The sequence below is a fragment of the Leucopleurus acutus genome (genome assembly GCF_964270905.1).
Source record: "Leucopleurus acutus genome assembly, chromosome: 5".
In the NCBI taxonomy this organism is placed as follows: domain Eukaryota; kingdom Metazoa; phylum Chordata; class Mammalia; order Artiodactyla; family Delphinidae; genus Leucopleurus; species Leucopleurus acutus.
The window spans coordinates 119,007,000-119,151,178 of NC_139147.1; positions in this window are offsets into that span (position 1 = coordinate 119,007,000).

A 144,179-nucleotide genomic window follows, 5' to 3' on the forward strand; every position below is an offset into this window, starting at 1 on the left:
ATTTAAAGTGATTATCCAACCTGTCATTTGTGTTAACACCAACTCTCATTTGAGATTCCTAAACAGAAAAGGGGAAAGATAGAAGACTTTATGCAGTATAATATAGCACAGCAACTTGGGTTGCAGATTTTTTTTTTAAATTTTCACTCTGAATTTGGCACAAATTACTGTAGTCTGAGTTTAAGGGGCAAAACACATATTATTTCATTTTTATGAAAATAAAATAGAAAACATAAGGCACCGATATTTTGTCTTATTTTCAACATACCTTGTTGAAGTTAGACGAGTATCATAGGCACATTAAATATTAATGTCAAAGAAGCTTAAAGATAGTCCAGATAAGAAAATATTGGCCAAAGGCTAATTAATTGATTCTCCCAGAGAAGACCATACAGAGAGCTGCAGAACCAGGAACAGATCCCAGTTCTTCAGTTAATTGTTCTTGAGTACCCCATTTCTGAATTATACAAAAACTTCAAATTTGATTCTTTACTAGTTTGCCTCATCTCTAAACGGACACGCCTTGCACGTGTATAAATCTGCAGCAGATATAGATTCCTAGGTATCAATGGTGTTTCACAGAGCCCAAGCTTCAGCCTCCCCTTCTACGTCTACACCTGGAGAAATTACAGAAGATGAGTATATTCTAAAAATAAGGTATTTCTAATAATATTAGAATACGAAAAGAAACACTTTATTCAGTGTATTAGTGTATGAATGTTCTGAAATTTTGAAAAATGTTCACCAAATATCGAAGGTAGATGGGATCAGTTTGAAGCAGGGAGTCAAAATCACATCACAAAAGAGAAAAGAAATCCCTGGCACAAAATCTGAGCTCATTCCTGTAATAGCTGATCAACATGCGACCATTATATGTATTTTTTTCTAGTAGCCAAGTTTTCATAAAGACCTTAGTACATTATGAAAATTTTCAGACATAATTTTAATAGTAGGATAGGATGAGATATGCTACATTAGCAAATTAATGCTGATATGTGAGCAGTTTCATGCAGCAAGTTTATTTCTCACTTTTGCAAATTCTCATATGTGTCAGATGAAAGAGAAAAAGGCTATCCCGGTTGCCTCTCAGATTTAATTATGTATTATATTTAGATCTGTGTTCACTGTGGTTGTGTCTAACACTTGACTAGTTGAAACCATGGCAGACGCTTGAGGTATAAAGGGCAGATCTACTGCCTGCTAATGCAGGGGACACGCGTTTGAGCCCTGGTCGAGGAGGATCCCACATGCCGCGGAGCAACTATGCCCGTTAGCTACAACTACTGAGCCTGCGCGTCTGGAGCCTGTGCCCTGCAACAAGAGAGGCCGCGATAGTGAGAGGCCCGCGCACCGCGATGAAGAGTGGCCCCTGCTTGCCACAACTAGAGAAAACCCTCGCACAGAAACGAAGACCCAACACAGCAAAAATAAATAAATTAATAAACTCCTACCCCCAACATCTTCTTTAAAAAAAAAGGGGGGGGGCAGATCTATTAACCCCATTCTGGCTTATTTTATTACAACTAGTAATAATGTTACTTCATTAGGAAAACAAAAAATCCACAACAAATGCTAAGCTGAATGGTATGCCAGAATAAAAGGTGCAAACTGGGACTGTTCTAGACAAACTAGGATGTTTGGCCTTTTGATTCTAAATCACTGACGATCTTTTTATTTTAGTAATTATAACAATAATCAAATATCCATTTCTTACGCATTGTAACCAGTATTGCTTATCTTCAATCATTATCATTATTATTTCTTCCCCCCATGTAATAAAGATATTCTTTGTGATCATTTCTTGCAACATATGAGTCTCCTTTCTTTCTTAGTCTCGCCTGTCCCTGAGGGGAGGAGCACAGCCTTGGTATTTTTCCATTGGAAGCAAAATATTTAGGCAGCATACAGAACATGAGAAGACAGAAAACACTCCTGCTTCCCACAAAAGATAAATTCTGCTTTCTCTTTTTCCCACAACCTCAGTTGAACACCATAAAAATAAATAAAAAATAACAATATAAACCTTTGTGTCTCTAGTCATTAGACCACACAGGCTGTACTAAAAGTTGCAAACTGTAGAGTGAAAGGCTCACAAACTAGTTATAACTTGCAGTGTTCCTTTTTGTAGAGTGGCATATGTGTGTGTGTGTGTGTGTGTGTGTGTATATATATATATATATATATATGTATATATATATATATATATATAGAGAGAGAGAGAGAGAGAGAGAGAGACATCCATTCCCCAAATTGATAAAAGCTTATTTTAAACTTTGTCTAATTTTTTCAGTCTAAAGATGGTGCTACTCAATGTAATAATTTTACTCTTAATTAAAAAGATCCTTAGTTAGATAAAGAAAAGGGAAGATGTAAAGGTGACTACAGAACATCTAATTTCATTCCTGCCAGACATGTATTTTCAAAAAACCCACTATGGAAGATACCTATTCATATTATTCAACCATCCAGAAAGCTACAGTAGAACACTCTGTTGAGAATGATCCATGCATAATGATAATTGCTTTTAAGAAATAACTTGCTTCAGGAATCTTCTATCTTGATTGTCATACAAGTACTGTCCAATAAAGACTTTACTTAACACAGTCAGCCCTCTTCTAGACTCAAGTTTTGGTGAAAATATTGGAATTGGTGAAAATAAAAAAGCTTACAGTGACTTAGGTTTCAGAGACCAGGGGTGATTTAAAGACACTATCAGAACTAGGGTCTATCAAATTATTAGTTAGGCAACTTTAATAACACAAATTTATACAATTGCTCCTAAGGAAAAATTTTTACCGAATCACCAATACTGTGAGTTTTAGAGCATAAATATTAGGAAATTAACTTATACTTAATAATTCTAGAATATAGCCTGCTTTGGTAAATATTATTATTCATAACAGTATTTTCCTGTAAGCTCTTAATATTGCTTTTCACTCTCGTGCATCATTAAAGCTTTTCTGCCTTTTCTGCAATCCATTCTGATGTGTGTATATGTATGTGGAGTGTGTGTATACGGTTTTATATTCTTTCCAGAGGTCACTGGTTTTTGTATTTGTATCAAGAATGAATTTACCATGGCAGATTCAGATTGCAAGAAGTCATTCATCACTTCTACTCTTCTAAAGATACTGAGGAGAAAGTGAAAAGACAAACCACAGACTGGGAGACAATATTTTAAACTCACATATCTGATATAGAATATGTAGCTAGAATATATGGATAGCTCTCAAATTCAATAATAAAGAAATAAGCCAATTAAAAATGAACAAAAGATGTAATATGGACGGACACTTCAGAAAAGAAGATAGAAAGATGGGGAACAATACATGACGGTGATCAACAACCTTCCACATTAGGGAAACGCAAATTCAACACACATGAAATACAAATACAATCTTATTAGAATGACTAAGTTTATAAAGCCTGATCACATTGAATGTTGATGAAGATGTGATGGGACTGAAACTCTCTTATGTTGATGTAAGAATGTAAAACGGCTCAACAACTTTGGAAAACAATTTGCCAGTTTTCTTAAACTTACACCTACCATATGATCCAGTCATTCTACTACTAATTTACTGAAGAGACATAAAGCGTATATCCATACAAAGACTTGGATCTAAATATCCGAAGTAGCTTTGTTTCTAATAGCCCCAAACTGGAAACAACTTGAAAGTCCATAAATGGATGAACAAAAGTGAAATACTGCTCAGCGATAAAAAATAAATTAACTATTAAAATACGTAACATGAATAGATCTCAAAATCATTATGCTGAGTGAAAGAAGCCAGGCACGCCCCACCTTGCATGAAAAGTACATACTATATCATTCCACTTATGTAAAATTCTGGACAAAGACAAACCAATCTATAGTAAGAGAAAGCACGTCAGTGGTTGGCTGTGGATGGTGGAGGCAGAGAGTCACAAAAGTGAAGGATTAGAAAGGGGTATGAGGAGACTTTTGCTGAGATGGATGCATGCTTATTGTTTTCATTGTGGTGGTTCTACAGACCAAAACTTACCAAATTATACACTTTAAATAAATTCAGTTTATTTCATGTCAATTCTATCTCAATAAAACATGTCATTTATTATTATTTTCCCATCCAATAGACCATGGGAAAATACAAAACCATTTATTATAGCCACCTGGCCCTTTGCAGTATCATGTGCCATGTTTTAGGGATATCTTCATAATGGTACAACGCTTTTATGCTTCAGTCCATGATAATTAGGTCTGAGCTGCCCATGATCTGAGTCACTGTTATGCAGGGAGGCCTTATTTTTATATTAAATCACACTATATTTGTCATGAATATTTATAATCTCATGATAATAACTCATACAGTCAGTATGAAACTAATACAATTTAAAATAATATAGGTAATTAGATACAAAGAGATTGCATTATTTTCAACATTAATGACATTTGTTAATTTTATAATTGTCTATAGAGATTTTGTGAACAAACAACACTTACTGGAGGTTACAAACTGATAGGTTGAGACTATATGTAAACAGCAGTAATAACATATAGCCGATGAAAACTATAAAAGTTAATATAAATGTTGGTATTTTCATGTATTCAGAAATATTTTTGCAACAAAAATATGTGCATAATCACCTGACTAAAGAATTCCTTAAAATTCCTGTTCTCTATGCATGGCTTTAATTTCAAGCATGGTACCAACACACCATATTCAATAAATGCTATAAATATCCAATAAATGCTGTACTTTATCTGATGTAATCAGGAAGTTAGCTTTTCCAAGAAAGTGACTTCATTAGGTAACTTGAAATTCTATTTGTACAAGTACCCCAAACTTCTTCATTCATGATTTATTTTGGAAATATACCATCTAAAATGCATTGCTTACTTTTCATCATCCAGAGCATATGTAATTTAATCTAGGTATTTACTGAGGATACAAAAATGTGTTCCAGAAGCTATGCTAGGTATTGAGCATACATTACCTCCAATCTTCACAATTTTAGTAATAAATAATTTGAGATATTCAGAAAGCTTAGGTAGCTTTCTGCAAAATTTATAAAGCTAAAATATGAAAGAGAGTGATCTAAATTTAGGTGTGTTAGACACAAAACTTTCAAATCTATCCTGCTCCTTCTGCAAACTAAAAAAGTTAGGTACAATGACATATACGTTTTATTTCAGTGAAAACACTATTTGAAAAAGTTGAATGTTGGAAATAATGAACGTTGAATGAATTGTTCTCTGAAATTGACACAATAATTCCATAATTATCTATCTATACCGGTAGAATCATTACACAAATATACTCCAGTCAGCAAGTAGAAAGCTGCGTAAATGTTAAAAATCTTCCATCCTGCAAAATGGCTAAACAATTAATGATTTGATAATACACATAAAATATGTATATAAGAAATCAAGTACTAGTCAATAAACATGACCCTCAATTATTTTAAAAGATTTCAGTTTGTTGGTTTATTTCATTTTGATGGTATTTTATTAATAAACTGACCTTTTTTAAGGAATAAAGGAAGCTTGTATTTTACTTTTTTAACTTTCTTTTTGTGCATATTTTCTATAAATGCGGAGCACCTACTATAAATTACGTGATGGGCTTTTAATTTACTTTGAAATGCACACTATTAATACCTCTTCTCATTCCAAGTTGAAATCCCTTAGGTCTGAAGCTTAAAATCATGATCCTTTTTATGAAACAACCTTTGGCTCACGTTAGTTTGCCAGGTTAAAAATAAAAATACCTTGTGAGAAAACTCCCTGCTCTTAGCAAAGTATTTGAAGTTTTATTTGGAATCCTAGCAAGTGTCTTTGAATCTGGGTTTATTGATTCCACATGATTAAGGTCCTATGTAGTACTACTCAAAGGAAAAAGCCCTCATTGCTTTATACTTGGATATCCTTCCAAGTGAACTTTAGTTTGGCTTTCAAGCAAGTTTTTAAGGTTTTTTTTTCTAGTTTGTTTTGACCTTTCATTTTTTTCATTCTTATCTGCATGAATGTGCAAGTGTGTGTGTGTGTGTGTGTGTGTGTGTGTGTGTGTGTGTACGTGCTTTCCCCAGTGAAGGTTTGTGTGATTCTTTATATATAGAATATTTTATTTTTACCTCAAGTTAAATATATTTTACTTCAAATGTTAATATTTATATTTGAGGCCACACATACAATTATGGATTCTAATAGTATCCTACTTCTTTGCTTATAGTATCCTACTTCTTTGCTTATTAAACTTTGAATTATTTTAATTTTTGCAATTCATCAATGAATCATAGCAGAGGAACCTGAGAATAAAGATCTATAATTTTCACTTTCAGCTATGTAAAATTAGGAGTTTTTGTTTTTGGGGTTTTTTTTGCCCATGTGGCTTGCGGGATCTTAGTTCCCCAACCAGGGATCAAACCCGTGCCCCCTGCAGTGGAAGTGTGGAGTCCTAACCACTGGACCATGAGGGGATTCCCTAGGAGGTTTTATTAATGGAAGATATCTGTGAAAAATTATACAAGCAGGACTGAATTCATTGTGACACTAACAACAACAACAAATCTAGCAACCATTAGACAATTACAGAAAAAAAATACATAGCAAAAATGAAATATTCACCATGTCACAGCAAAAAAAAAAAAAAGAAAAAAATAGGGTCAGGCAGAGTTCTGGAGTTGTGCTAAAGTCATAAAGGGTCGGTCCCACCTCTGAAAGCCTCGGGAAATACTGGCGACAAAGGTCAGGGTTCTATTTTACTGAGCCAAGTAGCTCCCATCTCTGCTGAGCTGTAGGTTTCATCACTGAGATCTGAGTACATAGAATGACACTTGGTTTTTGTTTTTGTTTTGACCATGTTATAGCTCTAGAGGTAGAGGGAGATGCCTCAAGTGGGAAAAAATGAGACAGAAAAATAATGAAATAGGTTTAGAAAGAATAATTTTTCAGGAGGAAAAGTAATGAGGGGAAAGTTTCCAATATCTGAATTTTGTGCATCACATATGTATAATCAGCATCTAAAGAATATGTCCTGCTTTAATGAAATAGCTCATAACCAGTTGTATAAGGTAAACACATTATTACAAACACAGTTGAAGAAAGGCAAATACATAGTCCAAAATAAATCACAGAAAATCTCCTATAACATTGTGGCCTCACATCTTGGTATTCTCAAAAGTATAAGCCATCGTTAACCTTATATTACCTGCTTATTTTCTTAAAAGATTATAAAACCTTTAGTAGCATCAGAGATTTAAAGTATAACGACTTGCCTAATACAATATTTTTTTTCTTGCGCCAACTGGTTTGGTTTCTACTTCACTCATGTGTTCAGTCAAAAGTTATGCACTAAGTGGCTGTTTATTTATATCTTGCCATGTTCCATAAAAGACATATGTCTTAGAAAGGTTCACATAATATATCAAAATAAATAGTACTTAACCCATAGCTGATGTTCAAAAAAATACTTGTATTTCTTAATGCAAAAATAAGAAAAGTCTTGTGGACTCGAGTGAATAACACAAAACACATCAAAATGCAGATATTTTTATACAATTGATAGAGATGGAGTTGGTTTCAGGTTTCTAACAATGAAAAGATGAGAACAACAACAAAATCTACTCAAGATTCACCGCCTCCAGGCTAAAAATATCTTACCTGTGTCTTCAAAACACAGAAACTATGTAATACAATCTGTAACACCATTCTTTCAGCAAGTACATCAATAGTCTGCTGGCTTTTTAAATCCAATTTAAGTAGTGGCTTCTCACCAAAATGCACTGCAGACAAAGGGAATTGAGGAGCTCCAATAAGAAGGAGTCCAGGTATCTTACTCATCACCTAGATCAATCCACAAATAGATTTCATATTATTTAAATAAAAGGATGGACTGGGGCTCCCCTGGTGGCGCAGTGGTTGAGAGTCCACCTGCTGATGCAGGGGACATGGGTTCGTGCCCCGGTCCGGGAAGATCCCACATGCCGCGGAGCGACTAGGCCCGTGAGCCATGGCCGCTGAGCCATGGCCGCTGAGCCTGCGCGTCTGGAGCCTGTGCTCCGCAACGGGAGAGGCCACAACAGTGAGAGGCTCGCGTACCGCAAAAAAAAGAAAAAAAAAGGATGGACTGTAACCCTTTTAAAAACAGCTTTATTAAGGTATAACCGATGTACAAAAAACTGCAGAGAATGTATACAATTTGATGTTGGATGGTTTCACCAGTGAAACCAGCACCAGAATCAAGGTAATAGACATATCCATCATCTTCAAAAGTTTTCTGGCGGCCCTTTGATTTTTGTTTGTTTTGGTTGGTAATTTTGTGAAAGAACACTTAACATGAGACCTACCCTCTTAATAAATTTTCAAGTGCATAACACGGTATGGTAATGGCATAAAGACAGACATTTTGCTTTGTAATATGAACATTCTTATTACTATTTTTTTTGTTTGATACATAAATACTTTAACAGTAATTTTGTATTTCAGATTGATTGTGTTTCATACAAGTAGTCTATTAACTTTTCACATCAAATTTTAAGAATGAAACCTATTTTCACTTATTTGTATTACTGATATCTGTGTTACTACACCAATGTTTTATTATCTCTGTCTGTGGACTTCCATGATGATTTTCTATTTTCTGTCTTATAGAGATAAGTGTTGCTTTCCTTAGTCTAGTTTGGCAATTTGGAAGATATTCTGTTTTAATCCAGTAGTAGAAGTATGTTTTTCACATCATGAAAATACCAAAACAGATAATAAATAACATGCAGATTTTACATCTAGCCAACATTTTCTTTCCTTCTTTCCCAATTGGTATAAAGGTATCTTTGTATTACATACCTAGTATTGCTATTTTTTTTTTTTTTTTTTTTTTTTTTTTTTTTTTGCGCTACGCGGGCCTCTCACTGCTGTGGCCTCTCCCGTTGCGGAGCACAGGCTCCGGATGCGCAGGCTTACCGTCCATGGCTCACGGGCCTAGCCGCTCCGCGGCATGTGGGATCTTCCCGGACCGGGGCACGAACCCGTATCCCCTGCATTGGCAGGCGGACTCTCAACCACTGCGCCACCAGGGAAGCCCAGTATTGCTATTTTTATGATAATTAATTTCCATTTCGAATTCAGTTGTAAACCACATACTGTACTTTTTCCTGTTAAACCTCAAATGTATTTTTTTGGGTTAATCAATTGCAACATTAGGTCATGTGCCTCCATAATTACTCCTGTGTATTTGAAATATATTTTGATGTGCATATATCTGGTAAAATACGACACCAAGATAGAAAAGAAGCATTCTTAAATTGCAAAATAAGTACATTTTTATTTTTTAACTTTTTTACTCAACTGTGCATTTCAGTTGTCCACTTTATTTTTTCTTGCTCTGTTCCTGTCTTCTTTTGCATTAATTGACTATATTATAGAATTTCATTTTAATTTATCTTTTATCTTAACTCTAGCTCATAGATTGATTATTTAGTGACTGATCAATATTCATCCTTATCTTCATACAACCTACTTAGCTTTAGTTTACATACATTATAAATCAAAAATATAATAGTATAATTTTTGCTTTAAAATCAAAAATATTGAAAAAGAATAAAATATTTTTATGTTTTCCTTCATCTTTACATTTCCCAGAACCCTTGATTTCCTTATGAAAATGTGACTTGTCACCTGATATTTCCTTTCAGCCTATAAGCCATCTTCAGCATATTCAGGAGTGTAGTTCTTTGTTTGTTGAAATTTCAGTATTCAATTTTTTCCTCTGTAAATGTCTTTGTTTCTATTTTCTTCAGCATTTCCACAATGTACTCCTAGTCCTTTACCCTCCATTGTTTCTGGTGAGACAGCAGTGGTCTTTTGAAAAAATGCTTCTTTGTATGTAATATATTCTTTATCTTTAGTTGCTTTCAAGTGTTTCTCTATATCCTTAGTTTTCATCAGTTTGAATATGGTACATATGGATGTGGTTTTCTTTGTATTCTTCTTGTGTGCAGGCACAATGACCTATAGGAGTCTGTAAGCTTTTTCTTTTCACAAAATATTGTGTGTTTTAAACCATAATTCCTTCAAGTATTTTCTTGACTCATTTTATCTCATTTCCTTTACCATCTCCAATTACATACATGTTATCACTTTTGATGTGTCTTGTAGGTACCTGAGGCTTTGTTCATTGTTTTGAATTTTTTTTTTTTTAAATCCTTCACAGTTGACAATTTCTATTGATCTCTCTTCAGAGTTACTAGCTCTTTATTTTGGAATCTCTAGTCCTCTATTAAGCTCTTCCAGTGATTTTTTTTTTCCTTTTTACATTTCAGATATTGTGCTTCTGAACTCTACAATTTACATTTGGCATTTCTTGCAGTTTTACTTCTCTGGTAAAATTTCCTGTCTTCTAAATTAATTATGAGCATAATTTCACTTATATTCTTTTTTTTTATTAAAACTTTATTTTATTTCAAGATTTAAAATATATGTACATATATATATATTCTAACATCTTTATTGGAGTATAATTGCTTTACAGTGGTGTGTTAGTTTCTGCTGTATAACAAAGTTACTTGTAGTGAGGTGGATGGACCTAGAGTCTGTCATACAGAGTGAAGTAAGTCAGAAAGAGAAAAACAAATACCATATGCTATCACTTATATCCTTGAACATAGTTCTAATAGCTGCTTTAAAAACCCTGTTAATTCCAACATCAGGATGATCTCAGGATTGGTTTTTGACAGACTGCCTTTTCTCTTGACTATCAATCACATTTTCCTGTTTCTTTGTACTCCTAGGTACTTTAGATTAGATCTTTAGCATTATATATGATTCACTGTAGAGACCTTAGATTCAGATTCAACTATATTCCTCCCAAGAGAATGAGTCTTTTTGTTTTAGTAGTCAGTTAACATGGATAAACTTAAATTCCAAATTCTGAATCTCAGTTCAACACTTTCGGCCTTAGCTGAGCTCCTGCAGCTCTACCACATTCATTTTTAGTGGTGAGTTGGACATGATTTTGAGCAGTATATAACCAGAATATAGGACTGTTTCTCTATGATTTTCTCATAGGTAGGGTTTCCCACCTCCCTTTACAGATGTTAGAGTTGCCCTAACTGGTTCTTTAAGACAGTAAAACTGCAGGTGTTCTCAACATGTTTTTGCCACTTTTGCCTGCCTTCTAACCAAAGAATGGGAAACTTATCCAGTGCTGCTTTCTCTTTCCAATTGCCAATCCCCTCTGCTAGCTATTTTTCAGTTTCTAGTGACTTGAGATAGATTTTTTCTTTTTCCTAGAGTCTGTAGTCATTGTCCCTGGGAGGGATGGTTGATAAGAATTACTCAGTCATTGCTGGAGATAGAACTTCTTGATTTATCCACTTGTGTTTTGGGGATCTATCTATATGGTTGTATGTGCATCTAATATTTTCCTTTTAAGCTCTGAATAGTGTTTCATAGCATGTATTTACCATTATTTATTTATTCCTCCAGGATTGAACACCTATAGTGTCTGCAATTTTTTAGTCTAAATTTGTCTAATAAAACATATTTATAGATATAAATATATTTCTATATATATTTCATTAGAAAATATATTTTATATTATTTATATAATATATAAATTATATAAAAATTTGAGCAACGGGACAATTGTTACTAGATCATACATATTTCACTAAATATTTCCATATTGCTTTCAGGAATGTACAGTAATTTTACATTATCAGCAGCAGGACTACAAATCCTCAATTATCAAAATCATTGCTATATTTCTAATTTTTGTTCCTCTTCTGGTTGTAAAGTGGTAACTCTGTTGTAATTTGCATTTTCCATTTGAGTTTACTTTTGAAAATCTCTTCATATACACGTTACTCATTCAATTTGGCTTTCTATGAATTGTTTCTTTGTATGTTTACACACTTTTAATTAGGTTTCCTTTTTTTTTCTTTTGTTATTGTTAACTTTCAAGAGTTCCTTTTATGTGACTATGTGTTCAGGAATTACAAAATATTTTCTCTTGTTCTGTCATCTCTCTGGTAACCATGTCTATGATGTCCTTTACTGCAAAGAAATTTTTAATTTTGAAGGCTTAATGTGCTCTTTTTAAGAAATTTCACTTTAGAAGTCTTATTTAAGAAAGCCATCTCATATTCTGTCACACACACAAAAAAAACACTATTTAAAGTTTAACAGGGACTTCCCTGGTGGTTAAGAATCCTCCTTCCAATGCAGGGGACGCAGGTTCAAATCCCTGGTCAGGGAACTAACATCCCACATGCCGCAGGGCAACTAAGCCCACACATCAGCGAAGCCCGTGCCGGCAACTACAGAAGCCTGCACACCGCAGAGAAGATCCTGTGTGCTCCAACTAAGAGCCTACGCAGCCAAATAATAAAAAAATTAAATTAAATTAAAAATTTTTTTAAAATGCTAAGACTTTAAAAAAAATAAAGTTTAACATTTAGGTCTTTAAAACATGAAATACAATTTTGTATGTAATATATTATTATTGATATTGATTTCTTTTTTTCAGTTTTATCACACTATATATATATCTGAATTTATTGCTTAGCTCTCTTTTTTTAGTAATAGACCAATGTTTCTCATATGGAGACTGTTCTGAATTTCTGCAGCATGTTTCAATGTTTAGAGTGAACTATATGTTTAAAAAGTTGACTTTATTGGCATATATTAATCCATAAATAATACAATAAGCATGTCAAGAAGTTCCTTAACCATTTTATACAAATATTTACTCTGATTGTATTTCATTTGTAAATTAATTTAAGGAGAATTGATCTTTTTACAATTTTAGTTGTTCCATTCATAAAAACTGTTCATCTCTCTAAATATTCAGAAACTTTTTAATGGCATTATGTCATTAAAATTTTTCTCCATGATAGTCTTATGATTTGCCTTAAAATTAAATAATAATGTGAAGTTTCAGCTTCTATTGAATAGTTTCTATATTTCATCATAATTTTAGCTTTACTTCTGTTGTAAATATTTAACCTAGTAAGTATTGGCACTGCTGAATTATTTTATTAATTCTAACAATTCATTATTATTGAGTTTTCTAATTACAACAGTTTTATTGCAATCCTTTCATTCTTATGTTAGTTATTTCTTTTCTTATTTGTCTATAGAATTGTTTTGGCTACTGGCAATCATAAGGTTAAACAAATGACCTTTAATAAATATATTTAAATTTTATTTATAATTCTTTTAGACCAATTTTCTTACAGAATATGGGCCTTTCGAAAAGATTTTTTTCTTATCATGTGAGAATGAATTAAAAGCCGAAACTTTATTTTCCCATTTCAGATGTTTGAAGAGAAAAACTCCAAAATCACAGCAATATCCATGATAAATCATTGTAAGTAAGAATATAAAGGGTATAGAAAAAATTAAGTACACAAAAGCACATACCAATTTTGTTCTCACTAGTCAAACTTCAACAATGTAGAATTTGTAAGAATGCTTTTAAGTTAATTCTTTGTAGTTTTGACTCTATCTGGGCTAAAAATTTTAAATTTTGTTACAGTAATTACCAATGATTGCCATACATCAATATTTGAAAGTGACAAATTTTAAATTTTCCCCAAGTTATAAATCCTAAGTACAATTTTTTTCCTTTACAATATGTTATGAAACACTTCTCCCTGAATTCTATTATGTTGTTCCCGAAGAATTTAGTGAGAATATTAAGAATTTCTGTTTGTATTTTTAAAATCATAAATTTGGAAAGGAAAAAAAATGGAAGTCTTTTGCTACTTTGGCAATACAGTGAATGAATGATGATTTCAAATATTCTCACTTAACAAGAAATTTCTGCATCTCCTATAACTAATAATATTTGGAAATACTTACAGAATAAAAATCCATAAAGAAAAGTGAAATTCAATTGCATTGATAGTGAAAACAAATATGGTGTGAAAACTATAAGTGATTTAAATTAATCACATAGACTACTATGGAAGGCACTACGGAAGTTTCTCAAAAAACTAAAAATAAGACTACCATGTGATCCAGCAATTCCACTCCTAGGTATGTATCCAAAGAAATAAAAGACATTAATCTAAAAAGATACATGCACCCAATATTCACAGCACGATTATTTACAATAGCTAAGTTATGGAAGCAACCTATGTGTCCATCAACAGATGAATGAATAAAGAAAATTTGGTATATAAATACGTTGGAATAATACTCAGCCACGATACCGAGCAGGATCCTGTGGGGCTTCTGGGTGCAAAAGCCTTCCTGTGTCCCCCATTTCTTTGATTTCAGGAAATAGGCTTCATTCAGCCTCCATGGCATTCCCTGAGTTCCAACAGGCAGGTTCAAACAGTTGCTAATTAGGGAAAGGAGGAGATGCGAGACAAGGGAGGAACAGTCAAGAGAAAAAATTGTGCAGCCTTGGGGCAAAGTCCTGGTTCCCCATCAACGGATATACACAACAATATCTTCAAGAAGTTTTGCAGATACTGAAATCCGCACCAGGTGAGAGAAGTTAACTGTATGCTGCTCACTAGCATGTAGACCCCAGACCAGTTGGAACAATAAGCTGGATGATGCTGACTTCCACTTACCTCACCACCAACCAATCAGAAGAATGTCCACAAGCTGATCACACCCTCTTTGAACCATTAGTATAAAATTTCTCACTACCCCCTCCAGGTTGAGATGCACAGTTTTGAGGGCATTAACCTGCTGTGGTCCCCTTTGCCTGGCAAAGCAATAAAGCTATTCTTTTCTACTTCACCTAAAACTCTGTCTCCAAGATTTAATTCGGTGGTGGGGTACAGAAGCCGGATTTGGCTTCAGCCACAAAACATAATGAAACTTTACCACTTGCAACAACGTGGATAGACCTGGAGGGTATTATGCTAGATGAAATAAGTCAGATAGAGAAAGACAAATACTGTATTATGTCACTTATATGTGGGATCTAAAGAATACAACAAATTAGTGAATATAACAAAACAAAAACAGACTCACAGATATAGACAACAAATCAGTGGTTATCAGTAGAAAGAGGGAAGGAGGGAGGGACAAGATAGGGGTAGGGGATTAAGAGGTATAAACTATTATGTATAAAATAAAGTATAAGGATATATTTTACAGCTCAGGGAATATAGCCAATATTTTAGAATAGCTATAAAAGGAGTATAACCTTTAAAAATTGTGAATCACTATGTTAAAAATGTGTAACTTACATAATATTGTATACCAACTACACTTCAATAAAAATAAATAAAAAGATAAATGAATCACATAACATATTTTGCTTGCACTCTTCATTTGTACGGTCAGAATTTAATATCCACAGTATGATGTAACAGAATTACTATCCATAAGCAGAAAGATCACAGGTGAATTTCATCATTCCTCTTCGTTCAAAGACAAACTTAATGACACACAAGGGATCTTGAAACTGCTTTTTCATATACTCAGAGAAAACATTAACACAATCTGGAATTTAAGATAATACACAATACAAATGTTGCTTGAAGAAAAGAAAACCTTAACATCATACTTTGTCCAGACTATTACATACCTACTTAACAGACATGACTAAAAATTATGGTTGTGTGTAGAGAAAGTAGTTCAAATCTAAGGTTAAAGAATATTTTTTAAGAAATTCTTAAGTTCCAAGGACATGCAGAAATATTAGAAAATAAGTATTATACATATATGTGTAACGTAAATTTGTATACAAATGAATTGTATTTTATCTCTAATATTTGTCGGTATAAACACATATATTCATGCATACACATACATTATTATAATATGAGACATTTAATTTACCTGTGTGTATAAGTACATACAGACCAAAGGATACACACACAATCAATGAGAGCAATAATCTTACAACTGCTTTGCAAAATATTTATAAACTAACTTCTTTAAGTATATCTGTTTGTTATTTTAGTGATACATATCACCCTTCATTGAAATACACCTTTTTGTTTTTATATCTGATTTATTAATAACCACCTTTGAAACAATTTAGTTCTACATCCTTTTCTATGTGAATTTATTTTAATATTAGACGTATTCTTCATTTTTTTTACCTACCATATCAATTGAATTTTCTTTCTGTAGCACTCAGTATAATAAGCACGCCTGTGAACATACATGTATTTAATTTAATTTTTGTATTTATAGATATATATTCATGCTACTATATCTGTGTCTACCAGCTGGTGTCTTGAAAGTAGAATTCTTGTTACTATCAGGTACAAGCATGCCTATTTGTTTTTTATTTTCTATTAATTTCTTGGGTAATTAAAAAATTCTATTCATTAACTGTTTTTCTTTTCCAGAGGTAATAGAAAAATAAAACATCTTTTAGAGTCACTGTAACTATTATCATAGATTAGCAACTTTAAATCAACTAAATGTATTACTTATTCTACTATAACATGTATTTTCTGAGTTAAAGTACTTTTCTGTTTATCTCACTTTATCCCAGTCATTGATATCACTTAAGTCAAATAATAGAATGTCATTAGGTTAATTGAATGCCAGTAGATTGAGCCTCAATAACTTTTCTTTCTTTATCTCCATATTTCAGTTGTTAAAACATAACTAATCACCCAGAATTATAACTAGAGTCTTCAGATATATGTATTCCCTCTTAGTACCTATTTCAGTATTTTCCCTTCCCCAAAGCAGAGTAATCACAAACTTCTCTGGGAAACTAACCGTACAAACAAATCTACTTTTATTTTATCATCATAAAAAATAGCTGAATTCATAACTAATCACGATGATCTACTTAGTTGTGTCAAACATGTTCATCTAAGGTGAGTCTACTCAGCCTCTATGGGCACACAGGCATTTCCCCTGGCTCCGCATAAATGTTAAGGCCTGAGGCTTAACATACTGAAAAGAGAATGTTCTTCTGTTTAAAGTAAAATTCCAAAGAAATGTTTTTTACCTTCTCAAAAAAAAAAAAAAATTAGGATTTTTTTGCTTATTTTGCAAAGGTCTATTTATTAGGATATGGGCTTTGATTCCTGTTTTAAATCAAGGAGATAATCAACACAATGTTTGCAAGGTCCTCAAAACAATATTTTTCAGTAATGATATAACATAATACACAATTTAAGTTATATCATGTCATTGAGCCTTTATTTCCATTCCTAATACCACACTTTAAATAGAAAACCCTATAACTTAAACACAAAAAATGAGTTATTTAATGTATTTTCAGTTTATTTGTGTGTGTTTGTATACTGAGGCCATGACCTTGGTCTTCTTTCTTTCAATCTATTAACTTCAAGTAATACACAATATCTAGAGAATTCTAAAAAAAGTATTCTAATGTATCTACTGAGTAAAAATAATGGCATTTGATATAGGAAGTAAAATCTAAAAAAAATACATAATAATAAATAATTTCTTCTATTGACATCTAACTTTTCATAATTTCATGAATTCCTACAAAATGTCTCCTTTATCTCCACTTCAGTCCTGTGTGGTAAGATGATATACAAGTGTGTAACTTACTAGGTAACACACTCATATTCTGAGTTCAAGAATACTGAACCAGCTGAGATGCTGTTTTTCTGAATACTGCAAGCATGTTGTAAGAGGCTTACCTGCTGCTAGAGAAAGAGATTTGATTTCAAAATATTCAAGGACATTCCTTCAAGCTACCTCCTACAGATTTTTATCTTGAAGGTTTGGGGACTTCTTCAAAAAGTAGCAACAGCTTTGCTAACATAAATAAAGATAAGAATTTTGCTTTTCAATCCATTCAGAAAATCATATTTCAGTCAAGTTTTGTGAGATAAGTCATCTAATCCATGCCTCTGCCTCCAGGTGAGATGATGCTACTATGACTACTCATGTTTCAGATCATCACAGGAACATATGAATAAGAAGATACCATGTATATAGGTATTTGGGTTAGATAAGGTTTACTTTAATGGGCTCCAGAGAGCCTAACAAGAGTTCTGAAAGCTTTTAGAAAAGGAACTGATATGTCTAAGACAGAATAGAGAGTTCATTTTTTTTCAAATTAGACAATTTTAGAGCATTAAAAACAAACAACAAAAACATTAACAGTGATCATGGAGTCCAGGTTAACTCTTATATTCTTTACACTTTTTCTAGTAATTGAGATACACTAATTTGCCTATTATTACAGCCTTGGTCCCTTTTTTTTTTTTTCAATTTAGCTGGCTGGGTTAGAAATCTGTGGTATCTTTGGTCTAATTTAGTTTTAGTTATTTGATCAATTTAAAATTATTTAAAAATGTGAAAATGAGTAATAGATGAATCATTCAATTCAAATTGATACTCTGTTGTGTTTTTCAGAATCATTCATTCTAAAATAATATACTCCTTTCACTCTTCAGCTCCATACAACTTTATTTACTTCAAAGCACTTATCTGACATTATATACTTAATTTTTTTGATGTAACATCTGTCTTCTGTACTAGAATGTAAATTTCATATGGAAAATAACTTTACGTATTTTGTTTGCTGCTGGATTATCAGCCCTTAAAAAGATATTTGTGAGAGAGTAGGAATTCAATAAATATAGAATGAATGAATCAATAGAAATTTAGTTCTCTTTATATCTTCCTCTAACCAATCCCTTTATCAAACCTATGTTAATTCTTTGGTGTATATCCTGCCATGGTTTTCTCCCTTGAATAGATTTGGTTTTGGGGCGTTTTTTTTGGTTTGTTTTTTTATGACATCATTCCTGTACCTGCTTATTTCAATTTGGATATCCATTTAGTTAAATATATTCACCTTTCTATAGTTATTTCTATGGGATAGACCTCCAAGGTAATATTGCTGGATCGACATGAAATGTTAATTCAATACATATTGAGATTACTTTTAAAAATGTAGCAATTCACGTTTCCAAGAGCAATTTATTAGAATTAATATTTCATTACACTCTCTAGGCCATTCTTTAAAATTATTTGCTTGATACATGATGAATGGTGTGACAACAGGTTTTAAATTTGAATTCCCTGTCTACTGGTGAGAATAATGTATTTTCATGTGATCATTGGATAACTGCCAGTTATTTATCCCACACAGGGGTTAGAGTTACAACCTTGGCCCAATCATCACCTACTTAAACTCAAAGTAGATTACCTAAATCTTATTAATAAATTTTAGAAAGTTCAAATACAGCTATCTGAGATGGAAAATTATGTACATTAAAATAAATATATATTAAAATTAGGAATAATTTTTCCACATAAAATTGAAAGGTAAATGACTACATGAATTTAATTATAATGCATTATGGATTTTAAAGTTTACATATGCATTTTCTTACATGAACAGTTAAAAATTAACATTTACTTCCTAGCCAGAATTAAACTTTCAGTTAACATAAAATAGTTGAGGAAAAGTATTAAATACAAAAGTCTTTTCAGTAGCTGATATTTATCTAAGACATTAGATATAATCACAAGGTCATTTCCTGTTTGGCTGTTTTTGAAAGCTTATGAGAGTAGGTTTGGCAAATTCCTTTTCTGTTTTTTCTTTCTTAAGAATTTTTAAAATGCTGCAGCCTAATGAAAGTCCTTTCCCTCACTTCAGTCAAGAGAAATTCCACTTTTATAAGATTATTGATTTTATCTTATCTTCCAGATTGAGAGTATTTTTTTTTATCATTCATCTAATACATTGCAGTTTTTCTTCATAATAGTCTTATTCACAAATGCTTTAACTGTTCTTGACTTCTTAAGTATCATGTTTGCTAGGTGTTTCATATTTCAGATAACTTCTATAATACTTTTTGAAATAATTTTCAATCTATGCCTTGCTAATTTTAGGAGTTTATAATTCATTGCCTCTTTCCTGCTGTACTCTCATTAAACAATGATTTTCCTTAAAGCTTTTCTAGGATGTGAAAGGCCATGAATATATATTCCAGGTTTGTCAGTCAGTTTTGTAAGTAGGGTCGTTGGTAAGCTACCGAATCTTTGAGTTTCCATTTTCTACAATCAAAATGTGCACAATAAGGTGATACGAGATGATAAGGTGCCATGAGATGATAAACAAGTAGCTGGCAAGTTGCAAATGTTTTTTTGCATATGACTCCTTTGGTTTCCTGTTTGTGAGTGGACTTAACTGATTATTGCATCAATCTTTAACTAATAATCATTGTTTTAAGAATGTTTAAATGCTGTCATGGTGTTCAGTTATTTCTATTTCCTTTATTATGGTTATCTCTTTTAGCATGTTTAGAAACTACTCATAAAAGTGTAAAGCTGGTTTATTGTAACGCATTACTAATAAGGACCTAAATATTATAAGATATGTTCCTTTCTAAGATGATGGTCAATTAGAGAACGCTAGGCAAGCCTCTTTATATTTGAAAGATTATTGGATCAGGTTCAATAAATAATACGTTGAAATTTATTTCTGGAAAATTATAAATATTCTCAATTTTAATCATTTTGGAATGGTTATGTGTCAGAAGTGTTATGGGAAGCAGTTACATTTACACTCTAAATCTTCAGTTCTGGATAAAATCGCTCACACCCCAATATTACAGTGATTCCCAGTCCTTTTATGTCAAATTTATACTTCACTTGATTTTCAAGGGCCCACGACATGACATCTGGTCACCACAGCCTCTAGTCATTTGTTTCTCCCTCCTTTATCCCTCACACCCAAGTACACATAAGATTGAATCACTTCCACTCTCCTGCTGTCTCCTATTTTTTCTCCTGAAATACAAATCTCTCCCCCTAACCTCCAAAACCCTGAGAAATGTTTGAGGCTCAATCTCTAGCGTGCAGGGACCAATCTCTCATCTCTCTGCAATTGAATCTCTACAACTGAAAGATTACCTAATGCTAAAATAACACATTTCCTTTTCACTCATATCCTGTTATGAATTTGAATTTAACTAATTTTCTGTGTGTACCCCATTTCTTGAGATTGTAAATCGTGGGGAAGGGAAACAGGGGAAGGGAACCAGGTCTTCAGTGTCTGTGGCATCTGGTTGAAGGGAAACAACCTACACCTATGAGTTATTTAATTATTTATGCTGCTGCTCAATTGCTGGGCTCTACACCTTAAATCTATTTTGAAATATATTCTGGGGAAAGTATTATAAAAAGACATTTCATGCAATTTAGTTTAGATAAACCCAGAAGCAGGAACAATAATACGGCTATTAATGGAGTTTGTACTATGTAGAAAACCAACATAAGCAATATAAAAACCATTATACTTAATTGATTCTGGTAATAATAATAAATATTTTGAAAACAAAAAAAGTGGAATTCTCACCATTACCCACTCTCACTTTATTGCAAAATAAAAATTAGATGATTCCCTGAATAAAATGCTTCAAACTGCTTAAGAGAAATTGAGCAAACATCAGACACTTAGTAAATGTATAATTATGCAAAACTGTCCCCAGTTATGGTACATGAAGTACTGCATTTTCTTTATAGTCTGTTTCAATCAAAGTGGCAAGCCTGGCATACACAAAGATGGTATGAAAATACACTAAGAACAAATATTAAACTAATGATTAAATTAATGATAATATTTTTGTATTACATAATATTTTAAAATTGGAACTAATATGCATAGGACAGAATACAGAGTAGTAAAATAGAGAACATGGAGGTAAAATATACTTCTTTTCAAAGTATATTTACTTTGATTTTAAAAGGCAGAAAATAATTGTTCTTGCTGAAAAATATATACTCGGGTCACTGTTTCTTTAGAATTGTGTTTCTTTTCTCTTTCATTATTAATTTTGTCATTAAGAAGTCACTCCCTCCCTCCCTCGTTCCATCCTTCTCTCCCTCCCTCCCTTTCTCCTTTTTTCTTTCATTTCTGTTCCTTCATTTCTTCATTCCTGCCTTCCTTCCTTTTACTTTCCTTCCTTCCTTCCTCTGTGTCTAAAGTTTGTTTGAATAGTTTGGATTCCATAGGTTTTTCTTGGCATTTCTTCTTCGTGTCATTTGCTTGTTTCCTCTGACTTACACTTATGTGTGGAATTATTATAGAACTTTTATTTGCACTGCTATAGAATGGGTGAATTCTAGACTTTCTTCCCTAATCTTCTAAGACCTGTTGGTCTTCTCTGATTTGCAGTTGAAAGGCTGGGCAAAGTGCACCACCTCCTTTTCTAAGACTGAAGATTCAAGGAGGTATTAGAGAAAGCACTGGAGATAAGTAGGAGTAGTCTGGAGCTGGTGGTTTGTTGGCAAACCGAGCTTGGACATTTAAGCAAAATTTCATTAAACATCTTATAAAAAGAATCATGAGGGAATAGCATTCATGTGGATAGGATACTCAAAATATGTTGCTTTGTTTTTTTCAGTCTGGGTAAGGAGGCATTTTCTCCTTCCTTGTTTGTCTGATGTTTTTATGGACATAATTCTACCATACTTCCTAGCACGTATTTTACAAGGATCCATACTTCCATATGGCTTACATAATGCTTACAGCATAATAATGGTTTAAGTATATATGTATATATATATATATACATATATACATTTTTATGTGTATATATCTAACCTATTTTTGCTCTCTTTTTTTGCTCATTTCTTGTTTGAATAGAGAAAGGAGATTTTTGTGACTTGCCTTTAGTCAACCTTTTTTTTTTTTTTTTTTTTTTGCGGTACGCGGTCCTCTCACTGCTGTGGCCTCTCCCGTTGCGGAGCACAGGCTCCGGACGCACAGGCCCAGCAGCCACGGCTCACGGGCCCAGCCGCTCTGCGACACGTGGGATCCTCCCGGACCAGGGCACGAACCCACGTCCCCTGCATCGGCAGGCGGACTCCCAACCACTGCGCCACCAGGGAAGCCCCTAGTCAACCATTTTTATCAAGAGGACAAATGAAACTTTTCCAACTGCCAGATTCTAGCTACTGGCAGCACATAATTAAATCCTATCAGCAACAAATAAGTATATGGAATTTCTTTTACTATGATTCTGTTCATTGATATGCTATAGAGCCATCTGCTAGAGCTAATGGATTTAAAACAGCAAGATTCTAATATAAAATAGATTTTAAACAAATTATATATATAAATATATTATTTTAGCTAGAATGTTTGATATTCAAACAGTAAGATAATAAACTTAATAGCTTAGATCCTATATCTGAAAATAGTAATAAGAAAACAACTATGCACTGCATATGTATTATTTTAGTCGCAATCTTAATGTACACCTTTTGTTAAAACTTCTTTGTTTCAATTATTATAGTTGAAATTTGGTTGGATCTGCACAAGTTGAGTGGAATCAGGTGAAAAGTAACTCACAGGATTGGTGGTAAGGTAGTGATGCTAGGTAGTGGGTATTCTAGATTTTCTATATTGAGAGTGGGTTTCAATATGTCTGCATTAAATTTCCCAATAATTTCCATTTTCCTCCAAAATATGTGCATACTCAACCTAAATTCAAAGCTACAATTAGCTAAGATAAAGATTAATGAAGTTTTAGAAAAACAACAATTACTTGCAGTACAAACTGTCTCCAGTATAATTATAGCTTAGTGTTCTGGTCACTAGCGAATTTTAAAGCAACTATTTTGTAGCAAATCATAACCCTTATTCATTTAGCTAGAGCTAAACCATAGAGCCAGATTTCTAGCTTCTAAATGACAGGAACTTCCAGGAGAATAAAATATATTGAGTTATCACTGAAAAATCCTCATTATTTTAATCATTGCCATGTGACTGGTTTGAGAATGTGGCCATGATTTTAATCTGATACAAATGTTGTTGATTAGATGCAAAGTAATGAAAGTTAAATAGAGTGGCAGCTTGTCAGCACTTATTCTCTCTGCTTTCCATATGTATTACACAAGGCCCCACAGCTCCAATATGGCTTATATAATGCTTACAGTATAATAATGATTTAAGTGAGGAAGCTCACCCTCACATTCAGGCTTGATTTACTGCTTGAGCCAGAATAACTCCTTTTAGAATGTCTGGAACAGCAAGTTGTCCACTAATATGCATAGCAATGAGTCTTATTTTTAAAGTCACTGCTTCTGGGCAAGTGATATGTTTTTCTAAAGATTCACAACTGGAAGCATTGTCCTGCAGGAAAAATCCTTCACAAGTTGCTTTAGTGTTAACTCACAAACAAACTAAAGTGTTAGATGCTAAAATGATAGGACTTTGTTTCAAAATTTACAACTATACATTAGAAAGTTCCTCTTAAAAAATAAGAATGCAAATTATGATAACAAAACGAATGATTGGCTTGTTTTCCCTTTTAGGGACTGCTTAAATATTTACTGATTCAATTAAAAGAGTGGCAATTCTCTGGTTGTACTGTATAAAGTTGTTTTATATTTTTAGTGGATAGTAATAGATACTACTTTTTATAAATATTAGTCAAGATTTGCCCTTTTGAAAAGGTTTTCTGTTATTAAACTTTCCATGCCTGAAAAAATTTTTTCTCTCTGGCTTGATAATGGTGTATGCTAAATTACTAATGGAAGAAAATCTTCATATAGGACACACACATACATCTCAATGTACAAACATACACAAGAACTCAAACGTAGAAATGAGTTAATCATACACTGTGGCTCATGACAAATTTCATGGCTCTGAATTTTAAAAATCTTGGTTCTACTTTAATTTTGTTTTTCATCTCCAATTTATATTTTTATTCCCTTAGTCTCTATATGTACCCGCTTTGATTAATATATGTCAATGATAATGCATGTGTTATTGTAAACTATGTAGGACAGGATTTGGTATGTGATTCTAATATATATAAATTATGTTTTTTCCCCAAATATATTTTCTGTTTCTTAACTTTTAAACACAATATTATACTCTAAATATCTACAAATTGTGTTATATGTCAGGGATAATATTCCATATACTTAAAATTTATGGCATGGGCACCAAACAATGAAACTTGATAGTGGCAGCAAACAATAGGTAAAGCCATCAATCTAAGTGCCTACTGGCTGGATATCAGGTTTGTTGAATGAACGTTGTGTAATTTCAATAAAGAGTGCCATATTGCATTACAGACATTTCATTTTGTATTCTACACATTCAACTTTGAAATTATCTTTTCACTTTCTTTCTTTCTTTTTTTTTTTTGCAGTTTGCGGTCTTCTCACTGTTGTTGCCTCTCCCGTTGCGGAGCACAGGCTCCGGACGCGCAGGCTCAGCGGCCATGGCTCACGGGCCCAGCCGCTCCGCGGCATGTGGGATCTTCCCTGACCGGGGCAAGAACCTGTGTCCCCTGCATCGGCAGGCGGACTCCCAACCACTGCACCACCAGGGAAGCCCTCTTTTCACTTTCTTAATGAACCTGTTGAAGAACAGAATGTCCTAATTCTTCTTGGTGGTTCCTTTATTAGTTGCATTTTTGTATTTCATGTAGAAGATCTTTTCCAACCTTGAGGTTATAAACTTAGTACGATCATTTTCTCCCGCCAAATTTGTAATTTTGTCTTTCATATTTAAAACTTAATTGACTATAAATTGATGTATGTGTATGGTATGAGAAAAGGGTCTAATTCCATTTGTTTTTTTCATTACTTATTATAAGGTTAAACCTCTCCTCAATGATCTTCAAAGCTGGTACTGTCATAAGTTAAGTTTTCTAAGCTGAAAATTTTAAATAAGAATATTTTATGTGATTTTTGCATAAATAATAACAATAATGTTAAAGATATAAATACAGGGCCTAACAAATAATCACTCATCTATTAATGTGAGTTATTATAAATATTCTGCTATACTAAAATTGTATCAGCTAACTTTAAAATATCTTCTAATTATGAGGACTATTTGAAAATGTTTGCAAATGCTTCAAATTATCTTCATATCATAAAAAGTGAGAACAAGATAATTTATTGTGACAAATTATTTGCAAAACATTATTCAAGTTACTATAGATAACAAAAATATAAGACTAATCCTCACCCTGCATGATTCTACAATCTAGATGGGAGACAGAGCATATACATGTAAAGAGAATAAGCAACAATCCTAAGAAACTACAGTAACTACCAAATTAACAGAGATGATTATAAGGACTACAACTTTAGAGAGGAATGATAAATTATTATAGACTGGAGCTGTTGAGGAAGAATTCATACTCTCTGAAACATTATTGTAGCAAACATTATATTGTTTGTAGAACACTATAATATTATTTGAAGGTAGAACAGGATAATTTAAAGGTAACTTTTTAATCTCTAGAGCAAGCATTAGTATATTATAGTCATAGCTAAATTTCAGTATAGGAGAGAAAATGGAATACCAAAAAATATAGTACTGAAAAGAAGGCAGAAAGGGGGAGAGAAGTAACAAACAAGTAGACTAATTATAAAGTTTATGGAAGATGTATAGTTAACCATGCCTATAAGTGCATTAAACATGAAAGGACTTAATAACCCAAAGTCAGATGATATTAAACAGAATAATAAAACAATGCAGGCATACCTCAGAGTTATTGCAAGTTTGGTTCCAGATCACTACAATAAAGCAAATATCACAGTGAAGAAAGTTACACAAATTTTTTGGTTTCCCAGTACATATAAAAGTTATGTTTACACTATATTGTAAAGTGTGTGGTAGCATTATGGCTAAAAAAGAGTATGTACAATACTAAAAAAAACGCTAACCATCATCTGAGACTTCAGCGAGTAGTAATCTTGCCTCAATGTTGATGGCTGCTGACTGGTCAGGGTGCTGGCTCCTGAAGGCTGGGGGTGGCTGTGGCTATTTCTTAAAATAAGGCAACACGGAAGTTTGCCACATTGATTGACTCTTCCTTTCACAAAAGATTTCTCTGTAGCAGGAAGTGTTGCTGATAACATTTCACCCACAGTAGAACTTCTTTCAAAATTGGAATCAATCCTGTCAAATCTTGTCAAAATCCTGATAAAGCCACCGCTTTATCAACTAAGCTGATGTAATATTCTAAATGCTTTGTTATTATGTTAACAATCTTTATAGCAACTTCACCAATAGATTCCATCTAAAGAAACCAACTTTTTTCTCATCAGTAAAAAGCAACTCCTCACCCATTAAAATTTTATCATGAGATTGCAGCAATTCAGTCACCTCTTCAGGCTCCACTTCTAATTCTGATTCACTTTCTATTTTTGTCACATCTGCAGTTATGTCCTCAACTGAAGTACTGAACCCCTTAAAGTCATCCATGAGGATTGAAATCAACTTCTTCCAAACTCTTCTTAATGTTGATATTTTGACCTCTTCCCATGAATCACAAATGTTCTTAATGGCATCTAGAATGATGAACGCTTTCCAGAAGGTTTTTTTAAATTAATTAATTTATTTATTTATTTATTTTTGGCTGCCTTGGGTCTTCATTGCTGCATGCGGGCTTTCTCTAGTTATGGCGAGTGGGGGCTACTCCTTGTTGCAGTGCGCGGGCTTCTCATTGCAGTGGCTTCTCTTGTTGCAGAGCATGGGCTCTAGGCATGTGGGCTTCAGTAGTTGTGGCACGTGGGCTCAGTAGTTGTGGCTCACAGACTCCAGAGTACAGGCTCAGTAGTTGTGGCACACGGGCTTATTTGCTCCGCGGCATGTGGGATCTTCCCGGACCAGGGATAGAACTTGTGTCCGTTGCATTGGCAGGCAGATTCTTAACCACTGTGGCACCAGGGAAGTCCTAGAAGGTTTTCAATTGACTTTGACCAGATCCATCAGAGGAATCACTTTCTATGGCAGCTATAGCCTTATAAAATGTTATTTCTTAACTAATAATATTTGAAGGTCAAAATTACTTCTTAATCCATGGATTGCAGAATGTTTTGTTATCAGGAATGAAAACAACATTAATCTCATTGTACATCTTCATCAGAGCTCTTGGGTGACCAGGCACCTTGTCAATGAGCAATAATATCTTGAAAAAAATCTTTTTTTCTAAGCAGTAGATCTCAACAGTGGGCTTAAGATATTCGGTAAACCTTCTTGTAAACAGATGTGCTGTCATCTAAGCTTTATTGTTCCATTTATACAGCACAGGCAGAGTTGATTTACATAATTCTTAAGTGCCCTAAGATTTTCAGAATGGTAAACAAGTATTGGCTTCAACTTAAAGTTACCAGATGCATTAGCCTGCAAGAGAGTCAGCCTGTATTCTGAAGCTTTGAAGCCAGGCATTGACTTCTCCTCTCTAGCTATGGAAGTCCTAGATGGCATCTTCTTCTAATATATGACTCTTTTGTCTACATTGAAAATCTGTTGTTTAGTGTAGCCACCTTCATGGATTATCTTAGCTAGATTTTCTGGATTACTTGTTGCAGCTTCTACATCAGCACCTACTTACTGCTCTGTCTAGCACTTTTATATTATAGAAATGGGTTATTTCCTTAAACCTCATGAATCAACCTCTGCTAGCTTCAGACTTTTCTTCTGCAGCTTCTTCACCTCTCTCAGCTTTAATAGAATTGAGGAGAGTTAGGGCCTTGCTCTGGATTAGGCTTTGGCTTAATGTTGTAGGTGGTTTGATCTTCCATCTAAGACCACTAAAACTTTCTCCGTATCAGCAATAAGGCTGTTTCACTTTCTTATCATTAGTGTGTTCACTGGAGCAGCACTTTTAATTTCCTTCAAGAACTTTTCCTTTGCAATCATGACTTGGCTAACTATTTGGCACAAGAGACCTAGGTTTTAGCTTATCTCAGCTTTTGACACACCTCCCTCAGTAAGCCTAATTATTCTAGCTTTTAATTTACAGTGTGAGACATGCAACTCTTCCTATCACTTGAATATGTAGAGGCCATTGTAGGGTTATTCACTGGTCTAATTTCAATATTGTTGTGTCTCGGGGAATAGGAAGGCCTGAGGAGAGGGAGAAAAACAGGGAATGGCCTCTCCATTGAGCAGTCAGAATACACACACTTATGGATTAAATTTGCCATTATATGTGGATGTGGTTTGTGTCACCACAAAACAATTACAATTGTAACATCAAAGATCACTGATCACAGAACACCATAACAAATATAATAATAATTTAAAAGTTTGAAATATTGAGAGAATTACCAAAATGTGACACAGAGACACTATAGTGAGCAAATGCTGTAGGAAAAATGGTGCCAACAGACCGGCTAGACAGAGGTTGCCACAACCTTCAATATGTAAAAAACACGATATCCGTGAAGTACAATAAAGTGAAGCATAATAAAATGAAGTATGCCTGTACTCAACTATATGTTGCTTAAACACACATATACTCACACAAACACATACATTTTAAGTATAAAAAATGGACTTAAAATAAATTTCCAAGGACTTTATGAAGAAAAGTTTTAAATTCCAACAAAAGACACCAAAACACATAACCAAGTAGGAAGGCATACTATGTTCTCAGAGATAAAAGGTCAGTATAATAAAGATCTCAGTTCTCACTAAACAGATAGATAAACTTAATTCTAACCTAGACTGAGTGTAAATTTCATACGGAACTGATTTTAATGTCTGAAGGACATAAAGAAGTCTTTAACTAATAAAAGTTGTATCTGTTAGGAACTGTGAAGTGTCTGAGATTTTATCCCACCTGCGAACTGAAAAGTTAACTTACCAGAGCTTCAACATGCTGGCAGAATACACAAGAATCCTGGGTCAGAAGCAAAGGACATTATCACACACAGAGATGTCAGTTGCTAGATTACTGATGTTTCTTTGTACCAGAGCTCTGGTTCCTAGAGAGTGACACAAAGAGAGCCAGACAGCAAATGCATAACCAGTTGGTTTTATTACAGAAAAGAAACACTAGCTTCAGAAAACAGACAATTTTATAATGGGCATTAAACTTGCCTACTCTATGTTCTGAAGGGATAAGTTATCTTTATTTATAATTGCTTTATAGGAGGACATTTTCTCCATCTTTCAAGCCTGTTCTATACAAGCATCCAGAATATATGGACCATTTTTCAGTTTTTAATATAGAAGTAATTTCAGACTTACAGAAGAGATTCACCAGTTGTCAAATTCTTCCATTTACCATCTCTCTCTGTCTCTGTCTCTCCCTGTCACCCCCTCATCTTCTTCCTTTTCCCTCTCCCTCTGTCTCTCTATCTCTCTTTTCTAGCCATTTGAGGATAACTTAAAGACAAAATGCTACAGTACCTCTTAATATTTCAGCGTATGTTTCTTAAAGGCTACTGTACAGCCATCAAATTCTAGGAATTAACTTATCATTTATGCAGTACTACCTTCTACTCCACAGACTATTTAATTTCACAAAATGTTACAATAAAGTCTTTTATGGACGCTGGGACCCAATCTATTATCCTACAAAGCATTTTGTTGTCCTGTTTCTGTAATCTACTTCAACATATATCCTGAATATGGTGGTATTTCACAATTTGGCTCTCTGACCCTTGCCACCATCATTTTTCTTTAGTTTTTCTTAATTTTAAATACTTAGTTCTAATACATAGAGACAATTCCTAAAATAATATTTGTACTGAAATTTTTATACAAATTTTAAATGAGCTCTTGTTATTCTTAGTTATTTTAATGTAATATAAATATTTTGTACAATAATATAACTGAAAAATGTGCCAAAAAAGAATAGATCATACTCTAGATACATGCAAACACAAATCATTTTCTTTTAAATCTCTCCTAACGAGACGCAGCAAAATATATTAGCAGTGTTTAACAAAATTTATAGATGAATGACTTTTACCTCTGAAGTTTCAAAAAATTCAGATTACATCAAATATTAAATTATAGGCATAGTGCAAAGGAGAATTATACAGTGGTGCTGGATAGCATCTGAAAAAGGTCACCTAAGTACACAATATTGTTTCCCACTTTGTAACAAAAACACTATCCTATAATTTACCCATCATACTGCTACAGAGAGAAAAAGGAAATTGCTAATACTAAGACAGCAAAATAAACATGCTTTAAATTGTTTATAATATTTATAAATTGAGTAAAAAATTTCCTTCACAAGTGGTTGAGAACAACTATTGTAAAACTCCTAGTGAACCATTAAGATAATTGTTCTTTGAAGATTTCCCATGATCAGAGGAAAAATATACAGAAAATAAAAATGAAAGTAGATTTGTTTTTTCTTTTAAGCAGGTGAGTATAGTAACTGGGGAAATTGAAGCAAATGCAATTTTTTAGTAAAGCTTGGGGAAAATGAAGTCTCGTTTAGATATTTCAAGACACCATGGGGAACATATATTATTTTCTCCTACAGTCATTGTGCAGACCAAAAGAAATACTATGAAATGTTTTCAAGATGTACAGGGCAAAGTGGAAGTATACTTCTTCCCCTCAGTCTTCCAGTAACAGAGATGTTATTATTCATTCCTATAGTCCCAAGGCAATTATGAGGCTTTAGGGGACAGAGAAGGTATATATTTTTTACCTTGTGCCTCCCCAAAGAGCAAAAATGAAGCCTAGCTTTCTTTATAGGATGGACTATATTTAGTGACTGTACATCATAAGCCTTTGAACTGAGGTCTTAGAAAAGCTAGGGCTCTAAATTTATATTTGGAAGATCAGAATCACACCTTGTTTTTGTAAGGCCAAATCGTATAACCTGTACAAATTTCAGGTTCTTTAACTCTGAGGAACAATTTTGTGAGGTACATTAAATGACTAAGTTAAATGATCTAGGTAGAAATACTCTTTAAATTATTTATGGTAATGTATGACATTACAATTGCTTGAATTACTTACTTAGTTGTACCTAATTCTTTTCACTAAATACACACAGAGAAAGCTTTCAAATATGATGGGAATCCATAATTATGAGTGAGGGGAATGTTGAAACTATGTACAGAAAAAAAAAAAAAAGAAAAAAAGGTGATGGGATAAAGAGAGAGATGACTCATGGTTAGATAGGTAGACAGTGATAGACAAAAGAAGGAAAGAAAGAAAGAAAGAGAGAGGGAGGAAGGGAGGAAGGAAGGAAGGAAAGGAAAAGAGAGGTGAGGGAGATAAACTGAATAAATAAAGAGCATAAAGATGTTAAATACTACATATGTAGAGTACTATCTGGTTAATGATATTGGCAATAAGTACATTTTCACTGTGCCCTCTAAAATCCATGTTTATGTAGTCTCCTATATCATACTTATAACAATCATTTTAAAATAAGGAAAGGTGTGTATGTATTTATGTTATCTTTCAGCTGTTTACCCAAATCTTAGCATGGTGTCATGCACTCCATCGGGACTCAAGAAATATTTTTTTTGAGAAAATATTAGGAAAATTCCCGAACATTCTTTATCTTTTTACTATAATTTTCACCTTCCTTTTCTTTATGGCTTTACTGGGAACATGGAAAGGAGAAATTTTCTCCCACTTACTAATACCAACCTTTACCCTGATACTTTCAACCTTACATAAAAATCATGTCTTCTTTGTAGCACATGTTATCAAGAAGACAGAAAGTCCCACCTCATGATACCCATCTATTGTCCATCATTCTCTGCCTCTTTTGTCCATTGATGAACTCTACACTTAAACCTTTTCCTCTACCCTGTTTTCTCACACCCTTTCAAAATGAACATTCCACCCAATACCAGACCTTGCTGTCATTTCTCCAAGCCCATGCCTTCTACACCTGAGTTCTCACCCTGGCCAACATCATCATACGTAACTTATCTACTTTTCTAATTTTAATGAGCAGTATTGAACTCTGATCATAGATCATGATCATGATCATGACCTCCTGTATTTTAGTTTTCCCTTTAACAATCTGTTCTTCAATTCCTTTTGTATATTTATATATGATATTGCTTTTTGCTTCTAGTATATCAGCCCTTCCTGATCTTTGTTTAATCCTATACAGCTCAGATCCCATGGTTGGTCATTGAATTGCTTTACCATAATCATCCTTTACTCTCTTATACCTCTATCTTTCAACACACTAATGCACCAAAATACTAATCCTCAAACAATTTAACCATCTCTTCAATCAAATTTCTTACATTGTTCATCCCCAATTTTATCTTTCTAAAGCTAAAAATTGCTCTGGTTCTTTTGAAACATCACTAAGACAGTCTTCACTTTTGTGGTTTTTCTCATGGGCTCTACTTTTCTTAGAATGAAATTCTTACACCTTATACCTCTTTAAGTCCTACTCATCACTTTAGACTCAGTCCAGCATTCATCTTGTCCAGAAAGTCTCACATGATCATCTCTAGATGGAAGACATCTCTCATCTCTGCTCCCATGAACATTTTTATTATTGCATTGTCTTATTTGGATCACTACAGAAGCATATATTGAGAAGCATTTGAGGACTGGTTGTTTATTGGGGAGATGAGCTCAGAAAACATTGGTAACAGATTGGGGAAGTGAGACAGGGAAGAAAAGGTATCTTATTTTTAGAATTGCCACTGTAAGTTGAGTGAAGCTTAACTCTACTTGGGAACCTTGAGAACCAATGTAGGACATGCCTATAATTATCCAACTTCCATCATTTATTGTCACAGCACTGCTGGATGGAAATTGTTATTTCTCTGGCATTTCTGACCTGTCACTCAGCCAGGTAGAAGAGGCTCCAGTAGCCAGAGACACACATTAGGTAACAAATTGGAAGTAGCTAGTGGAAATTAGGCTCTCATGCAAGGAAACTGTAAGCTATAAAGGAAATATGAGTAAGGCATTGATGTATCTGCTTCATCCATTTAACCACAATATAACTATTTTTTGTGCATATCTCCTAGTAGATTATTAAGTTTCTTGAAAGAATGTATATGTGTATATGTGTGTGTGTATGCATGTGTGTGTATTTTATCTTCCTGTTACTGAATTGGGTAGTCATAAAATAAATATTTGTCACACAATCTGAAAACAAAATGTTTAACTTTCACAGCTTGCTAATTAGTTTAGTACCAACAATACATTGAGTATATTGGGTCATTAGTTCTAGGACTATTATTAATTAGATATAGCATTATATAATAAACATAAATATACCTAAACAATAGTCAAAAATAACTTTTGGAGTACATTTGGAAACTCACTTATATTTCAACAGGGAAAACATATAAGGCTTTGGTACTTTTTATATTTTTAAAAGGATAAGATCCGACTATTCCTGAAACTTACTTCCTTTTATTGGCCATTCTGAATGATTGATAAAGAAATTATGTTCATAGCCTTTAAAATGATACTGTGCTGCAAAAATGTGGAAGAGTTATAGTTAAAGCAGATCCATCCTACATTATTTTATTTGCCCAAAGACTATAGAGAAAGAAGCTTGGAAATTATTTTCTATTCAAATAATATGAAGAAAAAGTGTATTCTATCATATTACATATGATGTTGATACATTATATATTACAATAAAAATGAAAGCATATCATATTTTCCGAATGAAACTTTGACTTTCTTTACCAGCTAGAGTGAGGAGAAAAAGGAAAACTGTCAATGTGGGACTGTAACAGTTAAGAGAAATTATGTTGCCTCTGTTGAGCTTGTCAAGACCCACTTTGAGAGTGGGAAATAACTCCCCATCATATCATTTGACAAAGCTTAAAACTTTGTACATATATGTCAATTTTAAAAATAGGAGAATAATGCTTCTACTCTAGTTTCTGGAGATTTCTGACATTTTGTCAGTAAATTTGACATTAATGCAGCAAACCCAGGCCTCTAGTTTAGCCTAATAGTATAGGCAAAGTATAGGAAAAGGGATTTTAGAATAAGTGAATGGATTGGGGGGTGAGAGAGCAAACACACCAAAATAGCTTACTTATGTTCCATGCATTAATTACTTTGTACCTATAAAAATGTAAATGTATGCTGATTTAGTCTGAGAATAAAAGTGCCTTGCATTTTAGAAAGTTAGCTTATATTGAATCAGTGAATTATTTAAACAAATGAGTGAGGTGTCAAAACAAGATACTAAAGAATGCCAGATGGCCCTGATTCATATTCTGGTTAATGCCTGTCAGTGATAAGAAGATAACTTGAATAAAGCAAATGATTCCCCTTAAAAAGAAAACTTACCCAATATGAAACATAAACATGGATTCAGTGTTGATTGTGCCCAAACAGATTTCCTGGCAAATAAAAAATAATTTTTTGCGTGTATGTAACCACAGTGGTAAAAGAGACATTCTTATTTAGATGTATTTGTGGGAATTTTTAATGAAAACATCTCATTCTTTAACACTGAATATTAAACTATCAAAAGGAGAGCTGTTTGTTTATTTTAGAAGAAATTTTGTAAGCTATCAACTGAAAATCATGATAGTTTCCTAAAATCTCAAATGTGTCCATTCCTCCAGCTTGCATTAATACTATGAATGTATTTATAAAAGGCAAAGCAATAAAAATCATGCCTGACATAGCAAATTATTCTTCAAACAAGAATGCCTCCATGAGTGCACAGGCAAGTGAAAAAGATGTTTCTCTAGAGTGTTTAGAAATGATATTTTCACTAAACTTCAAAAATTTAGAAGTTTTAGAAGCTCCAAAATTTTTTTTTTCAGATGGTGTGAATGTCCCTTCCTATTTCTACAGAAGACAGTTCTGCAGAGTATAGTATAAAGACCTCTCAACAAGGACTGATGAGACATGGCTTCTAGACTATACTGTGCAAGAAAAGTTATATATCCTTGGGTAATACTTTAACTGTCTTGTTTTTAAGAAAACATAGGATAATTATTTTGTCATGTATAAATCATTGGTTCGTTCTTATAATTAAATGTGTCTTTATAAAAGTCTTTAATCATTTAAGTTTTTGTCAACAAAGGATATACAGTATTTTTAATGCTGATATTTTAGAGCCTCCATTGAAGTACATAAAAAGAGACTTGAATGTTCAATTATGGAATGACTAAATATTGGGAAGATGTCAGTCTTCCAACCACTAATCTATACATTCAAAGAAATACCAATAAAATTTAAATTGCAGAGAGGAGGTTCAAGATGGCGGAAGAGTAAGATGCAGAGATCAACTTCCTCCCCACAAATACATCAGAAATACATCTACATGTGGAACTGCTCCTACAGAACACCTACTGAACAATAGCAGAAGACCTCAGACCTCCCAAAAGGCAAGAAAATCCCCACGTTCCTGGGTAGGGCAAAAGAAAAAAGAAAAAACAGAGACAAAAGAATGGGGACGGGACCTGCACCAGTGGGAGGGAGCTGTGAAGGAGGAAAGGTTTCCACACACTAGGAAGGCCCTCCACAGGCGGAGACTGCGGGTGGCGGAGGGGGAAGCTTCGGAGCCGCAGAGGAGAGCGCAGCAACAGGGGTGCGGAGGGCAAAGCGGAGAGATTCCCACACAGAAGATCGGTGCCGAGCGGCACTCACCAGCCCGAGAGGCTTGTCTGCTCACCCGCCGGGGCGGGCGGGGTTGGGAGCTGAGGCTTGGGCTTCGGTCGGAGCGCAGGGAGAGGACGGGGGTTGGTGGCGTGAACACAGCCGGAAGCAGGCTAGTGCGCCACAGCTAGCCGGAAGGGAGTCTGGGAAAAAGTCTGGAGCTGCCTAAGCAGCAAGAGACCTTTGTTTCGGGATGCACAAGGAGAGGGGATTCAGTGCACCGCTTAAACAAGCTTCAGAGACGGGCGCGAGCCACGGCTATCGGTATGGACCCCAGAGACGGGCATGAAATGCTAAGCCTGCTACTGCAGCCACCAAGAAGCCTGTGTGCAAGCACAGGTCACTATCCACACCTCCCCTCCCGGGAGCCTGTGCAGCCCGCCACTGCAAGGGTCCCAGGATCCAGGGACAACTTCCCCGGGAGAACACACCACGCCCTGCAGGGTGGGCAACGTCATGCTGGCCTCTGCCGCCGCAGGCTCGCCCCGCATACGTACCCCTCCCTCCCCCCGGCCTGAGTGAGCCAGAGCCGCCAAATCAGCTGCTCCTTTAACCCTGTCCTGTGTGAGCGAAGAACGGACGCCCTCAGGTGACCTACACGCACAGGCAGGGCCAAATCCAAAGCTGAACCCCAGGAGCTGTGTGAACAAAGAAGAGAAAGGGAAATTTCTCATAGCAGCCTCATGAGCAGTGGATTAATCCCCACAATCAACTTGATGTACCCTGCTTCTGTGGAATCCCTGAATAGACAACAAATCATCCCAAATTGAGGAGGTGGACTTTGGGAGCAACGGTATATATATATATATATATATATATATATATTTTTTTTTTTTTACCTTTTTATCTTTTTGTGAGTGTGTATGTGTGTGCTTCTGTGTGTGACTTTCTCTGTATAGCTTTGCTTTTACATTTGTCCTAGGGTTCTGTCACTCCGTTTTGTTTTGATTTTTTTTACTTAAAATATTTTTTTCTTAATAGTTATTTTTTATTTTAATAACTTTATTTTATTTTATTTTACTGTACTTTATTTTACCTTCTTCTTTCTTTATTTCTTTTTTTTCTCTCTTTTATTCTGAGCCATGTGAATGAAAGGCTCTAGGTGCTCCAGCCAGGGGAGGGCTGTGCCACTTAGGTGGGAGAACCAAGTTCAGGACACTGGTCGACAAGAGACCTCCCAGCTCCACATAATATCAAATGGCAAAAATCTCCCAGAGATCTCCATCTCAACACCAACACCCAGCTCCACTCAATGACGAGCAAGATACAGTGAAAGGCACCCTATGCCAAACAACGAGCAAGACAGGAACACAACCAATTCCATTAGCACAGAGGCTGCCTAAAATCATAATAAGGCCACTAACACCCCAAAACACACCACCAGACGTGGACCTGCCCACCAGAAAGACAAGATACAGCCTCATCCACCAGAACACAGGCACTAGTCCCCTCCACCAGGAAGCCTACACAACCCACTGAACCAACCTTAGCCACTGGGGATGGACACCAAAAACAATGAGAACTACGAACCTGCAGCCTGCGAAAAAGAGAGCTCAAACACAGTAAGCTAAGCAAAATGAGAAGACAGAGAAACACAAAGCAGATGAGAGATCAAGATAAAAACCCACCAGACCTAACAAATGAAGAGGAAATAGGCAGTCTACCTGAAAAAGAATTCAGAATAATGATAGTAACAATGATCCAAAATACTGGAAAGAGAATGGAGAAAATACAAGAAACGTTTAACAAGGACCCAGAAGAACTAAAGAGCAAACAAACAGTGATGAACAACACAATAAATGAAATTAAAAATTCTCTAGAAGGAATCAATAGCAGAATAACTGAGGCAGAAGACTGGATAAGTGACTTGGAAGATAAAATAGTGGAAATAAATATTGCAGAGTAGAATAAAAAAAGAATGAAAAGAATTGAGGACAGTCTCAGAGACCTCTGGGACAATATTAAACACACCAACATTCAAAGTATAGGGGTCCCAGAAGAAGAAGAGAAAAAGAAAGGGACTGGGAAAAATTGGAAGAGATTATAGATGAAAACTTCCCTAATATGGGAAAGGAAATAGTTAATCAAATCCAGGAAGCATAGAGAGTCCCATACAGGAAAAATCTAAGGAGAAACACGCCAAGACACACATTAATCAAACTATCAAAAATCAAATACAGTGAACAAATATTAAAATCAGCAAAGGAAAAACAACAAATAACTCACAAGGGAATCCCCATAAGGTTAACAGCTGATCTTTCAGCAGAAACTCTGCAAGCCAGAAGGGAGTGGCAGGACATGTTTAAAGTGATGAAGGAGATAAACCTACAACCAAGATTTTTCTACCCAGCAAGGATCTCATTGAGATTTGATGGAGAAATTAAAAGCTTTAAAGACAAGGAAAAGCTAAGAGAATTCAGCACCACCAACCAACTTTACAACAAATGCTAAAGGAACTTCTCTAGGCAGGAAACAAAAGAGAAGGAAAAGACCTACAAAAACAATCCGAAAACAATTAAGAAAATGGTAATAGGAACATACATATCGATAACTACCTTAAATGTAAATGGATTAAATGCTCCAACTAAAAGACATAGACTGGCTGAATGGATACAAAAACGAGACCCGTATATATACTGTCTACAAGAGACCCACTTCAGACCTAGGGACACATACAGACTGAAAGGGAGGGGATGGAAAAAGATATTCCATGCAAATGGAAATCAAAATAAAGCTGGAGTAGCAATTCTCATATCAGACAAAATAGACTTTAAAACAAAGACTGTTACAAGAGACACAGAAGGACACTACATAATGATCAAGGGATCAGTCCAAGAAGAAGATATAACAATTGTAAATATTTATGCACCCAACATAGGAGCACCTCAATACATAAGGCAAGTGCTAACAGCCATAAAAAGGGAAATGGACAGTAACACAATCATAGTAGGGGACTTTAACACCCCACTTTCACAAATGAACTGATCATCCAAACTGAAAATTAATAAGGAAACACAAGCTTTAAATGATACATTAAACAAGATGAACTTAATTGATATTTATAGGACATTCCATCCCAAAACAACAGAATACACTTTCCTCTCAAGTGCTCATTGAACATTCTCCAGATTAGATCATATCTTAGGTCACAAATTAAGCCTTGGTAAATTTAAGAAAATTGTAATCATATCAAGTATCTTTTTTGAGAACAACACTATGAGACTAGATATCAATTACAGGAAAAAATCTGTAAGAAATACAAACACATGGAGGCTAAACAACACACTACTTAATAACCAAGTTATCACTGCAGAAATCAAAGAGGAAATCAAAAAATACCTAGAAACAAATGATAATGAAAACACAATAGCCCAAAACCAATGGGATGCAGCAAAAGCAGTTCTGAGGGAAGTTTATAGCAATACAATCCTACCTTAAGATACAAGAAACATTTCAAATAAACAAACTACCATTACACCTAAAGCAATTAGAGAAAGAAGAACAAAAAATCCCCAAAGTTAGAAGAAGGAAAGGAATCATAAAGATCAGATCAGAAATCAATGAAAAAGAAATGAAGGAAATGATAGCAAAGATCAATAAAATTAAACTGGTTCTTTGAGAAGATAAACAAAATTGATAAACCATTAGCCAGACTTATCAAGAACAAAAGGGAGAAGACTCAAATCAATAGAATTAGAAATGAAAAAGGAGAAATAACAACTGACACTGCAGAAATACAAAGGATCATGAGAGATTACTACAAGCAACTATATGCCAATAAAATGGACAATCTGGAAAAAATGGAAAAATTCTTAGAAATGCACAACCTTCAGAGACTGAACTAGGAAGAGAAAATATGAACAGACAAATCACAAGTGCTGAAATTGAAACTGGGATTAAAAATCTTCCAACAAACAAAAGCCCAGGACCAGAGGGCTTCACAGGTGAATTCTATCAAACATTTAGAGAACAGCTAACACCTATCCTCTCAAACTCTTCCAAAATATAGCAGAGGGAGGAACACTCCCAAACTCATTCTATGAGGCCACCATCACCTTGATACCAAAACCAGAAAAAGATTTCACAAAGAAAAAACAACTACCAGCCAATATCACTGATGAACATAGATGCAAAAATCCTCCACAAAATAGTAGCAAACAAAAGCCAACAGCACATTAAAAGGATCATACACCATGATTAAGTGGGGTTTATCCCAGGAATGCAAGGATTCTTCAATATACACAAATCGATCAATGTGATACACCATATTAACAAATTGAAGGAGAAAAACCATATGATCATCTCAATAAATGCAGAGAAAACTTTTGACAAAATTCAACACCCATTTATGATAAAAAACCCTGCAGAAAGTAGGCATAGAGGGAACTTTCCTCAACATAATAAAGGCCATATATGAGAAACCCACAGCCAACATCGTCCTCAATGGTGAAAAACTGAAACCATTTCCACTAAGATCAGGAACAAGACAAGGTTGCCCACTCTCACCACTATTACTCAACATAGTTTTGGAAGTTTTAGCCACAGAAATCAGAGAAGAAAAAGAAATAAAAGGAATCCAAATTGGAAAAGAAGTAAAGCTGTCACTGTTTGCAGATGAGATGATACTATACATAGAGAATCCTAAAGATTCTAGCAGAAAACTACTAGAGCTATCAATGAATTTGGTAAAGTAGCAGGATACAAAAATTAATGCACACAAATCTCTTGCATTCATATACACTAATGATGAAAAATCTGAAAGTGAATTTAAGAAAACACTCCCATTTACCATTGCAACAAAAAGAATAAAATATCTAGGAATAAACCTATCTAAGGAGGCAAAAGTTCTGTATGCACAAAATTATAAGACACTGATGAAAGAAATTAAAGATGATACAAATACATGTAGACATATACCATGTTCTTGGATTGGAAGAATCAACATTGTGAAAATGACTATACTACCCAAAGCAATCAACAGATTCAGTGTGATCCCTATCAAACTATCAAGAGCATTTTTCACAGAACTAGAACAAAAAATTTCACAATTTGTATGGAAACACAAAAGATCCCGAATAGCCAAAGCAATCTTGAGAAAGAGAAACAGAGATGGAAGAATCAGGTTCCCTAACTTCACACTATACTACAAAGCTACAGTAATCAAGACAGTATGGTACTGGCACAAAACCAGAAATGTAGATGAATGGAACAGGATAGAAAGTCCAGAAATAAACCCATGCACATATGGTCACCTTATCTTTGATAAAGGAGGCAAAAATGTACAGTGGAGAAAATACAACCTCTTCAATAAGGGCTGCTGGGAAAACTGGACAGCTACATGTAAAAGAATGAAATTAGAACACTCCCTACCACCATACACAAAAATAAACTCAAAATGGATTAAAGACCTAAATGTACGGAAAACATAGGCAGAACACTCTATGACATAAATCACAGTAAGATCCTTTTTGACCCACCTCCTAGAGTAATGGAAATAAAAAAATAAATAAATAAATGGGACCTAATGAAATTTAAAAGCTTTTGCACAGCAAAGGAAACCATATACAAGAGGAAAAGACAACCCTCAGAATGGGAGAAAATATTTGCAAATGAAGCAACTGACAAAGGATTGAAGCAACTGTAAATGAAGCAACTGACAAAGGAGTAATCTCCAAAATTTACAAGCAGCTCGATATCAAAAAAACAAACAACCCTATCCAAAAATGGGCAGAAGACCTAAATAGACATTTCTCCAAAGAAGATATACAGATTGCCAACAAACACATGAAAGAATGTTCAACAACATTAATCATTAGAGAAATGAAAATCAAAACTACAATGAGATATCATCTCACACCGGTCAGAATGGCCATTATCAAAAAATCTACGAACAATAAATGCTGGTAGGGTGTGGGGGAAAGGGAACCCTCTTCCACTGTTGTTGGCAATGAAAATTGATACAGCCGCTAAGGAGAACAGTAGGAGATTCCTTAAAAAACTAAAAATAGAACTACATTACGACCCAGCAATCCCACTACTGGGCATATACTCTGAGAAAACCATAATTTAAAAAGAGTCATGTACCAAGATGTTCATTGCAGCTCTATTTACATTAGCCAGGACATGGAATCAACCTAAATGTCCATCAACAGATAAATGGATAAAGAAGATGTGGCACATATATACCATGGAATATTACTCAGCCATAAAAAAAACGAGGGAAGATGGCGGAAGAGTAAGACGTGGAGATCACCTTCCTCCCCACAGATACACCAGAAATACATCTACACGTGGAACAACTCCTACAGAACACCTACTGAAGGCTGGCAGAAGACCTCAGACCTCCCAAAAGGCAAGAAACTCCCCACGTACATGGGTAGGGCAAAAGAAAAAACAGAGACAAAAGAATAGGGACGGCACCTGCACCAGTGGGAGGGAGCTGTGAAGAAGGAAAAGTTTCCACACACTAGGAAGCCCCTTCGCGGGCGGAGACTGCGGGAGGCGGAGGGGGGAGCTTCGAAGCTGCGGAGGAGAGCACAGCAACGGGTGCGGAAGGCAAAGCGGGGAGATTCCCGCACAGAGGATCGGTGCCGACCGGCACTCACCAGCCCGAGAGGCTTGTCTGCTCACCCGCCGGGGCGGGCGGGGCTGCGAGCTGAGGCCGGAGCGCAGGGAGAGGACTGGGGTTGGCGGCTTGAACATAGCCTGAAGGGGTTAGTGCACCACAGCTAGCCGGGAGGGAGTCCGGGGAAAAAGCCTGCACCTGCCGAAGAGGCAGGAGACTTTTCCTTCCCTCTTTGTTTCCTGGGGCGTGAGGAGAGGGGTTTAAGAACGCTGCTTAAAGGAACTCCAGAGACGGGCGCGAGCCGCGGCTGAAAGCGCGGAATCCAGAGACGGGCGCAAGCCGCGGCTAAAAGCGCGGACCCCAGAGGCGGGCGGGAGACGTTAAGGCTGCTGCTGCCGCCACCGAGGGGCCTGTGTGCGAGCACAGGTCACTCTCCACACCCCTCTTCCGCGGAGCCTGTGCAGCCCGCCACTGCCAGGTTCCCGGGATCCAGGGACAACTTCCCCGGGACAGCGCACAGCGCGCCTCAGGCTGGTGCAAAGTCACGCCGGCCTTTGCCACCGCAGGCCCGCCCCGCACTCTGTGCCCCTCCGTCCCCGCTGGCCTGAGTGCGCCAGAGCCTCCAATCAGCGGCTCTTTTAACCCCATCCTGTCTGAGCAAAAAACAGACGCCCTCCAGCGATCTACACGCAGTGGCAGGGCCAAATCCAAAGCTGAGCCCTGAGAGCTGTGAGAACAAAGAAGAGAAAGGGAAATCTCTCCCAGCAGCCTCAGAAGCAGCGGATTAAAGCTCCACAATCAACTTGATATACCCTGCATCTATGGAATACCTGAATAGACAACCAATCATCCCAAATTAAGGAAGTGGACTTTAGGAGCAAGATCTATGATTTTTTCCCCTTTCCTCTTTTTGTGAATGTGTATGTGTATGCTTCTGTGTGAGATCTTGTCTGTATAGTCTTGCTTCCACCATTTGTCCTAGGGTTCTAGCCGTCCATGTTTTTTTTTTTAATTTTTTTTCTTAATAATTAATTTTAATAACAATATTATACTTTACCTTCGTTCTTTCTTTCTTTCTTTCCGTCCTTCCTTCCCTCCTTTAGACAACGAATCATCCCAAATTGAGGAGGTGGTCTCTGACAGCAAGATTTAGGATTTTTCCCCATTTACCTCTTTTAGTGAGGGTGTATGTGTATGCTTCTGTGTAAGATTTTGTCTGTATAGCTTTGCTGCCAACATTTGTCCTAAGGTTCTTTCCGTCCCTTTTTTTTTTTTTCTAAATAAGAATTTTTTAATTCAATAACTTTATTATACTTTATTTTATTTTTACTGTATCTTCTTTCTTTCTGTCTTTTTTCCTTCTTTCCCTCCTTCCTTCCTTCTTCCCTCCCTCCCTCCCTCCTTTCTTTCCTTCTTGCCTTCTTTCCTTCTTTGCTTCTTTCTTTCTTTCTTCCTTCCTTCCTACCCTCCTTTCCTTCTTTCTTTCCTCATACTTCTACTAATTCCCTCTACTTTTTCTCCCTTTTATCCTGAGCCGTGTGGATGAAAAGCTTTTGGTGCTCCAGCCAGGAGGCAGGGCTCTGCCTCTGAGGTAGGAGAGCCAACTTCAGGACACTGATCAACAAGAGACCTCCCAGCTCCACATAATATCAAACGGCGAAAATCTCCCAGAGACCTCCATCTTAACACCAGCACCCAGCTTCACTCAACGACCAGCAAGCCACAGTGCTGGAAAACCTATGCCAAACAACTAGCAAAACAGGAACACAACCTCACCCATTAGCAGAGAGGCTGCCTAAAATCATAATAAGGCCACAGACACCCCCAAACACACCACCAGACGTGAACCTGCCCACTAGAGAGACAAGATCCAGCCTCATCCACCACAACACAGGCACTAGTCCCCTCCACTAGGAAGCCTACACAACCCACTGAACCAACCTTAGCCACTGGAGACAGACATCAAAAACAGGAGGAACTACGAACCTGCAGCCTGCAAAAAGGAGACCCCAAACACAGTAAGATAAGCAAAATGAGAAGACAGAAAAACACACAGCAGATAAAGGAGCAAGATAAAAATGCACCAGACCTAACAAATGAAGAGGAAATAGGCAGTCTACCTGAAAGAGAATTCAGAATAATGATAGTAAGGTTGATCCGAAATCTTGGAGATAGAATGGACAATAGATTGGACAAAATGCAAGAATCAGTTAACAAGGACCTAGAAGAACTAAAGATGAAACAAGCAACGATGAACAACACAATAAATGAAATTAAAAGTACTCTAGATGGGATCAATAGCAGAATAACTGAGGCAGAAGAATGGATAAGTGACCTGGAAGATAAAATAGTGGAAATAACTACTGCAGAGCAGAATAAAGAAAAAAGAATGAAAAGAACTGAGGACAGTCTCAGAGACCTCTGGGACAACATTAAACGCACCAACATTCGAATTATAGGGGTTCCAGAAGAAGAAGAGAAAAAGAAAGGGACTGAGAAAATATTTGAAGAGATTATAGTTGAAAACTTCCCTAACATGGGAAAGGAAATAGTTAAAAAGTCCAGGAAGCACAGAGAGTCCCATACAAGATAAATACAAGGAGAAATACGCCAAGACACATATTAATCAAACTGTCAAAAATTAAATACAAAGAAAGCGTATTAAAAGCAGCAAGGGAAAAACAACAAATAACACATAAGGGAATCCCCATAAGGTTAACAGCTGATCTCTCAGCAGAAACCCTACAAGCCAGAAGGGAGTGGCAGGACATACTGAAAGTGATGAAGGAGAAAAACATGCAGCCAAGACTACTCTACCCAGCAAGGATCTCATTCAGATTTGATGGAGAAATTAAAACCTTTACAGACAAGCAAAAGCTGAGAGAGTTCAGCACCACCAAACCAGCTTTACAACAAATGCTAAAGGATCTTTTCTAGGCAAGAAACACAAGAGAAGGAAAAGACCTATAATAACGAACCTAAAACAATTTAGAAAATGGGAATAGGAATATACATATCGATAATTACCTTAAATGTAAATGGACTAAATGCTCCCACCAAAAGACACAGATTAGCTGAATGGATACAAAAACAAGACCCTTATATATGCTATCTACAAGAGACCCACTTCAGACCTAGAGACACATACAGACTGAAAGTAAGGGGATGGAAAAAGATATTCCATGCAAATGGAAGCCAAAAGAAAGCTGGAGTAGCAATTCTCATATCAGACAAAATAGACTTTAAAATAAGGACTATTAAAAGAGACAAAGAAGGACAGTACATAATGATCAAGGGATCAGTCCAAGAAGAAGATATAACAATTGTAAATATTTATGCAGCCAACATAGGAGCACCTCAATACATAAGGCAAATACTAACAGCCATAAAAGGGGAAATCGACAGTAACACATTCATAGTAGGGGACTTAAACACCCCACTTTCACCCATGGACAGATCATCCAAAATGAAAATAAATAAGGAAACACAAGCTTTAAATGATACATTAAACAAGATGGACTTAATTGATATTTATAGGACACTCCATCCAAAAACAACAGAATACACATTTTTCTCAAGTGCTCATGGAACATTCTCCAGGATAGATCATATCTTAGGTCACAAATCAAGCCTTGGTAAATTTAAGAAAATTGAAATTGTATCAAGTATCTTTTCTGACCACAACGCCATGAGACTAGATATCAATTACAGGAAAAGATCTGTAAAAAATACAAACACATGGAGGCTAAACAATACACTACTTAATAATGAAGATATCACTGAAGAAATCAAAGAGGAAATCAAAAAATACCTAGAAACAAATGACAATGGAGACACAACGACCCAAAACCTGTGGGATGCAGCAAAAGCAGTTCTAAGGGGGAAGTTTATAGCAATACAAGCCCACCTTAAGAAGCAGGAAACATCTCGAATAAACAACCTAACCTTGCAACTCAAGCAATTAGAGAAAGAAGAACAAAAAAACCCCAAAGCTAGCAGAAGGAAAGAAATCATAAATATCAGATCAGAAATAAATGAAAAAGAAATGAAGGAAACAATAGCAAAGATCAATAAAACTAAAAGCTGGTTCTTTGAGAAGATAAACAAAATAGATAAACCACTAGCCAGACTCATCAAGAAAAAAAGGGAGAAGACTCAAATCAATAGAATTAGAAATGAAAAAGGAGAGGTAACAACTGACACTGCAGAGATAAAAGAGATCATGAGAGATTACTACAAGCAACTCTATGCCAATAAAATGGACAATCTGGAAGAAATGGACAAATTCTTAGAAATGCACAACCTGCCAAGACTGAATCAGGAAGAAATAGAAAATATGAACAGACCAATCACAAGCACTGAAATTGAAACTGTGATTAAAAACCTTCCAACAAAGAAAAGCCCAGGACCAGATGGCTTTACAGGCGAATTCTATCAAACATTTAGAGAAGAGCTAACACCTATCCTTCTCAAACTCTTCCAAAATATAGCAGAGGGAGGACCACTCCCAAACTCCTTCTACGAGGCCACCATCACCTTGATACCAAAACCAGACAAGGAAGTCACAAAGAAAGAAAACTACAGGCCAATATCACTGATGAACATAGATGCAAAAATCCTCAACAAAATACTAGCAAACAGAATCCAACAGCACATTAAAAGGATCATACACCATGATCAAGTGGGGTTTATTCCAGGAATGCAAGGATTCTTCAATATACGCAAATCTATCAATGTGATAAACCATATTAACAAATTGAAGGAGAAAAACCATATGATCATCTCAATAGATGCAGAGAAAGCTTTTGACAAAATTCAACACCCATTTATGATAAAAACCCTGCAGAAAGTAGGCATAGAGGGAACTTTCCTCAACATAATAAAGGCCATATATGACAAGCCCACAGCAAACATCATCCTCAATGGTGAAAAACTGAAAGCATTTCCACTAAGATCAGGAACAAGACAAGGTTGCCCACTCTCACCACTATTATTCAACATTGTTTTGGAAGTTTTAGCCACAGCAATCAGAGAAGAAAAGGAAATAAAAGGAATCCAAATCGGAAAAGAAGAAGTAAAGCTGTCACTGTTTGCAGATGACATGATCCTATACATAGAGAACCCTAAAGATGCTACCAGAAAACTACTAGAGCTAATCAATGAATTTGGTAAAGTGGCAGGATACAAAATTAATGCACAGAAATCTCTGGCATTCCTATATACTAATGATGAAAAATCTGAAAGTGAAATCAAGAAAACACTCCCATTTACCATTGCAACAAAAAGAATAAAATATCTAGGAATAAACCTATCTAAGGAGGCAAAAGTTCTGTATGCACAAAATTATAAGACACTGATGAAAGAAATTAAAGATGATACAAATAGATGGAGAGATATACCATGTTCTTGGATTGGAAGAATCAACATTGTGAAAATGACTCTACTACCCAAAGCAATCTATAGATTCAATGCAATCCCTATCAAACTACCACTGGCATTTTTCACAGAACTAGAACAAAAAATTTCACAATTTGTATGGAAACACAAAAGACCCCGAATAGCCAAAGCAATCTTGAGAACGAAAGAAGGAACTGGAGGAATCAGGCTCCCTGACTTCAGACTATACTACAAAGCTACAGTTATCAAGACGGTATGGTACTGGCACAAAAACAGAAAGATAGATCAATGGAACAGGATAGAAAGCCCAGAGATAAACCCATGCACATATGGACACCTTATCTTTGATAAAGGTGGCAGTAATGTACAATGGAGAAAGGACAGCCTCTTCAATAAGTGGTGCTGGGAAAACTGGACAGGTACATGTAAAAGTATGAGATTAGATCACTCCCTAACACCATACACAAAAATAAGCTCAAAATGGATTAAAGACCTAAATGTAAGGCCAGAAACTATCAAACTCTTAGAGGAAAACATAGGCAGAACACTCTATGACATAAATCACAGCAAGATCCTTTCTGACCCACCTCCTAGAGTAATGGAAATAAAAACAAAAATAAACAAATGGGACCTAATGAAACTTCAAAGCTTTTGCACAGCAAAGGAAACCATAAACAGGACCAAAAGACAACCCTCAGAATGGGAGAAAATATTTGCAAATGAAGCAACCGACAAAGGATTAATCTCCAAAATTTACAAGCAGCTCATGCAGCTCAATAACAAGAAAACAAACAACCCAATCCAAAAATGGGCAGAAGACCTAAATAGACATTTCTCCAAAGAAGATATACAGACTGCCAACAAACACATGAAAGAATGCTCAACATCATTAATCATTAGAGAAATGCAAATCAAAACTACAATGAGATATCATCTCACACCAGTCAGAATGGCCATCATCAAAAAATCTAGAAACAATAAATGCTGGAGAGGGTGTGGAGAAAAGGGAACACTCTTGCACTGCTGGTGGGAATGTGAATTGGTTCAGCCACTATGGAGAACAGTATGGAGGTTCCTTAAAAAACTACAAATAGAACTACCATATGACCCAGCAATCCCACTACTGGGCATATACCCTGAGAAAACCAAAATTCAAAAAGAGTCATGTACCAAAATGTTCATTGCAGCTCTATTTACAATAGCCCGGAGATGGAAACAACCTAAGTGCCCGTCATCGGATGAATGGATAAAGAAGATGTGGCACATATATACAATGGAATATTACTCAGCCATAAAAAGAAACGAAATTGAGCTATTTGTAATGAGGTGGATAGACCTAGAGTCTGTCATACAGAGTGAAGTAAGTCAGAAAGAAAAAGACAAATACCGTATGCTAACACATATATATGGAATTTAAGAAAAAAAATGTCATGAAGAACCTAGGGGTAAAGCAGGAATAAAGACGCAGACCTCCTAGAGAACGGACTTGAGGTTATGGAGAAGGGGAAGGGTGAGCTGTGACAGGGTGAGAGAGTCATGGGCATATACACACTAACAAACGTAGTAAGGTAGATAGCTAGTGGGAAGCAGCCGCATGGCACAGGGATATTGGCTTGGTGCTTTGTGACAGCCTGGAGGGGTGGGATAGGGAGGGTGGGAGGGAGGGAGACGCAAGAGGGAAGACATATGGGAACATATGTTTATGTATGACTGATTCACTTTGTTATAAAGCAGAAACTAACACACCATTGTAAAGCAATTATACCCCAATAAAGATGTTAAAAAAAAAAACGAAGTTGAGTTATTTGTATACAAATAATTCTGTCATACAGAGTGAAGTAAGTCAGAAGGAGAAAAACAAATACTGTATGCTAACACATATATACGGAATCTAAAAAAAAAAAAAAATGGTCATGAAGAACCTAGGAGCAAGACAGGAATAAAGACTCAGACCTACTAGAGAATGGACTTGAGGATACGGGGAGGGGGAATGGTAACCTGGGACAAAGTGAGAGAGTGGCATGGACATATATACACTACCAAATTAAAGAGATAGCTAGTGGGAAGCAGCCGCATAGCACAGGGAGATAAGCTCGGTGCTTGGTGACCACTTAGAGGGGTGGGATAGGGAGGGTGGAAGGGAGGGAGACGTAAGAGGGAAGAGATATGGAGACATATGTATATGTATAACTGATTCACTTTGTTATAAAGCAGAAACTAACACACGACTGTAAAGCAATTATACTCCCATAAAGATGTTTTTAAAAAATTTAAATTGCTTTTCTTTTTTGAGGAAACTGACATTTTTCAAAATTGTTTTTCAAAGACTAAAGATCCTAACAGCTAAATCATTTTAAAGAAGAGGATGCGCTCTATGAGATATTCCTAGATCTTTGGAACAGAAGAGTGAGCTCAAAAATAGACGTACATATATATAGAAACATTGATACGATAAAGGTGGCCATTTAAGTCAGTGCTACATGGTACTGGGAAAACTGGCTAACTAGATAAGAAATAATGTTGAATCCTTAGCTAATATACATCCCAATATATTAAAGACCTAAATGTAAGCAGTAAAATCATAAAGTCAAAGAGGAAAATTCAGGCCAATATCACTGTGGATTAGATTGGGAAGAGAGTCCTTGATAGGTTGCCAAAAGCACTCACTATATGGCAAAACAGATTGACTTGACTACATCTGCTTAAAGTTTAGCTAAATTACTTCATGGTATTGCCGCCTTAGCATTTATTTGTTTATTTATTTAGCCAAGAAATTTTCAGGAACCTTATACTGACACTAGCCTCGCATACAAGTGCATGCCCTAGATAGCAGCCCAGAGTCACAAGCAAATGTAAGTTCCTGATATGATTTCTCCCACAGCCCTGTGGTCAAGTCTTCCCTGCCACCTAGCACTTTTTCTTTATGTGCTTTTTGGATAAGACCCTCATGTGAATTATCTAAACCGTGCTCTTCTGATTTGAATCGATAAATTTGGCCTTCGCCTGAGAACATCCAAGCACTCCACCAACAGACCCTAATAATGGCATGTGCCCCAGGTCCTGCCTCTCTCTGTCTGCACTCTGCCTTGACCTCCCTCATGGCCCCTCCAGGCATACTGGGTATTTCCTCCAGGGCCTGTGATAAATGCATAACATCCAATATTTTATTTAACGAAAGACACTAGAGATGCATGTAATAGACCTAATGACAGTCTGGGAGAAGATATTTAACATACTAAAACTAATAAGCCATTAATAACTGGAATATATAAGAAACTCCCGGAAATTAACAAGAACATGATGAGAAACAGGTTTAAAATGGCAAGGGAATAGGACTAGAATTTTCACAGATTTCCCAAATTATTGTTCAACCTCATTAGAAATTCAATAACATTAAGATAAACTAAATTACCAAGTTAAATTAAGTTAAAACAACAGTGAAGTACATGAATATGCCTGTCAGCATAGTGCAAAAAGTAAGACTAATAGCTAGTAACTAGGTTGTTAGGGACGAGAGGAGACAGTCTGTTATATCATCCATTGCTGGTAGAAGCGGACATGCACATACATAGCCATTTGGGGGGAAATGTAGATATCATTAATAACATTAGTCCAGATTGTAACTCTGTAAGCCAAGCTACACAATAGTATAAAGCCAAGTGTAATATAGTGGTTTAACGTTATCTCTTAAATAAGATGATTTGATTTTACTCTACCCATCTGCTCACTATCAAGTAATTTACTTAACTTCTCTGTGCCTCAGTTTCTTCTTTTGAAAAATTAAAATAGGAATAGTATTTGTCTCAAAAATTATTTTAAGAATGGAGGTAAGCTTGGGTTGTCTCGGGAGCAGAGCACACGCAGTGGGTTTGATTTATATCTTGGCTTGCTGCTCCCTGAACCGATCCCAGGACGGCTGGGTCACTTCACCCCTTCGTGGTATCTGTACCCGAGCCTTTGCCTCCTCGTAGGAACCAGCTGGTTCAATAAGCATAACCACTTCTTCCATCCCCCACCAAAAAAGAGCCACATCTTGGAAAATTTTTTTTCTAGAGATAAGCTTAACACTCAGAATTGGGCAGTGATGCTCCTGAAAGCTTCATCCAGTTCACTGTATTCAGCATCTGTCATCTCTTTCTCGGTGTCCACTGTCTGAACCTGACTTTGACCTTTCTTCCCTCTGGTTTGGGAAAGCTTTGGACACTTTGTATTTGCCCAGGTGTGGGCCCAAGAGCCTTGCTCTCCGTCTCAGTTCAGGGGCTCGGCTGGCTCCTCTCCCCAACAGGGCTCTTTCTCCTTTCCCTCTCCTTGGCCCTAGATGTGTAACCCCTGAAAAAGCACAAGGTCCTGGCCCCTTGCTGCGGTCGCATTCTGGTTCTCAGTGTTTGTTTAGTGGACTCTGCTCCTCTGTTGACTGCACTGGCTGCACCAGGCGGTTCTGTGGAGTCCCGGAGGATGGAGAGAGCACGGTCTGCCATCCTGCCAAGTAGCCAGGAGTTGATTTGCCCACGGCCACAGGCCTTCTCACCCCTTCCCACAGGATGGGATCTGAGAGATTCCAGAGGCTGGGTTTCTTTCAGCACTCGGTGCCATCCTGAGTAGCAAAACAGATCACACTTTGTAGCCAGATTTCTGAATGGAAAAATGGGAAATTGAATTCTCTATGGACCTTTTTGGTTTGTGGGGGAGTTTTGGTTGTGTTTCTGGGTTTTATTTCAGCCAAACATGTCTGCTTTTGATTTTTTTTTTTTAGGATAAGTGATATATATATATATATATATATATATATATATATATATATATATATATATATATGTTCGCCTTTTAAATGTAAATGTTTAAAAGTAGGCAATTTATGTGTTTCCACAACTGACATCTGATGCAGACCTCATTCTCTCCCCCTCTTCCACTCTCCTCTTTTCCCTCTTTTCATACTCTTGTATTGGTTCTAATAAATGGTTGCTTTTCAAAAAAAAAAAAAGAATGGAGGTAAGCTTATAGATGTAATATATTTAGAAAAATATATAGCAAATTATAACTACAAAAGGAAATACGAACTAGGAAACATGTGAGTATGTCCATCAGGAGATCTTTGGAGCAGGAAGTTGGAAGCATCCTGGGTATCTATCATTAGGGGAATTAAAAAGTAATATGTGGTTGGTGCATAGTACAAAAGAATAGGCATTGATAAGATTAATAATCTTGAGCAACAGGAGTAGATCTTAAATATTTAGAGTAAATGTATTTGAATTTTTAAAACACCAGACTTCCTATTCAGATCAAACATGAAAAACCTTAGATATCATCAAACATTCTCAAAACAAGAAGAAAGCTGAACAAACTGAAAATCAACAGTTCTTCTTAGATCCATTAGAGAACTGAGGTCATAAGGCAGACCTCTGCCCCCCAAACTATAGGGTAAGGCAGATACCAACAATCACAGCTTCCTGGGAGCAGAAGCCCTCTTCAAGAGTCAGTACTGGTAGGACTACTAGTTAAAACATGAAAATAACTTGTAAAACTCAAAATAAGAAGATGAACAATCCAATTAAAAAGTGTACAAAAGATCTGAACAAAAACTTCATCAAAGAATATATACAAAAGGCAAATAAGCATATAAAAGTATGCTCAACAGAGAATTGCAAATTAAAATGACATTGAGATATCACTACACACCTATTAGATTGGCCCAGATCCAGAACATGGACAGCATAAAATGCTGGAGAGGATGTGGAGAAATAGGAACTGTCATTCATTGCTATTGGGAATGCAAAATGGTACAGTTGCTCTGGAAAACAACCTGGTAGTTTCTTACAAAACTTACAACACTCTTACCATTTGACCTAGTGATCATGCTCCTTGGTATTTACCCAAGGAGTCAAAAACGTAAGTCCACAAAAATACCTGCAAGTACATATTTATAGCAGCTTTTTTCATAATTGCCAAAACGCAGAAGCAACAAAGATGTCCTTCAATAAGTGAATGTATAAACTGTTGTACCTCCAGAAAATAGACTGTCCTTCAGAAATAAAAAGAAATGAACTATCAAGCCACTAAAACACGTGGAGGAACATTAAATGCAGAGTACTAAGTGAAAGAAACCAGTCTGAAAAAGCTACATTAGTATGATTCAAATAATATAGCATTCTGGAAAAGGCAAAACTGTAAGGATGTGAAAAAATCGGTGATTGCCATGGGGTTGAGGCGCAAGGGAGGAAATACGAAAAGGAGGAGCACAGGGGACTTTTAGAGCAGTGAAACTTTCTTTGTGACATTGTGACGGTGTATACCTGACATTATGCATTTGTTAAAACCCATAAAACTGTTCAATACAAAGAGTGAATCCCAATGCAAACTATGGATTTTAATTTATAATGCATCAATATTGGTATCAATTGTTATAAATGTACCAAACTAATGCAAGATGTTAATAATTGGAGAAACTGGGGGCAAGTATGTGTGAACTCTGTACTTTCTGCTCAATTTTTCTGTAAAGGTAAAACTGCTCTAAAACTAACATCTACTAATTAAAAATTGCAATGAAGCAACACATATTGCAAAAAGATATATACATTGTAAGGACATATATCAAACTTATTAGACTGGGTAGGGGAGGAAATAGGGTTCAGGGACAGAGATGAGAAAGAAAATAATAAGAGATGAGTTTTAGTGATAAAAAATTGTATAAAGAAAACTGAGGAATATATTAATAGTGTATTCCTCTGCCTAAGAACTCACAAAGAAAAGAGCACTAAGGATTTACCTTCATATTTATAATATTGACAATCAAGCATCCATCTTTTTAAAAAAATTAATTATAATTTGGAAAGTGCATGGTGATAAAGAGCAAGGCGAATAGGTAGAGAGTGGGGCAGAAGGAGGAAATATGAGATCTCCTCTAAGTAAGAACTTTATCTTCAATAAATTTAATACATTTGCTGATGTAAGTTAAGCTGGTAAGAGCACTACTGACTTCAGGAACTGACTAAGCAGCAGCATAAGGATGACACAGCATTGCCAATGGTTATCATGACTGTAATTTCCTTTAAACCACTTCAGTATTGATGATGCATGTGTCAATAACTTTCATCTTTGAATTCTAGGCAGAATCAGTTGCAGTAATAAAGAATGCATAGTCCAGGAGTGCTCAGCTGTCATGATACCAAGAAAGAACTTTCCAGGGAGATTATCTGATCTTGTCTAGGGGAGGGTTATGCTCTACAGGTGGCAGAGACAAGCCTTTCTGAAACCCTATCCTGATCAACAACTGATACTATGAAAATGTGCACACAATGATAAAAGTGATCTCTTAATTATCATGATGAATGTAGGAAACGAGCTCTCATTAGTAAAATTAAAGGTATTCAAGATATGTGGATTGGCTGAAATAACTTAGAGACTCTCCCCACTAACTGAGAGTAAGTATGCAACCATTCTCATGGGTTTGGCTTCATCCCCAAAAGTTCTGACATTAAGGTATTGGTTTGGACTACATCCAGGTGCTGGGTCTCATTTCTGATAACAAGCCATGATGAATCCTGGCTCTGGATCAGGCTCTGGAATGCATGTGTCTGCCTCATAAAGATGTAACTGGAACATTGAAAGCACAGAAAGCTGGAACTTTTCTGTCTCCAGGACAGGTTTAGGAACTGCCTTGTGCTTCCTTTGCTCATAAGTATTTGTTTGTTCTACAACTGTACATGTGGCAGAATTTGACCTGAGGCTGGCTCATCACAACCTCACTGAAGGGCTGAGAGAACTACCAGATTAAGAGGGTTTAAGTGGACAACTGTGATAAAATGACCAAAACAGTAGGTTTAACACCAATGAACTTAGTGTTCTTTGGACTTGGCTACAAGAGAGTGTGAGTGACGAGGTAAAAGGAGTTTCAGAGTTGTGGGGAACTGAAAGCAAATGCAAAAATGTGGCAGCAGCAAAGTGGTCATTCTTTCAGGAAGGATAATGCAAGGAGTAGTTTTGCCCATCCTGAGTGTCCTATATTGCCTAGATAAAGAGTTACCTGGAACACAGGGCCTCCTCTACAACCTTTCTCCCAGTGGGCAAGGCTGCATCCAAATTCAGCTTCCCATAGAATCAGTGATTCCTTCCCACCAGCAGCGGAAGCCAGTTCCCTTCTCCAAGCAGGGGAGGCCTTATATACCCTCAAGGACTCCAGGTGCTGAGCAGCTTGCGTTCCCACACTACTCCTGTTAATAGACTAGTATCCAAATCTACATTGCTTGGTGCCAAGCAGTTTATTTCCAAACTGACAAAGTATTTACCCTTGTGTGATAAAGATCAAGGCAGGCCCAAACACAGCTCCATCTGATCTTATGGAAGAATGAGAGATCTATGCTTTCTCTTTTTTGTGAACCTCAGCCAAGTAAAAGTTTGCTTTCAAAATAAAAGCTATACCTCACCCTAGACCATGTTGTGGAGTGGTTCCAGCAGCCTGATGTTCAAAAGGTGACAATGGAGAATGTTACAGAGAATGAATATGAGAGTATTGTGTGAGTAGCAAGAAGAAAATTGAGTCAAAGGGGGTTTTATAATGGACAGTAGTCTGTAAGATGTTTTATAGAGTAAAATAGACTTGAAAATATTTAAATGTAAATGGGAGATAATGGAGAGAGAGGAAGATACTGAAGAGTATAAGAGATAGAAAATAATCAATAGAGGAAAATCCCTAAGAAGGATAGGGGGCACACTATCCAGCACGCAAATGGGAAAAGACTCAATTGTCAAGTGGACAGCTCTCCTGCTGCATCAAGAGGTGAGGCCAACTACTGATGCTGGTGGTATGTAAGGCTTCTTTACCTTCAAATCTCATACATTCTTAAACATTTCTAATGTTCTTTCTAATGGGCTGAATTGAACTATGTGATTCACCTAAGCCTAATTATTGTGGTCAAGAAACATGCCCCTCACTGTTTGACCTAGACCTGACTTCCATATCTATCCCTAAACCATTCTACTGGCAAAAGGTTTGAAAGCACACTTGCATTAGTCAGGGTAATACTAGCTGCTATAAAAAACGCAATTCACAATAAAGTAGGCATTTATTTCTATGTAACAAAGAGTCCAAGATCAGTCTTCTGTATTGTTGGGTCACTCTCCCCTGAGTAATAATTTAGAGATTCTAGCTCTTTCTATCTTTTGGCTCCACTATCCTCAAGAAATGGCTTGCAAGATTGCTTTGTGCATGTGAATCAAACTGGTAAAAAGAGAAAGAAAAGTAAAAAACTATAATAAGAGACAAAGAAGGTCATATGTAAGAATACAAGTGTTGATTCATCCAGAGGATTTAACAGTTATAATTATATATGCATCAAACATCAAAGTACATAAATATATTAAGCAAATATAACAGATATGAAGGGACAAATAGACAAAAATATAATAAAAATAGGGGACTTCAATATACCACATTAAACAATAAATAGATCATCTAAATAAAAAATTAATAAAGAAACTATACCTTAGATCAAATGGACTAATAGACATACACAGAATACTCTATACAACAGCATCTTATTCTTGTCAAACACACATGGAACATTCTCCAAGATAAATCATGTGTTGAGTCACAAAATAAGCCTTAGCATTAGTAATGGTATGAAACTAGAAATCAATAATGAGGGAAAACTGAATTTATAAGTATGTGGAAACTAACACACTCAGCAACACACTCCTGAACAACCAATGGGCCAAAGAAGAAACCAAACTGGAATTTGTTTAGAAGTCTTTAAACAGACAGAAATTGAAATTCAACATACCAAAATCTATGTGATGCTGAAAAAGCAGTTCTAAGATGGAAGTTTATGGCTATAAATTCCTACATTAATAAAAAAGAAAGATGTCAAATAACCTAACTTCATGCCTCAACTAACTAGAAAAAGAACAAATTAAGGCCAGGTTAGCAGAAGAAAGGAAATAAATATTAAAGCAGAAATAAATGAAATGAGATAAGAAAAACAATAGAACAGATCAACACAACTAAGAGCTGTTTTTTTGAAAAGATAAATTAAACCTTTAGCTAGACTAACTAAAAGAAAGAGATAACTCAAATAAAACCAGAAATGAGGGTGGAGACATTACAAATGATACCACAGATACACAAAGGATTATAGAGACTTCTAAAAATAATTGTATGCCAACTAATTGGATAAACTAGAAAAAAATTGATAAATTCCAAGAAAAATATGACCTACAAAGAGCAAATCATGAATAAACAGAAAATCTGAAAAGACCAGTAATGTGTAAGGAGATTAAATAAGTAATCAAAAACCTTGCAACACAGAAAAGCCAAGACTAGTTGGTTCAACAGGTAAATTTAACCAAACATTTAAGGAAGAATTAGTGCCAATCCTCCTCAAATTTTTCCAAAAAATAGAAGAGAACACTTTCAAGTTCATTGTATGAGGCCAGCATTACCTTCATACAAAAGCTAGATAAGGCACTACAAGAAAGGAAAACTGCAGGTTAATGTCCCTGATGAATATAGATGCAAAAATTCTCAATAAGATACTAACAAACCAAACTGAAAAGCACATTATACATTCATGATAAAGTAGGATTTACTCCTGGGATATAATGATGTTTCAACATATGCAAATCAATAAATGTGATAAACCACATAAACAAAATGAAAGATAAAAATTATATGATCACCGCAATAGACAGAAAAATTCAACTTCTTTTCATGATAAAAACTCTAATCAAATTGGCTATAGAAAGAACATGCATCAACATAATAAAGGCCATAGATAACAAGCTCACACTGACATCATACTCAACAGTGAAAGGTGGAGAGCTTTCCTGCTAAGATCAGGAACATAACAAGTTTGCCCACTCTCACTATTCATATTCAACATACTACTGGAAGTTCTAGCCAGAGAACTTAGTCAAGAAAAAGAAATAAAAGGCAAGCAAATCAGAAAGGGAGGAGTAAAACTGTGTCTGGGAGCTTCCCTGGTGGCGCAGTGGTTGGGAGTCCGCCTGCCGATGCGGGAGACGCGGGTTCGTGCCCCGGTCTGGGAGGATCCCATGTGCCGCGGAGCGGCTGCGTCCGTGGGCCATGGCTGCTGGGCCTGCGCGTCCGAAGCCTGGGATCCGCGGCGGGAGAGGCCACAGCGGTGAGAGGCCCGCGTACCACAGGAAAAAAAAAAAATTGTGTCTGTTTGTAGATGATAAAATCTTGTATATAGAAAACTTTAAAAAATTCACCAAAAAACTCCTAGAACTAATAAACAAATTCAGTAAAGTTGCATACAAAATCAACATGTAAAATTCCATTACACTTCTATACACTAACAAAAAACTATTTGAAAAAGAAATAAAGACAACAATCCCATTTACGATAGCATCAAAATTAATAAAGTACTTAGGAATAAATTTAACCAAGGAGGTGAAAGATCTATAAATTGAAAACTATAAGACATTGATGAAATAAATTGAAATAAATGGAAAGGAGGTATCCTCTATTCATGGTTAGGAAGAATTAATATTGTTTAAAGGTATATAGTACCAAAGCCATTTATAGATTCAATGTCATCCCTACCAAGATTCCAATGGCATTATTTAGAGAAGCAGAAAAAACAATCTTAAAATTTATATGGAATCACAAAAGATCCTGAATAGCTAAAGTTATTCTGAGAAAGAAGAACAAAGCAGGAAGCATCACATCTCCTGATCTCAAGCTATATTATAAATCTAGAGTAATAAAAAGGGTATGGTACTGGCTTTAAAACAGACACATAGACCAACGGAACAGAATTGAGAGACCAGAAATATATCCAGGTATACATGGTTAACTAATATTTGACAAGGGAGCCAAGAATATACAATGGAGGAAAGGTGGTCTCTTCAATAAATGGTGCTGGGAAAACTGGATATTCATATCCAGTAAAAGAATGAAACTAGACCCCTATCTTACACTTACAAAAATTAGCTCAAAATGAATTACAGGCTTAAATATGACTGAAAATTTAAAGCTAGGAGAAAACAAAGGAAAAAACTCCTTGACGTGTCTTGGCAATGATGTTTTTTCAATATTTTTGTACCTTAGAATAGGAGATAGCTGTTAATCCTGAACTGAGTAGGCTAAAATGAACACAATAAATAACTAAGCTATTAAATCATAGATTCTTTTACAGGATTTCTCTATCTTTCATATGGAGGAAAGAACAATTCGATCTAACCTGAGTGTTATAGACTAGGAGATATTTGAAAATGAGAAATAAATAACTATAATTTATAATTTTTAATAGGAATAATATTCCTGACTATTTTCAGCCCAGAAGAAAATGTTCATTCTTCTAAGTCTAAAAATCCTGTAGAACTCTTGCCACAAGAGAATACATGACATAAAAAAAAGCATTTTTCAAAAGGTTTCTAAAAAATGCAATCGAATTTATAATTTTCACTTACAATAAACCTGTGTTACACAGAGTTTTACAAATTAAATCCTGGAATAATATAGCTAAAGCAATAGAAAAAGCAGAAAAGTGTTACCTTTGATCAATTACAGACATAAGTTTTGATAATTACAATGAGCATATCAAACTTGATGTCAAGAGGTGACTAATCCACTGTGGGTAGACTGGCAAAATGTGGACAGCAGTTGCTGGTGACCCAGAACTGAGAAGATAAAAGAGAAACAGAGCATGAATGAATAAGAAAACACTTTAGCAGACTCTGGCTAAAGGTTTGAAAATATCCCATAAATAGGAATTTATAGTTCCCCTGAGATCCAACTTTTATTTATTTATTAATCACTTATCATACCATGCATTTGCATTTCCTTCTGTCTTCATCAATATTAGCTCAACAATATAGCCTTACTAACTTAACTCCTGGAGTTGCTGAAAAAAATTTTACATGTCGTATCTTTTAATGTTCAATTATATTTTTAATGTAAATTCTCACACAGTAAAGTAACCCCAATATTTAATGTTGGAAGGAGTTTTCCTTTTGTGGAGAACTGAAAATCTTTTTTTTTTTCCCAGATAATAAAAGGTTTCTTCTTCACCCTGACTTCTACAAAATGCTCAAAATCAAATTTAATCTATTTGATTTTCTCTCCCAATATATTTTTGTCTTACCCAGTATTTTTTTCCCTCGCTGTTTTCAAAAGTGGTTAATTCCTTCATTCTATTTTAAAGTAAGCAATGATTAATATCCTTCTGCTAAGGTTAACTAGCATTTTGCAAGTATTTAGTTTATTCTTATTCACTTTTTAGAAACAAATCCCTTTGCTTTTCTTCTGACACCCCCTATTCAATCTTTCCCATCTTAGTTAATGGGAATTCCATTCTACAAATTACTTATGTCAATAATCTTGCAGTTAGCCTTGACTTATCCTTATCTCATACTTTCTACAAAGTCCCACAATTCCTGTCAGTCCCACCTTCAAAGTATATCCAGTATCAAAATATATCCAGAACCTAAATATATTCATCTTTATTACTCATGAAAAACCTACCACCCTGCCCTGCTTGGACCAATGCAAAACTCAACTACTCTATTTCAAACATTTGGTCACTCCCGCCTATTGACAACAGGGTCTACTCTCTACATGACAATCACAATTATCCTGTTGAAACCTCTGATCATGTTCCATCCCTGCTCAGAAACCCTCCAATGGCTTCCAATCTCAGTCAAAGTGAATGTCATTATGCTTACAACAAGTGGATTACAAAGACCTCTTTTAGTTCTCCGACTTCACCTATCACTCTCACATTTGCCTTTCTGCCTCTAGACTTACTGGATTCCTTGCTGCTTCTTGAACAAGTCTTATATCTACATCTCAAGGTCTATACATTTCCTGGTCTTTTTTAGGGACATGCAGTGGTCCAAAGTGATTGTACAATTTCACTCCCCCATCAGCAGTATATAAATGTGCCAGTACCCCCACATCCTTACTCACATTTAGTATGTCAGTGTTTTTAATTTTAGCTATTCTAATAGTGGTGGTCATCGTTTTTCATTTGTTTCACTGATATCTGTACATCATCTTTGGTGAAGTGTCTGTTCAAATATTTTGTCCATTTTTAAATGATTGCTTTATTATATTCTGAAAGTTTGTATGTTAGGGATACACTTTGCATATTAGGTGCATGATATACAAATACTTTCATGTCATCTGTGAAAGAAGACAGTCTTACTTTATTTGTTCCAACTTGGATGCTTTTTACTTGTTTTTTCTTACCTGATTGTAAATGCTGAGAGTTTTTGAGAGAAATGGATATTAGATTTTGTCACATGATTTTTTTCTGAGTCAATTGATGTAGTAACAGCCCTTCATTGCTTGATGTCAAACATCTTGAAAAACACTTATTTTCCCCCTTTGTTTTGTTTAATTTTGGTTTGCTTGTTCAGCAGGAGGGAAAATCTGGTCCTTGTTATTCTGTCTTCCTCAGAAGCATTAGTGTCATCTAATCTTTGTAATAACTTTGAAAAATTCCATGTTATTTTTCTTCACAAAACCCTCTAATAATTTGTCATTGGTCTCAGAATAAATTCCAAACACCTCACCGTGGCCTACAAGGTGAATAGTACATACCTATTTCTTCAACCTTATATCCAGCTAACTTCTAGACCATTACATCTGGTTATTTTGCTTTCTGTCTCTGGGAGACACAAAAGCCTTTAAAGTGTTAGTTTTTAAATGTATTTCCTCTCTTTGGAGAGTCCATCTCTAAATTCTCCACATGGCCCAGTAACTCTAACCCTTCAGGTTTAACGCAAATGCCATCTCCTTTTAAGTGACATTTAGTATCATATTACTCTTTTTTTTTTCTAATAGTGTTTACCAATATTTGAAACTAACTTTTAAAATTTGATTTTTTTGGTAATTTTCCTCTCTCTTTCCTATGGAATATAAATTTTATGAAGACAGGAGTCTTACCCTGTGCACATCTATAAGCCTAACACATAGAATTGTGCAGAGTACGTGCAAGAAGGTGAACAAATATTTATTAAATAAATAATGTGGAATTAAATATTTTTAGAGTCCTGAATCTGATTACTTCCACATCCCATCATCACTCTAGTGAGAAACTTATTCTATTACTTTATGTATTATTTGTAAATTGTCCCTTTCTCTAAAAGACTGAAGACTATAGGCTCTTCTGAGAAGATAGGCATTTTTTTCTTTTATCAGTTTTTTAATATGAATTTCACATTATGTCATATTTATTGTCATATACACTACGCAATAATAGAAAAAACACAGGCATTAGGGCCAGATAGCTTCCCCACTTCCCAGATGTGTATTCTTTTCATAAGTTAGTTAACATTTTGATGCTTCAGTTTCCCAGTTTATTACAGAAGGGTAATAACACATCACCTACCAGAGCTGTAGAAATGAATTGAGCTTATATACATGAGACCTGGCACATAATAAAGGCACAGAGTTTGTTCTTAAATTGTCTTTTACTTTAACCTAATTTCTAGATTTGATTTGTTTTAAATTAGGGCTGTGCGATTATTCAGACAGGTTTAGATTAGTCTCTGCATAATAAGGCAAATGAGAACAACAATGTAGGGTGTAGAACAGAGTTGTGGAGAGAGGGGAAGCTGCAATAGGCAAAGTTGTCACTATTAATTTAATAATTTGGCATGAAAGATGAGTGTAGGAAGTATTTTTCGTGTTCATAAAGCGTGTATAATCATAATTATAACACAAAAATATCTGAACTTAGAAAAAGTATTTGATTCATGAATTCTAGTACACAAATGCTCTTAGCAAGAAATTATTCATTCAACATTGTCTCCTTTTAGAGAAGAGGAACTATGAATTTGTGGTGCAACTACGTGTAAATAGAAGTCTACACCTATTTCCTCCAGAATTAGGACAGTAGAACTGCAAGCCACCACTCTCAACTATTAACATCTGTAATACGCCATTCCTATTTTTTTAAAGGTGATTCTGGTTGAGGATTATCGACTTTTACTACAAGAATAGCTGTAATAACAAATTAATGTGATATTTTCCATGACATCTCAGGCCTTTGAATAATTCTTAGACATTTCATAACATATTACCAATGAGCAATGCATGTCTGGAGTTACCTGGACAAATCCGGGGAAAAAAGAAAAAGACTGTCTTTTATATAGGATCACCTCTAGTGAATTTAAACAATGGATTTGCTTGACATTTTATGATTCCAGAAGAAAATATTTGGATAGTAGTTCAACTTATTATTAAATTAAAAATTTTAGGGGAGAGACCATCAAGAGGACGGAGGAATAATACGTGGAGATCATCTGCTTCACCACAAATACATTCAGAAATACACCTATATGTGGAACAACTCCTACAGAACACCTACTGAATGCTGGCAGGAGACCTCAGACTTCCCAAAAGGCAAGAAATTCCCCACGTACCTGGGTAGGGCAAAAGAAAAAAGAGACAAAAGAATAGGGACGGGACCCACACCTCGGGGAGGGAGCTGTGAAGGAGGAAAAGTTTCCACACACTAGGAAGCCCCTTCACTGGCAGAGACGGGGGGGTGGGGTGGTGGGAGGGAAGCTTTGGAGCCAAGCCACGGAGGAGAGCGCAGCAACAGGGGTGCAGAGGGCAAAGCAGAGAGATTCCCTAACAGAAGATAGGTGACGACCAGCACTCACCAGCCCGAGAGGGTTGTCTGCTCACCCACCGGGGTGGGCAGGGGCTGGGAGCTGAGGCTCCAGCTTCAGAGGTCAGATCCCAGGGAGAGAACTGGGGTTGGCTGTGAGAACACTTCCTGAAGTGGGCTAGTGCACCACAGCTGGCTGGGAGGGAGTCTGGGAAAAAGTCTGGACCTGCCTAAGAGGCAAGAGACCATTGTTTCGGAGTGTGCGAGGAGAGGGGATTCAGAGCACCGCCTAAAGAGCTCCAGAGATGGGCGCGAGCCACAGCTATCAGCGCAGACACCAGAGCCGGGCATGAGATGCTAAGGCTGCTACTGCAGCCACCAAGAAGCCTGTGTGCAAGCACAGGTCACTATCCACACCTCCCCTGCCAAGAACCTGTGCAGCCCGCCACTGGCAGGGTCCCGTGATCCACGGACAGTTTCCCCCGGAGAACACAGGATGCATCCCAGGCTGTTACAATGTCACACCTGCCTCTGCTGCTGCAGGCTCACCCCGCATTCCATGTGCCTCCCTCCCCCCGGCCTGACTGAGCCAGAGCCCCCTAATAAGCTGTTCCTTTAACTCCGTCCTGTCTGATCGAAAAACAGAAGCCCTGAGGCAACCTACATGCAGAGGCGAGGCCAAATCCAAAGCTGAAACCCAAGAGCTATGTGAACAAAGAAGAGAAAGGGAAATTTCTCCCAGCAGCCTCAGGAGCAGCGGATTAAATCTCCACAATCAACTTGATGTACCTGCATCTGTGGAATACCTGAATAGACAACGAATCATCCCAAAATTGAGGCGGTGGAATCTGGGAGCAACTGTAGACATGGGGTTTGCTTTCTGCATCTAATTTGCTTCTGGTTTTAGGTTTGTCTTAGTTTAGTATTTAGAGTTTATTATCATTGGTAGATTTGCTTATTGATTTGGTTGCTCGCTTCCTTTTTTTAAATATAGATATATATATATTTTTCCTTTTTCTCCTTTTGTGAGTGTGTATGTGTATGCTTCTATACGTGATTTTGTCTGTATAGCTTTGCTTTTACCATTTGTCCTAGCATTCTGTCTGTCCTTTTGTTTTGTTTTCTTTCTTTATGAGTACAATTTTAGTGCTTGTTGTCATTGGTGGATGTGTTTATTGGTTTGGCTGCTCTTCTTTCTTTCTATCTTTTCTTAAAGACTTTTAAATTATCTTATTTGTAATAATATTTTTTTATTTTAATAACTTTATTTTATTTTGCTATTTTTTTCTCTTTCTTTATTTTCCCTCCCTTTTCTTCTGAGCCATGTGGCTGACAGGGTCATGGTGCTCAGGTCAGGTGTCAGTCCTGTGCCTCTGAGGTGGGAGAGCCAAGTTCAAGACATTGGTATACCAGAGACCTCCCGGCTCCACAAAATATTAAATGGCAAAAGCTCTCCCAGAGATCTCCACCTCAACACTAAGACCCAGCTCCTCTCAATGACCAGAAAGCTACAGGGCTGGACACCCTAAGCCAAACAACTAGCAAGACAAGAAAACAACCCCACCCATTAGCACAGAGACTGCCTAAAATCATAATAAAGTCACAGACACCCCCAAACACACCACTGGACGTGGTCCTGCCCACCAGAAAGACAAGATCTGGCCTCATCCACCAGAACACAGGCACTAGTCCCCTCCACCAGGAAGCCTACACAACCCACTGAAGCAACCTTGGCCACTGGGGGCAGACACCACAAACAAGGGGAACTATGAAGCTGTAGCCTACGAAAAGGAGGCCCCAAGCACAGTAAGTTAAGCAAAATGAGAAGACACAGAAACACACAGCAGATGAAGGAACAAGGTAAAAACCCATCAGACCAAACAAATGAAGAGGAAATAGGCAGTGTACATGAAAAAGAATTCAGTGTAATGATAGTAAAGATGATCCAAAATCTGGGATACAATGGAGAAAATACAAGAAACGTTTAACAAGCACCTAGAAAAATTAAAGACCAAATAAAAAATTATGAACAACACAATCAATGAAATTAAAAATTCTCTAGAAGGGATCAATAGCAGAATAACTGAGGCAGAAGAACAGATAAGTGGCCTGGAAGATAAAATAGTGGAAATAAGTACCACAGAGCAGGATAAAGAAGAAAGAATGAAAAGAATTGAGGACAGTTTCAGAGACCTCTGGGACAACATTAAACTCATGAACTTTCAAATTATAGGGGGACCAGAAAAAGAAATGAAAACAGAAAGGAACTGAGAAAATATTTGAAGAGATAATAGTTGAAAACTTCCATAATATGAGAAAACAAACAGTCAATTGACTCCAGGAAACACAGAGAGTCCCATGCAGGACAAAACCAAGGAGACACATGCCAAGACACATATTAATCAAACTATCAAAAATTAAATAAAAAGAAGAAATATTAAAAGCAGCAAGGGAAAAACAACAAATAACATACAAGGGAATCCCCTTAAGGTTAACAGCTGATCTTTCAGGAGAAACTCTGCAAGCCAGAAGGGAGTGGCAGAACATATTTAAAGTGATGAAAGGAAAAAAGCTACAACCAAGATTACTCTACCCAGGAAGGATCTCATTCAGATTTGACAGAGAAATTAAAAAATTTACAGGGCTTCCCTGGTGGCGCAGTGGTTGAGAGTCCGCCTGCTGATGCAGGGGACACGGGTTCATGCCCCGGTCTGGGGGTATCCCACATGCTGTGTAACAGCTGGGCCCATAATCCATGGCTGCTGGGCCTGCGCGTCTGCAGCCTGTGCTCCGCAATGGGAGAGGCCACAATGATGAGAGGCCTGCGTACTACAAAAATAAAAGGAAACTTTACAGAGAAGCAAAAGCTAAGATAATTCAGCACCACCAAACCAGCTTTACAACAAATGCTAAAGGAACTTCTCTAGGCAGGAAACACAAGAGAAGGAAAAGACCTACAGTAACAAACCCAAATCAATTAAGAAAATGGTGACAGGAACATACATATTGATAACTACCTTAAATGTAAATGGATTAAATGCTCCAACCAAAAGACATAGACTGGCTTAATGGATACAAAAACAAGACCTGTATATAAGCTGTTTACAAGAGACACACTTCAGACCTAGGGACACATACAGATTGAAAGTGAGGGGATGGAAAAAGATATTCCCTGAAAATGGAAATCAAAAGAAAGCTGGGGTAGCAATGCTCATATCAGACAAAATAGAGTATAAAATAAAGACTATTACAAGAGGCAAAGAGGGACACTATATAATGATCTAGGGATCAATACAAGAAGAAAATATAATAATTGTAAATATTTATGCACTCAATATAGGAGTACCTCAATACAGAAGGCAAATGCTAACAGCCATAAAAGGAGAAATCCACAGTAACACAATCATAGTAGGGGACTTAAACACCCCACTTTCACCAATGGACAGATCATCCAAAATGAAAAAAAATAAGGAAACACAAGCTTTAAATGACACATTAAACAAGAAGGACCTAACTGATATTTATAGAACATTCCATCAAAAACAACAGAATACATTTTCTTCTCAAGTGCTCATGGAACATTCTTCAGGATAGATCATATCTTGGGTCACAAATCAAGCCTTGGTAAATTTAAGAAAATTGAAATCATATCAAGTATCATTTCCAACCACAACACTACGAAACTAGATACCAAATAAAGGAAACAATCTGTAAAAAAATACAAGCACGTGAAGGCTAAACAATACAATGCTAAATAACCAAGAGATTGCTAAGAAAAGAAAGAAGAAATCAAAAATATCTAGAAACAAATGACAATGAAAACACGATGACCCAAAAGCTATGGGGTGCAGCAAAAGCAGTTCAAAGAGGGAAGTTTATAGCAATACAATCCTACCTCCAGAAACAACTCAAATAACCTAATCTTACACCTAAAGCAATTAGAGAAAGAAGAACAAGAAAAACCCCAAAGTTAGTAGAAGGAAAGAAATCATAAAGATCAGATCAGAAATCAATGAAAAAGAAATGAAGGAAAGAGTAGGAAAGATCAATAAAACTAAAAGTGGTTTCTTAGAAAAGATAAACAAAATTCATAAATCATTAGCCAAACTCATCAAAAAAAAAAAAAAGAAGGGAGAAGACTCAAATCAATAAATTAGAAATGAAAAAGGAGAAGAAACAACTGAAACTGCAGAAATACAAAGGATCATGAGAGATTACTACAAACAACTATATGCCAATAAAATGGACATCTGGAAGAAATGGACACATTCTTAGAAAACCACAACCTTCTGAGACTGAACCAGGAAAAAACAGAAAATATAAAGAGACCAATCACAAGCACTGAAATTGAGACTGTGATTAAAATCTTCCAACAAACAAAAGGCTAGGACCAGATGGCTTCACAGGAGAATTCTATCAAACATTTAGAGAAGAGCTAACACCTATCCTTGTCAAACTCTTCCAAAATATAGCAGAGGGAGGAACACTCCCAAACTCATTCTATGAGGCCACCATCACCCTGATACCAAAACCAGACAAGGATGTCACAAGGAAGAAAACTACAGGCCAATATCACCAATGAACATTGATGCAAAAATCCTCAACAAAATACTAGCAAACAGAATCCAACAGCACATTAAAAGGATCATACACCATGATCAAGTGGGATTTATCCCAGGAATGCAAGGATTCTTCAATATATTCACAACAATGAATATGATAAACCCTATTAAAATATTGATGGAGAAAAACTATATGATCATCTCAATAGATTTAGAAAAAGATTTTGACAAAATTCAACACCCATTTATGATAAAAACCATCCAAAAAGTAGGCATAGAGGGAACTTACCTCAACATAATAAAGGCCATACATGATAAACCCACAGCCAACATCATTCTCAATGGTGAAAAATTGAAACCATTTCCTCTAAGATCAGGAACAAGACAAGGTTGTCCACTCTCACCACTACTATTCAACATAGTTTTGGAAGTTTTAGCCACAGCAATCAGAGAAGGAAAAGAAATAAAATGAATCCAAATAAGAAAAGAAGAAGTAAAGCTGTCACTGTTTGCAGATGACATGATACTATAGAGAATCCTAAAGAAGCTAGCAGAAAATTACTAGAGCTAATCAATGAATGTGGTAAAGCAGCAGGATACAAAATTAATGCACAGAAATCTCTTGCATTCGTATACACTAATGATGAAAAATCTGAAAGTGAAATTAAGAAAACACTCCCATTTACCACTGCAACAAAAAGAATAAAATACCTAGGAATAAACCTACCTAAGGATACAAAAGACCTGTATGCAGAAAACTATAAGACACTGATGAAATAAATTAAAGATGATTCAAATGGATGGACAGATATACCATGTTCTTGGATTGGAAGAATCAACAATGTGACAATGACTATACTACCCAAAGCAATCTACAGACTCACTGCAAGCCCTATGAAACTACCAATGGTATTTTTCACAGAACTAGAACAAAGTATTTCACAATTTGTTTAGAAACACAAAAGACCCCGAATACCAATGCAATCTTGAGAAAGAAAAACGGAAGTGGATGAATCATGCTCCCTGACTTCAGATTATACTAAAAAGCTACAGTAATCAAGACAGTATGCTATTGGCACAGAAACAGAAATATAGAACAATGGAACAGGATAGAAAGTCCAGAGATAATCCCATGCACATATGGTCGCCTTATCTTTGATAAAGGAGGCAAGAATATACAATGGAGAAAAGACAGCCTCTTCAATAAGTGGTGCTGGGAAAACTGGACAGCTATTTGTAAAAGAATGAAATTAGAACACTTCCTAACACCGTCCAGAGAAATAAACTCATAATGGATTAAAGACCTAAATGTAAGGCCAGACACTTTAAAACTCTTAGAGGAAAACACAGGAAGAACACCCTATGACGTAAATCACAGCAAGATCCTTTTTGACCCACCTCCTAGAGAAAAGGAAATAAAAACAAAAATAGACAAATGGGACCTAATGAAACTTAAAACCTTTTGCACAGCAAAGGAAACCATAAGCAAGACCAAAAGACAACCCTTAGAATGGGAGAAAATATTTGCAAACGTAGCAATTGCCAAACAATTAAACTCCAAAATTTACAAGTAACACATGCAGCTCAATATCAAAAAAACAAACAACACAATCCAAAAATGGCAGAAGACCTAAATAGTCATTTCTCCAAAGAATATATACAGATTGCCAACAAACACATGAAAGGATGCTCAGCATCACTAATCATTGGAGAAACCAAAACTGCAATGAGGCATCACCTCACACCAGTCAGAATGGCTATCATCAAAAAGTCTACAAACAGTAAATGCTCAAGGGGGTGTGGAGAAAAGGGAACCCTCTTGCACAGTTGGTGGGAATGTAAAGTGATACAGCCACTATGGAGAACAGTATGGAGGTTCCTTAAAAAACTAAAAATAGAACTACCATATGACCCAGCAATCCCACTACTGGACATATACCCCTAGAAAACCATAATTCAAAAAGATACATGTACCATAATGTTCATTGCACTACTATTTATACAGCCAGGACATGGAAGCAACCTAAATGTTCATCGACAGATGAATGGATAAAGAAAATGTGGCACATGCATACAATGGAATATTACTCAGCCACAAAAAGAAACAAAACTGAGTTATTTGTAGTGAGGTGGATGGACCTAGAGTCTGTCATACAGATTGATGTAAGTCAGGAAAAGAAAAACTAATACCGCATGCTAACACATATATATGGAATCTAAAAAAAATAAAAAAGGTTCTGAAGAACCTAGGGGCAGAACAGGAATAAAACTCAGATGTAGAGAATGGACTTGAGGACACAGGGAGGGGGATGGGTAAGCTGGGACGAAGTGAGAGAGTGGCATGGGCATATATACACTACCAAATGTAAAATAGATAACTAGTGGGAAGCAGCCGCATAGCACTGGGAGATCAGCTCCGTGCTTTGTGACCACCTAGAGGGGTGGGATAGGAAGTGTGTGAGGGAGACGCAAGAGAGAAGAGATATGGGGATATATGTATATGTATGGCTGATTCAGTTTGTTATAAAGCAGAAACTAACACACCATTGTAAAGCAATTATACTCCAATAAAGATGTTAAAAAATAAAATAAAATTTTTAATGTTATCTAATTTACTTTATCTAGGTTTTGGATGAAAAGCTTGATATGTTGCCTCACACATAAAAAATGCGCTGAATGAACCAAGACAAAAAATTGCAATAATGTCCATAGAATGCTTCACTTAATACAGCAGACTTATGTCTAAAATACAATTCATGTACTGATTTATTCAATTATATTTTTCAGTGTTTTGTTTTGTAGGTAATATATGCCTTATCTTTATGTATGTGTTTTTCTTTAAATTTTTGGATTTCTTTTTTTCTTTCTTTCTTTTTTTTTTTTTGCCGTACACGGGCCTCTCACCATGTGGCCTCTCCTGTTGCGGAGCACAGGCTCCGGATGCACAGGCTCAGTGGCCATGGCTCACGGGCCTAGCCACTCCGCGGCATGTGGGATCTTCCCGGACCGGGGCACGAACCCGTGTCCCCTGCACCGGCAGGCTGACTCTCAACCACTGCGCCACCAGGGAAGCCCTGGATTTCATTTTAACTAGTATCTCTCAATCAAATTGTGCTTTTTATACGCACTAGAACAACTTGTGTTTTAAAGGAAAGCTACAGATAATACATTTTAAAGTAACAAATATGTACTTAATAATTAAAATTATCATGATATCATTTATTATACATGTTTTTTATTTATAGCTTTTTTTAAATCAAGGTATTAATATCTAGAAAGTAAGACTGTCCTATATCACTCAGTCACTAGGAATTAAACTTAAAAATCAAGATTAGCCTAAATCATATATATATATATATATATATATATATATGTATATATATAGTTTTGGAATTAAATTGTACTTTTACTACTTTTTTATTTTATTTGCTATTTTTTATATGAATAAAAACCTTCCCAATTGAAGCAGAGGAAACACTTTAAGTGCTCAAGAGAGACGGTGTTTAGCATATTGCTAGGAGATCACATTTACATCTTCCATAATAACAGCAGTAATTATGTGCTTCCTGGTGCAGCACATTAGACACACTGACAGTTATGTCTCAGCACGCCACAGAATTAACTCATACAATCTTGCTCATCTATTTCAAGCAGCTCATCTGCCAAGCTGACCTATACTGTAATCAAACTAAATTGTACATTTTGCTACATTTGCATTTTATTTCCAATTTTCATACACACACTTCTCATTCATTCTCTGAAATAGCCTTGCTGTAAGTAAGACTTGGTAAATGAATTTTCTCCTCTCAATTTCCAGTTCGATAAAAAAAAAGCATAAAATTTCTGAAAGTTATAAGTCCCAGTATAGTAATGTATTTCATTTTCTCTAGATTTCAGTGAATATCATATCTTTATAATTTATACTTCCTGGAAAAAAGACAGTTATCTGGACTATTCCCTTAACACTTACATTGTTTGAAAGAACTAGTACAATTTTACCAATTGAGGTCAAGTCCTCAAATTCTTTTTAATAATACATTTAAATGTTAGAAAGTAGTCATTTTAGAATGTGAGGTACTAAATGTCCTTTCAACCATGGGTACAGCTGTTGTCTTGGAGGCATAGCATTTCCATTTTATTTCATGAAAGTATTCAAACCCTCTTTACTTTATTGCCCTTATGTGTAAAAATGAACATAATATTTACCTGTCAGGGTTGTTAAACATGATAATTTTATAAATGTATGTGAAGTACTTAGCATCGTGTCTAGCAACGTGTAGGTGGTCCAAAAACGGCCATTACTACAATTATTTTTTTTGTTGCTGTTATGAAACACAATATGTATTTTATCTTTCCAACTCTTATCAGCCAGTGGATTTAAAATACAACCCTGTCTTTTGAACGTTTTTGTGTGTGTGTGTGTGAAAATTATACGTATATGTGAGATTTTATAATAAAAATTTACTGCTTATTCATAACCATATATTTTTTATACCTGACATGGTGTTGAGTTCCTTTAAGCATATCCTTTAAAATTTGCAAGGAGTTTTTAGCAAAGTTCTGGCTTTCATGCTTGAAATAAGACTCCTTACTGTGGTGAACTGTAATCACCCTAAAGGGTATCCTAGGCTCTCTTACTAGGGAGTCTAATATAGTAGCAGAAACATTTCTTTAGAATAATCCCAAGTATCAGGTCCTCTGAGGTGAAATGCCTTAAATAAATAATATGACTATACTGTGGATGGTGGGTTGGTTTTTCCCCTAAACATGTTATTGCACAGGCTGCTTGTTTTCTACTTTAGTATCTGTTCTCATTTCTCGTATTAGAATATCTGCAAATCCCAACCTTGTTTGCAGTTAGTGCAGCCTGGTACCAAGTTTTGGCCAGTAACATTGACATGTAAATGAATGTGCTATACATCAGCTTCCAGGAAATCTCATAAACGGTCTTTTCCCACTTCTCCCTTTTCCTCGCACCTGTTGCCTGGAATGAACAGCTTTATCTACCATCTTGGATTTTGAACCATCATATTTTGGAGATCAGAAAAGAGAGAAAAGAAGCAAAAGAACAAAGAAGACTGCTAAATTTATGGGTCTTGTAGAACCACCATTTAGTTATGATCTACTTGTATTTTGACTTCTTTTTTGTCACTCATAAATAAGCCTTATATTTGCTTAAATACCCTTACATTTCCTAGAGCATGGAGGCAAAACTGACAACACCTTCTTTTATGAGATATATTTATTTTTCTATAACTTGTTTTCCCTAGAGAACTTCAGTAACCTTTTAATTTCAATTGCATAGTATCCATTTTACTATTGGATGGGCAAGTTCTAAAACTTGTTTCTATTATAAATTTTTCATGAGAGGATATAACTTATTTTTTTATAATTTGTAAAATAAACAATGTTTTAACTCAGTGTTGAAAAACTTGAAGGCATCCCTTTCTTATCATAATCTGACTACTGATACACTACTACTGATAATTAGCAGTAGAAAATTAAATTACACATTTACCTTATTCTGTACAAAAACAATGAATTGCTTATCTTTTTGAAGTACATGTATTGATAGTTTTCAAAAATATTTTAAACATTACTTGGTTGCCTTTGTTGGATGGCAGAAATGTGGAAGCTTAGATTACTTGACATGGTTTCAAACCATAGAAAAAGACAAAAGAATAATATTTATGTTTTTTCATAGTTATTTTTATTCAATTATTTCATAGTGTAGCTATGGATGGGATTAATGGCAGGTTAAAAACTGTGAAAGAAGAAACCGAAACCATAGTAATCTAAATAATTCAAAATCAAACACAAAGGCAAAATGACTGAAACGAATTAAACATTAGTGTGCTGTGGGGAAAATTAAAGTAGAATTCCCCAAAGGAGAAAAGAGAAATCAGGAGAGTAATATTAAAGAAACAATGAACAAAATTTTTCCAAATTTGATGAAAACTTTAAAATTATATTTATGAAGCTCAAGAAATATGACGAAAAACTACATTAGGAAACATCATAATCAAACTTAGAATCACTGATAAAGAAAACACCTTAAAAGAAGCCAGAGGGAAAAAGCATATTACATGTGGAAGAAAAAAAATTATAGTCCTTATGGGAAACAGTGCAATCAAAAATAAGTTGGAGTGACAGCAGGAAAGTGCTGGAAAAATAATAAAAGAAACAAATTCAGTTAACATAGTACTCTATAGCAAAGTGTGAGAGTGTGAAAACCCTATATCTCTCAAAGAATTGAACTTGTAATTAAAAATCCTTAAGAAGAAAACCTTCCAGAATCAAATGACCTTAACAGTAGGATTTTGACATGCTGTTTCTAAAATTCATTTGTAAATAAAATCCAGCTAGAATACAAAGGCAACTCAGAAACAGAAAGACAAATCTAGAGGACAACCACTTGATTGCAAGATTTAACTATCAAGACAAGATAGACAAACATATTAATGAAACAGAATAGGAAGCTGAGAAATAGACCTATACATATATGAATGGCTAATTTTTCACAAAGATGCAAAGAAAATTCAGTACAGAGAGAATAGAGTTTTCACCAAATGGTGATATAACATTTGGATATCCATACACAAAACAATGAAGAATATTCAAAATTTAGCACATATTAGATCATAGTCCTAACTTCAATACATAAGTCTCTAAAATTTGTACAATTAAATATAGGGGAAAAACTTTGTGACCTTGTGCAATGCCAAGATGTATTACGTGACATAAAAACATGGCCAATAAAAGGAAAAGAACGGTAAACTGGAGTACATCAAAGTTAAAATTTTCTGCTCATTAAACAACACCATTAAGTGAATAAAAAGACAAGTTTTAGAATGTGGAAAATATCTGTAGATCATATATTTGATAAAGAACTTATATGCAGAATATGTAGAGGTACAACTCTTAAAATATAATACTAATACATTAAAGTATAGGTAAATGATTTGAGCAGCACTTTACCACAAAAGCTAAATAGATGACAAATGAGCATCTGAGAAGATGCTCAATATCACTAGTTAGATTAATGGGAGTTAAACCACAGTGAAATACCACTGCACAACTATTAATATGGCTAAAATTCAAAAGACTGACCATACCAAGTGTTAGTGAGGATTTGGAGTAACAAACTCATACACTGTTGGTGGAAATGAAAAATGGTATATCCACTTTGTACAATAGTTTGCCAGTTTCCTCATAAGGTATCATACAGATATCATGATTCAGCTTTTCCAGTTTTTAGTATTTATCCCAAAGAAATGAAAGCATAAGTTCACTAAAATTATTATACAGTAATATAGCAACTGTATTTGTAATATAAATTTTACAAATTTGTAGTAACTTCAAACTGAAAACCCAAATGTCCATCATCTTATGAACAGATAAACAAATTGTGGTATATCTATGAAATGGAATACTACTTAGCAATGTGAAAAAATGGACTATTGATATGAACAACAAGATTGGTGAATCTCAAAATAGCCATGCTAAATGAAAGAAGAAAAAGATAATACATACAGAATGATTTAATTTATATGAAATTCTAGAAAATGAAAACAATGTGTAGTGACCAGAAACAAATCAGTAATTTTCCTGGGACAGACAGAGGGGAGTGGAAGATTGGAATTATAAAGGGGCATGAGTCAACTTTTCAGGTTGATGAATAGGTTCATTATCTTGATTTAGTGATTTTAGTGATGATATCCTGAGTATATACATATCTAGTTGTACACTTTAAATATGTATTGTATGTTGGTCAGAACTCAATTATACACCAAAAAGTATTCATTAATATAACCCTTTCATTCCAGTAACACTGATGACCATATAATGATATTCATTACATAAAAATAAATATATTATTTCTGAAATATATCTAAGGTTTTACCTCCTTATAAACTTTTCCTTTTCTGCATTTTTTGAGGCTTTGAGAGAGTGCTGATCATCCTTCTAACTTAGGACTGTTACCCTCTCATGACAACCAAGAATTAATTATCTGATATCTTTTCTAATCCTTTTATATTTTATAGGTAGAAGAAAAGGCAACGATATAAACTCTGTGATTCTGTCAGTTTTTCAGATGTTTAATACTTTGATCAGTGTTTTCACTAGTATTGAAAAAGGAAATATCTGAGAATCCAACAGTACACAAAACATTTGTGAAACCCAAGCTCTAATGTTCATGAAAAGTTATCATGTGGAGAGCTCTTGGTCATTTTTAGACCTGTATTGTGAAAGTATCCACATGTGCCCTTTCCAAAAAAAATTCTGTATTCTGGGGCTTCCCTGGTGGCGCAGTGGTTGAGAACCCGCCTGCCAGTGCAGGGGACACGGGTTCGAGCCCTGGTCCGGGAAGATCCCACATGCCGCGGAGCACCTGGGCCCATGCTCCACAACTGCTGAGCCTGTGTGCCACAACTACTGAAGCCCATGCTCCACAACTGCTGAGCCTGTGTGCCACAACTACTGGAGCCCATGCTCCACAACAAGAGAGGCCACTGCAATGAGAAGCCTACACATCGCGACGAGGAGTAGCCCCGGCTCACCGCAACTAGAGAAAGCCTGCGTGCAGCAATGAAGACCCCACACAGCCAAAAATAAATAATTAAAAAAAAAATCTGTATCCTGCATAAGAGTTACAGGCTAAGAGGAAGGCAGCTGCTAGCAAGGTAGTTTATATTGATTAATGTAATCCTATGACAGTACTATGAAATAGGAATTCTTTTTCCTAATTTATAAATTAGAAAATTAACTTGCCAGCTTTGAAACCACTCTCCTGCATCATACAGCTTTTAAGGAAAAACAAAAAATATCTCTGTGGAAGAAACAAGGCCAGGAAGCTGGGAAGGGAGCTCTTAGTAAAATCATGCCTCCTGCAGTCACTCAGAACATAGGCGAAAATTATAGAAAATGACAAAACTATAGACTCACTGTGTAACCTGTGGAAGATAACTCTACCTCTTTACAACTCTGCTTCCTCATTGAAAAGTGAAAGGATAGGTCAAATAATCCTAAATTTTTTTAGTTCCAGAATTAGATGATTCTGTGAGTGATGGGCAAAGTAAACATCAGATACAATGAAACACAGAAGAGGTCTATCTAGGGAAGGTGCGCTATCTCAGTCAAAGCAAAAACTTAAGCCTCCTGAATAAATGAATAGATAAATGTTTGATCTCTGCTCAACAATCAGGACTCCTGAGAGGCATTAATATCTTCTGGAGCTTATCTTCTGTGAGTCAATGATTGTGCTGTAGGAATTTTTTCTCAATCATACTATATGTTATTAAGTTATTCATTAAGGGGTATAATTATTCACACAAAAATGGGTTCACTTCACAGTAGCTTTTAAATGTACTTTATGATACATGATGCATTTTTAATTAGAGGTCATCTGTTAAAACTCAGTTCATTAATGCATTAGCCTTTTATGCATGAAAATTGGTTCCAAATTTGTAATCTACAAGCCTGGAATCCTCTTTACCATAACATAATCTGCTGTAAATATATTTAATAAAAATTGAACATAGTTATTGGGTAAAAGAACATTTATATTCCTACTTAGCAACTTCACAGACCATTATTGGTGAACAATTCATATTATTTTATAAAACAAAAAGACAAATTAATTTATTTCTATAATCTAAATTTATAGTCAGAATTAAACTGCTAGTAAATTTTTTGCTAACAATTTTGTTATAAATCAGTTAATTAAAACAGCTGATATTGAATTGGTTATGTACATTTACTGCATTTAAATGTTATAATAAGGGAGTCCCCTTGAAAATAATATTTAAAACTCATGAAATTTGAAGGTTTTTAAAAATTGCCAAAGAAATCCTTTAATGCTTTCCAAGGCAGCATGGTTCAGTGACTCACAGAGCGATTGAAATTTGAAATTCTAATCTCAGCTTTTAATTCACCTACTGGGTGATGCTGGGCAAGGCACGTAACCTCACTGATCTTTCATTTGTAAAACTGGATTGGTGGAAACATTGCTGTAAAGAGCTGTAAATAAATATAAGTAGCTATTAGAGAATGAATTCCAACATTTACGCCATAAAAATCAAAAGAATCTAATTGCTATTGTTTAGCATGAAACATCGTCCCTAAAGCAAGGAGTTAATAGAAGTATTATGAGTCATGGACTCTGTGAGCCTTTGAAACTCATTAATCTGACACAAAGCTGATAAATTAAATTTAAAAAGGCATTGATTAAAAATAGATCATAAAGATCACGTTGAATTCAATATAATGATAGAACATAAGTTTCAAAACATCAAGAATATTGCAATCCATAATCCATATCTGTGCTTATGCTTGTTGCTATAAATATGATTTGATGCTTCTTGCACTTAGCTGGGTTGAGGCAGAATAATTAAGTGTATATAATATCTGATACCATTAGTAATATAGGTCAACATTAGGGAAAAATAAATTTTAATTTCTTTGCTTCCACAAAATAAGCTAATAAGGGAAATATAGATATTACCTCAAGACTACCCTTCCTGATGAGCGTTCCAATGAAGGCATGATGGGAGTCAGGGGGAAAAAGAGAGGTACAAACCAAGGTACTTCTAAAGAAAAGGCGTGGCAGTGTCCCTGGCTCCTTCTTCCCAAGTATCTTGGGCGTTTGTGTTCATTGTGAATCCTGAATCTGAATTAGATACTTTTTACTGAGTTTCAAAAACATGAAAAGATTCTTTCAGAAGAGAAAATGACTATGTTTTCTTAGCGGTTTAATTTATGACTTCAAGTTTTAACTTCTTATTGCTTATTACTATTAGTATGTAGCATTTCAATGTACTCATATCATATAAGAAAACCACAGGACTTAGTTGTAATAAGGCGACTACCAGCAGAATAGGAGTAGGAGTCCATTAGTGCCTTCTTACACATTATACATTTTTTCCAATTTTTTTTCAGTAAGATATTGACATACATCAGAAAAAACAAATCTCTTTTCCCATAACTAAACATGTCAGAATTCATATTGATAACAAATCCAGCATTTTCTCAGTCTGCAAATGGCAAAATGTCTAACTTTGCATATTTGCCTACCATTTCATACCACATGTGCCTTGATCTGCCCACTTGGGGAGGGACAGATTTTAGCCACAACATTGCTGGGTATGAGTTAATTGAGAGAAAGATCATGCATGGATCAGTGAAATCCTATCATGACTTGACCCTCTAGCATGGATATCCAAACAGAATGATTATTGCCATCCTTGGAGATGGAAACTGAAGCTCAGGCCAGTGGCTTGAGCATTCACCTCTCACTTTAAGGACAGCCAGCAGTTTAAATCCTCTTTATTAGATTTGCCTTTAATTCTAGACACTTAAGGGAATATAACATTATTAACCAAATTAAGATAGCCATTTGAAGTTATTTCCCCAATGAGTAAAAAAAGAAACCACCACTGCTACATGATCATGAATGGGAACATTTGCAAACACTCAGTAAATACTTGCTAACTAGCATCAGTGGAATCGCTAGCAGCTAGTGGTCTTGTTGACAACCAGTGTTTAAGGATAATTGATTGGTACAATTGGTACCAATGGTACAAAGTCAGGCAGATGGATGCCAGTCCTGGGGAATGCCAAAGAACTCTGATTTGACCCTGTCCATTTCAATGCAAACTAATTTCAACATATTTGTAGAGGACACAAATATAAGAGAGATAGTGGCTCAGTGACTGATAGAATCTAAATTTTTAAAAAATTGTATAAGATAAAAACATTAAAATGTGATTGTTAATATTTAATATGCATAAAGGTGTTGATGTGCATCTAGATATTAAATTTAATAACTAAGTTCATAAGGGAAGACTTTTGTCTTTACAGCAACTCTTGCATGGATTTTGTTTAAGTGCAAATTCATAATGAGCCATAAATGATATGGCTGCTACAAAGCCCAATGCCATTTTTGGCTATAGTAACAGAAGCCTCATGTAAAGTTCAGTGAGGGAATGAGAAATTATCACTGGGCTCTGCACTGAAATTTTATTTGGTTCTGAGCAGCACATTCAAAGCAGACATGACAAGTTATTGATGTCTGAAAACGTATGCTAAAGCTGATGAAAGTTCTATGAACAATGTCACCTGCGTAGCACATGAAATAACAAGAGATTGAGGCCACAATCAGAGCTGCTGGAGGAAATTCAATCTGGTAAGCCAGGGATGCTATTTGGGAATCGTGAAACACAGAGTAAAGAATCCAGGATTATTCAGGTAAGTCATCCTTATGGTAGAAAGTCATCATCATAGAGAAGGGCAACTGTCTTCAAGCTAAAGATAGTGGAATTGTCAAAGAGAAGGCAAGGTTGCACTCCTAAAGGGATTGGTTTTCTGAGGCAGATGCTCAGACAGACCCTAACAAGGACTGTGAAAAAACTGGTTATGTATTTAAGATCAGGTAGAAGCCTACAATTTAGAATTGCGGGGCCTAGATAGCGCTAGACTAACACTATCAAGGATAAATATATGAGCTATTTAAAGCATTTCTGTTTAAATTTAGATAAGAATTTACATCTGTTATAGTAAATATGTGACAGCTGAACCACAATTCCACCCTTCTGCATCCTTGGCAGAAATTACTGTATATTCATGACATCCTTACTCACTAAAGAGACATGTAGCCTCAAAATTATTTTTATTTTTAAAACAAGACTTCAGATCAACACTACATTTAGAAGAATTAGCAGACAAGATGAAACATACAGATTGGGTATATTGGGCTCAGAGAAGGATGAAAAGATTAGAAATGAAAAGATAAGAGTGTGAACAGATAGAAAATTGATACAGCACATTCTAATTCTGGAAGGGAGATCTCACCCAATGTTCATGAAAATGTTTTCCTCTCTAAGATAATATGTTAGAAATGAGGGTCAGTGTAAATATGATGGATAAGAGCCTGGATTCTGCAACCAGTTTGAATCCTGGCTCCATCAATGAGCACCCGCATTAGGTTAGCAAATTCTACAGCCTCTCTATACCATTCATGTCTGTAAAATAAAACAGGGATGCTGTGAGAAGTAATGAGTTAATACATTTGAATCGGTGCTAGCAGCACCTGGCACAAAGTAAAAGCTCCAGAAATATTAGGTATTCATTATAAATGTTTAAATATAATTTTTAAAACAGTCTTATGCAAAGCAAGGTAGTAAAGTATCATAGCATAATTCTGGAGTGAGATTGTGCTAGATCTGAATCCTGGCTCTGCCATGTATTAGTGAGGTGATTTCAGCCAATTTAAGCAAGTATCCTCACTTGTAGAGGGGAAATAATTCTACCTGACTCTTAATTTGTTGTAAGGTTTAAGCACACCACACACAAACTTATATACATATATAAAGAATTTATAATACAGAATTTGAAATAGAGCAGAATCTTGATAAATGAAAGGTATTAGGATCATTGCTGTTAATACAAGTTATGAACTTCAGTCAGCTCACAGTTTCATTGTTACAGAATGAATGAACTATTATCTCAGCAAAATAATATAAAAATCAAGTTTAATGTGAGATAAACTTTATTGGAAGCTGAAATCCTTGCCAGATTTGCAAGGATATAAAACTCTTGGCTCAAAAACAGTAGTTTTCCCATACTTTGCCTTCCTTTCAAGAAAGAAGAAAGGCAAATCTGAACAATGGCAGCTGAAAATGTTTGTATATATTTGGTGACAATCAGTGAAAATTACATTTCAAAATGTCCAAACTGCAGTATTAAAGAAATAATTATAGGAGGTTTATTATTATCTTTTAGGAATGTGGCCTCAACTTATCTAAAACCTTGTCTTTTAAAATTTTTCCATTGTAATATATTCAAAGCTAAAAATAAGTGAATAATGCACGATCAAAGGAGTGTTTTTAATTGCATTGCTTTCACTGTAATAACCTAAAGTACAGAGTTTAGTAACCTCAAGCACTGGAGGAGTCTATCAAAATGTCAATGAAATGCCTATTAAAACAGAGATAAACAAAGCACAGATACCATACCATGTGTAGCCTGATCCTGATAAGTGGTAATAAAACTTAATGGGGTGCATTCATACTACACTTTATCTAAAAATCTCAGTAACTTTTAGAAAAGGTAATTTATCCCAGATCATTATTTTGAGGCTGTTTTGAAAGAATCAGGGTATCTTTTCTTCTAAAACAGAAGCACAGTTAAAAAAAAATTTTTTTGCTTATACATCAGACATATTCACTGGAAAAAAAAAATAAAGGCTAGACAAACAAATCCGAAATTTTTCAAAGGGAAAAACAGAATTTTGCCTGAAGTTTTGTAGAATGGATCCTGAAATGTACATCAATCTGCTTAGAAGTCTAATATGTGATTTTACTTATAACAGCTATTGAAATGATTGAGAAATAGGCTGTGACTCACATGAGATGTGAACCTGAGGACTCTACAGCCACTTTGAGTCCCTTTGGAACCATAGCTGTGTGACTTGCATAGAAAAATAAAAATGCAGGCATTTGCTCCAAAAATGTTGTGATATAGAGTTTGTTCTACCATTTCCCTTTTCTATACCTCTCTTGTCTATCTCCAAATTCGTTCTTTAGGAATTCTTACCTCCCAGCACACTTCTTTCTGCACAAGGTTCCCAGGCTGCACTCCGAATGCAAGGCTAGGTGGTGACGTGAAGAAAATATAGTGTAAGGAATGGAACTGTGAACTGGTTTCCTGAAAAAGTAGGTTTTTATCGTACACTTTTATTATTATGAGTAACCATGGACAAATCTCTTAACTTTGGTTATCTTCACGAAATAAAGAGCTTGGGTTAAATTTTTTTTCTGAATCTTGCCCAAATACTGGTATTTCAATAAGCTGATATTAATGCACATAAAAATGCAAATGCCTACCAAACTGACTTAAAGATCGTTTAAGAAAAAGTTATGTGATTTTTCAGATGGTGTAAAATACTGGTGTGACAAATTTTGACCAGTAAAGAGAGGGTTTCTTTATTTAGGAAAGAAGAAATATTTTCTCCAATTCCTTACATAATAACTACCCCTTCTTATTTGTATCAGCCAAGATAGGCTAAGTCTTGCTATCAGATTTGGGCTTGGTAGTTTTAACAAAAAATGTTTATTTCTTACTTATCCTCCATGCCTAGTGTGGGTTAAGAGTGGAAACCTTGGCTCAAAGCTGTAAAACAGAACCAGGCTGTTTGGATGCTTCATTCTGACACATGTTTCACAATTACTGTGGTGTAAGAAGGGGGAGACAGAAAATTGACCATCAAAAATGAAATACCTAGTCCAAAAGTAGTACGCATTTCTTCTACTCACATATCACTGGCCAGAAATAATCACATGCCTATGTACAAGCTCAGTGGACAGGAACATGTATTCCTAACACTCAATATTGGCTAAAATTAGCAAGTTGATTATCTATGTAAAGTGCATCCAACTCTGCATCAATCTATTCATCTTTCTTTGTACAATGCATTGAATTGTGTACCTTTTTCTTTGCATATCTATGGAAAATTTGATAGTATTCTTTAAACCTGTACTCAACCAACACTTGAGAGATTGAAACATCAAAATGCATTATAAGGATCATTGAACAGAGGAGAATTTGAATATGAAGCTGGGGTTTCATTTTGGAAACCCCAGAATTTGTCAGTGGAGTAAGGACCCAGGAGTACTATTACTCACAATCCATGCCGTAGAATTTCATGCCTATTGAACCAGAAATCCACAATAAAAAGAGATCTAATTGCTCACACTAGAGATGTTTTCTAATTCTTTAAGATCAATGATTCATAAGATGAGATTTATTTAAAAACACCCTTGGCATGAAAGTGTCCATGATACTTCCTAAATATGAGATGGTATATCTCAAAAACTAAGATTGAAATGGGACACTCTTTCCTTCTGAAAAATTAATTTACACATAAAATAAAAAGAAAGTTCAACACTGTAATTGTATTTCAGTTATCAGATTAAATCTGCAGAGGCTATTTAAAATTGTGCTTCCTTTCTCATTTAAAATTTTTTGAATTTTATTTATTTTTTTATGCAGAAGGTTCTTATTACTTATATATTTTATACATTTTAGTGTATATATATCAATCTTAATCTCCCAATTCATACCAAAACCACCACCCCCACCAACCCCGCTTTCCCCCCTTGTGTGTTCTCTACATCTGTGTCTCTATTTCTGCCTTGCAAACCATTTCATCAGTACCATTTTTCTATATTCCACATATATGCGTTAATATACAATATTTGTTTTCCTCATTCTGACTTACTTCACTCTGTATGATAGTTTCTAGGTCCTTCCACATCTCTACAAATGACCCAACTTGGTTCCTTTTAATGGCTGAGTAATATTACATCGTATATATGTGCCACATCTTTATCCATTCGTCTGTCGATGGGCATTTAGGTTGCTTCCATGACCTGGCTATTGTAAATAGTGCTGCAATGAACAGGGGGTGCATGTACCTTTTTGAATTATGGTTTTCTCAGGGTATATGCCCAGTAGTGGGATGGCTGTCATATGGTAATTCTACTTTTAGTTTTTGAAGGAACATCCATACTGTTCTCCATAGAGGCTGTATCAACTTACATTCCCACCAACAGTGCAAGAGGGTTCCCTTTTCTCCACACCCTGTCCAACATTTGTTGTTTATAGATTTTCTAATGATGCCCATTCTAACTGGTGTGAGGTGATACCTCATTGTAGTTTTGATTTGCATTTCTCTAATAATTAGTGATGTTGAGCAGCTTATCATGTGCCTCTTGGACATCTGTATGTCATCTTTGGAGAAATGTCTATCGAGGTCTTCAGCCCATTTTTAGATTGGGTTGTTTGTGTTTTTAATATTGAACTGCATGAGCTGTTTATACATTTTGGAGATTAATCCTTTGTCCATTGATTCATTTGCAAATATTTTCTCCTATTCTGAGGGTTGTCTTTTCATCTTGTTTATAGTTTCCGTTGCTGGGCAAAAGCTTTGAAGTTTCACTAGTTCCCATTTGTTTATTTTTCTTTTTATTTCCATTACTCTAGGAGGTGGGTTGAAACAGATCTTACTGAGATTTATGCCAAAGAGTGTTCTTCCCATGTTTTCCTCTAAGAGTTTCATGGTGTCTGGTCTTACATTTAGGTCTTTAATCCATTTTGAGTTTATTTTTGTGTATGGTGTTAGGCAATCTAATTTCACGCTTTTACATGTAGCTGTCCAGTTTTCCCAGCACCCCTTATTGAAGAGACTGTCTTTTCTCCATTGTATAGCCTTGCCTCCTTTGTCATAGATTAGTTGACCACAGGTGTGTGGGTTTATCTCTGGGCTTTCTATCCTGTTCCATTGATCTATATTTGTGTTTTTGTGCCAGTACCATATTGTCTTGATTACTGTAGCTTTGTAGTATAGTCTGAAGTCAGGGAGTCTGATTCCTCCTGCTCTGTTTTTTTCCCTCAAGATTGCTTTTGCTATTCAGGGTCTTTTGTGCCCCCATACAAATTTTAAGATTTTTTTGTTCTAGTTCTGTAAAAATGTCATTGGTTATTTGGTAGAGATTTCACTGAATCTGTAGATTGCTTTGGGTAGTATAGTCATTTTCACAATATTGATTCTTCCAATCCAAGAACATGGTATATCTCTCCATCTGTTTGTGTCATCTTTGATTTCTTTCATCAGAGTCTTATAGTTTTCTGAGTACAGGTTTTTACCTCCTTAGGTAGCTTTATTCCTAGGTATTTTATTCTTTTTGTTCTATTGGCGAATGGGATTGTTTCCTTAATCTCTTTCTGTTCTTTCATTGTTAGTGTATAGGAATGCCAGAGATTTCTGTGCATGAATTTTGTATCCTGCAACTTTACCAAATTCATTGATAGCTCTAGTAGTTTTCTGGTGACATCTTTAGGATTTTCTATGTATAGTATCATGTGATCTGCAAACAGTGACTGTTTTACTTCTTCTTTTCCAATTTGTATTCCTTTTATTTCTTTTTCTTCTCTGATTGCCATCTTTAGGAATCCCAAAATTATGTTGAATAATAATGGCGAGAGTGGACATCCTTGTCTTGTTCCTGATCTTAGAGGAAATGCTTTCAGTTTTTCCCCATTGATAATGATGTTTGCTGTGGGTTTGTCAAATAGGGCCTTTATTATGTCAAGGTAGGCTCCCTCTATGCCCACTTTCTGGAGAGTTTTTGTCATAAATCGGTGTTGAATTTTGTCAAAAGCTTTTTCTGCATCTCTTGAGATGATCATATGGTTTTTATTCTTCAATTTGTTAATATGGTGTATCACATTGAGTGAGTTGCAAATATTGTAGAATCCTTGCATTCCTTAGATAAATCTCACTTGATCATAGTGTATGATCCTTTTGATGTGTTGTTGGATGCTGTTTGCTAGTATTTTGTTGAGGCTTTTTGCATCTATATTCATCAGTGATATTGGTCTGTAATTTTCTTTTTTGTAGTATCTTTGTCTGGTTTTGTATCAGGGTGATAGTGGCCTCACAGAATGAGTTTGGGAGAGTTCCTTCCTCTGCAATATTTTGGAAGAGTTTGAGAAGGATGGGTGTTAGCTCCTCTCTAAATGTTTGATAGAATTCACCTGTGAAGCCATCTGTTCCTGGCCTTTTGTTTGTTGGAAGATTTTTCATCACAGTTTCAATTTCATTACTTGTGATTGTTCTGTTCATATTTTCTGTTTCTTCTTGGTTCAGTCTTGGCAGGTTATACCTTACTAAGAATTTGTCCATTTCTTCCAGGTTGTCCATTTTATTGGCATAGAGTTGCTTGTAGTAGTCTTTTGTGATGCTTTGTATTTCTATGGTGTGTGTTATAACTTCTTTATTTCTAATTTTATTGATTTGAGTGCTCTCCTCTTTTTTCTTGATGAGTCTGGCTAAAGGTTTATCAATTTTGTTTTTCTTCTCAAAGAAACAGCTTTTAGTTTTATTGATCTTTGCTATTGTTTATTTTGTTTCTATTTCATTTGTTTCTGCTCTGATCTTTACAATTTCTTTCCTTCTACTAATCTCGGGTTTGTTTGTTCTTCTTTATCTAGTACTTATAGGTGTAAGGTTAGGTTTTTTATTTGAGTTTTTCTTGTTTCTTGAGGTAGGATTGTATTGCTATAAACTTCCCTCTTAGAACTGCTTTTGCTACATCCCATAGGTTTTGGGTCATCGTGTTTTTGTGGTCATTTGTTTCTAGTATTTTTTTATTTCTTCTTTGCTTTCTTCAGTGATCTCTTGGTTATCTAGTAACATATTGCTCATCCTCCATATGTTTGTGTTTTTTACATTGTTTTCCCTGTAATTTATTTCTAATCTCATAGTGTTGTTGTCAGAAAAGATGCTTGATATTTCAATTTTCTTAAATTTACCAAGCCTTGATTTGTGACCCAAGATGTGATCTATCCTGGAGAATGTTCCATGTGCACTTGAGAAGAAAATGTAATCTGCTGTTTTCAGATGGAATGTCCTATAAATATCAATTACATCTATCTATAGTCTATTGTGTCATTTAACGCTTGTGTTTCCTTATTAATTTCCTGTCTGAATGATCTGTCCATTGGTGTAAGTGTGGTGTTAAGGTCCCCCACTATTATTGTGTTACTGTTGATTTCCCCTTTTACGGCTGTTAGCATTTGCCTTATGTATTTAGGTGCCCCTATATTGGGTGCATATATATTTATAATTGTCATATCTTCTTCTTGAATTGATCCCTTGATCATTATGTAGTGTTCTTCCTAGTCTCTTGTAACATTCTTTATTTTAAAGTCTATTTTATCTGATATGAGTATTGCTACTCCAGCTTTCTTTTGATTTCCATTTGTATGGAATATCTTTTTCCATCCTCTCACTTTCAGTCTGTATGTCTCCCTAGGTCTGAAGTGGGTCTCTTGTAGACAGTATATATATGGGTCTTGTTTTTGTATCCATTCAGCAAGCCTGTGTCTTTTGGTTGGAGCATTTAATCCATTCACATTTAAGGTAATTATAGATATGTATGTTCCTATTGCCATTTTCTTAATTGTTTTGGGTTTGTTTTTGTAGGTGCTTTTGTTCCCTTGTGTTTCCCACTTACAGAAGTTCCTTTAGCATTTGTTGTAGAGCTGGTTTGGTGGAACTGAATTCTCTTAGCTTTTGCTTGTCTGTAAAGCTTTTGATTTCTCCATCGAATTTGAATGAGATCCTTGCCAGGCAGAGTAATCTTGGTTGTAGCTTCCTCCCTTGCATCACTTTAAGTATATCATGCCACTCCCTCTGGCTTGTAGAGTTTCTGCTGAGAAATCAGCTGTTAACCTTATGGGAGTTCCCTTGTATGTTGCCATTTTTCCCTTGTTGCTTTTAATAATTTTTCTTTGTCTTTAATTTTTGCCAATTTGATTACTATGTGTCTCAGCTACTTTCTCCTTGGGTTTATACTGCCTGGGACTTTCTGTGCTTCCTGGACTTGGGTGGCTATTTCCTTTCCCATGTTAGGGAAGTTTTCCACTACAATCCCTTCAAATAATTTCTCGGGTCCTTTCTCTCTCTCTTCTCCTTCAGGAACCCTGTATTGTGAATGTTGGTGCATTTAATGTTGTCCCAGCTGTCTCTTAGGCTGTCTTTATTTCTTTTCATTGTTTTTTCTTTCTGTTCTGTGGCAGGGAATTCTACCATTATGGCTTCCAGGTCACTTATCCGTTCTCCTGCCTCAGTTATCTGCTATTGATTCCTTCTAGTGCATTTTTCATTTCAGTTATTGTACTGTTCATCTCTGTTTGCTCTTTAATTCTTGTAGGTCTTTGTTAAATATTTCTTTCATCTTCTCAATCTTTGCCTCCATTCTTTTTTTGAGGTCCTGGATCATCTTCACTATCATTATTCTAAATTCTTTTCCTGGAAAATTGCCTATCTCCACTTCATTTAGTTGCTTTTCTTCTGTCTTATCTTTTTCTTCATCTGTTCCATAGTCCTCTGCCTTTCCATTTTTGCTGTCTTTCTATGAATGTGGTTTTCATCCACAGGCTGCAGGATTATAGTTCTTCTTGCTTCTGCTGTCTGCTCTCTGGTGGATGAGTCTATCCAAGAGGCTTGTGGAAGCTTCCTGATGGGACGGACTGGTGGTGGGTAGAGCTGGGTGTTGCTCTGGTGGGCAGAGTTCAGTAAAACTTTAATTTGCTTGTCTGCTGATGGGTCGAGCTGGGTTCCCTCCCTGATGGTTGTTTGGTTGGCCTGAGGCAACCCAGCACTAGAGCCTACAGGCTCTTTGCTGGGGCTAATGTTGGATTCCAGGAGGCTCACGCCAAGGAGTACTTCCCAGAACTTCTGATGCCAGTGTCCCTGTCCCTGTGGTGAGCCACAGCCACCCCCCACCTCTGCAGGAGACCCTCCAACACTAGCAAGTAGATCTGGTTCAGGCTCCTATGGGGTCACTACTCCTTCTCTCTGGGTCCTGATGCACACACTACTTTGTGTGTGCCCTCCAAGAGTAGAGTTTCTGTTTTCCCCAGTCCTGTCCAAATCCTGCAATCAAATACCGCTAGACTTCAAAGTCTGATTCTCTGGGAATTCCTCCTCCCATTGCTGACACCCAGGTTGGGAAACCTGATGTGAACCTTGGGTGAACTTCTGTGGTATAGTTGTTCTCCAGTTTGTGAGTTGCCCACCCTGTGGTTATGGGATTTGATTTTATTGATTGTGCCCCTCCTACCATCTCATTGTGGTTCCTCCTTTGTCTTTGGATGTGAGGTATCTTTTTTGGTGAGTTCCAGCGTCTTCCTGTCGATGATTGTTCAGCAGTTAGTTGTGATTCTGGTGCTCTCACAAGAGGGAGTGAGTGCACATCTTTTCTCATTTAAATATTATTTTAAAGCATATTGTAATGAATAGACACTCATTTTATACAGTATGGCTGAGTCATAACTACAAAACAAACCTATGGCCTTGCTCTTACAGTTTTAAATGCCAGTACATTCAGACATCGTTTATTTTGCCACAATAGCAACCCACTCTAAGCATATTATCCGGCAAGAAAAACTATCTCATAGTACTTCAGAGGATCTATAATGCTTCACAACAAAGTTTGAAACATTCCAGAAATATAAAGAAAATGTTTGAAAGAGTTATCACTTGCTTTCAAGAAAAGCAGTATTTATTTTAGTTAGGTGAAAAACTCCTAGTTTATAGACAAGTTTTGTTATTAAAATTGTATTTATAGGTCTGTTAGTTGGGATTCTAAATATGTTTTCTCAAAGGTATACCACAATATTATGTCTAGTAGTTGTTTCCCACAAAATTCCATTTAGCCCATATTGCATCTGAGCTAAATTACTGATAGAGCCCAGCTGAACCCTGGATCTAATATAAAACTTACCAAAAGATGCATGAGGGAGAAAAGAGAAATTGAGTGTCTTAACTGTTGAAATAAAAAAAATGTTTTTCTTCAGTTTCTTCCTGTATAATTTCTTCTGCCCCTAATCTCCACCTACTCCTATCCTCTGCCCCAGGCACCTATGTCATACCTTTGTATCATTTTAGTCTTCTAGAATAGATCATGGTGTTTCAGAACTAGCACGTTAAGCAGAAATATGAAAGTTAATCCAAATAACTTTCCACATTTCCTCTGATCTTAGATTTCATGGAGATAAAAATATATTAAAATAATTCACATTAACATATTTATGACCAATAAATGTAACATATGTCAACAAGAGGCTTTGTAGACAGTTCTAAAAAGAGAAATAGAGGCTCTGTTAGAGATAAATTTGTGTTAATAGCCTAACACTCATGGAACATTTTTGGGAGTCTGTACTTTCCCTTTCCCTCAGTTCTACTAATTCATTAGAGTTTTTAATAGCTTTATTGCTTTATCTACATATTAATCTACAGATTCTTTAAAAGCTATATTCATTTCACAATTATAAAGTTATTTTGGGAATTGCATTTGTAACCTATATCTATCATAAGTTAATAATCTAGAATTAAAGTATTGTTTTGATGAACACAACAAAAATTGTAATTAGAGGTTTATGAGTTCACATAAATTTCAACATTTAATTCATTTGTATGATTTATTTTGTATTCCTATTGACATAGATAATTTAAAAATGGTAAAGTGTTATTTTTTTTAAGATTTCACCTTGTAAACACAAGAAATGCTCTAATTAAAATCATTCATGAACTTGATAGAAAAATATAGAAGATTTGAATTTAAAAGTTGAACCATGTAAAAGATCTAATTATGTCTACAAATTCATGTCATATTTAAAATTTTTTAAAAGTACCTCAAATTTATGATAAGTACTAAAATTCTATGTAGTATATATAGTGTGATATAATAGTGATGACATGCATCGAAACTTTCTGCTGTACAATAAGCCAGAACATGAGTATGTACGCAGTACAGGCTCCAGAAGAAAGAGAGAATAAAAGACAAAATCTGAGAAAATATATTAATACTTATATAAGTGACTAGAGGTTAGCATTCAGAATTAGTAAGGATTATAAATAAAGGACAATATGAAAAAATATAAAGAAGATCTATGAATCAATATGGAAAAATCAAATACCATAAAGAACACTAGATAATTACTAGCTAAGTTTTCACAAAATCTTGGGAACTTCCTTAGACTTTGAACCTTAAAAATAAAATCACTTTGTCTATTACTTTAGTCTATTTCCATTTGCCATTTTACCCAAACGTGATTTCCCAGGTAGCTTCCTAATCTACCAGGACTGGGTGTTGTTCCCTGACTAATGCACTCATATAAACAGAAAATGTCATGGATATAAGGTCAAAGAAGCAGGAGTAGGCGGGGAGAGCTCTCAGACCCTGAGGCAGGACTGCCATTTGTAAAAGAACAGGAGGGAAGAGGATTGAGTAGGAAGACTCTCAGACTGAAGCACAATACTAAGAAAGCTTTGCCTAGACCTATGGGAAGTCTGCTAGTCAAAGCCCCCTGTTATAGGAACCCCATAGCCCATAGAGATGGACCTGCAGTCATCATCCAGGAGCAATCCAGGAAAGTGTGGCCTTGGAGTGATCATGATATGATGATGGGTCCAAAGGGGGTGGCAGTGGGAGCTGTCAGCAAACTGTGCTCCCTAGCGTGGGAAATCTGAACAGTACCTTTTCAAGGATGTCACAACCCATATTATGAATTAATAATTATCAATAAGCTTTAATGTGTACCTGTAGTAACTAGGTGAGCTGTTTTATTCAACTGACCATTAATATATAATTATTTTATATTTTTCATGAAGGGAAAGATACATTCATTACATTACTGGATGATTTTTTTAATGATTAAAATAAATAAATATAATAAGTTACAAGTAATACAGTAATTCCAAATAACATGTAAAGTTTCTGATAAATTAGAAAGTTAAACATAATCCAGTTAAAATTCAAGGAAGTGATATTCTAGAGGATAGCGCAGCAACTTGCTGTAGGATACGTAATGATTTGTCAGAATTTAAAAATATATTTGTGATTTGTCAGAATTTCAGCAAAATCAGGACCATGGAAAAATTTTAAATAGTATTTAAGGATTATGCAAATATATTTCAATATGTAACAATAAAGATCATGACAATTTTTTAAAAATCACAAATTATTAAAATATGAAGCAGTACGTCAGGCCTGCTTTCTCCAAGTCAAACTATAAAATGATGTTTAAGATTCTTGTTCTGGGCTTCCCTGGTGGCGCAGTGGTTGGGAGTCCGCCTGCCAATGCAGGGGACACAGGTTCGTGCCCTGGTCCGGGAGGATCCCACATGCCGTGGAGCAGCTGGGCCCATGAGCCATGGCTGCTGAGCCTGCACGTCTGGAGCCTGTGCTCCACAACGGGAGAGGCCACAAGAGTGAGAGGCATGTGTACCGCAAAAAAAAAAAAAAAAAAAAAAGATTCTCGTTCAGTGAAACTTAACATGCAAATTATGTTTTAGTTCCTCAAGTTTTAGAGTGGGAAACAGGGTTAGCTGTTTCATTAGGTACTTCAGGTTTGTGAATCCTCTTCTTCAATCTATTTTTCCCAAGTAAGTTATGTTTCAGCACCAGGAGTCTTTTGAAAACCACCAAAATCTTCTGGAAACAGATCTGGCAATGACTGAATAAATAAACAAAATAGAAAGTAACAAAAATAAACATTACCATAGAAATATAGGCCAAGACACATCTTTACTTCATCCAGTGTCTTTGCCTGAAAACATAGTAAACATTCTGTCAAGTACCTAACGTCTCTGTCCCTTTAATGATATTTTTTTCCATAAATAGTGGCATCCCAATGAAGACTCAGGCCATAATTTAGCCAATTATCACAGGTTTGGTTCCTGGGAAGCAAATTCTGAAATAAAGGTTAACACACAGGAAGTTTACTAGGGCACGCTCTTCTTATCAACATATATGAAAGGGTGGGGAAATAATGATTAGGCAAGAGAGAAGTTGGACTTCAATGAATTCTCAACAAAGGCCTTAGCCACAGTCTCAGGGAAAACTGAGTCTACAGGGCACTTCAGAGTTAATCTGAGTTGGGCAAAGGGGTCTGCCTTATTATTCACAATGTGCTAATCGTTCACTGGATCTGAACCTCCTCAGGAAGGACTCATACCCTTGTGCAAAGCCACTCACTTCAGCCAAGACCAACCTCAAAGAAGGCTGACAGGTGAAGGCTGTCTGCCAGCAGCACTTCCAAGCAGCTAAAAGAATAAGTCCTTCCATCCTGAAAAAGTATTAGGATAGTATGTCACAGTCTCCAGTGTACTTGTAAAGGAAAGGATTAACTGGAGACTAAGAAGAAATACATCCTCACATAAGTATAGTCAACTGATCTTTGACAAGGGACAAAGACAACACATGGAGAAAAGATAGCTTCTTCACCAAATGCTGCTAGGGAGTTGAGGAAGATGGCTGAAGAGTAAGAGGTGGAGATCACCTTCCTCCCCACAGATACATCAGAAATACATCTACATGTGGAACTGCTCCTACAGAACACCCACTGAATGCTGGCAGAAGACCTCAGACCTCCCAAAAGGAAAAAACTCCCCACGTACCTGGGTAGCGTAAAAGAAAAAAGAAAAAACAGAGACAAAAGAATAGGGACGGGACCTGCACCAGTGGGAGGGAGCTGTGAAGGAGGAAAGGTTTCCACACACTAGGAAGCCCCTTCGTGGGTGGGTGGAGACTGCGGGTGGCAGAGTGGGGGAAGCTTCGGAGCCGCGGAGGAAAGCGCAGCAACAGGGGTGCGGAGGGCAAAGTGGAGAGATTCCCGCACAGACGATCGGTGCCGACCAGCACTCACCAGCCCGAGAGGCTTGTCTGCTCACCTGCCGGGTTGGGCGGGGCTGGGAGCTGAGGCTCGGACTTCAGTCGGATGCTGGGAGAGGACTGGGGTTGGTGGCGTGAACACAGCCTGAAGGGGGCTAGTGCGCCACAGCTAGCCGGGAGGGAGTCCGGAGAAAATTCTGGACCTGCAAGAGGCAAGAGACTTTTTTCCCTCTTTGTTTCCTGGTGCGCGAAGAGAGGGGATTAAGAGCGTTGCTTAAAGGAACTCCAGAGATGGGCGCGAGGCGCGGCTAACAGCACGGACCTCAGAGACGGGCATGAGACGCTAAGGCTGCTGCTGTCGCCACCAAGAAGCCCATGTGCGAGCACAGTTCACTGTCCACACCTCCACTCCCAGGAGCCTGTGCAGCCCGCCACTGCCAGGGTCCTGGGATCCAGGGACAACTTCCCCGGGAGAACGCACGGTGCGCCACAGGCTGGTGCAATGTCCTGCCGCCTCTGCTGCCGCAGGCTCGCCCCGCATCCATACCCCTCCCTCCCCCCAGCCTGAGTGAGCCAGAGCCCCCAAATCAGCGGCTCCTTTAACCCTGTCCTGTCTGAGCAAATAACAGAGGCCCTCAGGTGACTTATAAGCAGAGGCGGGTCCAAATACAAAGTTGAACCCAGGGAGTTGTGCGAACAAAGAAGAAAAAGAGAAATCTCTCCCAGCAGCGTCAGGAGAAGCAGATTAAAACTCCACAATCAACTTGATGTACCCTGCACCTGTGGAATACCTGAATAGACAACGAATCATCCCAAATTGAGAAGGTGGACTTTGGGAGCAACATATATTATTTTTTCACCTTTTCCTCTTTATGTGAGTGTGTATGTTTCTGTGAGAGATTTTGTCTGTATCCCTTTGCTCTCACCATTTGTTCTAGGGTTCTGTCTGTCCATTTTTTTTACATTTAAAAATATTTTTCTCTTAATAATTTTTATTTTAATAACTTTGTTTTACCTCTCTTTATTTTCTTTTATTTTATGCAGTTTCTTTTTCTTTCTTTCTTTCTTTCTTCCTTTCTATTTTTTCTCCCTTTTATTCTGAGCCATGTTGATGAAAAGCTCTTGGTGCTCCAGCCAGGAGTCAGTGCTGTGCCCCTGAGGTGGGAGACCCAACTTCAGGACACTAGTCCACAAGAGACCTCCCTGCTCCATGTAATATCAAATGGTGAAAATCTCCCAGAGATCTCCATCTCAACACCAAGACCCAGCTTCACTAAATGACCAGCAAGCTACAGTGCTAGACGCACTATGTCAAACAACTAGCAAGAGAGGAACAAAACCCCACCCATTAGCAAAGAGGCTGCCTAAAATCATAATAAGGTCACAGACATCCCAAAACACACAACCAGACATGGACCTGCCCATCAGAAAGACAAGATCCAGCCTCATCCACCAGAACACAGGCACTAGTCTCCTCCACCAGGAAGCCTACACAACCCACTGAACCAACCATAGCCACTGGGGACAGACAACAAAAACAATGGGAATTCAGAACATGCAGCCAGCAAAGAGGAGACCCCAAGCACAGTAAGATAAGGAAAATGAGAAGACAGAAAAACACACAGCAGATGAGAGCAAGGTAAAAACCCACCAGACCTAACAAATGAAGAGGAAATAGGCAGTCTACCTGAAAAAGAATTCAGAATAATGGTAGTAAAGATGATCCAAAATCTTGGAAATAGAATAGCGAAAATGCAAGAAACATTTAACAAGGAACTAGAAGAACTAAAGAGGAAACAAGCAATGATGAACAACACAATAAATGAAATTAAAAATACTCTAGAAGGGGTCAATAACAGAATAACTGAGGCAGAAGAACGGACAAGTGACCTGGGAGATAAAATAGTGGAAAAAACTACTGCAGAGCAGAATAAAGAAAAAAGAACGAAAAGAACTGAGGACAGTCTCAGACACATTTGGGACAACATTAAATGCACCAACATTCGAATTATATGGGTCCCAGAAGAAGAGAAAAAGAAAGGGACTGAGAAAATATTTGAAGAGATTATAATTAAAAACTTCCCTAATATGGGAAGGGAAAGAGTTAATCAAGTCCAGGAAGAACAGAGAGTCCCATACAGGATAAATCCAAGGAAAAACATGCCAAGACACATAATAATAAAACTATCAAAAGTTAAATACAATGAAAACATATTAAAAGCAGCAAGGGAAAAACAACAAATAACACACAAGGGAATCCACATAAAGTTAACAGCTGATCTTTCAGTAGAAACTCTACAAGGCAGAAGGGAGAGGCAGGACATATTTAAAGTGATGAAGGAGAAAAACCTACATCCAAGATTACTCTACCCAGCAAGGATCTCATTCAGATTTGATGGAGAAATTAAAACCTTTACAAACAAGCAAAAGGTGAGAGAGTTCAGCACCGCCAAACGAGCTTTCAACAAATGCTAAAGGAACTTCTCTGGGCAAGAAACACAAGAGAAGGAAAAGACCTACCATAACAAACCCAAAACAATTAAGAAAATGAGAAGAGGAATGTACATATTGACAATTACCTTAAATGTAAATGGATTAAATGTTCCTACCAAAAGACACAGACTGGCTGAATGGATAGAAAAACAAGACCCATATATATGCTGTCTACAAGAGACCCACTTCAGACCTAGGGACACATATAGATTGAAAGTGAGGGGATGGAAAAAGATATTCCATGAAAATGGAAATCAAAAGAAAGCTGGAGTAGCAATTCTCATATCAGACAAAATAGACTATAAAATAAAGACTATTACAAGAGACAAAGAAGGACAGTACATAATGATCAAGGGATCAATCCAAGAAGAAGATATAACAATTGTAAATATTTATGCACCCAACATAGGAGTACCTCAATACATAAGGCAAATACTAACAGCCATAACAGGGGAAACCGGCAGTAACACTATCATAGCATGCGACGTTAACACCCCACTTTCACCAATGGATGGATCATCCAAAATGAAAATAAATAAGGAAACACAAGCTTTAAGTGATACATTAAAGAAGGTGGACTTAATTGATATTTATAGGACATTCCATCCAAAAACAATAGAATAAACATTTTTCTCAAGGGCTCATGGAACATTCTCCAGGATAGATCATATCTTGGGTCACACATCAAGCCTTGGTAAATTTAAGAAAATTGAAATCATACCAAGTATTTTTTCCGACCACAACACTATGAGACTAGATATCAATTACAGTAAAAGATCTGTAAAAAATACAAACACATGGAGGCTAAACAATAAACTACTTAATAACAAAGTGATCACTGAAGAAATCAAAGAGGAAATTTAAAAATACCTAGAAACAAATGACAAGGGAGACACCACGACCCAAAACCTATGGGATGCAGATAAAGCAGTTCTAACAGGGAAGTTTACAGTAATTCAATCCTACCTTATGAAACATGAAGCATCTCAAGTAAACAACCTAACCTTTCACCTAAAGAAATTAGAGAAAGAAGAACAAAAAAAACCCCAAAGTTAGCAGAAACAAAGAAATCATAAAGATCAGATCAGAAATCAATGAAAAAGAAATGAAGGCAACAATAGCAAAGATCAATAAAACTAAAAGCTGCTTCTCTGATCAGATAAACAAAATTGATAAACCATTAGCCAGATTCATCAAGAAAAAAAGGGAGAAGACTCAAATCAATAGAATTAAAAATGAAAAAGGAGAAGTAACAACTGACACTGCAGAAATACAAAGGATCATGAGAGATTACTACAAAAAACTGTATGCCAATAAAATTGACAACCTGGAAGAAATGGAAAAATTCTTAGAAATGCACAACCTGCTGTGACTGAACCAGGAAGAAACAGAAAATATGACCAGACCAATCACAAGCACTGAAATTGAAACTGTGATTAAAAATCTTCCAACAAACAAAAGCCCAGGACCAGATGGCTTCACAGGCGAATTCTACCAAACATTTAGAGAAGAGCTAACACCTATCCTTCTCAAACTCTTCCAAAATATAGCAGAGGGAGGAACACTCCCAAACTCATTCTATGAGGCCACCATCACCCTGATACCAAAACCAGAAAAAGATTTCACAAAGAAAGAAAACTACAGGCCAATATCACTGATGAACATTGAAGCAAAAATCCTCAATAAAATAGAAGCAAACAGAATCCAACAGCATATTAAAAAGATCATACACCATGATCAACTGGGGTTTATTCCAGAATGCAAGGAGTCTTCAATATACACAAATCATTCGACGTGATACACCATATTAAAAAATTGAAGGAGAAAAACTATATGATCATCTCAATAGATGCAGAGAAAGCTTTTGACAAAATTCAACACCCGTTTATGGTAAAAACCCTGCAGAAAGTAGGCATAGAGGTAACTTTCCTCAATATAATTAAGGCCATATATGACAAATCCACAGCCAACATCATCCTCAATGGTGAAAAACTGAAACCATTTCCCCTAAGATCAGGAACAAAACAAGGTTGCCAACTCTCACCACTCTTATTCAACATAGTTTTGGAAGTTTTAGCCACAGCAATAAGAGAAGAAAAAGAAATAAAAGGAATGAAATCGGAAAAGAAGTAAACCTGTCACTGTTTGCACATTACATGATACTATACATAGAGAATCCTAAAGATGCTACCAGAAAACTACTAGAGCTAATCAATGAATTTGGTAAAGTAGCAGGATACAAAACTAATGCTCAGAAATCTCTTGCATTCGTATACACTAATGATGAAAAATCTGAAAGTGAAATTAAGAAAACACTCCCATTTACCATTGCAACAAAAAGAATAAAATATCTAGGTATAAACCTATCTAAGGAGACAAAAGACCTGTATGCAGAAAATTATAAGACACTGATAAAAGAAATTAAGGATGACACAAATAGATGGAGAGATATACCATGTTCTTGGACTGGAAGAATCAACATTGTGAAAATGACTCTACTACCTAAAGCAATCTACAGATTCAATGCAATCCCTATCAAACTACCAATGGTATTTTTCACAGAACTAGAATAAAAACATTCACAATTTGTATGGAAATACGAAAGACCCCGAATAGCCAAAGTAATATTGAGAGTGATACATGGAGCTGGAGGAATCAGGCTCCCTGACTTCAGACTATACTACAAAGCTACAGTAATCAAGATAGTATGGTACTGGCACAAAAACAGAAATATAGATCAATGGAACAGGATAGAAAGCCCAGAGATAAACCCATGCACATATGGTCACCTTATCTTTGATAAAGGAGGCTAGAATATAAAATGGAGAAAAGACAGCCTCTTCAATAAGTGGTGCTGGACAACTGGACAGGTACATGTAAAAGTATGAGGTTAGAACACTCCCTAACACCATACCCAAAAATTAACCCAAAATGGATTAATGACCTAAATGTAAGGCCAGACACTATCAAACTCTTAGAGGAAAACATAGGCAGAACACTCTATGACATAAATCACAGCAGGATTCTTTTTGACCCACCTCCTAGAGAAATGGAAATAAAAACAAAAATAAATAAATGAGACCTAATGAAACTTAAAAGCTTTTGCACAGTAAAGGAAACCATAAACAAGAGCAGAAGAGAACCCTCCGAATGGGAGAAAATATTTGCAAAGGAAGCAACTTACAAAGGATTAATCTCCAAGATTTACAAGCAGCTCATGCAGTTCAATAACAACAACAACAAAAAAAACAACTGAATCCAAAAAAGGACAGAAGACCTAGACAGACATTTCTCCAAAGAAGATATACAGTGTGCCAACAAACACATGAAAGAATGCTCAACATCATTAATCATTAGAGAAATACAAATCAAAACTATAATGAGATATCATCTCACACTGGTCAGAATGGCCATCATCAAAAAATCTAGAAACAGTAAATGCTGGAGAGGGTGTGGAGAAAAGGGAACACTCTTGCACTGTTGGTGGGAATGTAAATTGATACAGCCAATATGGAGAACAGTATGGAGGTTCCTTAAAAAACTAAAAATAGAACTACCATACGACCCAGCTATCCCACTACTGGGCATATGCCCTGAGAAAACCATGATCCAAAAAGAGTCATGTACCAAAATGTTCATTGCAGCTCTATTTACAATAGCCAGGAGATGGAAGCAACCTAATTGTCCATCATTGGATGAATGGATAAAGAAGATATGGCACATATATACAATGGAATATTACTCAGCCATAAAAAGAAAGAAAATTGAGATATTTGTAGTGAGGTGGATGGACCTAGAGTCTGTCATACAGAGTGAAATAAGACAGAAAGAGAAAAACAAATACCGTATGCTAACACATATATATGGAATCGTAGGGGAAAAAAAAGTCATGAGGAACCTAGGTGTAAGTCGGGAAAAAAGACACAGACCTACTAGGGAATGGACTTGAGGATATGGGGAGGGGGAAGGGTAAGCTGTGACAAAGTGAGAGAGTAACATGGACATATATACACTATCAAAGGTAAAATAGATAGCTAGTGGGAACTAGCCGCATAGCACAGGGAGATTAGTTCGGTGGTTTGTGGACACCTAGAGGGGTGAGATAGGGAGGGTGGGAGGGAGGGAGACGCAAGAGGGAAGAGATATGCGAACATATGTATATGTATAACTGATTCACTTTGTTATAAAGCAGAAACTAACACACCATTGTAAAGCAATTATACTCCAATAAAGATGTTAAGGGAAAAAAATGCAAATTGTGCTAGAACAACTGGACATTCACATGCAAAAAAAAACTTTAAAAATGAATCTAGGGCTTCCCTGGTGGCACAGTGGTTAAGAGTCCGCCTGCCGATGCAGGGGACATGCGTTCGTGCCCCGGTTCGGGAAGATCCCACATGCCGCGGAGCGGCTGGGCCCGTGAGCCATGGCCGCTGAGCCTGCGCGTCTGGAGCCTGTGCTCCGCAACGGGAGAGGCCACAACAGTGAGAGGCCCGCGTACTGAAAAAAAAAAAAAAAAAAAAAAAATGAATCTAGCCACAGACCTTACACTCTTTACAAAATTAATTCAAAATTGATCATAGACCTAAGGGTAAGATGCAAAACTATAAAAATCCTAGAAAATAACATAGGTGAAAATCTAGATGACCTTGGGTATGGTGATGTCTTTTTAGATATAACACTGAAGGCATGATCCATGAAATAAATAATTGATGAGCTGGACTTCATTAAAATTTAAAACTTCTGCTCTGAGAAAGACTGTCAAGAGAATGAGAAAGCAAACCAGAGACTGGGAGAAAATATTTGCAAAACACATATACGATAAAGGGCTCAATCAAAATATACAAAGTTAGAAGTCAACAATAGAAATGAACAACCCAACTTTAAAAAATGGGCAAAAGACCTAAACAGACACCTTACCAAAGAAGATATACAGATGACAGATAAGTATATTAAAAGATGCTTAACATCATATATCATCAGGGAAATGCAAATTAAAACAACGATGAGATGCCACTACACACCTATTAGAACTCCCCAAAACCAAATGCTGGATAGGATGTGGAGCAAGAGGAACTCTCATTCATTTCTAGTGGAAATGCAAAATCGTATAGCCACTTTGGGAGACAGTTTGGCAGTTTCTTACAAATCTAGACATACTCTTACTATATAATCCAGTAATTGCACTTCTTGGTATTTACCCAAATGAGTTAAAAACTTAGGTCCACAGAAATACCTATACACAAATGTTTATAGCAGCTTTATATATAATTGCCAAAACTTGGAAGCAACCAAGATATGCTTCAGTAGGTGAGTGGATGAATAAACTACGGTATATATCCAGAAAATAGAATATTATTCAGTTCTAAAAGAAATGATATTAAGCAATGAAAAAACATGGAGGAAACAAATGCATATTACTAAATGAAAGAAATCAGTCTGATAAGGCTACTTACTATATGATTCCAACTATATGACATTCTGTAAAAGATGAAACTATGGAGACAGTAAAAGGATCAGTAGTTACCATGGTTTAGGGAAAAAGCAGGAATTAAAGGATTTTTAGGGCAGTGAAACTATTTATTACAGTAGAAAACTATATGCATGTCATTATACATATGTCAAACCCCATAGAATGTACAACACCAAGAGTAAACCCTAATGTAAACTATGAACTTTGCATGATAATAATGTGTCAATATGGGTTCATTGATTCTACCAAACACACCACTTTGGTGCGGGATGTTGATAGTGGGAGAGGCTGTGTTTATGTGGCAGCGAAGGGGAAATCTCTGTATCTTCTGCTTAATTTTACTATGAACATAAAATTACCCTTAACAATTGTCTAGTAAGAGAAAATAAATACATTGAAATATAGGTGTTCTTTGAAATGGAGGTCATAGGTAGGGGAGGGGTGGTCATTCAGAAAGTCTCGTTGATTGTCTAGTCATATCCATACCAGAGGATATTTATTTTGGTGAAATGATCATTATCTAGGACCTGTTTCTCAGACTTATACCCTGAAACTCTATCTTATCTCTGTCCAGAATTCATAGAATGCTATGTAACATTTACAAGCCAGATATACAGGTATCTATAAATGGATATTTCATGAAGACCAAAATGTCGCATTGATCTGAAGAGGGCATTGTCTATCTGTAGGCAAACTTTCCAAGACGTCAATTATCCAAACAATTCTTATGAACGTGGACTTCAAACAAAAAAATTAGTTGTGTAATTTGTATGCTCTTCTTCACAGTAGGAAACTATGGCAAAACATGCTTGTGTTTGCTGGACATCTGCATATTTTCTGAACAGGTGCCTATAAGACTTTCTTTGATGATGCCACGTCCTCTAGAATTCTAAGGTTGACCTGTCACTCTTGTGAATGATACTATGTTGAGGTTCACACGTTAACATCTCCAATCAACCTTCTGTAAAGTATTTTATAGGACTAGACCGAGTATTTATAGGACTACTCCAGTTCTGATCAATTATACGTTGAGATTGTACATTTGACTTTTCTAGGTGAGAACAGTTCCCTCCTGAGAGAACTTTGCTACTGCCTGCATGTATCACATATGCTTATAACTTACCAGATGCTTATGCTGATTATATATATGTATGTAGCTATGTATGTATGTGTGTACACATGCACACACATATGCATATCTTATGGCTATTAGTAACCTATCATGATTATTGATGAGTGTGTTATATGGTAGAATTATAAATGTAGTTGAAGTAAGGTAGTTTTATTTGGTCATTTGCTTTGATCTACCAGGTATGTTCACTAATTGAATGTATTTTTTTGAGCACTTACACAGTGCCCAAAACTTTTGCTAGGCCCTAGGAAAATGATAGTGAACCAAATTTGATGCGATTCCTCTTAAAGAGCACTTCGTGTTGAGCTACCTGTCACTCATTCTGTCACAGAAGGAAATCAAGTGTGTATGACGGTCTTTTATTTTTTAGTAAAAATAAGCTAGTTTTACAAAGGCTTTATTAAGTATTTTAAATTGATTTTTAACTATTTAAGTAATTGGCTTTGGGGTACTGAGAGCAAGATCTATCTCTTTCAACCTCATTTATTTCAAAGATGAATAATTGTATGTGTTAGCGTAATTGCTGCTTTAATTTGTGTTGTAACTTTAATTTGGTCCTTATGGGTGGAGTGAATAAATTAGTATTCGTGCTAAGAAATCTAGCCTGTTCTTTTTCTAGTTTATTTGTGACAAATAAAAGGATTGTAGTAGTACTCATAATTGGTCTGATAGATGATTTTCCTGTTACTCTATCTTAATAATTTGGCTGCAACACAATTTATTATTCGGCACTTTGTAAAATAAAAGATTTTATGGTAAAATGTTAAAATTCAAAAATTTAAAATTCAAAATAGCGTATTTTGTGGTCATTGCTTAGTGAGTTATGCGAGTTTTAACTGAATCATGACCATTATTATGTGGTTCAAAATTGTGACTTATAAGTGTAAGAATTATTGCAAAAATGTACATGGACTTAAGTCAGCATTTACCATTCAGAAGCATCAATTGGAAAATCACTAAGCAGTTACAATACAAATAATTTGCCAAGTAAATTTAGAAAACCTTGTGTTCAACCGAAGTGAACAGATTTCTCTGCTGAATGATTTTTCTGTAATAAGAGTTTCATCCACAGCTTTTCTCTGTGATGATGATGATGATGATGATTCTTTTTACCCAAGATGTTTTAAGATGCCACATGATGAGTTTATGAAGCAAAAGTCTTTAAATAAAGCCTTTTAAACAATGTAATACATTTAATTTGTTCTGGTTTATATTTATAATACTTTCAGAATTAAAAATCTGACTACATAATTATATTTAAATAATGGAAGATATAGGTACAAAGTTTCTGTCTAATTTATTGTTCTCATTGCTTTGGAAACAATCAAGGAATATTTGGGCATAGTATGAAGACTATAACTAACTAACTAATTAATAGTGTTTTATATATAATCCGGGACCATGAAAAATATCCAGGCTGCCTAAGTTTTGAGGAAAGAAACAAACAAAAGCACAGGTGTGAATAAATCAGAAAGAAGGAAGAAATATAGAAATAAATAAAGTTAGGGAAGAAATGGTTAGAGTCAGTAGATGTGGCAAAAACAATGGGAAAGAAGCAAAAGCATAAAAGTCTTGGCATGCTCCCCTGGATCCCCTGCATTTCCCAGTCAGCTGCAGAGGAAGGGATCCGTTCTTTTCAGTGAGTTTAGAAACTGGATTGATGAACTGTTCGTTTCCTCTTTTTATTTCAGCAGAGAAGAAATACAGAAACATACTGAGGATTTTGGTATTTTTAATGAAATGTTGTATAAAAAGGAATTTTCAGTGTGATGCCTGGAGTCTGTGCTACTTTTCCAGCTATGGAGAAGGATATGACATAGAACCTGGCTCCAGCCTCAGCTTTGTACCTTTTCTATTCAATAGATTGATTTTCTCTGGAAACCATTTCCATACCAAACTGAATGTTAAGAATGTTGCTGAGGGGCTTCTCTGGTGGTGCAGTGGTTAAGAATCCACCTGCCAATGCAGGGGACCCGGGTTTAAGCCCTGGTCCAGGAAGATCCCACATGCCGCGGAGCAACTAAGCCCGTGAGCTACAATTACTGAAGCCCGCGTGCCACAACTACTGAGACTGCCTGCCACAACTACTGAAGCCTGCGTGCCTAGAGCCCATGCTGCACAGCAAGAGAAGCCACCGCAATGAGAAGCCCACACACCGCAACGAAGACCCAACGCAGCCAAAAATAAATTAAATAAATAAATTTATATTAAAATAATGTTGCTGAAATGTTTACTTTTGTGTAATAATAATAAAAAGTTTTTAATGAAGAAAAAAAGTCTTGGGTGTGATAAAAATAAATAAATAGAAATTTGGGGGGTATGGAGAGACAGGGACCTGAATATTTTCAAATGCTGAGAGGTGAGTTGTACAGGTAAGGTTTGTAATCTAATGGAAATAATTTAATTGAAGGACCAATCTTTCGCACCACCTCTTCAGGTTTTACAGTGCCAATTATTGCAGGATGTATGAAGAGCTCCAGTAAAACTTGCATATCTTTACCATGCCAAAATATACATAAAAGAAATATTTACAATTATAATAAATTTCATTACATGTAGTAGGCAGTCATTTCCTGAAAAATGCTACCCTCGCTACGGAATTACTGAAATATTTATCAAGTTGGAAGTTATACTTATTTGCATATATGAGCACCCTTAATTGCATTTGCATATATGTCATTATAATTATTCAGCTTGCATATAAATTGAACGATTGGATTACATTACTTGAATACTTTAGTGGAATTACAGAATTATGACAGCATTTTGAAGAAAAGCATGTTTTAACCTGCAAATACATGACTAAATGTTCTTTTAAAATGTATTTCATTATGAAATATATCAAATATACCAACCCGGTATATCTAAGGGATATTTTTAGTTTAAAAGAAGAGTAATAAATAAACACTCCTGATGCAGTGCACAGACTGGCAAGTAAAATATTACCAGTATCTTTGATGTCCTCAAAGTAGCTCCTGCCAAATGCATCCCTAATACCTCAAAAAACACCAATCATATTCAAATAACATGAATTTTGTATCCATTTTAATAATGATATAGTTACACATAGAGAATACACATATAGAGAAAAGAAAATAAAGCAAAAATGTAAATCTCAATAATTTATCACAAAACAAAACCCATGTAACCTCCAGCCAGGAAAATACATGAAATATTATGAGCACCATCAAAGCCCCTCTCGTGCCCCTTCTCAGTCATTGCACCCCACCCTCCCGCCCAAATTTAACAGTATGCTGACTTCTATGGCAATGATGACAATGCATTTCTTCAGAGGTTTACCATCTCAGCAGGCATGTGTTAAGACTTTGGTTTAGTTTTGGTGACTTTTGAACTTCATATAAATGGAATCAATATAATATATGCTCTTTTGGACCTGGATTTTTTGGTTCAATACTATGCTTCTTAAATTTATCTGTGTTATTGTACATAGTGGTATTTCATTTATTATATTAGTATAGAATGCCACTGTATGCCTAGTATTGTACAAATTACTTAGTGCACATATGTAATAAGTTCTTTTGTCTATATCTACATGTGAATTTGCAAGGTCATATGGCATATGGACCAGTATTTGTAGATAGTAGAAATCTGCTTTCTTAAGTGGTTGTACAAATTATCTCTAAGTAGGGAAAACAGCCATCAGGAGCGTATAAAATTTCCTATCCACATCCTTACCGGCACTTGGCTTGTATTCTAAAATTATTTTTAAATCTAATAAATCTTGTGGTCATATAGTAATATATCATGTTTGTAACTATATTTTTCATCTATAATTTTTAATTAAAAAATTTTTTATACTGTGGATTTTTTAAAGTGAAATTTTTAAGTGATCTATACCTACAAATAACTATATACAGCTCAATGACTTTTTAGAAACAAATACACCTGAGAAAACAAAAGTCAAATCATGGAACAGATTCTTACCGACATCCCAGAAGCAGTCTGTCCCCTTCCAGTCATTTCTACTGGAAGATGTCGATACCTAACTCCACAGGCTAACGTTGCCAGAAGGCACTAATATTTCACTTCTCTCTATACCCACATTCTTATCTGGTAATTTTTCAGCACACTTCCACTCTAACTTTGGCTTGGATATGAGATGGTAGCAAAAATTATTTAAGCAGAGACTTGAAAAGCATTTGCCTGATTGGGTTTACTTTTGTTTTTGCTCTCAGCCTTTAATATGAAAGCCTTCCACAGGGTCAGCTGATAGAGAATGAGAGGCACACAAAAAAAAGCAGAGCCACTCAGTATCCCCAGCTGAGGCCATCTATTTTGCAGATATCTGGTCTTGTTTTCTTACTTCCTTTCTTCTACTATTTTAATTTTATTTCTTTTTTTTTTATTGGAGTACATTTGCTTTACAATGTCATGTTAGTTTCTACTATACAGCAAAAGTGAATCAGCTATACGTATACATATCTCCCCTCTTTTTTGGATTTCCTTTCCATTTAGGTCACTGCAGAGTACTGAGTAGAGTTCCCTGTGCTATACAGTAGGTTCTCATTAGTTACCTATTTTATACACAGTATCAATAGTGTATATATGTCAATCCCCATCTCCCAGTTCAACCCACCTACACTTTCCGCCTTGGTATCCATCTGTTTGTTCTCTACATCTGTGTCTCTATTTCTGCTTTGAAAATAAGATCATCTGTACCATTTTTTTTAGATTCCATATATATGCATTAGTATACGATATTTGTTTTTCTCTATCTGACTTAACTTCACTTTGTAGGTTCTTGAAGTAGACCCTTAGATTACTGTTTTTCAGATATTCTTCTTCACTAATGTATACACTTTGGGGACAGATCTTCCTCTAAATACTGCTGAGGTGCATCCTTCAAGGATTGATGTATCATAACTTAATGTTAACTAACTCAAAATGGTTTTTAGTTTCCCTTGTGATGTCTTCCTTTACTCTTAAGCTATTTAGAAGTATATTACTTAATTTCTCGCCAGTTAGGGGTTTTCTATTTGGCATTTTGTTATTGATTTCTTCTTATTCCACTTTAGTCTAGAAAATTCTTTGGATGATTTAAGTAATGGAATTGAGATGAGGTTTATTGTATGACTCATCATATGGAGCTATTTTTTAAAGTTTTACATCATTTATCTAAAAAAATCTTATATTTTAATCATTGTTTAATACAATGTTCTATAATTTCTAGTAGCCTCCTTTATTAAGTTGTGTTTTTCATAAAATCTGTCTATTTCATTTAATTTTTTCTGCTTGTCATTTATGGGGTGAAGTACATTAATGTTCCTCTCTATGACTGTGGATCTTTTTATTTTGCTTTTCAGTTCAGTAATTTTTTTTTACTTTATTTTGAATGTATGGTATTGTATGCATGCATATTTAAAACTGTGATATTATCGCAGTAAATTGACCTTAGCTCATTAACATTAGAACAAATGTCCTTTATTTGTCCATATTAACTATTTTTGCCTTCAACTATATCATTAGCATAATTATTCCAGATAGGTTTGTTTTATCTACATTTTCTACACTTTTGAATAAATTTTATATCTACAGTACTCTTAAATTTTTTAATTGGGGAATTTACATTTAATGAAATCGTAGGCATATGGTGAAATTGTGCAATTCTGAACCCAAGGATCAAGACAGCTTGTCTTGCTGGCCAGTGAAATGAGTGAACATTATAGATGTTGTTTTCAGAGAGAAGCACTAAGTTTACACTTAAGATACTATAGAACTCTCTTTCCCCTGGTGCACCAATCATGGAAGCATGGAGTTAGAACCTCCATAAATCTTTTTTTTTTTGCGGTACGCGGGCCTCTCACTGTTGTGGCTTCTCGCGTTGCGGAGCACAGGCTCCGGATGCGCAGGCTCAGCGGCCATGGCTCACGGGCCCAGCCACTCCGCGGCATGTGGGATCTTCCCGGACCGGGGCACGAATCCGTGTCCCCTGCATCGTCAGGCGGACTCTCAACCACTGCGCCACCAGTGAAGCCCCTATAAATCTTGATTCTTAGGGGAGGATGATGTAGAGAAGAGCATCAACCCCAACAATCCATAACAGATAGGTACCATGAGCAGGAAATGAATATTTGTTCTTTTAAATCTCTGAGATTTTAAGTAATTTGATCCTAGCCACCTTTAGTAATACAGGAAGCTTTGTTATGGATTCAACTACAGAATTACTTAAATTTTCTATTTTATCTTATGTCAGTTTATTTTTCTAGGATCTTTTAATTTAAAAACTTTTTAGCATAAATTATTTACAACATGTTATCATGATCTTTGTAATATTATCTGTAAGGATGAGCATTTTGTATTTATGACAATGTTTTTGTGCTTCCTCTTTTTTTTCTAATTGATCAGTATTGCAAAGAATCTATCTTGCAAGGTATTGTCTAGGTTAATTCTCTCTGCTGCTTGTGATATACAAAATTAATTTCTGCTTTTACATTTACTTACGTCTGCATTCTCTGGGTTTAGATTTCTTCTATGATAACTTCTTGAAATAACTCACTGATTCTACAGCCTTTCTCTTTTTCTAATATATGACTTTATATTGGTATATTTTCTTTGAACATGGTCTTATCTGTGTCCTGAATACAGATATGCTAATTGTGCTTCAGTCCAATATATTTTCTACTTTCAAAATAGATTTCCTTTCTGATGCATATTAGCAGAAATGTTTATCTTAATTTCTAAATTTCTAAACATAAAGGTGTTTTTACTCTTGCTATTGTTTCCTTACTAAATTTCACTGTGGTCAGAGAACATATGATAAATGATTTCAGTCCTCTGAGATTTGGAGTCTCCCATGAGAAATCACAGCTCAGAGTATGCTCTCATGGGATCCTATGCCTACATTTGTGCCATTTGTGAGGTCTAAAACATCCTGAATGGAGAATTTGATTTAAACTGGTTCTGTGTTGCTAGTGTCCCTGCATGTCTGGCAGAAGATATGGATCCCACCTGGCCATAAAATATTCCCAAAGAAAACATTTCAACGAAAATAAGCAGACAATAGGCGACCTAAAAAATTATTTGAGGAAACTATGTATCTTGGTTTAGCAACAGCAACAGAAATAATAAAAAGCAGGAACTGACTTTCTAAAATATCACACATTATAATTTTTAGACATAGCATATTAAATAGCTGTGTTGATATATTTAAAGCAATGAACAAAGCTTTAAAAGGAGAATTAAACAGGATACAAATAAACATCAGGTCTTTTAAATATTTAGAACAACCAAGGTTGAACAAAATTTAATAAACTGTAATATAGACCTTGATAAGTTTATTCATAATCCAGTACAGGGAGACAAATAGAAAAATAAAAGGAGAGGATAGAAGACATGAAGGATAAGGTGGAGAGTTCTAAAAGACATCTATTTACATCTAAAGAGATGAAATAGAATATAGAAGGAACAACATGTGAGGAGTTAATAAAAGCAATAATCATCAAATCAAATTTGTTGGAAAAACAGGCTCAAAACAAAGTACTGGACAATATGAACAAGCGTTGATTAGAATTCTTCACATTGATGAAGGGACAATAAAGAATGTATGTTAAAATAGATCGAGTTCTACTAAAAGCTTAGACAGAGTATATTACATTTGAAAGAGATAGCAGAGAAAAGCCAGTTAATTAAACACAGGGAGAAGACATGACTAGCTCTCAAGAAGTGACTAAACATCCAGAAATTTAAAATTTAAAATTTCCCACAATGAAAGTCTCTCGACTAGATGGGTTTATTAGTGTATTCCAACAAATAGACTATCAGGTCTTCCCAATAATAATTAAAGAAATAAAAAGAAAGAAAGAAAACCCCAAACTCCTTAGATGCAGCCTGCATCACCATGGTACCAAAACTCAGACAATCCCAATGACACAAGTGAGTACAGATCCAAAAATAATAAATCAATTATTAGTAAATAAAACTTGAAATTATTCATCAATTGATATATTTAACTTAGATCTCAAACTTGGAAGTATGGATAATGTCAGAAAACTTAAGAATGCAGCTCAATTTATTAATTATCAGAAGGGAAGAAACCATTAGTATCTCAACAGTCAACGGAAAAGGTTTATAAAGATTAAAAACTTTTGATTATATAAATTTAAAAAAAACCTCCCAGAAGTATAGGGCTTCCCTGGTGCCGCAGTGGTTGAGAGTCCACCTGTCGATGCAGGGGACACGGGTTCGTGCCCCCGTCCGGGAAGATCCCACATGCCGCAGAGCGGCTAGGCCCGTGAGCCATGGCCACTGAGCCTGCGCGTCCGGAGCCTGTGCTCCACAACGGGAGAGGCCACAACAGTGAGAGGCCCGCGTACTGCAAAAAAAAAAAACCTCCCAGAAGTATAATAAAAGCAACTTCCTTAACTTAGTAATGATTGCACCAAAATCCTAAGGCAAATATCATAATTATTGTTGAAACTTTAGATGATCGTCTTTTGAAATCAAGTAAGAAAGGATGCCTACTCTTATCCTACTATTTTACATAGTCCTGGCATACCTGGTACATAGATTAAAGAAACGAAAAGATGAAAGATGTAATCATTGTAATTGAAGAAATAAAGCTATAATTATTTAAATATAATTACCAATGTGGAGAAAAATGAAAAAGTTAAACTGTTTGAGCTTGTTCAAGGTTGTCAATTACAACTATATCAGTGATAACTATCTAATAATGTAATAAAACATAAGATATAATTCACATACTAACAAAAGTTAGCAAAGTGTTTAGACATGAACTAAGATCATATAAGTACACTCTAGAATTAAAAAAATGAATTTTAAATACATTAAAAGACAAAGTAATTTATTTAATTAAAAGAATAATATTCTATACTCTTTGATAGGATATTTTACAATAGTAAAGATGTAAATTGTCCTCAAATTAGCGAATAAAGTATTTATTTTATGAGGCCATTTAGACACCTTAGAATGGCTAAAATAAAGAAAAAAACAAAGACTACCAATACCAAATGTTGCTGAGGACAGAGAACAAATGGAATTCCAATAAACTCTTACAAAGTTACAATGTATTTTACCTATAACCCCAAAATGTTATTCCTATATATTTAAGCAAGAAAATACTTCAACGAGAATACTTTTAATATTCTTTTTCCATAATAACCCAAAACTGAGACAACCCAAATATCCTTAAGAGGAAACTGAATAAACAAATGATTGTGTATTTATGTAATAAAATACTATTCTGCTTTAGAAAGGAGAACACTGTTGATAAAAATGATGAGATGAATGAATCTCAAGAGCTCTATGTGGACAAAAAGTACATAGCTCTTTATATGAAATATTAGGATATGCAAAACTAATCAATGTTGTTAGAAATCAGAACAGCATTGTCTCTTTGCCTCTGGGAGGGACTGACTGGCTTAAAAGGATTGACTGAGAAAGAACACAAATGAATTTTTTGCATTGATGGGAATATTCTATATTTTGATAGGGGAATATTTACAAGGGTATATGCGTTTGTCAAAACCTACTGAAGAGCACACTTAAGATTTTTCCATTCCACTCTATTTAAATTACACCTTAATTCAAAAATACATGCATTTAAAACATAAAAAGAACACAAACAAAGATATAAAATAAACTCTGTAGAATTGTTTGCTATGAACATTCAGTGGATAGGAGACGGAAAATAGAAAAAAAATAAATGGAAGGAAGGAAAGAGAAAAATGGGAGGTTATAGGTTAGTAACAATGATAATAATGTTATTTAATGAATATGATTCTGAAACCTAAAGTACCTGATGTCCTAAAAAGGAAATGAAAAAGAAAAATATGGTTTTTGATAATCAATGTTTCCTGGATATTTTCACATATCTGCAAGGCCAAGGTTTTCTGATCAAAATTACTGGCAACCTGTGTTAGAGGATGATTGAATGATAGCCATGCCTTAGAAGTTGGAGATGTTGAATTTCTCAGGAGAGATTTGCAGGTTAATCACCTCTAGAGCCATTTATTTACATTTCATTGGGTAATGGACATAGATAAATAAATATGTTGTTGTAGTTGCTATTTTCATTAGAAGGATAAAATCTGTCTGTTTCTCCTGAAAGGAGGAGGGGCAGCTGCATAAGCTGCTCAATATAAGCTTTGGGATTCATAATTTTGGGGCTCTTCTCCTATAATACAGACCTTTCTGCACCTGTAGAATGACATCTGCCCTCAACATTTTTACCCTGGATATGGGACATGGGATACTAATGCCAAGATATTCCGAAAGTAAATAACTGATCTCTGATCCAGAAATCTTATAACTTCATGTTTGTTGTCAGGATAAACCATATACATATATAATGCTTATCACTTTTTAATAAAAAATTTAAAAGCACTATGCCTTGAGTGACTTTCTGTTAAGACAGAATATTTACCAGATATTGTCAGTGAACACAGTACGGTGCCCAGAAAACCATTTTTAGAATTAGAAACATAAGAAAGTAAATTGGGTAAGTATTAGGAAACAAAGAGCAGAATCACGTTAAAAAGTAGATGAATTTTCTTCCTAAACAAATGTAGTTGTGAACCAGCAGCATCTGCATCACCTAGGGTCTTGTTAAAAATGAAGAATCTCAGGCTACACCCTGGAATCTGGATCCAAACTGGCAGTATATCCTTGTTATTTGTATGTACATTAAAGTCTGAGAGGCATAAAATCAGAGCACAAACTAGACCCAAGTGAAAAAGATTAAAATTTAAAAAAAAATGGATAAAACCAAAAAACTAAATTGGAAGAAAACTGGGTCCTGTATTTAACTGAAAATAAAAGATCTAAGAAAGCAAACTAGAACAACTACTTTAACACAAATTCAGATCAAGGGTTTTATTAAAAGATGTCCTCTGAAAACTGGAGATAAAGAGTTGATAATAAGACTAATATGGAATCCTTCTTTTGATGAACAGAATTACTTGGTACTTACAGGTATCAGAGACTTCAACAAGAAAGTTCTGATTAAATACATCAGGAATTCATAATTTTTAAGTAGACTCAGATTATAGGTGGAAAAGTGGTGTTGACAGCTTCTTTCAGAAAGCAGGTGTATAAAATTTTATATTATTTGTATTTAAGAAAATGTACTTGAGGGCTTCCCTGGTGGCGCAGTGGTTGAGAGTCCACCTGCCGATGCAGGGGACACGGGTTCGTGCCCCAGTCCAGGAAGATCCCACATGCCACGAAGCGGCTGGGCCCGTGAGCCATGGCCGCTGAGCCTGCACGTCCGGAGCCTGTGCCCCGCAACGGGAGAGGCCACAACAGTGAGAGGCCCGCGTACCGCAAAAAAAAAAAAAAAAAAAAAGAAAATGTACTTGATACATGAGATACACTAATGGCATACCAGGCAGGATTACAATTAACTGACTTGAGGCCTGCTTTACTGGACTAATGTCTGGAAGATATGCTCTCAATGGAGGTAAAAGTGGGTGATATTTGTTCAAAAACAAGATGCTTTGAAGAACCATAATTAACTTAGCTCTTATTTCTCATTGCAGTGTACTCCACAGAACAAAATATAGAAAGTAATATATTAAGAAACTAAATGTTTGATGAAGAATAAAAGCATTCAGAAATTGAGGTTTTATGACTCTCAGTAATAAAATATTGTATAGTAAAAATGGAAACATAGAAGATATCATTATCATCATCACCATCATCATCATCATTATCATTATAATTAACCCCAGTTTGTACATTTACCAAGATTCTCTCTGGTGTGCACTTGTCTACCTTCCATGAAACAATGTATCGCATCAGGGCTCTATACATGTGCACTCTTTGTCCTCACCTCCTTATCCCCACCTCTATTAAGGGCTCTTGGAAGGAACTACCACAAACTTGGAGGCTTAAGACAACAGAAATTTATTCTCTCACAGTTCTGACATCCAGAATTCCAAAATCAAGGTGTCAGCAGGGCTTCATTCCCTCTGGGTGCTTTAGGGGTGATCCCTTCCTCTCCTCTTCCAGCTTCTGGTGACTGTTGGCACTCTTTGGCTTCCTTGGCTTGCAGTCCCACTACTCCACTCTCTGTCTCTGTCTTTGCACTGCCTTCTCTATGTGACCTTTCCTTTTCTTTCTTGTATAAGGACTCTTGTCATTGGATTTAAGGCACACCTGGATAATCCAGGATGATCTTATCTTAAGATCCTTCATTTAATTACATTTTCAAAGACCTTTTTTTTTTTTTTCCTAAAAAAGGTAACATTTACAGGTTCTGGAGAGTATGACCTGGACTTTGAGGGGCCTCCATTCAACCCATTATACCACCCTTCTTCCATGAACTGTATTCTCCATAAGGATGCAGAGAGTTAGAAAAGTTAGGAAATCCTTAAAATAAAATAGAAAGGAAGTGCCTTCCTTTTATCTATTAACTCAGCATCAGTAGATATACAGTGAAGGATGAACCAATATACCATCCCTATATATTGTTACATAAAGTACCACTGCACTTCCAATTAATCTGTGTCCTTTTATGCATTCCCCTGCCTATCAGTTTATTGATCTTCCAGACTGGCAGGGCTTCTCTGATTCATGAGACAGACAGTCAGTAGACTATGATTTTTTAAAAAATTAACTGTCAACTACTCATCATGAAAATTACTCCCAGATTGTTAAAAGACATTGTCTATCACTCCAAGTGTTGTGCTATAAGTTTTTATCTTGGATATTTTCTTCATGAGTTCTTTAGTGGGAAATTAGGAGAAGCCACACTGGGAGCTGTCAGCTAGAAGCTACTTTAAATGAGATATCTGAAGCAAATTTTCATAATTAAGAGAATGGGTGGTTTTTATTTATTATTAATGCCTTCTTCTATATTGTTAGTAACTTTAGATAATGAATGCACCATTGATGAATTCAGAATCAGTAATAATTAACAATAAAAAGAAACCAGAAAAGTTTAAGCAACTATTCAAGGTTAGTTTCTCTGCTTTTATAAAAGTTTAAATGTAAAGTTTAAATTGTTCTAGATTTTTTTTCCTATAGCAGATTGTAAATATTCAGTAGTGTTCTTATTTCATTAAACAATTTTCCTGGAAACTATGAATTATATCTAAATATAAATGCATTAACAATGCAACAGCTCAATTCAATTATCATTAAGCATTTGTCTACCTTCCAGTACAGCCTGTGTAATTTCTTGGCCACGAAGTACAATGCTTAGCAAAATAAAACAGAACACATTTTTCTTTTCTGATTCAAAAACATACATGGCTAATGTCTCTGGGTTTTGAATATATCCATCTTTTTCTAATACTTTCTCTAGGTCATAAAGTTGATTAAGATATATTATCAAAAGAAAGCAGGCATATAATCATACAGAATTCAATGCTGCCCATCTTAATGCTTTGATGCCATTTTGTATCTACATCTTTATTAATATTTTAGATGTATTATATTGAAAATGCGACTGCATATCCTAATATATCAAGTTTATGATCAGCCTAGCTCTATCAAAATGTTTCAATGGTTGATGGCATTAGCTATTCATTCTGTATTTTCAAACTGCCTAAGAATGGACTATTAAGTAAATAATATGGCTTTCCAAAATTATTTTTATGCACATTTAGAGCATAATATGAAATCATTCTTTGAGACCTTGCTTATTATAGTGTTCATGGCTGCCAAGGGAGTGTTTCTGATAGCTATTATGCCACCAAAAAAATACAAAGAGAATTTGACTCAAACTGCATACGAATAAATTAAACTATCTGATTTATTTCCATAGGAGGAAAGAGAAAAAGTAGTTCAGGTTATAGTGTCTCACTACACTGGGCAACACATACCAACAAACTCTCCATACAGTGAGTCAGTAAGGGAAGAAAACGATATTTCCACAAAATGCATGGCTTCAAAGATGCTAACAGCAGCTCCAAGCACACAAGGAGATTCCTGAGCAAATGCAGGGGGAATCACAAATTTGATCCTTATTGTTCCCCGTAGTACACATCACCATAGTTTGACATTCTCAGTTCTGCTGCCTCATCACCGCTGCGTGGGAAGCCAAGTCTCTCTGATCATCAATGATTCCCTGGGAGCAAGTTAGGTACATTGAGTTTCTAATACTACACACTTCGAGAAATGAAAACTCTAAGGTCATGAAAGAGCCAATGCATCACCAACCACTAACTTACTCCTCGGAGTCCCCAAAGAGTGTTCTTGAAAAGTCTAGCTGAATATAAATCAAGTACCATGGACCATCTTAACTTTTGCTATATGTCATAAAGGATGCTAATACTGCCTTTGTTATCACCAAGTTTAAATAATGAAACGACTTTATGAATACATACTTTTCTATTCCAATTTCTCATCCCCTCTTCTGCTTCTCCCTAGTTGTGTCACCTCTCTGTACTTCCAAGTTGTCCATATCATTTATGGTTGTGTACATACAAGATTGATCAGGGTGTGCTCTGCACAAGATCACACCATAGAGGGGCCTCTGAGAGCTAAAATCAATCTGAGAAGTTTAGTATGAGACTTCATACTATATGTTATACGTGCCAAAATTATATCTAAAAAAATTCTGCCGATATAAGTGTATTATTTTTAAAAATTGTGTCTTCATTAGGAAAACATAGTGTTAATATTTACTTGGCGTATGATCCCATATAACTCAATAGTATCAACTGATTTTAATAAACAAATAAAATTTGTATACCAGATATGTGTTTTGACATATGTAAGTTCTGACGGAAATATAAAGGAAGTAATGAAAAATTTTCATTCCCTAAAAAAGAGATAGAATGTATTATAAAAATAGTCCTGTCCATTTATTTCATTGGGACTGGCTTAAAAGTTATCAAGCTTCCTATTTGATAGTATATTTAATTATTACATTTAAAAGAGAAGGCATACACGTGCTAAGTCACTGTTTTCATCCTAACAGGAAAACTGTTGGGAGAGGGATACCAAATCTCAGTGGCCTAAGAACTACAGTTTCATGTCATGATGGCAGCCTCTGCTCCGTGGTTGTCTGGGGCCCTTGATCCTTCTTTCTTGAGCTTTTATCTTCATTTAGCTCTTTGTAGTCCTTTGCCTCTTTTTCACATGGTGACACAAGCTAAACGTTTTACTTTTAGTCCTTAACAACTCTCTTATTTTTATTTCCCTCATTTATATGATATTTTCTTCTTAAGGGGATCATTCAAAGAAAACTGCATGTTTTGATCCTTCCAGTCCTTCTTACCTCACACAGCAATCCATTTCATAGTAATTGTAAATTTTACACATGAAATTATATTTTATATAACACATTATGCTAAAAATTTTAGTTCAGTGACCTTACAAATCTCATCGATTTCATTTAGATTTGTTAATTGTAGGGTTTATAACATTTTCAGTATTTCATAACTAGATTCTTTTTCTAGGTTCTGCCTTTCTACAAAATCAAAAACCTTTTTAAAGTGATTTTTAATTTAATTTTGAATAGCTCATTCACTCAAATAGTCAAGAACAAAAATAAAATACATAAAGAGTACACAGTCAAATGTTTTCCTCTCATCTCTGTTCCTTATTCACCCATTTCTAACACCAACCATTTATTGGAGGCGTAAGAACCACCATATTCTTATCTGTGGTTCCTTTGTCTTTAAGCACAGGTATACAAGTAAAAATAGAAATCCATATTACCCCTAATTTATACAGAATTTAGTTATTATATACACTGTACTGCAATTTTTTTTTACTAGCCATATATCTCAGAAGTTTTTTATATCAGTACATAGAAAGCTGCCTCGTTGTTGTGACAGCTGTAAAGCATTCCATTAAAGGATGCTCCCTCAATTGTTTAAGCAGTTCCTGATTGCTGGGTATTAAGGATGCTTCTAGTCTTTTGCTATTACATACAATTGTGTTATATATTTCGTCAGGCATGCAATTTTGTAGGATAAATATCTGGGTCTATGGGTATATGTATCTTCATTTTGCTAGACTATACCAAATTTCTCTGTGGAGGGATTGTAACAATTTACAGTTCCCCCAGTTATATGAAAGTTCCTGTTTCCTATCAACCTCATGAACAGAGGGTATTATTAAACTTTTAGGTTTGGCCAGCCATCAAGGTGGAAAATAGTGAATAGGTATACTTCCCTGATTACAAATGTAGTGGCTCATTTTCTCAAATCTATTAGAGCCATTTATATTTTCTTTTCTGAGAACTATGTGTGCATAAACTTTGTCCATTTTTTCTAGTGTGTTATTGGTCTTTGCCTTACCACTTGTTATGGACTAAATGTTTGTGTCCCTCCAAAATTCATATGTTAAAACCTTAAACCCCAGTGTTTTAGTATTTTGAGATAGGCCTTTGGGAGGTAATTAGAGTTAGATGAAGTCATGAGAGTGGGGCGCTCATGATGGAATTAGTGTCCTTATAAGAGAGACAGGAGAGAGCTTTCTCTCTCTACACATGTGTGCACCAAGAAAGGCCATATGAGTACACAGGGAAAGTGGCCATCTGCAAGCCAGGAAGAGAAGTTTTACCAGAAATTGAACCCTGCTGGATCTTGGTCTTGGACACCCCAGCTTCCAGAACTGTGAAAGAATGAATCTCTGTTGTTTAAGCCATAGGTCTATGATATTTTGTTATGGCAGCTAGAGCTTAATAATGCAAATTGTGGTACTGAGAAGTGGGGTACTGCTGTAATAAATACCTAAAATTTTGGAAACATTTTTGGAACTGGGTGTTGGGAGAGGCTAGAAGAGTTTTGTGGTGCATGCTAGAAATATGATTGTTAAAGGAAATTCTGGTGAGGGTTCAGGAAAAGAGGAGAGCTGGAGAGAAAGCTGCCATTTTCTTAGAGAATATATATGTAATCATGACTAGAATGTTGGTAGAAATATGGATGTTAAAGGCCATTCTCGTTTGGTCTCAGACAGAAATAAGGAACATGTCATTGGAAACTAGAGAAAAGGCAATCCTTGTTATAAAGTGGCAAAGAACTTGGCTTAATTGTGTTTATATTTCAGTGTTTTGTGGAAGGTAGAACTTGTGAATGGTGAAACTGGATATTTAACTGAGGAGCTTTCTAAAGAGAGTGGTGAGAAAGAGGCTTGGTTCATCCTGACTGTTTATGATAAATTTTGAGAAAAGAGATAGAAATTGAAGAAGGAATTGTTAAGCAAGATGGAACCAGAACTTAAAGATTTTGAAAATCCTCAGCTTGTTAATATTACAAAAACAAACAAACAAACTGGCAGAAACACTGCCAGTTTGATGTGAAGGAGATAGAGATGGGACAAAATGAAGGAAGGCTGTTAGACTTCTTAGATCCTACAGGATCTGATGATAAAGCTGTTAAACTGCAGACATGCACTATTTTTAAAGACAAGAGTAGAATGAACCCAAAGGCAACTCAGAGATCATCAGGGCTGCCTCAGTTTTAAAGGGTAAGTGGGTATCACCTCTGTTTCATTTTTCTTTTTTTGAATTTTATTTTTTTTTATACAGCAGGTTCTTATTAGTTATCCATTTTATACATATTAGTGTATATATGTCAATGCCAATCTCTCAATTCATCACCACCTTTGTTTCAATAGGCCTGAGGTGGCTGCCTGGAGCCTTGGGGGAAGGACCCCCTCATACCAAAGCTGCAGAGGCAGGAACACTGACCCATTGGGTCCAGAAGGCAGAGCATAAAACCAGTGAGGATTATTCTTGAGCCTTAAGATCTAATGCAATTTGCCTTGCTGTTTTGGACTTGCTTGGGATCCATCAAACCTTCCTTCTTTCCCACTTCCTCCTTTTGGAATGAGAATATCTCGTGTATACCTGTCTCACCATTGTATTTCAGCAGCATGTGACCTGTCTGCTTTCACAGGTTTACAGCGGGAGAGGAATTTTTGTCTCAGGATGAATTGTACCTTGAACCTCACCCATATCTGATTTAGATGATATTTAGATGAGACTTTGAACTTTAGACTTTAGAATTGGTGCTATGATGAGTTAAGGCTTTTGGGGCTGTTGGCAAGGAATGGATGTATTTCGCATATGAGAAGTACATAAATTTGGGTGAGCCAGGAATAGGATGTCAGTAAGGGGCAGCCCAAGCTAACTAATGCACCACCCTCTAGAAGTTCTTTGTACACTAAGGAGATTAGTCCTTCATTATAAATATAGCATTTTCTTTTTATTTTTCTCATGATGTTTTCTTTTTATTTGCATTAATTTTTGCATGTACAGAGTGTTGATGCTTATATAATTGAGTTGATTAATCTCTCTTCAAAGGCTTTAAGGTTTTGAGTCATAGTTAGAAAAATCTTCCCTATTCAAACTTTATATAGAAATTCACCTATTACTTAACTTTTATTAAACAATGTACCTAATGTACATTTTCACCTATTTAAAATTTATCTTAGTATAAGTTATAAGGTTTGTATATCTAAATTTATTTATGTTTTTAGATGTTGATCCATTGCCTCATCATTATTTTATAAATAGTCTATTTTTGCCTACATGTTTGAGATGTTGTCTGTAACACTTAATAAGTTGCATTTGTATTTGGTCCTATTTTAAGATCTTTTATTCTATTTGCTTGACCTATATGCCTATTCATGTGCTAGGAGGATATTGATTAATTACTGTTTCATAATTATTTAATACTTAGTGATTGTAATCTCCATTCATGTCTCTTCTTTTTCCAAGTTCTCCTTGCTATCCTTGATTGTTAATTTTCCATAAATTCTTTCAGATAAAACTACCTAGTTATATAAAATTAATATTTTATTAATATGTCTTTAGTTTTACAAAATTTTAGAGAAAGTTGACATCTTTATGATAGTGGTTTTCTTACATAAGTACAAGGTAAGTCTTTTGTTTGTTCAAAACTTCTTTGAAAACCAAGTATTTTGAAAAATAGAAACTGAAGTCAATTTAGTCTTCCGGTTTGAATCTTCGGAAAGCCATCAGACAACATAGTAACTTCATATTAGTAATAAAGCAAATAATAATCACCATCAATTCATGAATTTGAAGCTATCAAAATAGTATATATTCTCACATTTCTAGCTTTCTGATTTGATTTTGGAGCTATCTATGTGGTCTTTATGTAAATATGTAAGGCTGTGTGTATGTGTATGAGTGAAAGAGGGAAAGAATTCCTTTCATTGCTAAATTGAGTTTACCTGGATCTCTGATTTGTTTTCACTCTTCCCATATAGAATACAAGTATCAACTACCAAAGTATACTTGGCACTTCCTCTAGGTTTTAGAAGCATCTATTAAACGTACATCTTGTGCTTTTCAAGATAATCTTGATTTTAAAATATTCTGTCTTATCACTGAACAGGGTTTCAGACATTTATTTAGATAACCTTTATAAAAACACAGTTACTGTATTTTTAAATCCTGCAGGACAACTAAAACTAGTTCTAACACTGTAAACAATAACTGATGAGGGTCTCTAAGTACTTTTATTTAAGAGAAAATATCAATGCGCTCAAATTACAGATCCAATATTAACAGCACAAGAAATTCTTTACTTTCTTTTACTGATATTTGCAGCTTATGCTTTATCAGTACACTTCTTCAGCAATGTCTGAGGGGTTTCCTATTGCATATTGTCATTACATTTCTTCAGAAAAAAAGAAAGTGAAACCTAGAGTTTGTTCCATTTTAGAGTATTGTTCTAAGAAAGTAAATTGGAGATAATTTTATACTGATGCCCAAGGTTTGGGATATAAAATTAATTTGATGCTTACACTAAAATGCTAGGAGAACACAAAATGGCATATAATGATTGACACTTGGCTCCCTTACTCCAGTTCAACAACTCAAGAGAAGATAAATAAGTTAAAGTTTCTCCCTCGTGGTAGAGAGAGATTCTGTTAGGAGGTGAATGACTCCTGATTCTTTAGAACCTTTTCAGTTCAGAGTTCATTTACTTGTATGCAGTATAACATTTGCTTTATTGAATTTTTTATCTTTTATGACAAAAAAATGACTAAAAAATAGTTTGTCATTAAAATTCTCGATACTGTGGCTTTAATTTTATGTGATTGAATTTTTGGACCCCATTTATTGTGTTTTAATGAGATTTAAATTTACTGGATTAATTAAATCTTATCTCACCTTCCCTTCAACAATCAAGCAAAATACCGCTTGGAAGTTAATACAGAGCACTGCTCTGTAAGTTGCTGTTTCTGATGGAATAATCATGGAGAAAAACCTTCAGGTCCACAGAAACATAGTATGGAATGAAGGGGGATGCTGTAAGATGATAACCGGACTGCTATTGGGAGGAGATGCTGCCAGAGAGCTTCTGTGGGGACACAGTACAACCAAATCAAGGTCTAGTAGCAGCAATTATCATATTCATCATTAACCACCACCATCCTGGGTGGAACCTTGAAGACATCCTTTCCTGGGATTACATGTGAGTAAAAAGTGGAGGGTGAAATGTCAAACTTCATCTTCATCTTCCCATTTTGACGTCATGCTCACATTCACCATATACATCTGTTTCATAATTTCATCATATTGCTTCTGTCACCTAACAAAACCTCCCTCTTAGTTTTCCTTTTTTCCTTAAAGTTCCTGATATTGAGTGGTATTAATTGGTCTATAGGAATGGGTTAAGGAGCTTTAATTTTTTTTCTAAATCTCAATCTTCTTTTTACAATGATTTACAATAGTCATATACTTGCTTCTACTTGACTGAAAAGTCACAGAGGCAGGACATTTTAGTCTTGCTTTTTACGATCTTAGCTCCATCTTAATTACTGAACCCTTAGTATAATCCCCCTCTCAGACTATTCCATCACCTCTGCCCTTTCTCAAGATTTCCTTTTTTTCTTTCTACAATAAAACATAAGTAATCAAAGAGCTGAGGTCACAGGGCAATCATTAATTTGAAACCAAAGGAAAGACAAGAAGAAAGGAACTTGAAAACTTACTTACCTGGGGAGGACACTTGATGATGCCATACAAACTGATAAAAATAATTTAGCTAAGATTCTTAACAAATTGCTAATGGCCATGTGTGCTAGTTTGAGACCATAATACACTTAGAAACTGCAAATAAAAGGGAATCCACAGCCCCTTATAAGTTCTTCTCCAAAGACCTAACTATTTGTCAGTAGGATTGGGGAAGGGAAAGACCAGAGAAAACTTCCTGGTAGTGCAGGCTTGGAGCAGGGAAACAGCAGCCACTATGGAAAAGGCACAAAATCCTCACATGGATCTTTCTCCCCTATCACTTATACTGCACAAAAGGCTTAAGCCTCTGGACAAAGGACAGAAAACTCTATCTCCCTCAGGGCACAGGTGAGAATAAATTGCTCATAGGGAAAGAAAGGGAAAAATTTTTCTTCCTATGGGGACTTTCAGGAAAATGCCTTGAGACATTGGGAAAAAACTCTCCAGCAAACTAGCTAACATGCTGATTCTAGAGGAATTTCAAATATGTGGTACAGGGAAATTAAGCATAGAATCAAAAAACCCAAAGCCAGATCGACTCCTAACAAGATTGACTCAACTGGGGGAGCTTCAAGATGGTGGAGGAGTAAGACGTGGAGATCACCTTCCTCCCCACAAATACATCAAAAATACATCTACATGTGGAACAAGGCCTACAGAACACCTACTGAACACTGGCAGAAGGCCTCAGGCTTCCAAAAAGGCAAGAAAATACCCACATACCTGGGTAGGGCAAAAGAAAAAAGAAACAACAGAGACAAAAGAATAGAGATGGGATCTGCACCTTTGGGAGGGAGTTGTGGAGGAAAAGTCTCCACACAATAGGAAGCCCCTTCACTGGCGGAGATGGAGAGTGAGCAGGGGGGACGCTTCAGAGTCACAGAGGAGAGCACAGCAAAAGGGGTGCAGAGGGCAAAGTGGAGAGATTCCCGCACAGAGAAGCAGTGCCAATCAGCAAGCACCAGCCTAAGAGGCTTGTCTGCTCACCTGCCAGGGCAGGCGGGGGTTGGGAGCTGAAGCTTGGGCTTCAGAGGTCCGATCCCAGGGAGAGGACTGGGGCTGGCTGCGTGAACACAGCCTGAAGGGGGCTGGTGCACCTCAGCTAGCCAGGAGTGAGTCCGAGAAAAAGTCTGGACCTGCCTAAGAGGCAAGAGACCATTGTTTCGGGGTGTAAGAGGAGAGGGGACTCATTCCCTGTCTGCCCACAGAAGACAAAGTACTGCCTAATGAGCTCCAGAGACGGGCACGAGATGCAGCTATCAGCTCAGACACCAGAAATGGGTGTGAAATGCTAACACTGCTGCTGCAGCCACCAAGAATCCTGTGTGCAAGCACAGGTCACTATCCATACCTCCACTCCCAGAAGACTGTGCAGCATGCCACGGCCAGGGTCCCATGATACAGGGACAAATTACCCAAGAGTTTCCATACAAATTGTGAATTTTTTCATTCTAGTTCTGTGAAAAATGCCAGTGGTAGTTTGATAGGGATTGCATTGAATCTGTAGATTGCTTTGGGTAGTAGAGTCATTTTCACAATGTTAATTCTTCCAAACCAAGAACATCTTGAGAATGAAAAATGGAGCTGGAGGAATCAGGCTCCCTGACTTCAGACTATACTACAAAGCTATAGTAATCAAGACAGTATGGTACTGGCAAAAAACAGAAAGATAGATCAATGGAACAGGATAGAAAGCCTACAGATAAACCCACACACATATGGTCACCTTATCTTTGATAAAGAAGGCAAGAATATACAGTGGAGAAAAGACAGCTTCTTCAATAAGTGGTGCTGGGAAAACTGGACAGGTACATGTAAAAGTATGAGATTAGAACACTCCCTAACACCATACACAAAAAGAAGCTCAAAATGGATTAAAGACCTAAATGTAAGGCCAGAAACTATCAAACTCTTAGAGGAAAATATAGGCAGAACACTCTGTGACATAAATCACAGCAAGATCCTTTTTGACCCACCTCCTAGAGAAATGGAAAAAAAAATAAACAAATGAGACCTAATGAAACTTCAAAGCTTTTGCACAGCAAAGGAAACCATAAATAAGACAAAAAGACAACCCTTAGAATGGGAGAAAATATTTGCAAATGAAGCAACTGACAAAGGATTAATCTCCAAAAATTTACAAGCAGCTCATGCAGCTCAATAACAAAAATAAAAACAACGCAATGCAAAAATGGGCAGAAGACCTAAATAGACATTTCTCCACAGAAGATATACAGATTGCCAACAAACACATGAAAGAATGCTCAACATCATTAATCATTAGAGAAATGCAAAGCAAAACTACAATGAGATATCATCTCACACCAGTCAGAATGACCATCATCAAAAAATCTAGAAACAATAAATGCTGGAGAGGGTGTGGAGAAAAGGGAAAACTCTTGCACTGCTGGTGGGAATGTAAATTGACACAGTCACTATGGAAAACAGTATGGTGGTTCCTTAAAAAACTACAAATAGAACTACCATACGACCCAGCAATCCCACTACTGGGCATATACCCTGAGAAAACGATAATTCAAAAAGAGTCGTGTACCAAAATGTTCATTGCAGTTCTATTTACAATAGTCAGGAGATGGAAGCAACCTAAGTGTCCATCATCGGATGAATGGATAAAGAAGATGTGGCACATATATACAATGCAATATTACTCAGCCATAAAAAGAAACGAAATTGAGTTATTTGTAGTGAGGTGGATGGACCTAGAGTCGGTCATACAGAGTGAAGTAAGTCAGAAGGAGAAAAACAAATACTGTATGCTAACACATATATATGGAATCTAAGGGGAAAAAAAAAGGTCATGAAGAACCTAGGTGTAAGTCGGGAATAAAGACACAGACCTACTAGAGAATGGACTTGAGGATACGGGGAGGGGGAAGGGTAAGCTGTGACAAAGTGAGAGAGTGGCATCACATATATACACTACCAAACGTAAAATATATAGCTAGTGGGAAGCAGCCGCATGGCACAGGGAGTCAGCTTGGTGCTTTGTGACCACCTAGAGGGGTAGGATAGGGAGGGTGGGATGGAGGGAGATGCAAGAGGGAAGAGATATGGGAACATATGTATATGTATAACTGATTCACTTTGTTATAAAGCAGAAACTAACACACCATTGTAAAGCAATTATACTCCAATAAAGACGTTAAAAAAAAAATTACCCAGGAGAACACATGGTATGCCTCAGGCTGTTGCAAAGTCAGGTAGGCTTCTGCTGCAGCAGGCTCACCCTGCATTCCAATTATAACTACCGTACCACTCCCTCCCCCCTGGCATGAGTGAGGCCCCCTAATCTGTGCTCTGCAGCGGGAGAGGCCACAACAGTCAGAGGCTCAAGTACCGCAAAAAAAAAAAAAAAATATATATATATATATATATAAAATTTTATTTTTATTATTATTATTTTCTTTCTTTTTTCTCCCTTTTCTTCTGAGCCATGTGGCTGACAAGGACTTGGTGCTCTGGCCTGGTGTCAGGCCTGAGCCTCTGAGGTGAGAGAGCCAAGTTCAGTATATTGAACCAACAGAGACCTCCCAGCCATACATAATATCAATCAGCTCTCCCAGAGATCTCTGTCTCAACCCTGAGACCTAGTTCCACCCAATGGGCAGCAAACTCCAGTGCTGGACGCCCCATGCCAACCAACTAGCAAGACAGGAACACAACCACACCCATTAGCAGAGAGGCTGCCTAAAATCATACTAAGTTCACAGACACCCCAAAACACACCACCGGACACAGCCCTGCCCACAAGAAAGACAAGATCCAGGCCCAACCATCAGAACACAGGCACCAGTCCCCACCACCATGAAGCCTACACAAACCACTGAACCAACCTTACCCGCTGGGGGCAGACACCAAAAACAACAGGAACCACAAACTGGGAGCCTGCAGAAAGAAGACCCCCAAACCCAGTAAGTTAAGCAAAATGAGAACACAGAAAAATATGAAGCAGACGAAGAATCCAGGTAAAAACCCACCAGAAGAAACAAATGAAGAGGAAATACACAGTCTACCTGATAAGGAATTCAGATTAATGATAGTAAAGATAATCCAAAATCTTGGATATAGAATGCAGAAAATACAAGAAACATTTAACAAGGATCTAGAAGAACTAAAGAGTAATAAACAATGATGAACAACATAATCAATGAAATTTAAAATTCTCTAGAAGCAATCAATAGCAGAATAACTGAGGCAGAAGACCAGATAAGTGACCTGGAAGATAAAATAGTGGAAAAACTACCGCAGAACAGAATAAAGAAAAAAGAATAGAGGACAGTCTCAGAGACCTCTGGGACAACTTTAAATGCACCAACATTCAAATTATAGGGGTCCCAGAGGAAGAAGAGAAAAAAAAAGGGTCTGAGAAAATATTTGAAGAGATTATAGTTGAAAACTTCCCTAAAATGGAAAGGAATCAGTCAACCACATCCAGGAAGCACAGAGAGTACCTTACAGGATAAAACCAAGGAGAAACATGCCAAGACACATATTAATCAAACTACCAAAAATTAAGTACAAAGAAAAATATTAAAAGCAGCAGGGGAAAAGCAACAATTAACATACAAAGGAATCTCCATAAGGTTAACAACTGATCTTTCAGCAGAAACTCTGCAAGCCAGAAAGGAGTGGCAGGACATATTTAAAGTGATGAAAGGGAAAAAACTACAAACAAGATTACTCTACCCAGCAAGGATCTCATTCAAATTCAATGGAGAAATTAAAACCTTTACAGACAAGCAAAAACTAAGAGAATTCAGCACCACCAAACCAGCTTTAAAACAAATACTAAAGGAACTTCTCTAGGCAGGAAACACAAGAGAAGGAAAACCTACAAAAAACCCCACAAAACAATAAGAAAATGGCAATAGGAACCTACATATCACTAATTACCTTAAATATGAATGGATTAAATGCTCCAACCAAAAGACACAGACTGGCTGAATGGATACAAAAACAAGACCCATACGTGTGCTGTCTACAAGAGACCCACTTCAGACCTAGGGACACATACAGACTGAAACGGAGGGGATGGAAAAAGATATTCCATGCAAATGGAAATCAAAAGAAAGCTGGAGTAGCAATTCTCATATCAGACAAAAATAGACTTTAAAATAAAGACTATTAGAAGAGACAAAGAAGGACCCTACATAATGATCAAGGGATCAATCCAAGAAGAAGATATAACAATTGTAAATATTTATGCACCCAACATTGGAGCACCTCAATACATAAGGCAAATGCTAACAGCCATAAAAGGGGAAATCGACAGTAACACAATCATAGTAGGGGACTTAAACACCCCACTTTCACCAATGGACAGGTCATCCAAAATGAAAATAAATAAGGAAACACAAGCTTTAAATGATAGATTAAACAAGATAGACTTAATTTGTATTTATAGGACATTCTATCCAAAACAACAAAATACACTTTCTTCTCAAGTGCTTATGGAACATTCTCCAGGATAAATCATACCTTGAGTCACAAATCAAGCCTTGATAAATTTAAGAAGATTGAAATCATATCAAGTATCCTTTCTTACCACAACACTATGAGACTAGATATCAATTACAGGAAAAACACTGTAAAGAATACAAACACATGGAGGCTAAACAATACACTACTAAATGACCAAGAGATCACTTAAGAAATAAAAAATACATAGAAACAAATGACAATGAAAACACGATGACCAAAAACATATGGGATGCAGCAAAAGCAGTTCTAAGAGGGTAGTTTATAACAATACAATCCTACCTCAGTAAATAAGAAAAATATCAAGTAAACAACCTAACCTTACACCTAAGGCAATTAGAGCAACCAAAACAGAAAAACCCCAAAGTTAGCAGAAGGAAAGAAATCATAAAGATGAGATCAGATATCAATGAAAAAAAAATGAAAGAAATAATAGCAAAGTTCAATAAAAAAAAGCTGGGTCTTTGAAAAGCTAAACAAAATTATAAACCCCTAGCCAGACTGATCAAAATAAAATGAAGAAAACTCAAATCAACAGGATTAGAAATGAAAAAGGAGAAATAACTGACACTGCAGAAATACAAAGAATCATGAGGGATTACTACAAGCAACTGTATGCTAAAAAAATGGACAACCTGGAAGAAATGGACAAATTCATAGAAAAGCACAACCTTCCGTGACTGAACCAGGAAGAAACAGAAAATATAAACAGACCAAACACAAGCCCTGAAATTGAGACTGTGATTAAAAATCTTCCAACAAAAAAAAGCCCAGGACCAGTTGGCTTCACAGACGAATTCTATCCAACATTTAGAGAAGAGCTAACTCCTATCCTTCTCAAAATCTTCCAACCTATAGCAGAGGGAGGAACACTCCCAAACTTATTCTATAAGGCCACCATCACCCTGATACCAAAACCAGACAAAGATGTCTCAAAAAAAGAAAACTACAGGCCAATATCACTGATGAACATAGATGCAAAAAGCCTCGACAAAATACTAACCAACACAATCCAAGAGCACATTAAAAGGATGATACACCATGATCAAGCGGGGTTTATCCCAGGAATGCAAGGATCTTCAATATATGCAAATCAATCAATGTGATACACCATATTAAGAAGTTGAAGGATAAAAACTATATGATCAGCTCAATAGATGCAGAAAAAGCTTTCAACAAAATTCAACACCCAGTTATGATAAAAAGTCTCCAGAAAGTAGGCATAGAGGGAATTTACCTCAACATAATAAAGGCCATACATGACAAACGCACAACCAACATCGTTCTCAATGGTGAAAAACTGAAAACATTTTCTCTACAATCAGGAACAAGACAAGGATGCCCACTGTCATCGCTATTATTCAACATAGCTTTGGAAGTTACAGCCACAAAAATCAAGGAAGAAAAAGAAATAAAGGGAATCCAAAATGGAAAAGAAGAAGTAAACCTGTCACTGTTGGCAGATGACATGATCCTATACATAGAGAATCCTAAAGATGCTACCAGAAAACTATTAGAGCTAATCAATGAATTTGGTAAAGTAGCAGGATACAAAACTAATGCACAGAAATCTCTTGCATTCCTATACACTAATGATAAAAAATCTGAAAGAAAAATAAAGGAAACACTCCCATTTACCATTGCAACAAAAAGAATAAAATACCTAGGAATAAACCTACCTAAGGAGACAAAAGACCTGTATGCAGAAAACTATAAGACACTGCTGAAAGAAATTAGATATGATACAAACAGATGGAGAGATATACCATGTTCTTGATTGGAAGAATCAACATTGTTAAAATGACTCTACTACCTAAAGCAATCTACAGATTCAATGCAATCCCTATCAAACTACTAATGGCATTTTTCACAGAACTAGAAGAAAATATTTCACAATTTGTATGGAAACACAAAAGACCCCAAGTAGCCAAAGCAATCTTGTGAAAGAAAATTGGAGCTGGAGGTATCAGGCTCCCTGACTTTAAACTATACTGTAAACAAGTATAGTAAACAGTAAACAAGACAGTATGTTTCTGACACAGAAGCAGAAACATAGATCAATGGAACAGGATAGAAAGCCCAGCGATAAACCCACGCACATATGGTCACCTTATCTTTGATAAAGGAGGCAAGAATATACAATGGAGACAAGGCAGTCTCTTCAATAAGTGGTGCTGGGAAAACTGGACAGCTGCATGTAAAAAAATGAAATTCTGTCTAACTTGAGCTTTAATAGTTCATTTAGTTTCTCTGACTAAACAATTGATTCCTCCAAGTCCATTTCCTTTATATATTACTATCCCAATGAGTCCAGACTATCTTGAGATCTCAATTAAAAACAGTTGTGAAGTATGCTTAACTTTAACAAAAACAAGGCCTCAATTACCCAACTCCTGAGTTATTTAGAATGGTCAGCTCATCCAATGTGTAGTATTCAATTAAATTTGATATTTATCCAGAAGAGTTTTCTAATATATTATAGCTAAATGTTATTCAGCCAAAGACTTTTAAGAAACCTTTAACTAACATTAATACCATCACAATTTACATGCCTATTGATCCTTTTCGAACTGTATATCTGTAGCAATAAAACAGAATCAAGCTGGAAAAGAAAGTGCTTAATGGGAACATCAGTTATGTTATTTTGAGTACTTAGTAATTGTATAATTGTCAAGGAAGTTAAACACAAAATGGGTCGTAGCTAAAGTTTTCTTACTTTCCAAGGTGTTCAAAGCACATGTTGAAATTAACCATAGAACTCTTAAGGGTGTCTCTCTGGTTTACTCTGTGCTCCTCAGTCCTGACTTGCCTTCACTGGAGTAGAAAGGAGGGTGTCTTTATGACCTCAAATAGGGTTCGACAAATGTTGCTGACACTTGTCTTGAGCATCTTGGAAGCAATATATTGCTTTTGAATTACAGCAAAAACAAATTCTAAAACTGTAAGAATGTATAACTTCCTATACCATATTAGGCTAATGAAAAGTAATCAACAGACTGGTGGGCAAACAGACTGGAACAATGCAATTTTTCATTCAACTTTGACTAACATAAAAGAAATAGTCTTCCTGACAAATCTAACCCTATTCTAGGTTGTAACTATTTTAATATGTAAGTATATTTAACTGAAGGTATCAGGAGATACTCATTTATCAACTAATCCCTAATATGAGCATACTTTATGCTATACACTGTTGTCTATATAGATATATAGTCCCTTATTGGCATGATTCGTATTGATAAAGTTATTTCTTAAGTGCTTGCGACATAGAGCTAATTTTCTAACTATTCTGTCTTTGTGATGTTAATTTTAAAGTCTTTATATCTCGTTTATCAGTCATATGAATTAATTACTCTCCTTGGAAACTTGATTTTGCAGCACAACAAATATATAATTATAACAACCACCACTTCTTAGGATAAAAAACTGATTTCTGTCAGAATCTTTGGTTTAAAGAAAATTTCTAATGGCATTTATAGATACATAAAGATAACATGAACTTTTCTAGAACATGAGGGTTTTAATTGGACAGCCTGATTTTGAATCTCAGTTCTCCCACTTACAGTTTATGTAACCATGGTGAAGTTTCTGGACATCTCTGTGACTCACATTCTTCATATGTAAAGTAAGAATGATCTTTTAGATTTGTTTATGGATTAAAATAAATCATATGAAATCCCTGTGCCACTTGGCACAGAATAAGAGCTCAGTAGCTGCTGGATATTGTTATTAGAATAACATGGAGATATTTTTACCCATCAGAGATCTAGGAAGAGATGGGAAAGCACAACTGATCTGACAGAGCCACTTGTCCACCAGCCAACGAATCAGAATAGAGCAGTGATTCTCAAACTGGACAAGCAGCATCAGCATCACCTGGTAACTTGTTGAAATGAAAATTCTCAGGCCTTGGCCAGACATACCAAATCAGAAATTCTGGAGGTAGGGCCCAGCAATCTGTGTTTTAACAAGCCCTCCTGGTGGATCTGATGTGTGCTAATGTTTGAGAAGCACTGCAGTAATAAGACTGAACTCAACCTGCTGGGAAATTGTGTGCATTGGGAAGAGTCATGGGTCAGTAATACTGGGTTTTAGGTGATGAACTGTGAGTTGCATGGTTTTGAAAAGAAGATAAGACACATGATTTAGGACCAGCAACCCAGCCCAGAACTTCAGAAGACATCACAGAAACTTGTGAAATCTAGTGAGGAACAGAATTTATCTCAAGCCATCAGGTGTGGAGGAGGTGGAACACTGAAGAGAAGATAGGGGCTACTGAGGCTGTAAAACTTGGTTGCAGACTCTGGAAAACATGGAAGAAGTCACTTACCAGAACTAAAAGTGAAGGAGGCAGCAGCCAAATTCTTATACCTGGGGTATAAGATCAGCTTCATCTGCACTGCTCCATCTAATGACTAATCATCTGCATCAGTGGTACAAGTTCACCTGTAGTCTAGAGCCTAGAGTAGGTGGCAAGATGGAGGCAGTGACTCCCACTAAAGAGAGAAAATGATGCACTCCCAGGTATGCAAAAAACGCTGCCACAACAAAACCTTAATTTTCCCTTCGGGATCTTGGAAAATACCTTTAAGTAGGCTTCTGAAATTTGTATTCTAAGAATTGAAATTTTGTTTTTAATGTAAAGCCTTAGACTAGTGAGCAAGAGTAAGAATGAGAGAGAGAGAGAGAACGCTGGCAACAATGACAAGAATTCATTCATGCATCATTAATTTCTGCATTATTTTATTTTGAACCAACATAAATTCAGAGCCTGTCCATGCAACATAAAATGACAGTCAAAGACACACCAAAATAGGGTAATCAATTTACTTAAGAAGAAGATGACTCTAACTATTCATCCAGTTTCAGTCCTTTGCCCTAATAGTGCTAGTTGTCAAAACTCAAATGCAATAACCACCAGAAACACTTGATCTACAACCATGATAAATGTATTACTTCCTGCTTCCTTTTACAATAGGAGTTACAATATTATTTTCACAATTCAATGTCATCATTTCCATGCCCCCTTATGTGACCACCTTCTACAAAACAGATAATATGCTAGAAATTTAGCACACTAAATAGGTTACTGCCTCTACCCACAAAAATCAATGTCACTTTTTATTAAATGATTAACACTCCAAGTTTTCTCTGTCCTTGTTCTAGTGCAAAGGAAATCCACATTGACAGGGACTTCTGATTCCTCAGAAAATCTCTTGCAAAGTGCTCCAGACCCTAAAAGGCTCACAGGCTTATCTAGTAAATACAGGAATTCACTTTTTAGAGTTCTTGTGAATAAAGTTTGAATTTCACACATTTCTTTAAAAGTGGCCTCAGGCAACACAAATATGTGACTGGAATACTGAAGGAAACAGTCTGAATACTCAGTCAGTCATCTATGTTCGTGTATTGTATCAATGCCTAGACGTATACAAGACACAAGCTTTTAATCACTAACTGCAGCTGTCTATGCAACAATTTGCTTGCACCGATCCTTTCGTCCATAATTATAGACACTATTTATACTTAGAAATGTCTGACTTGTGAGTTTTCTGTTGCGTAGATTTTATAATTTAACATCATTTCCGTTTGCTCCTGGCAAAATTCTACTTTTTTATAAGGCATTTTCTTACTTCTTCTGAGCTTGTTTCCAAATACTTCCAGTATATTTTTAAAATGTTATTTGTTTATTTAAATTGATTATAACATTCCAATAATGGTCCTGTAAAATGTTCCTCTTGGTGAAGAAAATGCACACACGATCACACACTGGCTACCTAAAGGGAAGGAATCTGTTTTAACTGTAAACTATCTCAAGGATATGCACTGGGTTGGATAATCCAATATTTATCTTTCTAAGTGGTATGAAGAACATAAATGTTTTATATACATTACATGAATTTTGCTTCTTTCTGCATTTTTTCTGGGAAGAATATTATCATAGGAAAGTAGTAAATATTGGAAATCAATATCTGAAAACATAGACATCATATACACCTTATTTAGAATGCATTCTATTTTTAACGCCTTGTGAATGTTGAAGAAATATGTAGTACAAGGAGGAAATGTAAAAGAAAAATCAATCATCCCCACTCATTCCACCATATAAAGAGATCCACTTGATAAATGTTCATCTTCTATTGATTTTTCACATATTATATTGTTTTCTAGTAGGCAAATAAACATCCATTCACGAGCTCATAGTTTGTGCATTGCATCACTGCTTCAAAATTAATTGCTTGTTCACATATACATACATTTTCACATAAATACAATGGATCTTATAAGTCCCTGCAATAAATAAAACTTGGCTTTATTGCTTTTATCTCTATATTGATAATCTAAAATATGATTTTCGTCTTTTAAAAGATTACTAAAGTTGGGCTTCCCTGGTGGCGCAGTGGTTGGGAGTCCGCCTGCTGATCCAGGGGACACGGGTTCGTGCCCCGGTCCGGGAAGATCCCACATGCCGCGGAGCGGCTGGGCCCGTTAGCCATGGCCGCTGAGCCTGCGCGTCCGGAGCCTGTGCTCCGCAACGGGAGAGGCCACAACAGTGAGAGTCCCACACACCGAAAAAAAAAAAAAAAAAATTACTAAAGTTGATTTCCACGCAAAACTATTTCCAACCTTCCATAAAGTTGCTAGTTTATATTTGATTCTTTAATAAAACTATTTGATAAGGTTTTCAGATTATTTCAAAGCATTTAGCTTTATGTGGGCAATTAAATTTGCAATGAAAAGAGGTAAGAAACTGAAATGACCATCACAGGAGTTCTGGTATTGCTTTGCTGACTAATAACTACCATTTGCTGACCAGCACTGTAGGTCTCACACCGGAAAAGACATTACTAAGCATTTTCATGAATGCACTAAATTTAGTTTAAAATAGATATGCCTAAATATTCATTATAACTTAAAGAATTTTAGAAGCTTAATTTACTCCTGAAGTTATCAAAACCCTTTCCCTTTAAATAAATGCTTACTTAGTACCATTTTCAGTTTCTATAGTATCCTTACATGAGTCTTACATAGAATAATATCTATTTCTCTTGATTGACATTTTTAATGGTAAATACTTAACTTAGAACTGGAATACATGTAGATTAATAAAGCAAAATATAAAAGAACCATAACATTAGTGGCATCAATTTTCACAGAAAAGCATCATTTTAAAACCAGGAATAAACTATAATTTTAAGTCCATAGTGTCTCCTCTACTTCAATAAGACCCACAAAAATAGTGCCATTAGCCTACTGAGCACTCCCAAGATCAAACTCTGATTTAGTCAAAACCTAAGTGCCTTTAAAGTGGAGAAAAACACATTATGGACTTATTTAGAAGAAGATAAAGTTGAACAAAGTCAAGAAGTGTAGATAAATAGAGCCTAAGTTTAATATTATTTGAATCTACTGGATCAAATCATGCTTGGAAAGCAAGCACACACATGCATTACCAGTTCCATAAACCAGTAAATTGGCCTTCTATTCTTCCTTCCTTCCTTTCTTTTTTTCTTCCCTTTCTTTCCTCCTTTCTTCCTGCCTTTTTTTAAATTAATGTAGTTTATACACTGAGTATTTTATCACTTGTCAATTAAAGATTCCTAACAATTATGAAATCTTTAATGTACATATCATTATCTCCACACTGAAGTTCATAAAGTTTATGCAACTTGGCCAACGTTAGGCAGCCGGTGGTAGAACAGATTTCAAATTCTGCTCCAAATGGCTCCAAAATCTAGGTTCATTTCTCTATACCACATAAACCTTTGCTGTTAACTGAGCCTCACAATGGGGCAGATCAGGGTCAGCTACCTAAGTCTTCTGATGACTAATTCAAGTATTTTTACAATACCAAACTTGATACACAGATTTATCATCATAACATTAATAAATATGGGTCCTTTATGTAGCCATTTAATAGACGTTTACCTTTTATCTCTTTGCTCTATAAATATTTTGCACCTTTTATTTACATGCCCTGCAGAAATCCCAGGATCCTTTGATACAATATCATTTTTTTAAATAAAAATATGCCCCAATTAGGCAGATTAAAATAGTAAAGTGGATACTCCAGGCAATTCAGTCCCTATTGCCTTATTTTTTTTTTTATTTTTTTTTGCGGTACGTGGGCCTCTCACTGTTGTGGCCTCTCCCGTTGCGGAGCACAGGCTCCGGACGCGCAGGCTCAGCGGCCACGGCTCACGGGCCTAGCCGCTCTGCAGCATGTGGGATCCTCCTGGACCGGGGCACAAACCCGTGTCCCCTGCATCGGCAGGCGGACTCTCAACCACTGCACCACCAGGGAAGCCCCTCTATTGCCTTTTAAATAAAACATGCTGTTAAAAAAATTCAATCTCATTTCCTTCCTTTAATTACATAAAATTGAAATAAGACATAGAGCTTATGTTTGGCACAATATAATATACCAAATCACAAACATCTATGATAATAATCAAACAAAATTGATTTTTTAAAGCTTGAGATAATAAAGAAGCAATTTTCCAGAGCCTGTAATAATTTAGCTACTTTGACTTCTTAAAATGTAGCTTAGTTTTGCAATCAGCCTCTCAAGATTAAACTTCTCCTTATATTAAGGGAAGCCACACTTAAAAAAAAGGAGGTAGTGTATTGTTTCCAATTTAGTTTCAATATGGCAAGTATAGAATATACATAATATTTCAGAAGAACTTGGCCTATATATCCTAAGCTAATGATAAAGTTTTCTGTAAGCATTAATAGTTCACCAGCCTCCAGAGTTTCATTTTATTTTGTTAATCAGTATAGTTAGTTGGCAAATTGTGCATCATATATTGTACAGACTCATTGATACTACATTCCTAAAAAATAAATAAACAACTAAAGAAAATGAGAAAATAGAAAGAATGGCAACAAAAAATTCCAGAGGAGAAATACAACTGTAATGTTTAAGGAATATTATAAAGCCAATACTATATATATCACAGTAAACTCTGGGACATTTGGACCAAAAAAGGATTGAATAAATCTTACATTTATAGCTAGAATTTGAACATATGCTTTAAAAAAAAAAATCCAAAACAGAAAAATCCTTATCTCTTCAGTTATTCTGTGATTGACATAAAGACAGTTCTTTCGCCCTGAATCCCAGAAGGCTCTTAAAATATCTTGACATATGATATATTTATAGAATTCTCATCCCTTATCTTCCATAATACCTAAAATCGAATTATTAAAAGAAAAATACAGGGAAAAACTAAATACTTTTTAAAATCTAAAACAGTTTATTTTCTATTATGAGAACACAACTTATGCTGCTGGAATCTAGATCATTAGATATATAAAGAAAATGTTTACAAATAATTATGTGTATGAACTTAATCTTTAATATTAAAGTATCTATAAAAAAACATATTTCTAATTATGTTTCATTTGGTGCCTGAACATACAAATATGTCTTTTTAACAGAAAAGTAAAAAGCACATATAATATGATTAAACAAATGATTGTTTTCTTCCTCTTAGTTTAATTTTAAAACAGTGAGAAAATTAACAATTTGATTCAAAGTTGAGGTATTATATCTTGGTAGATAAGAGAATCAAACAAATGCAGATTTCAGGTTTTGAATTTGGAAATAGCAATAATAATAATTGATGTTTATTTTTCACAATTTTAAACGGCATTTTCATATGATGTTATTTACAGTGGTATAGTGTATCTGCAATTGAATATCTTTAATTTTTAAACAATGAAATAGAGCCTATAAAAAGTTACAGACAATAGTAATTCCATGCCATTTCATGTGAAACCATAGGAAAATTAATTATTTAAACTTCTTTAATCCCTCATCAATTAGTTAAATTGAACCACAGAGATTTGAGTCAAATATTCAGTCAGCCTGAGTGACTTTTGCTTATGGGAAGCCAGATTTCAAACCAAAATTTTCACTTACATCTGGACTAGTGTACTCATAACTTACAACTTACCAACATTAAATATTTGTATTCATTCTAAGAAAATATTGAATGCCTCTTCTAATTTTTGGTATGCTTTTTCTTCATACCTGTTTTTACTATTTTATTACAGTAAGTAATTAGAATACCCTTTATGAGCAATTATTCTATCTCCACTTTAAAAAGATGCCTAAAGTAAACCTGGAGATTCTGTGTCTATGAAGATCTCATATTAAAGAAGAAATGAACTTTTTTTCAGCAGAGGTGCTTCCATTTCTTCACTTTAACTTAAACAGCCAAACTTTTGGCCAAGAAGTTAAGACAAGATGTAACACAAACTTAACAGGTCTAAATCTAAACTTCATCTTGCCTGCTAAACTCACTCCAACCACAGCCTTCTCAGTTAATGATAACTTCATATCTTCTATTTGTTTCTAGTCCAAATGTTCCTCTCTCACACCCTAAATGTGCTTTTTCAGGAAACCCTGCTTCTCTTCTACCAAAATCATATCTAGATTCTGTTGACTTTTCTCACCTCCATGGACACCACACTTATCCAAGCAGGGATGATTGCACTAGCCACCCAACTGGTCCTCTGTGCCCACCCACACCCACTGCATGCATTCTCAACACAACAGGCCCAGGGAACCTTGTGAAATATCAGATGAGGCCATTGTTTTCATCAGATTCTTTCTTGGCTCCTCTTTTATTCAATATAAAAACCACAATCCTTTCCATGGCCCACAAGGCCCTATAAATCCTTATATGCCCTCACTTACCCCCTTCAAACCACAGTGGTTTACTTGTGGACTATAGAACTGTGTAGGAAAACTTCTGCTGGAGAGCTTTTGCTCTGGTGGGTTTCTCTGACCCCAAAGCTCTTTTTCAGGGGCTTCCCTAGTGGCACAGTGGTTAAGAATCCACTTGCCAAGCAGGGGACACGGGTTTGAGCCCTGGTCCGGGAAGATCCCATATGCCGTGGAGCAACTAAGTCCGTGCGCCACAACTACAGAGCCTGCGCTCTGGAGCCCGCGAGCCACAACTACTGAGCCCACGTGCCACAACTACTGAAGCCCGCACACCTAGAGCCCGTGCTCCGCAACAAGAGAAGCCACTGCAATGAGAAGCCGGCGCACCACAACAAAGAGTAGCCCCCGCTCTCTGCAACTAGAGAAAGCCCACGTGCAGCAATGAAGACCCAACACAGACAAAAATAAATAAATAAAATAAATAAATTTATTTTAAAATAAAAAGCTCTTTCCCAAAATATCCTGGCTTACCCTCTCATGAAAAATTATCTTAAAAATTATCTTAAATTTAGCAGTAAGACAAAAACTTTTAAAAGGTGGGTGTTAGGTCCCTTCATTGTCATTTGGGAGCATTATTTGACAAGCCTACCCAAGGATTACTTAAAGAAATGCTCTTTGTTTGCGTCAATATTTCCTACTGGGGACTGAAAAAAGATTTAGTGAAGATTTGGTGGAATTGCATATTGGCCTATAGACGTTTCACTGGTAAAGAGGGACGTAATTTCTCCCCAGTAGAAACAAAAGTCTCACAGGTTATGGCTTACAGTTCAGAAGACATTAACCAGTTTTGTATCGAACCTAGCGAGTTTACTCTAATATCCCTTACTAAATCACCTATAAATCCCAAGCTTTGCAAAATGCTCTTTGATGAGATCATCTTACTGATCCCTCATTAATTAATGACTGGAAAAAGATCTTTGGTAGGTGCACATTTTACATTTGTATGAGAGTCATGTTTTAACTATTAAAAATTATACTTTCATAGGATGTTATCTTCTTCAAATATTTGTATAAAAATCACCTTCTCAGTGAATCCTCTGCTTATCATCTTATTTTAAAAATTGCCATACAGCCCATCTCTAGCGCCTCCTATTGCTTTTCCTTGTTACTTTCTTTCAAAGCACTTCTCAGCTTCTGACATACTATATAATTCACTGTTATATTTATGTTCTTTCTCCCTCCTGTTGGAATATAAATTCTACAAGAGCATAATTTTTCCTTCTTTAAGCTCACTGATGTACAGTGAGTTCTGCTCTAACATAATGTATGTGTTCCTAAAAATCACCACAAGATGCAAAGTTGCACAATAAAAACCACAGGATTTGTGGGGAAAATGGGGTTAAGGACACAAATTCAAAAACTTAGTGACACATTTAAAGAGTGATAACACAGATTTACACATGTTAAATGGTCAAAATATATATAAACTTTCATTAAGTATGGCACTTTACTTTGAAAAACACTGAAGTTGGCTTATGGAAGTGGCCTTTAGAAGGGTTGCAAGTGGTACATTATTGTAAGGTAGTGGAAGGAAGTTTATCTGAATGGAACAGCAAGTTATCGCATCATATGTAGATGGATGTCACTCATAATACACGTGATGAACTGTTAGGTTTGAAGTGTGTGAAGTGTGTATGTGAGCGTGCTTGCATGCATGTGTGTGCATGTTTTGTGTTCCTATGAGATTTGGTTCAGCAGGGGATAGTTTCCTCTATTCACCAAGTGTTTCTCCTTAAGGAAATCATGCATAAATAAATGCAAAGTTGATGTTATGCTCAGATTTTCCCCTAATAGAAGAATTGCATTCAAATATGTACATATTTTCAAAATAAACAAAATAGAACTGACTGTATCCCCACATCCTAAAACAGTGCCTTATACACAGTACACTCTCAATACATACATGTTAACAAATGACTCAGTAAGTGAGTCAGTAAAATATATTTCCTTATATCACAGCCTAGAGGCCCCAGAAAACGATGAGCAGACAGAAACTACTTACAAAAAATTTGGTTTCCCTTCATCTAATATGGCTATTATGAGCATACAAAATAAAGTGAAAATGAATTGGAAGTATTTTACTTCAATGAATTGTTAAATTATATGTAATAGAGATATTCTAACCTAGAGATTAGCACCTGCCTGAGAGATGGAGAGCATTGGGATGTTCAGGGTACAGCATATTAGTTTGAAAAAGCATATTCAATGTTTCATCAAAATTTTACAATTTTAAAACAACCGCCAAAACAACTATGGTTATTTTTAAATAAACTACAAAAAGTAAAACATAATTATTTTTTTATTT